This window comes from Gallinula chloropus, assembly GCF_964237585.1.
Source record: "Gallinula chloropus genome assembly, chromosome: 8".
NCBI classification, from domain to species: Eukaryota; Metazoa; Chordata; class Aves; order Gruiformes; family Rallidae; genus Gallinula; species Gallinula chloropus.
In genome coordinates this window covers 7,307,458-7,451,636 of record NC_140093.1, presented here as the reverse complement: position 1 = coordinate 7,451,636, position 144,179 = coordinate 7,307,458, and the positions used below count along the sequence as shown (strand labels likewise).

The 144,179-nt window shown below is 38.4% G+C and overlaps 4 protein-coding genes across 5 annotated transcripts in view; 3 read left to right on the top strand and 1 right to left on the bottom strand.

Moving 5' to 3' along the window:
• PLS1 (plastin 1) overlaps positions 1–10,301 on the bottom strand; it is a gene marked incomplete at both ends in the record, with an annotated part of 21,839 nt that extends 11,538 nt beyond the window's left edge. Inside the window, 8 exons of the mRNA XM_084267179.1 lie at positions 399–494; positions 1,892–2,034; positions 2,132–2,297; positions 3,638–3,719; positions 4,604–4,736; positions 6,447–6,576; positions 7,385–7,548; positions 10,232–10,301. Of these exons, the coding sequence (XP_084123305.1) occupies positions 399–494; positions 1,892–2,034; positions 2,132–2,297; positions 3,638–3,719; positions 4,604–4,736; positions 6,447–6,576; positions 7,385–7,548; positions 10,232–10,301 (984 nt within the window). The remainder of the gene's footprint in view (positions 1–398; positions 495–1,891; positions 2,035–2,131; positions 2,298–3,637; positions 3,720–4,603; positions 4,737–6,446; positions 6,577–7,384; positions 7,549–10,231) is intronic.
• Positions 10,302–30,871: 20,570 nt separating this feature from the next.
• On the top strand, positions 30,872–69,617 carry ATR (ATR checkpoint kinase; the record flags this gene model as incomplete). Of its 2 annotated transcripts, none has more annotated exons than XM_084267383.1 (47): positions 30,872–30,945; positions 32,194–32,285; positions 33,628–33,771; positions 34,357–35,246; positions 35,992–36,179; positions 37,269–37,463; positions 37,672–37,898; positions 38,698–38,847; positions 38,992–39,190; positions 39,614–39,873; positions 40,280–40,470; positions 40,562–40,662; positions 40,977–41,148; positions 41,617–41,784; positions 42,590–42,784; positions 43,141–43,326; positions 43,730–43,822; positions 45,112–45,242; positions 45,420–45,563; positions 45,954–46,047; positions 46,768–46,893; positions 48,296–48,502; positions 48,722–48,835; positions 49,534–49,649; positions 50,512–50,632; positions 51,490–51,627; positions 52,702–52,909; positions 53,361–53,539; positions 54,318–54,482; positions 54,950–55,041; positions 55,600–55,691; positions 56,048–56,225; positions 57,287–57,463; positions 57,828–57,987; positions 58,514–58,693; positions 59,839–59,981; positions 60,383–60,480; positions 61,537–61,769; positions 63,139–63,273; positions 63,859–64,059; positions 64,376–64,519; positions 65,298–65,448; positions 66,304–66,460; positions 66,548–66,701; positions 67,618–67,769; positions 68,013–68,118; positions 69,213–69,617. In XM_084267383.1, the coding sequence occupies 47 exons, from the start codon at positions 30,887–30,889 to the stop codon at positions 69,384–69,386; spliced, it is 7,980 nt and encodes a 2,659-aa protein (XP_084123509.1). In that variant the 3' UTR covers positions 69,387–69,617. The 2 variants fall into 2 exon arrangements, with proteins under 2 accessions (XP_084123509.1, XP_084123508.1); XM_084267382.1 differs by having other exon boundaries at positions 30,887–30,945; positions 38,698–38,861; positions 39,006–39,190.
• A 1,162-nt stretch (positions 69,618–70,779) lies between these two features.
• On the top strand, positions 70,780–100,979 carry XRN1 (5'-3' exoribonuclease 1; the record flags this gene model as incomplete). Its single annotated transcript, XM_084267355.1, has 42 exons — positions 70,780–70,854; positions 73,759–73,991; positions 75,198–75,295; positions 75,720–75,829; positions 75,920–76,030; positions 76,264–76,346; positions 77,672–77,759; positions 77,870–78,038; positions 78,245–78,312; positions 79,274–79,423; positions 80,627–80,693; positions 81,165–81,270; positions 81,632–81,721; positions 81,875–82,031; positions 82,368–82,487; positions 82,755–82,924; positions 83,740–83,860; positions 83,958–84,056; positions 84,218–84,321; positions 84,837–84,968; positions 85,706–85,868; positions 86,636–86,749; positions 87,253–87,351; positions 87,500–87,615; positions 88,484–88,630; positions 89,027–89,116; positions 90,135–90,270; positions 91,024–91,080; positions 91,787–91,919; positions 92,719–92,788; positions 93,903–94,128; positions 95,586–95,681; positions 95,917–96,031; positions 96,383–96,447; positions 96,825–96,935; positions 97,293–97,418; positions 97,749–97,905; positions 98,195–98,373; positions 98,596–98,709; positions 98,791–98,908; positions 99,979–100,133; positions 100,334–100,979. The coding sequence occupies 42 exons, from the start codon at positions 70,780–70,782 to the stop codon at positions 100,622–100,624; spliced, it is 5,229 nt and encodes a 1,742-aa protein (XP_084123481.1). The 3' UTR covers positions 100,625–100,979.
• Positions 100,980–109,146: 8,167 nt separating this feature from the next.
• On the top strand, positions 109,147–134,026 carry GK5 (glycerol kinase 5; the record flags this gene model as incomplete). Its single annotated transcript, XM_084267212.1, has 16 exons — positions 109,147–109,281; positions 110,423–110,516; positions 113,535–113,610; positions 114,038–114,131; positions 115,027–115,158; positions 116,694–116,769; positions 117,396–117,457; positions 117,545–117,618; positions 117,935–117,995; positions 119,039–119,165; positions 122,344–122,448; positions 125,123–125,208; positions 128,950–129,053; positions 129,970–130,029; positions 132,388–132,521; positions 133,810–134,026. The coding sequence occupies 16 exons, from the start codon at positions 109,147–109,149 to the stop codon at positions 133,944–133,946; spliced, it is 1,557 nt and encodes a 518-aa protein (XP_084123338.1). The 3' UTR covers positions 133,947–134,026.
• Between the last annotated feature and the right edge of the window lie 10,153 nt (positions 134,027–144,179).

Genomic DNA, 144,179 nt, shown 5'->3' with positions numbered 1-144,179 from the left:
CGGAAGGGCTCGCATTTCTGAATGCTGTTTGGTTTGAGGAAGGATCACAAGGTTTGTCAAGTCTACTCTTTCTCCTTGTCTAAGTTGCAAAAAAGCAGAACTGAAGGGTGTTCTAATATTCATGTTAGAAGACACAACAGAAAAGTTAGATACTACCCCAAATAAAACATAGCTCCAAATTTTATACTGCAGGATGCATTATACTCTTTCAACAGCAGCCTGGAAATTTACTCAAGCTTTTACCCACATAACCTTTCGTGATACTGAGGAATCTATATGAGCGTTTGTCTGTGTTGCAAAACTGAAGGGGATTCTGGGACAGCCTTGTAACCAGGATGTGGGATACATACATGGAGGTCTCATAATTCCAGTCTATTTTTACATTTCTGGGTACTTACATGAAATCCTGAAAAGTCAATTTTAATAGGTAATTCATCAGGGTCATCACCTTTGGGTGCAATCTGATTTAACAGATGGTAGTATGCTCTTGAATCCTAAAACAAGAATTGTAATATTTAAAACCGTACAAGCAAGTACATAGCCTTTCACAGCCACTTATCACTCCTACAGTCCAATTCAAAAGCCATACGTTAAAAACATGGCACCCCAACTTCAGGGAATATGGATGAGGTCATACAGAGAAAAGGAATACCTGCTGATTATATTGGAGAAGGTTAATTGAATTTATTTTGCTGGATATGAACTAGACAGCTGTAATTCATATACTTCAGGAAAATTTATATAGATTACCCAGAAAAAACCCCAATTTTTATTTTCAGTGCTGGTATTGTATTCCTTCACTATCCTTCTTAATAAGACTGTTTTATAAAAATGTGTCTCCTATCTGACATGAAAACTGAAATTAAAAATGAAGAGCGAAGTGGGGTTTTTAGGATGAATCTATAGTGACAGAAGAAATTATATTTATTTGATGCCATTTTCAGTATGCTTCTGGATTTTTTTCCCCTACTAGGAAACTAACAAAATAAAACAAAGCTTGCTAGTTTTAGAACTATTTAATACTCCTCTTAAATAGCAGGTAATAATATTTTACCACATTAGTAGTGTAGATGTTTTCATATAAAACCCTACTTAAATGTTTGCTTTAATAATAGTGGTGGCATTTGAAAAGATATATCTAGCAGTTAATGGCATGGTGTACTTCAATGATATGAGGTCTTATCACCTTAAGCGATCATCCTCCTTTGGTTTTAGTTTTAAGAATTTGGGTTTTTCTCTCTTAAACTCAAGTTACTGCAGTATGCACAATCACTGAAGAAGAGAGAAAGCTGCCCCAAGGTACCAAAACGCCTTTGAATCCCTCTGTGTCAGTAAATTGGCACACCAGCAAAGCACAGCAACTGACAGGAGCTGCTCTCCTTGGATCAAGAATCAGTATCTACTGCAGACGGTCATCTAAAGAGCTGTTCACTTATGAAGAAGTTTGCTGCTCTTCAGCAGAATGCCAAGTACAAAGGGCAACCACCATTGGCAAATATGCACTGGAAGGAGATTTAAACCCATACGCTGCTTCTTTAAAATGACAAAAGAAAAGATGGGGGTTTGCAGACCCAGGAGTAGTGAAGGATGGACAGGAAAAAGGTATCTCAAAGTCCTAAGTAACTCTGGTAACACAGTCACAATATCAGAACTTCCATGAATTTAAGTTTGTTTGACTTGGACTGACGTGATAATGCATGGTATGAGCAACTGAATTGGATATGAGAGATCAAAATAATTCTCTTCCAGTACTGCAAAATACAGGATGAACCTATAGCTAGAAAAAGGAGACGACTTATTTTTCTAAATACTTTTGATCTGGCTCATTCATTGTCACACACACTGTGTTTAAATAGCATTACGTTCAATTTTCAGAGAGATTACTACATACCTTAATGTCTTGGCTGAAGTTACTGATTTTCTGCCACCCTGCATTGACCAGATGGTAGTTCACCCACCGTAGCAAGAGCTCTTCTGGGGAAAGCTTCATTAACTCATCCAGTTCCTCCCCTTCATTTAGCAAGGCAATAAGAGCTAAAACCAAGTTTGAAAGAAAGCTGAAATCATTGCTATTGTGGCACTACACTTAATTCCCAATTGTGGACATTGCCATACCTGGCACTACTCTTACCTTCATTTCTGGAAATCTCAATATCAGCAAAAAGACCAACTTTAATGATCTGCCACAAGAGTCCTAATACCAAGTGTGGTTTTCCTTCTTGCAAATCTTGTGATCCAATATTGACAACCGTACAGCCAATAGCAGACGCTGAGTTCAGAGCCAGGTTTAGGTTTTCCTATTTGGAATATCATTAACAAATTACATTAATTATCACAACAAAGGTTGCAATTCTTAATAAATTTGTTCACATTGAATTTTGTAAGTTTAAGAAGTTGTAAGAAATAATGCATTAGTTCAATAGCTCCCAGTGAAAATGGCACCCTGGACATTTTTTTGTGACCCACCATAATATCTTAGCAAAATTTAACGGAGAAACTTCACCAACAGCATTTAATATGAACCCACCAAAAAATCATGGACCATCTTCTGCAGCTTGGATGACTGAGGAATATTCTAATCAAAACATTTTTTGTAACTCCTATCATATACACAAACGTATTGCTCTAAATATGAGGTGATTGATCCTGTGGAAATATGTGCTCATATGGAATTCTGCCCTGTGCAGGAAGCTACTCGCATCACTGTCATACCATCTTGCATCTTAGACAGGCTGACACATTTATTGAAGCCAGTGTTAAATTGTAATTGAACAGACAGCATAAGAAAATCATGACAATTTAACATCCTGACACTGAAAATAAAGCTAATAATTGTCACAGATTAAACCATCAAATTTGAAATACCTGGCAGCTCTCGCAAATATTATTCTCTATTTTCTTGTGTCATATTTTAACTACAGAGACAACACAAACACACTTAGTATCATCTTTTGTGACATATCTTCTTTACCTAAGTAGCAATTACAAAACCCACATGGAGGATTTAGAATATGGTAATTTTCAGATTTTCATATTTCATGTCACAGCCTAATAGGAAAAGTCTGCCAATCAACTGAGGTTTTTAAACAGCATATGTTTGTTTTCTTGTTAGGCTGGTAACTTCGGGATCTACTTCCCTCTTCCAGACCCATTTTCTCACACTCAAAATAAGGCCTTAAAAACTGTTTCTCTCAAACATTTCCATGACTTCGTGCACAATTCGAAGTAGAGCTTCTCATCTTCTGTCCAATCTATTCGCCACTATTGCAAATGCATCACCGTACTACACAGACATACAGATTCTTTCTGCAGTGCTAAAATATAGACCTGACCTTCCACTCAACATCTAAAATTCTTGTCTTCAGATACTTAGTAAAGCAAAATGAGAGTACTGAATAGGGAAAACACTGAGGCAAGCATGAAAAATATGAGTTTTTCAGTAAATCATTTAAAAACCTGGAAGATTCAGCAGAGTTTATTAGGGAATACAATTTCATGTTTTGACTTTTTTTTTTTTAATACATAGGACTTCCCCTCCACCCCGCCCCCTTCCCAAGTGAACCATCATTAAAACAATGCTATAGCAAAATATTTTACTTTTTCATTTGTGGCTACTTCCTATCTGTGCAGTACTTACTGAAATAGTGAAAGGAGTGAGTTTCTTCTTATTAATAGCCCTTTCATCAATTGTATCTGGTTGTGAGAAGTTGATCATTTTACTAAGGAAGAAGAGTCAGATATTATATAAACTTTTTCTCAGAAGATACAGCATTTCATTATAAACATCTAACACTTTAGCTGTAAATATTTCTGACAAGACTAAGTGCCCACCTCATCCTCTAAATCTCCTCTACCTGTTAAATGCTTTTATATTTATCCAAAAACCTCCAGATAATATGTAGCTACAAGAAACTGGAGCAATTGGGTTTTGTGCTTCGGTAAGAGACCATGTCTGTGCTGTCATAAAGTTCTTAAGAAAATTAAGTTGTACATTAGAGACAGTTAAATAGTTTCTAGTGAAAATGTTTGTAATATAGCAAATACATTTTTGTTCTGCATTTCTGTAGTATCTAGCATATGCATGGATCTCAAAGACTAATTCATACCAATACTAATAAGCTGATCCCTTGGTACTATGGTGTATGAATAAGTATTTAGTCTGCTTTAATTAGAAAGTTAGAGCAGACTGAAGTTGAAGGACCTACTATAGGCTCTCTATCTTGCCATGGATTTATGATTCAATAATTACATTTAGTAAGTTTTAAAAAAATTAGAAATAGCAAAGATTTCTAATTATTTTAGCTAGCGAATAAATAACCCATATCGTTACACCTTTTATAAAAAGGCTACACATTTCTGATGTTTATGCTTATGGATCTGAACTGGAAATCCACTTCTATAATGTATGCAGAGCCACACAAAAATTTGCTATAAGTAACATTTCTATGGGCAAACTGATCTTCCTCATCCTACACATTGATTGAAATATTTTAGGGTGGAGACCTGACATTAAGCCTGTCAGTAATTTTTCAATTCATGTTACTGTAATCAACATTTAACATTTGAGATGAATTTCTTTTCCATCTCATAGGCCTGGACTCACCAGAGAAGGATGCCATCTGCAAGGGATTTAAAAAGACTGGCATCTGATGGGTTCATAGGTAGGAGGTGCTTGCAGTCTGGGTCATCCTGGAGAGCTTTATTTATCCAATTAACAAAAGCAACTTTTTCTTCCTCTGAAAAGAAAAACAGCATTAAAATAATCTGCTATCATTTCCAGTAAACATCAGACTTGAGTCACAAAGAATTCATCTGCAGAAAACCCCGTTGCTTTCACAGGGGTAATTACCAAAGAGAGTCAGATCAGTGGGAAAGTATGCAAAAAACCAGAAAGTACAGGCTGATCTCTCTCTTACCCCACCATCTAAACATCTGGTGATTTTCTGAAGGACAACATAAAAATCATTGCAACAAAATGGGTCTCTATGGCTAACTTTTTATTCAGTTTCTCAATCATTACAGTGAAATGAGGGACATTTCTGATCTGAAATACAAAACTTATCAATCTGGTTGGTGGGTTGGTTGCTTGGATCTGTGCCGTTTCTCCAGGAATTCACTGCATGTAACCAACATAATGCTCATTTTTGCTTCTTGAAGCAAGCAGCTGGTTTAAAATGAAGCATTCATTCTGCCTTCAGAATCCACTCTGGACCTCAGAGACTGACAGTATTTTTGAGACTTCTACATGAATTAGTGTGCAGTATCCAACTTTGAGATACCAAAATGTTTAGTACCTCAGTTTTAAATTCTCCTCCTGAGAATTTATTACTGTGTATCTATCTAAGAACATGGATACCAGTCAATTAAGTATCAGTAACTAAATTACCAGAAAGTACAGGTGGTACTCACCTCACCTCAAGAAAGCATACAAAGTCAGTACCTACACCTGACTCATTATACTTCTTTCATTGTCAGTGATAAGAAACATGAAATTCTAATGTACGTGTCATCTCATCATAAACTAGAGAGCTGATGAGGCCAAGTCAGATCAATTGCAGTCTAGAGGGTCGAGTTCCTCTCCACCAAAAACGAAAGGGAATATAAACAATATCTCTGCTGGTGTTCCCCTCCTACAGGCATCCTTTTAGATGGAATACTTTCCCTGCTTTGGAGATATACCAAGCATTATAAAAGGGTAATACCTTGACATAGGTATCATTACCTGTAGCTAACCTAAGTGAATCTTCATCATATATAAAATCTTAACATAGTTCAGCAAATCCCAGACTCAAGTCAACCAAAAAACCCTGTAATAGTACTTATCACAATATGATCCTGAAACAGTTAACATTCTGAATGGGAGCTGTAATGCAATTAGGCAGAATTGCCAATTTAAATGACACACAGTAGAGGGATGTAGAAAGAAACAGAGATCAAATATTAAAAGCAAGTTCTCAAGTACAGGGCAGGCCAAAAACCACTTGGGATCAAACAATTCTGTACTGGCACAGGGATAGCTGAGACAGCCCTTCCATCTATAAACAATACATGGGGATTTCAGTTAACTCTGTGTAAATGAAAATGGGGATTAATTTTTATTTGAACATAGAAATAAGAGCAGTTTAGAATGTAATGAAGTGAAAAACTTGACTTGCATTGCTAGAAGTATGCCAAAGGGGGCATTTATTCCCCACCATCAGTGATTGCTTTCAGTTCTTCTTCCAGCAAAGCTGATGATGGCTATTTTATCTCTGAGTGCAGCATGAAAGTAACAACTGAACAGCCAAAACTACCACTCATATTTATCTTGTCCATCTCCATGTGCTTCCTCTCCATTAATTTGCTTTCAAGAGCAACTTTTTCCAATTGTTTTTTAATTTGTCTGTAGTGCAAATGTAAAGAGTGACCCTCCATGCAAAATTTGCTTGTGTTTAATTATTTCTTACCTGAGTAAGAGTGCTGTGTCCCCTCACTAGATATTGCTGATGTTCCTCCAATTGCTGTAATACCTTGCTTTTTGTTTATTGATTTTCGGAAAGATTTGCTAACATCTTTGCTTTTCAATTCTTGGGTTATCTGGAATAAGGAAAACAATGAGTTAAAGAAAATGCTAAGTGGTAACTCATGTAAGTACTCCAGAGTAGTAATTAACCTGACTATCATTTTTTGTTATTTACACTGACATCTGTTCTGAAGAATAAAAAATACTGTATGGGTAAAACTAGTTTAAATCCCTTCATGAAAGGTGTATACCAGGTATCTAATATATTATTTCTCAGCAAGTACCTCAAGTGCTACCTTTATCAAGCCATGCTATCTAAAAAAGTAGATATGCAACCATGTACACAATTTTTCCACAGGTATTTTTGGAAAACTAAAGAAAACAACTAAAGACCTACAGTTTCAATGACTACAGCATGTTTCTTGCACTTACTTAATCATATGCTTTACAACGAAAGTTTTTCAACTGCTTGATGCCTTGATTCGACTCTAATACTGTAGAGGTCTCAAAACTGACATCAAGAGAATTTAGAGGTTGATATCTAATTATATACTCCTTTGTAGGTAATTAAGGCCTGACCCAACAGTGCCCAACATACATAGTCCATCCCCTCATCTTCGAGGGGATACCAAGTAGAATGACTGAAACTACTCTGTGCTTACATGTTGCCCAAATGAGATCTAATAAATTAAATAGGAGTGTGAAATATAAAGACTGGAAAATAGTTACATAGTATATTGTTAATTGCCACAGAAAATTTTCTCATTCTTAATATATACTTTGATTAAAATACTACTTAGTTGTACCCCCTTGATTTAGTTTTCTATCCTAATTCTCAGCAGATATCAGAAAGCAGAGAAACATCCAAAGGGAATATCTTACAGAGACAAATTCTTCAAAGTTGATTCTTCCATCCTTGTTGCTGTCTGTTACTGCAATGATTTTTTCTACAATCTCCCGGACTTTGTAACCAGGCAAGGGCAGACTTGCTTCTTTAAACAGATCCTGAAGCTCATAATCACTGACATACCCACTGTTGTCAATATCTGTAAAACAAAAGCACAAATTGTTTTTATACTTACATAAACAACCATGTAGAGTAACTGTGGGGACTAAATTGTGAGAAACACAGTTCTAGATGATGACTATTTCATCTGACATAGATAAGTAAGCACAAAGGAATACTTGTGGATTAGAGGCACAAGTGGCTAGGACTTGTGTCATCTTCCTATGTATTTTCCCAGGAACCATTTTATCATCCCAAAGCACAGCTATATAACAAGACAGAAAATTTCACAATAATGAAGTTGTTTCAACTTTTTTTTTTGCGTTAAACCCCCAACAAAATTCTCTGTAAGCCTTCAATTGAAAGTGAGATCAATTATTACATTCCTACTGCCAAATGTTATACCATTTACAATCATAAACTGAAATCTGATGCCTGGTTTTATTAGAAGACCACACTTACAGAAGAAAAACTACATCCACAAGAACTCTGACTCTGCATTTTATTTCTTATGCTAGTATGTGATAGACATGTTCTGTTTTTCAAAACTTTTGATGTGGTTAGATTTATTCATGAAGAATACAGATCATCCTGTATTTATCTGTTTACTGAAAGTTCCTTAATCTCTGAACTGTCTCTGTCGGAAGCAATTTGTATTGCCAACTTCACTTCTACTTGGCTCCCAAGACCACATGTCAAGACAGTCCATGTACAGCAAAGGGTCAAAATATTTTTTTTCAGCAAAAGGTGTCATATAGCTACTCAATTGTGGAAAGAAATGAATGGCTGTATCACATAAAAATCAATCTAAAAAAATTAGTATAATGTGTGTTACTCATGATGAATTAATGCAACAGCACAGAAAACACCAATAAAAATGCTCTTTGTACTTCCACCTTAAGCCAATCTGTGTGCTGAAAGCTGTCTTGAATTCTTGTCTTAGTATAGCAAAGCACCACTTCAGAAACCTATAATGGGCTTTTTGCGATATAATGGATAAATGAATCAAACATATTAACCGTTCCTAATTTTTCATGTATATGCATATTACCATATATATGGATACACATATCTTTACAAACAGAATTTGAGCATGTCCCCTACCTGTCGCACGTCTACACTACAACAAAGCTACAAGAGAAATACTTTAAAAGCACAAAAGGTATAGTCATTCCACAGTGTAGATGAAGTTCAATCAAGTACAAGAAATCATATCCAGCATAACTAGTGCTGGATATAATGTCTATCATTTTATACATTTAATAACAACTTAATATTTTCCAAGCTTAAAAATGTTCATTCTTTTTCATTATCACATTAAAGCTCTTGAAAAATACAAATTAATTGCATTTTCCCAGTTCTATAAATGATTCATCTAATATAAGTAACTTAAGAGAACATCATGAGTAACACAATGAGCCAGAAACAGAATCAACATAATGGGGCCACTTTTCTGACTTGTCAAGGTCTCTTTTTTTTTTTTTACCCCCCTCCATTTACTAGTTGAAAGACCTCACTCTGTACTGTCTTCTAGTGTCAGAACTCAGCCAATAATACCAGAGTGGATGAATATTCATGACATTACAGAAGGGCAAGCAGTGAAAGATGCTTTCACCTCTAGCCATAATTGATTGTTATCGTTTCCCTGCAATCTGTACTACACTATGCAGCTTCTGTACAGCTTCTCAAGGCGGCCACATTTCGCTGATGATGAAAGGCTAATAACACCTATTAAAAAACTCTTTTTGTGTTTTTGATACTAGCAACAATTCACAAATCACTATGCAGACAAAGTTTATGTCTGCACGTGTATTAATCCATCCACTGCTGGAATGCAGACATTTAACAACACATGTAATACAAGGGATACTCTAAAAAGCAGAGGACAAGCTCAAGAGCTCACTCAGGTTACCAGCTATTTTATTTCTCTAGGTTCACCTTTCACTGAGGGTAAGTTTCCATGATGACAAGCAGAGAGTTAAATACATGCCTTATCTCTCAGTTTACCAATATAGCTGCAAGCAATTTATCCATAAAGACACTGGAAATGTAAAAATGAAAGAGAAGAAAAAAGCTACATTATGCTTAATTTTTATATTTTCCAGAAAGCATAATACAATAACGAAGAAAATGCTTTTCAGTAAGAGCAGTGCAGACACTCACTAGAATACAGGCATGAAAACACACAGGAAGTAAAGGGAGAAAAAGGAGGAACGGGTACGGTTTTTTATTAACATCTGATAGCTACAAAAGCAAGATCAAAAGATCTTCAGGTTTAGCTTAAAGTGAAAAATCCAATCCAATAAACAAAAATTTAATAGCTCACCAAAGCATGCAAATAAAGCAAAACCAGTGTCAGCAATCCAGCATGAAAATATATTTAACAATTGAAGATTAGTCACACTGCTGCTTTTTCAGATTTAAGGAGTTCAAAAACCTGAATTTTGAGACTTATCATGCTGCATATACAATGACACAAATAACACAACGACCCAGCAAGAAAATGTTTCTATTTTCATTGCTCAAGTTGAGAGAAACTAATAACCACACAGACTCAGTGAAAATAAGGGGGGTTATGCAAACATTCTTATTTCTTCGATATTACAGGCAACATAGAAGAAAAACATGGCCCTATCAAACACAAAGTGGTACAGAAAGATTTCTTCCACAAAACCTACCTTTGCAGTCTCAGGGATATCATTATTGCCCTACTTAAAACATACCTATTTTACCGAATGCTTCTCTCAGTTCTTCAAGCTCTTCGCGAGAAATAGTAGTTACGTTGTTTTCCATCTTTGGACAGCAAGAAGTGTTGTCCTCAATTGCTTACACCTAATAACAATAAACAAGAAACACATAAAGCTTTAATTACAAGCATATACTACTACTAGTTACTGATCTTTTTAATACAAGGTACCAGACCTCAACAACGTTTCCATGCCTGGCACACTTAAAACACTACAAACAACACTTGAAAGTACATCAAACACCTCCCAATTCTTTACACTGTAACAGTGACTGAGAATTGACAATAGCAGCACCTGTTCTCATACACCTGATGTTTTAATTTGCATAGACAAAGCACTGACCAACAGCTAACCTCCATTGTTTGAGTGGTTTTCCAACATCAAGGTCATTGTGTTTTCAACAAATGATTTTTGGAAAAATTAATTTCTAAGCGCAACACAGTATCATTGCCAATTATTGTTCAGTGCTAGGATGTAGCAGTACTAGTACAGCAGCACAGGTGTCCCACCTCAGCTGACTGCTTTCAAGTTCCTGCTTACAATCAGCGGGTGAACAGTGATGAGTCTTTCCACAGCTACCACAGAAGTGACCACCTCCTGACCTTTATTCCAACCTTCTGACAAGCCTCGTATTTCCTAAGTGTCAGAATGCCAAATAAAGGCTTTTACTGAGCACAAAGACTGGAGTCCCACTGTGAACCTACTTTCTCAACGTAACTCTGTAAAAAAGCAAAACAAAACAGAAGGTGCCTTTGCCATTTTCCACCATGTACATGCCACAGCTGCAGGCAAGGTAAGCCTATGGCAGCACCCACCTGCACAGGCACACACTATGGCAGTACCATTCTGTGTGTGCAACACATGGAGCAGCACTTGGCTGTAGAGAGCACAATGAGCTACAGGTGCTGCAGTGCCTACCATAAAAGTGAAAGTTTTGTCTTTGCTCAGCCGTAAGTGAGAAAAATCTACATTATGTTAGCATTTTCATCAGTTGTACACAGGTGTAGGACGGTTTCCCTTCTAGTTTAGTATTTCTGCTTTACAGCAGGAAAAATATTCTTGTAATGGCCATGTTGTTATTTACTCCTAATAGTTACACTCAGATCTGCTATAAGCAGCTGCTTTTCCCCCAAAAAAATCATGCTTATCAACAGAACTGCACTATTACCCACTGGACCAGATGCTGGAAGGGGAAACAGGAATACGGGAATCGAACGACTGGTTTTACCACAGAGCTGCTGGAAGACTGTACCTTTCCTTCCCACCTTGGCATGGCCTGACTAATTAGGTTACAAGCTTTCCCTGTGCAGGGACTGCCCCATAACTACACAGTTGCACAATGCCTGTGACAACAAGAACCCTTCTAAGGTCTGCTGTAAGACTGTAATAGTGGAATCAGAATTTGGGTCAGAGCAGAGAGCACAGTGTCAGCCTTTCTTCTGTAGCTACCTCCAGTTACACAGCAAGGAGGGATTCCAACTACATCAAATGCATAAGGTTGTCGACAGCCTAAAGACCTCATATTTTCACAGTATCTTTCAGAAGAAAAAGGAAACATGATACAACTTGACAAAAAGCCCCAAAACAAAGAAAAAACAAAGAAAAAAAAACAATTAAAAACTGAGTAGCGTAATGGGCAACGTGACAATATTTTTGCCTCTCCCCCTTAAATCTTTGGGGGGGCTATGTTTTGAAGTTTATGCTTATCTGAAATGATCAGAGTTAGACGTTTGCTTCAAAAAGAAAATTACTTGGAATTTAAGATTCTCATGTAGTAAACTTAAATTTGGGATTGGTATTTTAAGGGGAAAAGAAGAAGTCAGATGTGGTGAGACATCCTAAACCAGAAACTGAATTGCCAGATCATTCAAGGCAACACAAGAAAATTTTTGTCCCCAGAGTATGTGACTACTGTCTCAAAGAATAAATTCAGCCCAAATTATTTCAGCCCTACTTGCAGCATAAGCATTTCTTCATTTACACGTGCATGGCTGTGTAAGATAAGTGCACATGATGTGGTTCTGCTTCTTTAAAGGCAGTAGTTTACTTTTCTTTCATGACACAATTTAAAGTCTCCATAATAATGACCCTATATAAAAAGAGGTCTTAAATAACAGTGGATTAATCTAATGAAAACCTGTCTACTTTACTCAGGCTAGTATTTTCTCTTGTCTTCACTGGGACTCTTTCTGTGGGTGACACTGGATATGGGCTTGAGGTGGTGAGTTAAGTCTTATTCCTTCATGTCACTCGATCTAAGTACTAAAATCCTACTCATCCATTTCCCTGAGCTTACTAGCACTATGTACCAGTCTTCATACTCAAAAGAAAAAAAGAAAATATATATCTTGAGAAAAAAAAGACCTTATACACAGATGCTTCTAGAAGTTCAAGTACCTGGATTGGAAACCTGATGTGACAATAAAAACATAAATATTGAACTGTGGGGTAACTGGCAGAAAAACTTAAGCATTTAAATCCAAATTACTAAGGAAATTTAAAGTACTCTGAAGCTGCAAAAAGACAGAAGTCTCAGAAATACAAACACAGCATGTCAAAGCATAAGTGAAATATTTAGCTACACAGGTGCAAAAGACACCACCACTTGTCATACTGTTAATGTTTTTAACTATTTACCATTACCATGAGTCAGATCTTATCAAAGCAATTTTCTATGTAAATCAATTCCTGCAAAGTTGCAATGCAATTAGTTTCACTCCTCCCCTTTTATGATTCATAATTTAGTTTTTCCATCACATTCTACTTCAGAAAATAGCAGTCTGATTTCCAAAGACCCTGCTCATTTCAGTTATACAATAGAAACATCTGTTCTTGAATGAAGCAGACAAATAAAGGTTCAGACACAGTCTTAAATACCCTATTATATAATCACAGGGTAAATTTGCTGGTCAATTAAATAGTAGAAGTGCTACAGTCATGCTTCTGGCATTTGAGCAAGGAGAGGCAACACCTAACTGGTTAGATATTTCAGACAATTCCGATATAGAAACTGAGACCTATCTCAGCTAATAAATACCTTGCACATGCAGCTTTACCACCACCCAAGATGACTCAGTCAACAGGCAATTCTGACAAGATTTAACACTAAGCCTCCAAAGGTTCATGTCAGTTGGAACTATGACTACCTGCTGAAAGATATACTTCATTACAGAGGATGCATTTCCCCGTATTCAGATAGTGTTCATATGACAAAACCATAGTCTATGTTTACATTAAAGCATCTCCTGCTGCCCCAGGACAGGGCACATACAAACAACGTTAAATTCTGAGAAAATGCCCTTGATCCTCTTCTAATGTCCTCCCCACCATGGTTAATGGGAACTGATAATACTCATCTATCACTAGCCTGGCTGGAAAGCTTTTTGTATCTAAAGACTGTATCTAAAACTGGAGTTTTCCAGGAAGTATCGATACCATTGTGATACATCTCTGTGTGTATAGGTGTGGGCAGCTGAGTGACCATCAAGCAAGCAGGCCAAACAGCAGCTCCTGCCACATTTTTGACTTGTCATCAAAGCTGTCAGAAAAAACAGAGCAGTGAACTATTAGTCCTGATTGCCAATTATCTCCATCCCTGCAGGCAACTGGCAATTTCTTTCCCAGCATTTCATTTCGAATTCTGATTTCCTTGTTTCCACATGCAGCTGCTTCTGCAAGGACAATGGACATTATAAATACTGAGTCAAGAGCTTATTTTCTTTTGTTGCCATTATTTTTGCCTAGTATTAGGGATACACTTCCACTGTCCCCGGTGCAAATGCCACTCTAATGCTGCATCACCCTTAAATCAGTTGTTTCTCATTGACAGCCAAGCTAGCACAATTTGCAAATACAGACTATGCAGAATAATTACTACTTCTATGTCAATAATCAGCTGATTATTAGGATCTACTATCTACAGTTACACAGCATTAAAATTCTGGTTCTCTTTACTGAGCTTTGAAACAAAATGCTAAAGATTTGAATGTCAAAAAACCCACCCCAACCAAAAAACACAGCCCCATCAAAACCCCCCACAAATGCCACAGTTTAACCTGCAGCATTCCTGTGTTGGTTTATCAGTGATTCTTTAAGCCAGTGTCATGGGAACACAGTAGCTTTCATGCACTGTTAGCCTCTTTTATGATCTTGCCAGATTAAACTAGTTCTATCCTCAGGGAGAATGCATTATAGGGAATAAGGCATATAAAAGGAACTTTAAAACAAGGATACGCATCAGATGTTCCCTTTAGTCAGTAAGGAGAGAAGAGAAAACGCTGTGTTTTAGCCAAGGATATTCTAATTAAACATCTCTGAAAAGACTTGCTTACGATAAAAATTTGAGTAATAGAACTAACTGCCACTGATATACATAAGATGAACTTCATATGAATACACACGTGTCTTCTCTCTCCACGGGGATAAAATTATCCAAATTTTAGTTCTGATTTTTGGTTTCTATTCGGTGTCATGTTGTGTCATGTCCCTCCCCACCCCACCCCCTGCTTACACTGAAAGATCTTTGTACTTATGCAAAATCATTACTGACCCCTAAATATAAAGATTATTATAGCCCAATGAAGTTAATCCTTTAAACAAATGTGAAAGGACAAATGATTTTAGGTGATTCACTGGTGGTCTGTAATAAAACAGAGGTGGAGGTTAACTTTTACCTGAGATTAATTTGTTAACTTACTGTGATGAGTCTTTTAATCTTTATGACAAAATGAATAATCCGTAGAGTTCAGTGACTTCATAATTTTTTTTATTATTGTAGTTTACACTGGTATAGGATTTGGAAAGATAAACTATTGCTGTAGCAGTGAAAAAGGTGCAGGAGACATTAACAACAGAGAATTACAGGTCAGGTTGCCAAAGAGAAAGAAGTTCTGATTGCAGAATATAGTCCTAAACATAGAAAGAATCTAATACACCTGTAGAATGATGAGTCTTGTAAAGAAATAAGATACAAAAATAGATCCACTCCTAATGCAGGAAAGAGGATGCCTGTAAACCTCTATAACAGAAAAGCACTGAAAGGTCAAAGCCATTAACTATATTATAAAGCTGTCTATCTACAAAAATAAAAAAGATATTGAAACGGCTGAAGCACATAGGTAATTTTTGAAATAAGAGACGGGTATAATTATGGTATCAGGTAGAGTTACTAACAGAGTAGTGTGAAATGGAAAGTTCTTTAAATACCATACAGTCAGTCTGAAGCTTCACTACCTGAAAGAATCAGTGGGTATGTTGCTAAGCCTGGACTCACAAACTTGGCTGGATACCTTTACGACCATAAGTAGTATTTAATTACAAGAAGTTAGAAGACAATAACAAAAACACTTGATGTTTCAAACATATAACCTGATAATCCATGGAATTTTTGTGTTCTAGGTATAACAATACACAGTGAACAAGTTACAATTTATGATGGAAAATAATAGGTATTTTTAGCTTCTTCCCAAACTACATGCACTGATCTTTGCTAGACAAAGACTAGAGTGAGAAATTTTGTGCCCACTAAATAAGCGTCTTATGTAAGGAGGACCAGAAATTTACATTAAAGTTAATTATTCACTACATAGGAATTTATTCAACATAGTACATTAACTCTGGTGAATAATAAAATCAACATTTTCCACTATGCCTTTAAGATAAACATGGGTGACTCAGGAATAAACAGTAAAAAAGTAAGTGGAGATGGCTGTAAAACTGACCCATCACGGTCCTGATCTGACTTCATTTACTATGGTCTAAGTACGGAATAATTTCATGAGGCTTAACACTGGATGAAAAGCAGTTCTATTATAAAGCAGATACACATTTACTTTAGAAAGATACCTTTTCATCCAAACAAAATTCCTCCAGCTTCCTTTGGCTGCTGAGGATAGAGAATAGCCATGCAAATTCATCAACTGTATCAGTTTCACACAGTTTCCTTCACATGCATCATTCAAGAGGATCTCAGACTGCCTGTGCTTTGTGTTGTAGCATTCAGAACTCCTAATAAAAAACATCAATGGAAACCTTACGTATGCCAGAAGGCCTACTTCTAGGAAACTAATTTTGAAAAAAACTATATTGCTTGCCAAGTTTATAGAACTACCTTTCCTGAAACATTCTGCAAACTTAACTCATCTACAGTTCAGCTATACCAATCTTTCGGGCTGAATTTGCCCAAACTGATTACCTCAGACCACATGTGACATCCTCTAGTTTGGTTAATTAGTCATTTTTTAAGAGTTCTACAAGTTTCACCTGCCTCCAGCACAGGGCTGTGTTTGTCCCCTCTGTTCTGGAAGAAGGATGTGAAATCTGTCTACCCCATATCCATAGGCAAAGCAAAGCCTGCTCATCCAACATTAACCCAGATGTTGCCCGATTCATGAAACTCACAAAATTCCTGCTTCTATCTGTTGTGTCAGGGATTCTTTGAGGCTGTACTCTTCCCTTCCATTTGCACTAAGTGTGCTGTAGTCTAGAATGATAGCTGTGTGATAGTATGCTTCCCTCACTGGCCTCATGTTTGCCTGACTTTTTCCCGTAAATCTGGATTATTTGATAACCATTGGTGATGGTTGCCATGTCTGCATCCATCTCACGGTGATTTCAGGAAGACAGGTAACAACACAATATCCAAGGGCTATCTATGCTGATGTGCCCACCTGGACAGAGCACTGGGCAGTGTCCACTGGCACCTGCAGGTGGTACGTAAATATGACTTTGAGTCAATCATCTTATTCCATGAATATTGAGCAGTCCAAGAGCCCTCTGAGCTCTCCTGAGATGACAGCGGGCTGCACTTCAGGATATTCCCTTGAAAGGGACGCCTCTCAAGGTTACTCCTCAAGGTCAAGAGAATCCTTGCTGTAACAGATCCATAATAAATCCTCAGTAAGTGAATTGGGAATGAGTGCACTAAACTTTGTGATCTGAGCAGGAGTTTAGAAAGCAAGGGGGTCCTTTCTGAACCTCGTGACTCAACAGGAGGGTCCCCCTGACAGCTTCATCTGACCCTGTTCTCTATGCACTAACTAATCAAGATTACCTTACTATCGAACCTTAATCACTGTCATGTTTATTATCAAACACTGTTACACCCTTTGTTTTCTATCAGTAAACATATTATTGCCTCTCTCAAGAGTGAAGTGCATCCCTCTTATCTCTCCATCTGCAACAAGGTGGTATGCAGGAATTCACCTCTGCAATTGCTCCATGCAGTTCCCAAGAGAAGGCACAGCACAATTCCCTCCAGCACCTAAGACCAAGGGGAAAAGTAGTGAAACAAACTCCTCTCTTCCAAGTTCCACAAGAGATCACAGGGCACTGCCACGCTTCAACTCATTTGCTTTAATACTACAAGCTGTGTTATTAATGAGCATGTGATCAAGAGGCCATCTGAAACAGGGACATTCTTTGTGAAAGAAGGATTCTGGAGGTGATACGAGTCAATACTAGTAGCTCTGCAGAGCTTCATGCATGAGTTGCTGCTGCCTAACTGTATTTTCTGATGGTCACAAATACATGCAATAAGTAGATTTTCTTTAGGACTTGATAATACCAGACAAAACATATTCTATATTTATTGGAAATATAGAAACAAGATTTCACAGATATCCTGATATCACAGATATCCTGATAAAGACAAGACTCCTCATTTTCAGAATACAAAATCAGACTGTCTGCAAAAAATAACACACCCCTTAAAGTGAAGCCACAACATTCCAATTTTGAGGTAAGCTTTAGGTTTTTCTTGATGAAAACTTCAAGATGAAGTATTCTGAACTACTGGCATATTTTATGTAGTTTAAATAGCATATTAGGGAACACACAATCAAACTATGCAATACAAAATACTAAACAGTTGTGCCATAATAAGCAACAAATTAAGGGATGTAAAAAATCTCTAACATAGTTAAGTTAGAGGAACAGCTCTGAAGTAAAGGTTGGATACAGTGAATCTCCTGAAGTGGCACTTGCTCTTGGTTTTACTATACACAACCTTTGCCTTGGTGAAAGTTCAATAATAGCACACACGTGGTATCCAAGCTCTGTCAAGACAAGTGGAGACACATAGGGAAAATGAAAGTAAAGGAATTTGAATACATTCAGACCATAAACCCTAACTGGCTTTTATGCTATCTCAACATCTTTCATGATCAATTTCAACTTTTTAAAATATATTTTCATTCCTCAGTAACATAAATATTTAATCAAGAAAAAGAATAGGGCACAAGGACTTCATGTTTAACATAAACATACCAACTATAAATTAATAAGAGACCATTTTCACTAAAAAGTGTTTTGAGAATTGATTGTGAATAAAAGAAGTTTATGTTCTCATGGAAATTAAATAAAGAATAGATTTGCTACAACCCACAGTAGAAAAGCATGCTCCTATTAGGCTTTTAAAGAAGTTTGATCCTACTCGTCACAGGCAAACAGCTGGGAGACACAGCTAAAAGTGCACAAGTTGAAATGTTTGGTTAAGTTCAGTAAAGCTAAAACTCAAAATAATAACGGTAACAGAAGTGAAGCAACCTTATCATCTTTTATCTTTATCCAAGAACCTGAAGTTGAGTTTCTGAATATAAATTATTTAAAAGTACTGTTCTGAAAGCAGAAATACTAATTTTCCATTTTAGACATGGAAATGTAGTCAAGTAAACTAGACTGCAGGGCTACAATCAAATTAACTTGCAAGGTATTAAGAGTTAGGATGGGGCTCAGGACAGATTAAGGTGACTTGATGGAAAAAACTTTTCACAAGTGTAAACGCAGAATCACAAAATGACGGAGATTGGAAGGGACCTCTGGAGATAGTCTAGTCCTGCCCCCTCTGCCAGAGCAGGATCACATTGGTCCAAGAAGCACGTGACTGACCCTTGAACAGAAACCAGATTCTTCTTTCAACAAGTTCAATCAACTTAATCTATTGTCTCATTTTATACGACCTTTTCTTATCTCCTCTCACCAGTGATACCATGTGTCCTCTGCATAGATGATTTTATACTCCCCAAAAATCACTTTATTATAGTGAAACCTATGTCCCATGCTGACTTGTCATTTGGCTGCCCTGTATGCAAATGTGCTACACACTCCTCCCTGGAGAACTTCTGCAAGCTCCCCATCAAGCACGTCTTCTGGTATTCCTATGCTACAAGACTACCCTTGCCTCACTGACCTTGTCCCCACATCCACCACCTGTACTCGTATCACTACCTCTGCTTGTGTATCGCTTCAGAATGCATCCACCCATTGACCAGGCAATTGCTCTGTCTCTTGAAGGTCAGAGTTGATTATGCTTTCCAATTAGCATTGGAAGCTGGTGCCTTGAATGCTGACACCAAAAGCAAGGAAAAAATATGGGCTGAACCAGCACCACAGCCACCACAGCACAGGGAGACAAACCCCGAAATTGTTACTAAGGTCAAAGCATCACAGCAGTGTTACCACACAAATGCACATTAGATGGAAAGTCTATCATTAACACAAGAGAAATTTGATGTTTGTCATGAAAAAAAAAAGCTAGTCACTGCTCCGAAGAATAACATTTTTTTTTGTCCAAAGTTGGTTTCTTTGAGTCATTTCATTAAAGCAAAACACACTAAAATATAAATGGAAAGGCTACACTACTAAAAGCAAGTTCATTCAGGCACTCCATCCTCAAGTCATTCTTTTGTGCCTAGGCTGACATTACATATCGAGTTCACAACAGCAAAAGGGAGTGAGTTAAGAGACACACCAGCAAATGATACTTAATCTCTCTTCCTCTGTCTAGGTTTACGCACATACAGCTTTTGTTAGCATGCAACTAAAATGACAAATAAAAATGGCATTATTTTAATAGGAAAATAGGATACAAACTGATAAAGTCTTATTGAAACATCTGCACCAATAAGAATTTTGTGTGTGTGCACAACAGAACTCATGCTTGGAGCTCACTTCATGCTGACAGGACCCTCATTTGACAGATGGGCTTTCTGTGTGTCAGTAGTCATAACCCATACTCTTCAAAAGCAATCACAACTCAGACTCCAACCAACTAAAAAAAACCAACCCAAACCATCAAAGGGTTTACAATTACTCATATGGAATGACATCTACCTTCTGTTTTCAGATACTTCACATTACTCTCTTCTGGTCCTTCCAGTTAACAGAGAAAAGCTTGAGAAGTTAAACAGATCTCTACACAATTTCTACAGTCCATAAACTGACTTTTGAGAGTACCTTCAACTTCATGGAAAGCTGAGTCAAATTACAAGAACTGATGATATTGTGGAAATCACTGACTCACCATCTGCCTCTGAATTACAATTTGCATAGCATGTCTCTAAAAGCAATAATGCTATTACAGTCAAGTAATTGCCATGTTATCTCCACGAGCATTTTAGAGTAAGAAAAAAAAAGTAATCAGAAACATTATTATACAACAAATAACAGTCTAACAATACTATCTACCAGCTTCTAGCACAGTTTGTGATTACCAATTTCACAGTCAAAATTTTGCTGCTGGTGTTAGTTAATCACAGCTTCACATGTTACACACTTCACAGTTTTTCAGTTTGTTCATTTTTCATTCCATCTATTACAAGCAAAGGGTACTCACCTTCAGCTGTTTAATCTGCTACAATATCACTGATATTTTTACAGTGTTATTTGCAAGGTTATCCCTTTTTGTCCTAAGCTTCTATTTCTTCTACATTCATGCTGCTTGAGAAGTAGGACATACCGTACTCAGTGTTATTTGCTAAGGAATTTACCCTTCTATAGCACTCATAACTTCAGAAAATTACCTTTCTCTTAAGCCAAACAGAACATTTATGAACCATTTTTGTCTTCTCCAAGCATGACAGTAACATTTAGTTAGCACATAACTTAAAAAGCAAAACTATGAACAAAACTATCATTAAACAGAGTTAAGAGGCAGAAGGGGAGGGAGAGCTTAAAAACCGCAACGCTCCAAAAAACCTTCTGCCTTTTATGTTTCCCTGTGCCTGCTCACTGGTAGTCTGAAGTAGAAAACCAGGGGTTGCTGCAAGTACTAGAGCTCCAACAGAGCACCACAGGCTACCTCTTACTAATGAACTTAGTTTTAAGGTCACCCCAGAAGTTAATCATGTGAAGATCATTACAATTAACAATAAAAATACACATTCATTCCACTGCCCTCAGCATTTCAATTTAAACCCACATGTTCTTCATATGTTCACTAATTGCAGTTACTGAATAGTACCAAATAGATGCGTGTTGTCAGAGTATTTTTCAGGTTTCATTAATTGTCAGATGGCAGTATGGCCTTCTGGCACCTGCTAATTCCTTGTTCAACTCTACATGGTTCAAAAGATTATTAGAAGATTAGACTGATCAGCCAGTATACTACAAGCCAGCCAGGATTTTCTGTCATGGAAAATTCATAGGTTATTTTTGTTTTTCGTTTTTCATTGGTCATGCTAGAGGAAAAAGGGAGGGTTTTCTACAATACACAGAAAAAAGCAAAAGGCAGCATTTCAAAACTATCTAGTCCGCAGGGTCCACAGAGCATAAATGCTGCCCATTTGCCAGTTCATAGCCTTAAGGAGCTATGTTTGTTCAAGTGTTGAGGATAAAAGGAGCACATTAGTACATCTGAGTAACTAAAACTAAATAGAGTATTGTTTGTAGCTTCTAAAGTAGAAGACTAACTGGGGCACACATGTTCATTTGCTGGTACTGTGGATCTTAATTAGGTCAGAAGAAAACATCCACAGTTGTTGCCAACTGTCATTTTTAATCACATTTTGAAGAGGAAAGAAAAATGCTAAGTTGTTTTTTTTTTTCACTGGATAATTAAAACCCTCAGCCTTAAGATTAATGTGATTAGAAGATAGTTTTCATTAAGAAAGCTGTTTCTGATACTTAGGTGAAAATTTTACCATCTTTCTTACAAACATCAGAAATCAAACCTAAAGATCTTTTTAAAAATCTTAGTTTTAGACAAATTCTTTGCTTTTTTTTTTAATAGCTGCATGAGCAGACATCCCTAAGCATTTAAATCCTACACTGCAACTGTGCAAAAGATGTACATGATTTTATTAACTACAAATTTTGTTTCCTTCTTTGCCAAGTATCATAAAATCACTCATCTTACAAAACAGTGCTAGGCTAGTAACAACCCTTACACACCTGAAAAAGATGGTGAAAAAAAGTACTTGTTGCTTTAAAATTAATGACCCAAAGTCTCATAAAGTGAAAACGATGTTTACACTTGTCTGCAATCTAGTAACTACAGAGAACAATACTTAATACACAGAAAAATCCTGTAAACTGGTTATGCAGATTACCTTTCTGTTTAGTTAGACATGAATTCTGAGTATACTTAAATTCAGTATGTACTTATATTTGCCTTGCATTAGCCATTTTAAAGTGTCCCACAGTAATCTGAAAATTGTTTGCTCCCATAGCATGCAGTAACTGCTACAGTCATCCAAAACTGCTAAATAACACTCTAAAGTCTTTCCAAACTGGGACACTTAAAAAGTAAAGTATTAGTATTTCTTACACCATTCAGAACTCCTAACACTTAGTAGAACTTTGAGAGCAGATTTTCACATATTCAGAGAATGAAATAAGTAGTTAAACTGCCACTTTCATGATAAAATGATCCAGTGTTATCAATGATCAGATCAACCAGCTTGCTGATAAATCAGTTCTTTTATAAAGGGCAAAACACATCTCTGGAGGAGATCTTACAAGATAAACATTTTAGTTCACATACTATTTTAACTAAATAAGCAAAAACTTCGGATTTTAAGTTAGCTACATGTCTGCATCGAGGGGTTCATCCTCCTCCCTCTGACTCTCACAAATACCGAATAACCCAGCATGTTGTTTGCTGTCATTTCGCACAGTGACAATTAATGAAAAATAATATACATTTCAAACTCTCAGAAACTAATGCTCTTGAGCATTAAGCAGTAATCTATATTTAAATCCCTACTTTTAAGTTTCTAAACATAACACAGAGATATTTATTGTGCTATTGCTACCAATTCACAAGCCAACACCACGCTTACCTTCCATACTTTCGTTCAGATACGGCTTTCCCACTATTACTGGTCTATCTCCTGCTGGTTGAGGAGTCCAGCTGAAAGCAATACAACTGAAGAGACATCTTCATGAAGCACTTCTGAGACGCACAGAGACTGCAGTAGCACCCAATTACTCATCCAACATACGCTTATTTGGTTGAGAAGGGCTGATATGGATTAATCCTATTGAGTTTAAATGCCTTGATCTTAATTTACTTAGTAAAAAGCAGAATGGTAACTGGCAACAGGAGCAGCTTTGGTAGGATGTGACCAGACCACCTTGCTCACACTAAAGAAACCAACTGAAAGGTGTTTTAGGGTTTTTTACTAGATATTTTAAAGAAAATAAGGATTGCATCCCCTTTTAATGCCATATTTATGCAAGAGATCAGCTAGTTTAACACATATACCATGACCAATCTGCAAGAAGCAACCGAAGTTTTGCCAGGCTTAATTTTATTAGAATGACTTAAAAAAGAATAGCAGTGGGAGTAATTCCCATATACTCGATGGAAGCTTCCACTTAGCAGTGGCATGCCCACATGAACATTTTAGGTAATGCTGATAAAGTTCTATCTTACTTTATTCAAAACATTACAATGTTCCCAGCGCTGTAGCTTAGAGAGGGCATATCTTAGGAACAGTCTAAGATATAGAAGTATCACAGATTAACATGAACAAGGTTCCAGCTTTTAGAAGGGTTGTCCCAACAGGCCTTGAATTAGTGGTATCTGTGGATACAAGTCCCATGACTACACATAACCCTCTTCTAATATGTAATTATTGATAATGTTTACATTTATATGCTGTAAATTTTTGCTTATTTGGGCTATGAAAAATATTCTGCCACATAAAATTAAGTGGCTGATATCCATGACAAGTAAAGCAAAAAGGTATCATTATATTCAGCTACAAACTGTTTAAATCACTGAAAAAACCCCACAGACTTAGACTGAAGTCCCGATGCCAGTTGATTAACCAGCAAAATCCACACTACTTTTAATTAGTAATATCTTGATTCTATAAATCAAGCTTAGAAAGACTAGGCACATTGCAGACGTAAAATACTCAGCTCAATGGAAAAGCAGAATTTCATACTACTTTATACTAATCTACCTTTAGGATATTAAATACCAGGACCTAGTTTCCCCTTGTTATAATGGGATAAAACACTGCAAAAAGAAATGGTAGGACATGTGGAAACTAAATGGGGAAGAGGGAGATGTGGAGCTAGGAGTTTGATAAATCAGCAGAACAAAAACGTTCCAAACTGTAAAAATTTTGGAAAACAAAAACCTGTGAGGGAATATCTGGTTTGAAAAGAAACAGCTACCTCCTGAAGCTCACACTGAGACAAATCCTTTACATTGGCATTCAAGTAAATATAATCTCACTGATAACACATGGCCTCATATTTCAGCTGTACTACAGGTCAGTGTTTTTAACTAGTCCATCCTACCAATGGTTATTAACTATATGAAAGGATTAATATGCTAACTGAATTAAACCGGTTAATACTGGTTGCAGTATTAATTTTCTTTGCTAGTGCCTTTTATTAAAGAAACATCTACAAGAAAGCCCTGAGACTGGGTTGACAGCCCATTTCCCACCAAAAGCATGCATGTAGAAGCACACAATCTACTTATGCATAATTTATTTCTGAGGCTTAGCAATGCCAGTCTCACTGATGAGCTATTGTGATTCTCTTCAGACACTAGTGTGTAATAGCAGTAACTAAGCACACACCCCCACACAAAAATCTAGAAATTAATACAATAATTTACACTTACAAGTACCAAAACAAATAAAAAGGAATATAGTAAGGTCAAGAATGACATTTATTATTTCCTGCATGTAACCAGCTGAATCAAAGCTGAAATCATGTAATTTTATCCCAAACATAATACACTGGAGAGTACAGAAGTCACCCTTGCTGTGCAGCCTTTTTTTAAAGGTGTAGCAACAGCGATGCTTAAAAATCCCTTAAAGTGGCAGCCTATGACTGTAATGCAGAACTCATTCTATCAGTAACCTGGGACTCCTGATCCACACTGAACTTCATCTGACTAACGCCAGTTGTTTTCGTTGTTAATACCCCTTTGCATTTCAGAATGTGACCACTGGTCATCTGTTTGCTCAGTGAATGTCAAGGCTGAAACGAGCTAGTGAGAGAACATCTTACAACTGGGATTTAGATTTTAAAGCATAGATAGGTATTTTTTCCCAGCACAACATTTGCAATTTACTGTTTCCTTATAATCTGGCACAGTACAATGGAGCCTCCTCCAGTAATAAACTTCCTTGCTAGGATCAGACCCTGCTACTCCGTGTTACTCCTGCTCTACATTTATTTATTATGTAGACCTAGTGATTTTTGAAAGGTTTTAAAGCAACAGCCAACAAAGATGTGGAATATTTCACACATTGTAGTGAACTCTATGAAAACATTTAACTTAATTAGTTACTGTGATAAGGGTGCCGATTAAGCATTACACAGTCTTTATGTGAAATATAATTTTATACTTCAGTTAAATATAAGAGAACAGATACAATATTTTGTGTATTCCCATAATACATGATGTTAAGATGATAATCTGATTGACATGATCTCTAGAGTAGTGAAAGTTCCAAGTACTGGGAGAAGATGCACCAAGGAACATTAGCTCCTCCAAAAGATCAATAGTACTATTCCAACGTACGTAGGCTTAATTTATTTGACTTGCAAATGAAAAGGGTAAAAGGACAAAAGCCATGAACCCACTTTCTCCCTCCTCCATTGCAGTGGTTCCTATAGTAAGCCATGGAATGAGGAAAGTTGACATTCAGCAGGACTTTTATCAATATACCCTCCTATGCATAAACTTTATTCTAGTCCTAATCAGCATGGAACGCAAAACTGGATGGAAAAATAATTTCCCATAATATTTTAGAATACATCAATTTTCCACTATGACAATTATAGCTAGTAATTACTCAGATTTTAATTTCATTAAAGAAATACTTTAATAAAAGAACCTATATAATTACAACAGACAGAACTTTTCAATGTAGTTTAAATTACATTTTAAATTAAAACACTGCACAATTTTATCCTAGCATGACTAGTACAGAGTTTTGCATTTTAAGGGATTTTTAAACATCATTGTTGCTAGAAAGTGTTTTGTTTGTTTTAAAATAATTTTCAGAGTCAATTTCTCCCAAGAAATCATTATGACAAATACATACTTTAGATCTGGATTTTTGGTTTTTATTTTTAAAATCAGTATTAAAGATTCAGAAAATTTTCCCTTTGGAAACTAGATTCCAGGCATCTTTCATTCCAGTACTGTCAACTGAAAAAGCCTTGATGTTATAACACCACCAAACCTTTTAAGAAACAGATTCCTGTGAGTTTCTGCCACAGCCACCAGCCTCAAGAATAATAGTTTTCTAGAAGTAGTAGCAAGAAACAAGTAACAAAGTTGCATGCAAGGAACTAATTTTAATAGTAGGAGCTGTAGGTGAGCAAAAAAGTCATTGTTGCTCCATAAATAATATACCAGTAAGTAATAATGCCAGGTTCCAAAAGAATGTATACTCTAACATGCTCCCTCTCTCCAAATTACTCAATTGCTTACTTTTACACATGTATAGTCTTAAGCAAGTTTATTCATATAAAAACATGGTTAAATACTTGCAGGACTAGGACCTGTCTAGATGACAATATAGAAATAAAAAACATGAGAAAAGCAGATTTTAATGCTTTGTTATTTTCTTTGCTCACTTTTTCCCTCTTTTACCTGTTAGCTGTTGCTTAGTAGTTGAATGCACATATTCCACTTTTCGCTTGCTGGCTTGCCCATGGCCCTTGCTACCATCTACCATCTGTTTCCACTTTTCACTTTTTCTTTTAATCATCAAACCAATGTTTAGGACAAGATACAACTTTAATCTGTGCCCCTTCACTCCAGTCAAGTTGACTAAGCAGGTGTACATAAAATCATGTCTTGAGGCATGCTTGGTTTTTACCGTGTGTGTGAGCAATGCAACGTGTTCAAAGGTCAGGCAACTACTCTGACAACCACCCATGACTATATATGGAAATTAGTCCTCAAGTAACTCTACAGAGACTATTGTGTGTTATTACAGCAACTATGCAACTACGCCAGAAGCACACCTTTGTATTACATCAAACTACTTAGTACAGTTCAGAGGACCTCTACATACCATCTTGGCTGCATATGAGCATCTATAATGTTCATATTTCACAGCTCCTGAAGGCATCAAGGAACACACATGTGCCTTTAAATCTCTTACTATAATCACTTGTGTCTGTCTGCAGGAGACAGCTGAGATTTAACCCATGGGGGGAACATCCACATACACACAACAGAGTGAATAAGCCCCAAAAACATTCATTCTACTTCAGAATTAAGCAACAACAGAGGGAATAAAAGTACAATTAACATGGTCCTATCTTCCTGTGCTCTGGGATCTGCTGGTCCTAGCCAAAGTCAGTCAGTCCCTTAAAATAAGTACATTAGTCTGCAGAGGTATGCAGTAAAGAAGCAACAAAAGCCAAAGAAGATAGAAGCCTGGGTGTGGAAGAATCACGCAGCTGTAACATGAGAGGACTATCCAAGTGAGGTAACAAAACCGTATTATGTCAGCTTCAGCAGAAATCTTGGTACTGCTGCACACAACAGATTTGGTACTTCGTTCTCCATGTGACCTGAGAGCTCTCCACACCCAAGACTCACTTCAAACTGATTTCTGCACAGGAAAAGGAAATACAGAAGGGTCTCTGTTTTCTATTAGTAGTGATTCACTCCAGCTGGATAACACACCTGCTCCTCCTCCTGAAGGTCAAAAGACATAAAAGTATAAAATAATGGGATAAGGAAGAAATAAGGAGATGAATTAAGAGCTTATCAGCTGCTTATGGTGCATGCAAGAAAAGCAAGGAACAAAGTCAGGTGTTTCAGTTGTTTCTTTGGCAGGTTTGGGGAGTGCTAGATTTTGTGAGGGCCCATAAAAATGTTTTTATGGGAAGCACCTACAAGCCTTGTTACATCCTCACAGAACAATGAAGCTGCTGTTGTGGACAGTCTTATGCAGAGTCTTAGAAGACCAAGGTAGCAGGAGGAGCTTGATGATACGGTCAGAGGGCAATAGATGGGGCTTTGCAACTGGGAAGGATAAAGAATTCTCCTAACTCTGCTTACAGTAAATAAGGAAGAGATCCGTAGCAAACTGCTAGTAGGTGCTTATTCCAAAAAAGAAAAAAGCCTGAATTACATCCTTGGTAAATGCTTAAAGAAACAGTACCACAAGTTTATATAGCATTGTACCTATGACAAGTAGAAGCACCTCTACAATACCTTATTAATAGGATTTCTCTGTTAACTTGGGCGACTTCCAGGCAAAAGCATTTTTTTTTCCATTAAGCACTCTGTATGTCCCATTTATGTTACTGCTACCAACAAAATCACCCCATGATTCAATAAATTTATCGTATTTCTTAGGATTGAAAGTTAAAGGATAATATGGGCTGCTCAAACTTTCTTAACATCCCAACGAGCCTGTTGGTAGCTTTCTTACCAGGGATGACACAGGAATTTAAAATCTATATCAATTTAGCAAGTAGTAGAATATACACCTTTGTTAGTGTGATCACTGTCTCAGACTTCAAAGTTCACTCAGAATGCTGATCTCACCATAAAGACATTTTTTAAATTGAAAATGCATAGAAAAATCTGCATTTAAAATACTACTGATGATAAAACCCAGAAGTAGTTTTCTATTCAAGTTCTACTTAACAAAACACACAAAGCTACATTGTTTCTGCTTTCTCTCTGGAAATGACTCTTAAAAGACTAATATTTTCTGAAGTCAACTAACTAGTAGAAAAAATTGCAACATGTAGGAAAACCAAACTAAGATAAAACCCAGTTACATTCCATAAAGTTTCTCTAAGTATTCCAGGTCCTTGCCCCCCTTAGCAACCTTTCAAAGTCAGCAGAATTTTTAATGAACCATCATACACATGTTCTGCAGGACAAAAAAAACCCACTATGAATGAAAAATTAGTAACAGGTTTCCTGAAAGCATCCCCCTGAAATGCATTAGTAACTGGAATATTCACATGCACTCACTTTGTGGACTGTTCTGCATGCAGGAGACTTAGCCCTGGCACAGTGGAAAACAGGGAACACAACCAGAAGCCTCCCAGAGGATTTTATTTCAGCCCAGAAACGATGCTATGACAAAGTTCAACGAGAAATGCAAAAAGCGCTACACCTCCTAATTAGAAAAACAAAGCTCGAACTTCAGCTTTCCCTGACGTACTTTCCCTGCTATTCCTACCTATCTATACACAAACCCCTCCAATTCATCCTTTTATACTCTGAAGCCTCTCAGACTTACTACATGAGTAGGGCCTCACGGGTCATCAGGTGATGTCTGTCCCCAGCCCGCTACCATGACACACCTGATGCTCTGGGGCAGGACAGCACGCAACTCAGAAAGCAATATACGCTAAAGTTAAAACCCACAACCCCTTCCCCCCAAAAAAAAACCCAGAAACCCCCCCAGACAAACAAACGCATCAATATTCTGAACACTAAGTACGCCTACTCACCGCTACCTTCAGTGAGGTACAGGCTCCAACACCTGCCTGACGGCGCCTTCCCGCCAGCTAAACGAGGCTGGCTTGCCCCTGCCACCCGCCACACCGCGGACACAGGCAAAAACGACACCAAGAACCGAGAGCCGACGCTGTCTGCTCAGTCCCTACCTGTCTGGCAGCCGCGGCCACCACCACCCACAGTGCCGCGGAGCCCGCCGCCACCTGCGGCCAGCGCGGCGGGGCGGGCGAGCAGTGCCGGCAGCCAATGGCAGGGCGGCCGGCGGTAGGGGCGGGCCGAGGCGGGGGTCGCTTGAGGCAACCCGCGGGACTCTCCCACTCGCAGCTAGCAAAGTTGCAGGTGGCTGTGGCTGGGCTTGTGTGTTGCCTGTTCGGGCGGCAGGACGCCGGGGTGCTCTGCAAAGTGCCGCCATGGCCGGCCCAGGGAGAGCAGGGAGCGCTCTAGCGGGAGCTTCTCAGCTAACAGCGGTGTTTCCCCCTCCTCGTCTCTCAGACCGCGGCCTGTTTTCTCCTCGTTTCAGGCCACCGTATAAGCTGCGGCACTTCCCTCCGCCGCTGTGCCCCGCAAATCCCCTAGAGCCGCACGCAGCCCGTGCTCCGTTGAGGTGCCCGTCGCGGCTGGGCTTCGGCTGGCGTTGCCAGCAGCACCTCAGCTCCCGTGCCGGGTGCTGGCTTGGCCGGGTCCTGCTCGGTTGTCTGTGCATTGCCCCCCGGAGGAGAGCCTTTGCTGGGACAGCGGGGTCCGCGTCAGAGGCCATTGCAAAGCGAACCTCGCGCGAGCGCGCTCTCCTCTGGTGACGAAACGGTTAAGTTTCAGCAGCGTCGCGGAAAGGCGCAGCCGCCCTTTCGACAACGGAAGAGGTTTGGGTCTTGCTGGACGCCGTCACGCAGTTCCCGCCTCGGCGGCGCGCGGCCTGTTTCAAAGCAGGAGCCATGGCCGAGCAGGGCCTGGAGATGGCCTCCATGATCCCGGCGCTGCGGGAGCTGGTTAGGTAGGATGGATCCAGCCTCCGCCTCGTAGAGGGTGTATGCGGAGGGGTGGCGGTAGTGCTTCGCTGCGCTGGGGCGAGCCTACCCGGACTCGGCATCAGTGTGTGGCTGAGGAGGTGGAAAAGTAGGCTCCTTCCTCACTGCTATGCGAGGTCTCTCAGGGCTGAGCTCTCCCCTCACCCTGGTTGTCTTTTCCCGCCACCTCTGTAGGTTGCCGCCTCCCTCACGGCGGGTACTGACAGAACGTGATGGAGAGGCTTGTTGGCTTGGAGAGCTCCCTGCATCCTGGGGACGGTCATTATGTTTGTAGCGTAGTTTCACTGACAATTAAACAGCCTTGAAAATATTTGGCTCTGAAGTTTTAATGGCAGCATAAAGACTGCAGGTTTGTTTTATAGTAGGCACCTCATTGACACTGAGGTACAATTGTATGTTGATGATTTGACCTTAAAAGAGCTATCTGCCATGGTAGTCACAGGAACAGTTGCTATTGACACCTCTTTCCCAGGGTATTGGGTACAAGAAAGACATCGAGGCTCTGGAGTATGCCCAGAGAAGGGCCTGGTGAAGAGTCTGGAACACAAGTCTTATGAGTGGCTGATGGAACTGGGTTTGGGAGGCTCAGGGGAGACCTTATTGCTCTCCACAACTACCTGAAAGGAAGCTGTGGTCAGCTGGGGACCAGCCTCTTCTGGAAGATAACTAGTGATAAGGCAAGAGGGAATGGCTGTAAATTGAGCCAGAGGAGGTTTAGGTTAGAAATTAGGAGAGATTTCTTCTCAGAGTGTTTGGACATTGGAAGGGTTTCCACAAGTAGGTGGTGGAGTCACCTACCATCAGTGTGTTCAAGGAAAGGTTGCCTGAGGTACTTAAGGACATGATTTAATAAGTAATATAGGTGGCAGGGGGTTGGTTGGTCTAAATGATTATGGAGGTTTCTTCCAACCTTAATGATTCTATGATTCTAAGCAGTTAAGTATTTTTGGAATCTGCACCAAAGCTGGATTGTTGCTTTGCAGTTGCTTGTGGATAAATCCCTTACTCTGTCAGATGTGGACTTAATATATATCAAACATAATTGCATAACAGATCGAATGATCTTAAGTATTTGTACTTCACCTTGAAGAATAAGGAGAAAGAGGAGCAGGCAATATGCTGACTAGAACCATAAATCATGTTGTATTTCTTTTTGAGGACTTCTTGAAGAAAAAGAAAGTTAGTGTTTAACGTTGTGTTGTTGATAATTTTAGTGCTAGTCCAGAAGAATACAATATGGTTGTGCAGAAACCAAGACAAATACTCTGCCAGTTCATTGATAGAATTCTTACAGATGTAGATGTTGGTAAGTATTGTATCCCTGTCTTTTAAAATTATCTGCTTTATACTTTAAGTATTTCCAGGGGGAAAAAAACTTACAACTCCTATTTCAACGAAGATTTAGTTGAATGCAATGCCATTTATGACGTAGTTTTTAATAACTGCTGTGATGAAATATTTGCTGTTATAATGTGAGGTAATTTAAGTTAAAAAAAGAGGAAGGGGAGGAAAAATACAATGCAGAAGTGTATAACTATAAATGCTCACAGTATTGCAAATTGAGAGCATCATGTAATGTGATTTGTTTATTCAGCCTGAAGTCATAATAGAGTCTTTCAGATTTGAAATGCTTTGATGTAAACAGCGTTATTTTTTATTTTAGAATTCTAACCAAGCGCTGTTTCAGTACTCCTTGCATCATGTTAAGGTTCCAATTATTATTTTACTTTAATAATGTGTTGGTTACCATGATATACATACAGAGAGTATAGAATTGTAGTTTCTCATTATCTTTAGATTTGCATCTAGGAGAATCACAGTAAGGATAATTCACTGTTTCTGTGGTATAATTTCATGTAGCTGTCTCAGTAAGACTGATTTTTTTTTTTCTCTGAATTGATCATTTGAAGTCTTATACTCATGATACTTTTCTGATTATGTATTTGTTAATTCTCTTACAGTCCTGAAAGGGAAGCCTATAAAAATAAAATTAAAAAGTCCATCTTCTTCATAACTGCTTTTGAATATGTAGATGATGTATTTTGTCATTGCTGTGTAACTTTTCTGGTTAATTGCTATCTGAATCTGAGATACTAACCACATGGAATTGGGATAACTCTGATGTTATCTAAATATGTGTTTCAGTCGAGCTGTACAGCAGTCGATGTGGTTAGTGTACTGCTAAACTTTCTGGTTTAGTAAGTTGAACTTAACATTTAAAAGCTATTTCTTGGAGATTTAGAACACTTCTTAGATGTTTGTGGGGTTTTTTTTTAACAAAATTGTGAACTGGGGAAAATTGTGTGATGAAAAATTAAAATGTTAGTTACTTATTATTCTTGACATTTGGATAGAATACTAACTAATCTTTAATGTATTTAGTATTAACAAATAATATTTAAGCTGAATAATGATATTTTTCTTCATGCAGTTTGTTGTCACATAGAGGATTTACAATATGCACAAAATCATCTTAATGGATTAATAAAGCACACTCCTAGTTGATAATTATACAGGTTTAATACTATACCATAGTATGTTATATAAGAAATTTCTTCTTTTGCTTTATGTGTGGGAAAAAAAAATTGTCAAGTTGTTTTATTGCAGTGCTAATTCAGAAATATATATTTCTATTTATTTTTTTAAAGTTGCTTTGGAACTGATTAAGAAATCAGATTCTCAGCCAAGTTCTGTAATGTTGCTTGATTTTATTCAACATATCATGAAATCTTCCCCACTTATGTTTGTAAATGTGGATGGAAATCAGGAGGAAACTGAATGCAGTTGCATTGGTGAGTTTGTTGAAAATGTTTATGTTGAAGTTTGGTACTTTCTGGATTTAAATTTTCTGACAACGGGATCTTAGAAAAGAACAAAACTGAGGACCAGGCAGACTCCCAAGTTCAGCATTGTGGATTTAGAAAGAAGTGAATATTATGATAGAGCTTTAATATATTGAATTTATTTGCACTTGAGAAAATGGAAACTTACTAGAACAGAGTTTGACTTTATTTGTTCCTGTTGCTTAACGACACTACTTGGTTCATGTTGATGAGAGGTGCTGTACACATTGATGCCTGAGGGTACTTTTAACAGAAGGTGATGTCTGGAATTACCTGTGTAAAATGTCTGTCTGATTTGGTTTGTTTTGGGGTTTTTTCCACCCACATGTGCCTCCTTCCCTTTTCTTTTTCATTAAGATTTGCTGAACAAATGTTGAAGTGAGGGCTCTCTGTTTACTAAGCCTAAATGCATTAATATCTAGGAGTTTTGTTTTGATTTACTGATGAGCAACCTGTTCTCAATGTGGTGTTTGTAGTAGGTGGTTTTGGATTTTATCTTAATTTATTGTTTGTTATTTCTTTTCATTGTCCTAGAATTTAGTAACTGGATCATAACAAGGCTTCTCCGAATTGCTGCAACTCCAAACTGCAACACCTTGCACAAGAACATCTGTGATGTCATTTGTTCTTTACTTTTTCTGTTTAAAATGAAGAGTTGCTCTATTTTTGAAGTACTGACAAAAGACTTGCTACAGCTTTTCCAAGACTTAATCTTCCTGCATGAAAGAAATGCACAAAAGCATCTCTGGGGAGATACACTGGTCTGGCCAGTGTTTGTAAAGAGGTTTTCAAGCAATGCAAGTGACAATGTAGGGTATTTAAGATTGGCACCGCTGCAGCTGATGGGTATGCCCAATGTAGAATGTTTGGAAGTTATATTAATGTCTATTCTGACAGATATTGTTGCAGATGTGTTTTTTGTAAGGCAAGATACTATTCTCTGGGGAATAGGCTGCTCTCTGTTGGAGTATGGAAGTCTGAAAGTTCAAGCTTTGGCCATGAACTTTTTAGTAAAACTAATTAATTTAGGAGGGCCTCCAGAACAGCTAGCAAGTGTTTTCTTCACAGTGTTTTTTGGAATTCTACAGTCAGCACTTGAAATGGATACTGAAGAATCAGAACTCTTTGGAGAACCACTGTTACTGTTGGTGAGGACGTTGCTGCCTTTTGAAGCAGATTCTTACAAAAATATAGAACCTGTCTACTTGAATATGCTATTGGAGAAGCTCTGTGCATTGTTTGAAGGTGATGTGTTTAGGTGTCTTCACTCTGAAAAGCTGAAAGCTGCCTTTTGCCATATACTGCAATATTTTCTGGAGTTTGTTCCAACTGGCTATGAATCTGCTGTACAAGTAAGAAAAGTCCGTATCAGCACCATCTGCGGAATTTTTGTGAATGTGCTGGGAACTCAGGAAGAACAAGAGGTAAGTTAATTTTAAGAACTCTTTTTATCTGGTGAATAGATAGTGTACAAAAATCTACATCTGTGCAAAGAATAAAATCTAGGAAATACTATTTTTAGTTGCACAATTAGATCAATACTTCTTTTTCACTTGTTTTGCATATTTTTGCAAGTCAGAATTCTTGAATTAGTTGACTGTGCTGGACCATGTATTTCCAGGTGTATTAAATTAAGGAGAAGCTATGCATGCACTAAGGTCTGTTTGCAAAAATGAGGGATAAAGCACAGAGTATACTCACATAAGGACAGCTTTACAACTTACTTCCTTTCACCTGAGCTGCTCTTGCTTTCTAGCCATTTACTTTGAGTCATATTTGTTGTGGACAGGCAGACAAAGCTTTAAGGTAAAAAATAATGAGATGTCAGTATGCTGAGTGTTCCCTTTACCCTGTACACCAACATCTGTATTGTACCTATTGTCTCTTAAACTGAATGTGTCTGTCTTGATGGCTTTGGATAGCCAGCTATTATGGCAAGCACTGGGAAACAGCTGCACAAGCTGCATTATCCTGGTAGGACCACAGGAAACCGACTGCTTATGACAGTTTTCATCCTGTAATGATGACTTTTGAACAGGAAGGTTTTTAAGAACGTTGTTACCATAATATTTTGAAATGTTGCATTTTAAGTCAGAAACAGTAATACCATGTCTTTGAGAAGTTAGGTATAGCATATGTCATGCTATTTTTGTTGTTTGTCCATCCCAGTATCTGGTGAGTCCGCTTTATACAGCATTAAAAACACAAACAGAAGAAATCTTTCAGGAGCTTCATCAGAACCAGCTGGATACTTCTGATACTGATGGGTGGAGCACCACCAGTGATGAAGTTCCAGAGAAAAGACGACGACTAAGCCTATCAACAAAGCATCCAGAGAAATTGTCTACATCTGTAACGTATGACATTTGTTCAATTGCTACTTTTATAGTAATTTAACTAGTGAATAATCACAAATGACTTTTTGGTGAGGCAGTTTCTTCATAACAGCTACACTGAAAGATTTTCTGGGAAAAGATCTAAATGATGTTTTGAGGGATGAGGAATCAGATTCTACAGATGATTTTTAAGGTGAACTTTAGTTGGAAATTCTGTATTTTTACTATGTTCAGTGCAAATTACTTTCTTTTTTACACATCAAAAACAGAAAAACTCAGAATATGTACAGAAAGCATCACATAAATGGCTGTGCTGTTCCACTGGATGTGCTTAAAGCAGGTCTAGTTTAGCTCAGGTTGTTCTCAGATGAGCAAAGCTGAGTTATGTCATCCTTTGCTTGTTCTGTACTTCAGCTCCCTGGTTATCTCGGGCTTGCTCTAGCATATTCTGTTATTTTGGGATTCTGTGTTCATTTCTTTCTTGTGTATGTGCACGCAAAACTGGCTCCAGCATTATCTACTTCAGGTGGGCTCATGATCAGCCTTCTGTCTTGGTAATACAGACTATTATGTAGTTGACCTTCTTTGCAACAGGGTCACATTGCTGGTATATTCCACTTCCAAAAGTCCACTAAGTGATTTTCTTTCTTCAGAGGTGCTTGCTAGCCAGTCAGCCCTTAACCTGTTCTGTTGCACAAGGGTGTTTTTGTGGTTGTTGCGGGACTTAGAAATCAGTTTCAGGAGGACTTCTCCATAACCTTCCCAGGGACTGATGTTAGGCTAGCAGCCCTGTAGTTCCTTGGATGGTCATATTTGCCATTCTTGAAGATGGATGTAATATTTGCCTTTTGTAGTCATCAGGAACCACCCTTGATACTCTGACTTTCCATGGACTGTAGTTACAACGTTACAGCATTTCAGATAAGTTTCATTTGTGTCATACTCAGGAGTTAGTATCTTACTCTCCCAAAGAGCACGTTTAAGCTAATACTTCATTTGGTGTTTTCCTAATCCCGTATCCAACATGGATTAGCTTTTCTTTTGCAATGGTGATTTATCTTTTCTAAGAAAAAAATGTGTTGGCAAATAATTAATATGGTCAAATTACAGACTTAGTCCCCTGGACATGAAATTGAAGAGCACATTATGGAATGCCATCACAAAGAAAGCTGCCTCCTTAATATTAATCCTCGAGCAAGACACTCTGACAGCAGATACTCTTCAGACTGTAGAAGGGATTACTGTAATTCTGCGACTAGCTGCTTTGTGCATAGTTCACTGCTCTCCCCCAACAAATTCTGTCAGGTAAAGGTACCCAACTGTGAGACCCCTTGTTAATATGTTATAACTCTTGTTATGATTTGTGTGGAGCTTGTCTATGTATCAGGATAAGTGTTGGATAAGTCCTGTGGGTTTTGAAGAGGTATGTTTCCACATGAACTTTGCATACTCACAGTACACTATTAAAAGTTTATAATCTGTTGCACTGATTATATGATTTCTGTTTTAACAGCATAGATCACAAAGTAACTCACCTGTGTAACTCTGACACATGTAAGAGTACTCTGAGCTCTTCAGATTCAGTGGTGGATATACAGTTCACATGGATTTCCTCTGACTTTATTACACAAGTAGTGAAAGTCTGCAGAAACCTGTTGGAGGCTGCTACACAGATTGTTAACCTGGAACAAGTGATTGACAGAATAGTAAAAGTCTTTGATGCTTTGCTGTATGCTCAAGGTGAGAAATCCTTTAAACTATGACATCTTGTTAGATTTGTAAGTCGGGAATGCATCTGACTGAATTGATCTATTGTGATAGAGGTACTGAGGTTATAGATCTCTCAAATTCCTGTATTAAAAAAAAAGTTAAAGAAGAGCTTTCTCTTCATACCTCGTTGAATATGATTTGTTAGTCTGTCTAAACTTCTATAGATTTTCATCTGAATGAGGGCTACCTGAGGACACTGAATATGCATAAGTAATAAACGGTTTTTTTATTGGTTTTCTTTTTAAAACACATAGAGGCAGGGTATTTGATCTAATGATTTCAAAGCTTCTGACCAGCTTCAATAAATGTGGCGTGTACAAAGTGTGCCAAAAAAAGTACTTGCATGGTTGTGTGTGTTTGTTTTTTAAAGTAGCTAGTAGGATAGAGGACAGATTCTATGAAGACTGAAGTGTTACTATGAGTTCAGTTTGCTAGTCATCCTGTAGTTTACCTGAGAGTCTCTTTACAAATCCAGAGATACTGAAGTTGTATTAATTCTGCTGCTCATGTATTACATGCTGTCAGTGGGTAATGAAATCTGTAGTGGGGGGTTGTTTTAGGTTGTTTGGGTTTTTTTTTATGTAGCACTACATCACTTATGGTGTGTTCAAAATGTAGAATATCAACATTTGGGAATAACGGTACTAAGCTTTGCTGACAGAAAAAACATCATAAAATGCGCATGTGTTTTATAAACTATACAGAGCTGTAAAAGTATCATTTTTTTCTTATTTTGTGTTGTTGCTTGTGGTTGTTTTTTTCCTTCTAGTGAAAATACCACTGACCGACCAGATTCTTGATAACCTGTGTGGATTGTTGTCTCTGCCCTGGGTTTACAGCCATCCTGATGATTCTTGTATCCCATCTACTTTTGGGTTTGATCTTCTAGTTTTGAGTCAAAAAACTGCACAGAGTTTCTGTAAGTATGTTGAAGTATCTAAAACCTGATATCTCTCTGAAATGATGGTTCTCAAAATTATTTTCTTTGCTTTTCTTACGGTGATTGATGTTCAAAGTGTAAATCAAGTAATGATTTGCTTCATTTCGGTGTTTTTCTCTATAGCAACCCCAACGCAGTCACGCTGTGTGCTCCTTCTGTGTCTCTTCCCAAGAAACATTCATCTGGATTGGAGAAAATCTGTTTATCATTGGGCCTTAGAAAGTCCCCATGAAGTAATTCGGGCTACTTGTGTTAAAGGATTTTCTCTCCTGCTTCGTACACAAAGCGTGCAGTCCTCCAGTACAATTCCCAAAGCTCTCTTGTATGTATTAATGCTGCTTTTTTGTCTTCATACTAGAAGAAAGACATGGATAAGAAATGTGGTATAAGCACCAAAAATAATAAGTTATTTCTATTCAATAAATATACATCATATTTGTCCATATGTCTGTTAGTCTTCCTCATTTCTCTTTTTTTTTTTTTAATACATCTTGGTGTCTGCTGTCCTATTGTATGTTGTCCTTAGTTTCTTTATAATATACCAGATTCCCCATGGCCAATGCTACTTCAAACATTTAATAGAACTTGAGGGTTATCTCCAAAAGAAAAAGATCATTTAGTGAGACAGCTCCTTAAATTGTCCTAATAGTACTTTCAGTATTGCTGGAGAACGTAGACAGTGAAGAAATACCCATTTCTAGGTAAACGCTAAATTAAAATAGTTTTGGTTTTGTTTTCGTTTCAGGAATCAAATCAAAGATGACTCTGAGCTAGTGAAGGAGGCTTGTGCTGCAATAGTTGGGAAATTATCTTGCTGTCTCTCTGGTACATTCAGTGTACAACCTTCCTTAGTCGACTCTGCCATTAAACACGTTACTTACGACATTTTATGTAGTAGCCTTACTGTGACTTCTGCTTATGAAAAAACCTGTTCTGTGCAAGCCTGTCTTTTCAAGCCATTTCTTAGTCTCCTTGAGAACCAAGTGCCCAGTTCAGTAAAGCTAGGTATGTGACTTTACTTTTATTGTCACTTTGCGTTTCTGTAGAAGGTATTATGTTACCTCTTCTGTAATACTCTCTGTTCCTTCTTTTTCTATATTGCTGTTTTAATAAGTGTAACAATGCTTGAAACGTTTTATTTCAGTTGATATCGCTACTAATGTTTGATATTGTCGTTGGTTATTTTTTTTCAAGTATCTTTGGCTTAATTTTGGTCTGTGGCTATATCTAGGTATGTGATGCTGATAAAGCCTGCATTTTTAATAGCTTGTCTGGTTTGACAATATTTACTCTTTTGGTTAAAAAAATAGTGTGTTTTGTGGCTTACTTGTATTGCTGTTTTGTGCACTTCAGTAGGTTCTTAAAAAGCACTCAAAATGTATGTTCCCTTCCTCCAACCCATGCTACCCAGCCTTTATAGAAAATATACCTCATCTTTGCAAACATCTGGATTTTAACCACGATGAGTCTGGTGTGAAGCTTCTTGTTGGGTCTTTACTAAACCTAATGGAAGATCCAGACAAAGATGTAAGAGTGGCCTTCAGTGACTGCATAAAGAACATACTAGAATCATTAGACTCAGAAGAAGGATTCATAAAAGAGGTGATTTTTTTTTTTATTGTTCTTTCTAACTTACTATGGGTATTGTTTCACTAATGTCAAACTATTTTTTGTTTGTTTTCTTGTGTTCCAGCTGTTTGTTTCAAGAATGAAAGAAGCCTATACAAATGCCAAAATATCAAGAAATAATGAGCTTAAAGATACCTTGATTCTCACAACAGGAGATATTGGGAGGTATTTATGGTAGTATCTTGAAAACTGCAGTGTAGTATCAGTTTATGATGCAAAGTAACTGTTCACATGTAAACATAAGATATTAAGTTACTTATTTCAAGGTTACATTTTATGCAGAGTCATTTATAACTACTAAACTGTTGATTCATATGAAATATTCCACATTTTCTTCTGTCCTGTCATAGGAAGTACAGATAAGCTGTGCAAATGTAATGATGAGTCATTTTGCATAATGGTTTATTCTGAAATAATTTTAGTAATGCAGTGATTTTTTTTTTTCCCTTCTTAATTCTTCCTCTTCTGCTGACTTTAAGGGCATCAAAAGGAGACTTGGTACCATTTGCTCTCTTGCATTTGCTACACTGTTTGTTGTCCAAGTCAGCCTCTGTGGCTGGAGCAGCATATACAGAAATTCGATCCCTGGCAGCAGCTAAGTCTGTAAAACTGCAAGGTTTTTTCAGTCAGTACAAGAAGCCTATTTGTCAGGTAAAAATAAGAGTTGGTGACTTGGAAAAGCTTATGTTTACATTATTTTTGTGTATTTAAAAAAAATGTTATTAAAAGTAAAAATTACAGTATTTTACAAGGTGAAATGTCATAGGACAAGAAAGAGATGATTTAAAAAAAAAAACATAAACATTCAGGAAGGAATTGGAAATTTTTGATTGTTATGATCTTCTCCCCTCAACAGTATTGCTTTTCTTTTTTTATTCCCTGGATGATGCTGCTCTGAAATAGAGGAACTATATACCTTCTTGCATTGTGTGCCACCATTGCCACAAGAGGCTATGGTTTAAAATTGGAATTGAAGTCTAACTATTTGCAAGCATGATACCAATGTGACTGACTTGTTCTTTTGTTATGCCAAATTTTTTATACTAAAGTTATTGTGTTTATTTTTAGGGAGCAAAGAAGGGGAAAAATAATACTAAGTACTTGTTTCTTCATGCTTAGTTTCTAGTGGAATCCCTACACTCCAGCCAGATGGCAGTACTGAGTGCTCCATGCCAGGGTAATGAGCTACAGAAACAAACAGCTGCTCACCAGAGAGAAATGGCTCTGGATATGTTATCAGAGATCGCCAATGTATTTGATTTTCCAGATCTAAATCGCTTTCTTTCAGTAAGTTTGTCAGTCATTTTTACTCCTGATTTTATTTTTGTGTGTGCATGCACTTGTGGATTTCTATTTAAGTCCACATTTTTGCAGATGTGGTGGGTTTTTTTTCCTCTAGTTGTTATATAGTATACTTTGTGAGTGCTGCAACTGGAAGCTGAAATACAGGACGGTCTTATTAAGGAGTTACAGTGATAGCTACAATGCTAATTGAAGCATGATGATCTAGGGTCTAGACTACTCAAGGAGTATATCTATATTAAGAAGTTAGTGCTCTTGGAGGGATTTGTTGTGAGGTGTGATTTTTTTTACATGGTGTCTGCTGTCATGTTTCACATGAAGAAATTATTGTGCTGTAGATAGATGTCTCTTTGATCTGATTAGGTATCTGTTTTATTTGAAGCATAACAGCTTTATACTTGTATTTTGCCCGTTGGTAGATGGTAAATACAGATCTGTTAATAAGCAGTGGTCTAGTTGACTGGTAGGTTAGGAGAGTGTTGGGTGTGTGTTGGGTTTTTGCTGTGTGTTTTCTTTTGGGTTGGCTTTTTTCTTTTAAGTATTCTTTTTGTGGAGAATCTGGATGACAATAAAAAATGGTAGCTCATTTAATTAATGATCTTTTTCTTATTTGCATTTCTGCTCAGTTTTTCCATATTATTCAAGTTCTTTGTTAATTCCTATGGTCATAACTTACGACTAGAGATGTGGGGGGGTGTACTGACACAAATGCAACACAGCTGAGCTCTGGGTTTTCTGAGGGGTAATTTGTTTGTTCCTTTTCAATTAAGTGTTGTTCTTAATTTACCAGCGGACCCTACAAGTTTTGCTTCCTGACCTTGCAGCCAAGGCTAGTCCTGCAGCCTCCACGCTTATTCGAACCATAGCAAAACAGTTGAATGTAAACCGGAGAGAGATTTTGATCAATAACTTCAAATACATCTTCTCTCATTTGGTCTGTTCCTGCTCCAAGGATGAGCTTGAGCGGGCACTTCATTACCTCAAGGTAAATTGATGTTTGCTCTGTTATACGTATAGATTAGGAGCAACAATTGCTGAACAGTGAGCTCTCTGCTTTACTGAAGTTAAGGTATTATAAAGTATGGGCAGATAAATGGTATATGGAGAAGTTTTGTTCGTTTTGGTATTTATATTCTATTCTATTGTCTCTTAGAAACTTCTGTAAGGTATTTTGTGAATTTAAAAACTCTAAAAACAGTTTATCTAGCATTGAGATGATTGGAAACATTTTCTTTTATTTTTGTGGTAAATCAGACAGAGTCCAATGCCTCCTGTGTCTCAACACTATAGTTTCATTGTGATGAAATGAGGACTTGGCTTCTGTTTGCTATTTCATTATAGAATGAGACTGAGATAGAACTGGGCAGCTTACTGAGACAGGACTACCAAGGACTGCATAATGAATTATTGCTGCGTATAGGAGAACACTATCAACAAGTTTTTAATGGTCTGTCAATATTGGCTTCTTTTGCATCTCAAGATGATCCCTATCAGGGGCCTAGGGAAATAACATCACCTGAACAAATGGTAAGGATTTCAAAATACTCATGTTCAGTTTTTTTCAATACTTTTTTTTTTCTCCAATCTGAGAATGAGGATAATTTAACATTCTCTGAAGCTATTTGAGGCAACAAGGTGGAGTAAAGGCTGGCATTTCACTTTACATGTTCCTTAACACAAAAAACAAACACAAAAAAAAACAGGAAAAACCCTAAACAAACACACATGCATACACACCCCCAAAAACCTACCAGAACAAAAAACACCACAGCCTAACCTGTCTCTCATTAGTGCTGATATGTCTTCAAGAGCAGCTTGTGTATCTGGGATTCTTCTCACCTGCTTTTCAGAATTCGCATTTCATACTTTCTAATTGCTTAATATTGGGAATGTGTTAATTGTAAGATTATTTGGTTTTTTATCTCTACAGGCTGATTATCTGCAACCTAAATTGCTTGGTATCTTGGCTTTTTTTAACATGCAGTTACTGAGTTCCAGCGTTGGCATTGAGGATAAAAAAATGGTATGTAAACTTCATTTTGACTATTAAAGATAAGCAAAGGCTATTTTAATATTCCAGACTTATATGATTGTGCAACTGTCATTGAAGTCTCAAAGATACTAAGGTTTCCTCATAATTCTTAAACTGATGGTCTCACTGTGGGTAGGGCATGAGTGTAAGCTTAATAGTTCTTGGGGCTTTGTTGTTGTGTTTTTTCTTTAATGGTCATCTAAGATACATATTTTAGTCATATAGCAAGTCAGTCAACCAGTAATTACAGAGGAGAAATCCAAGTGTATATTTCTTATGCATGAAAGAAACAAAGTGGGGAGGGTGAGGGAATACAATAGAAAAGGAGTTTCTGTAGGGAACAGTGTTATAAGCACACTGAAGGGCAATGCTGGAGGAAATAAGATGCAAATCCAAGAGAAATTGGGCTTTATTTGTTTCGCTTTTCACAGAACAACTCCTTTCAGCTTTGCATTAGAGAGCATTTACAAATTCTGCTCTCCTGAGGCAGTGCTGCTAACCACAAGACAGGCCGTTGAGCCGCCTCAGAGAAGTAGTACAGATAATTTCTGTAGGGATTTTTTTCAGGATTAGAATGTATACAGCCTTTGCATTGATGACATTGGATTTTCTCTGCTGCTTTTTCAAGCTTTTCCTTCTCAGTGCGTTTATAGCTTCATGGCTTCATGCTTTGTCAGTTTCTTCATTTGTATGTAACTTCCTCTGCTGCACCTGCTGTTGTTTCTATCATTTTCATGTTCTGTTTTTTTGTTCTTGATGAGTTTCCCCTTCCATGACCTTTCCTCAAGATCAAGTTCTTTCCTGTGTTACTGATCTGTCATGCTGGATGTTATACTACCTTGTTTTGCATGGGGTTACTGTGACTGAAATATCTCCTGCTTTTTCTGCTTCTCAGTATTTTTGTTTGCGTGTTTTCCTTTATATTTCCAAAATCTGCTCTTTTCAGCCTATAAAACTTTGGGCGTATAGTCAGTCATGACTTATAACACACTTCTATAACTGTTAATGCCTTTGGTGTTAATTAACTCCTGTAGTGTTAACCTTATGGTTGTTTTTTCCTCATCAATCTGTCAACAGCCTAAATAGCAATGCTGTTATTACAGGTTCCCTTTCATTCTCCTTTCCTGTAACCCCAAATTCTTTATTGAAACATCAAACTGAATTAGATATCTTTCAGGATATGATTTCTTAAAACACAGTAGACTGGATTTATTAGAAAGTTTGGCTTGTATATGTTTTACTGAATACCTAATACTCTAAAATGACTTTTCTCTGTCTAGGCTTTAAACAGTCTTATGTCTTTAATGAAGCTCATGGGTCCCAAACACATCAGTTCAGTGAGGGTGAAGATGATGACAACACTGAGAACAGCTCTGCGCTACAAGGATGACTTTCCAGAACTGTGTTGCAGGTGAACTGGTTGTACTCCTGAACAGTGATATACCTGCTACTTCTGTCCTTGAATACATTGTTTTGTAATATAAAATACAGAGCTGAAAAAGAAAAGAAAATGCTTCTCATGTCTCACCTAGAAAGTCTTTAAGCAGGGCAGAATCACTGATTACTGTTGTTCTGTTGTCTACTTTAGAGCATGGGATTGTTTTGTTCGAAGTCTGGACCATTCGTACCTTGGCTCCTTACTTAGTCATGTGATAGTAGCGTTACTGCCCCTAATACATATCCAACCAAAGGAAACCACAGGAGTATTTTACTTTCTCATAGTTGAGAACAGGTACTGTACCAAGTATTTTCGGTAATATGGATTAAATCCTGTAATAGGAACGGGGGAAACCCTAAATTAAAATTGTTCAGCACTGAGATTGAGAACTGATTATTATAGAAAATAGTATGTTGTTCTATGAAAATCCTACTTGTCTATATTTCAATGAATATTCTGTCTTTAAAAGAGAAAGTAATTTGAAGTATACAGGAGAAATACCTGTGGCTTAGTTGAGCAATGAGAAGTTCCTTAGTATGTGTACTTAATTAAAAAGCTTTTCCTGCTTTTCAAGCCTTTGGTATATATTTCATTACGTTCTCCTGATGGATTTTTAAGAATTTTCTGACACAACTAATGTTTGCTGTTTGTTGCAATTATTTTTTTTTTTCTTTTAACCATTAGGGATGCAGTGCGAGACTTCTTGCATGAAATATATTTTCTTCCTGACATTCCAGAACTCAAAGAAATTCAAGTTGTCCTTCAGGAATACAGAAAGGTACAGCTTCGTTTATTTACTTATTTACTTTTATGCATCAAATGAATTCATAGCAAGTGAGGAAAATATCTAAAGTTTATTTTCAAGCAGAAATAGTATTTATCTGCCTCCACAACAAAACAGAATTTGTGTGTCACAGGAATACCTTGAAACAGGCTCTGATTCTTTAGGAGTAAAATATGCTCAGGTGTAACATACTTGTTTCTGTAGCATCTCCTGAATACTGACTTTTCCATTTTTGAGACTAAAGAGATAAGAAAAAATATGGTAGTATTAGCTATGACAATGATTGTGTTACAAGAGAAACTACTTTCAACTTGATTCTTCTTTTGTATTCTCTCTAAAGGTAATAAAGTTGGTCTATTTTTAGCAGTAAATTCTTTTGCTTGCCCTCAGAACGGTTAGGTTGTAGATGGGAAGTACCAATTATTTAGTGGGAATCAAATAACAAAAGTAAAAACTAATTTGATTTTTAGATAATGAGGTACTCCAAACAAAGCTTTTTTTTCTGATTTAATAGTTTTTATTTACATAAAAATGTACATGTATCACCTTTTTGAGGAAAGCATTTCTAAAAATAGGAAGACTGTGGTATATGGATCTAAGTGAGAAAGTAAGCAGAAATGTAGTTGGTTGTATGTGCTCCCACTTCCATTCTGTGAGATGTAGCTTTGCCATGTTCCTGTTATACTTAATTTGAACTTCTTATGCCTTGTTCAGGAATCCTCCAAAAGCACTGACTTGCAGACAACGCTGCAGCTATCGATGAGAGCCATCCAGCATGAGAATGTGGATGTTCGTATTCATGCACTTACCAGCCTGAAGGAAACATTATATAGAAATCAGGTATATAAAACCTCCCAGTAGAATGAAAAATAACTTTAGTATCTGAATCAATAATCTAAAACTCTTTACTGTTACTGGATGTTCGTATGAACTGCATTATTCTCCTCGATTTAAACTATCTGTTTCTTAATATAGTGGGGAGAAGGGGTTCTTTTTCAGCATGTCTAAGCAGTCCATTTCAGCAGTCTATTGGGTGAGCTTGTTAATCTGTTAGAATGTATATGGCTTTTGCATCAGGACACTTGATAGATTAAAACCCTCAGGTTTTGCAGGTGAGTGTAATACCTGAAAGAATTAAGATTTGTGTGACCACCTCACGCATGTAATTTTTTTCTTCTCCGTTGCCTTCCATGCTAAAAAATTCTAATCCATTGATCATATTGCAATGAAGCCATGTACAAGTTGAAGGTACTGCTTTAAAAATCTGTGTGGTTATTTGCCCAGAGGGGTGTGTATGACCTATTAAGAGGGGAGGAGAAAAAAATAAAAAATTTGTCTCCTTATGAGCTACAAGATAGTGGAACATTCTTCAGTCAGAAGTCTAAAAAAATTCCTAGCTAAAAGAACAAACAATAATTGTGTGTGTTCTTGGCCATTTAATAATTCTTGCAGTTCAGGTCAGCAAAATCTTGTCTTGTCTGTCTTTGTTAGAAGTCTAACAAGATAATTGAGGTAAATCAAATTTAATTAGTTCCACAGCTTGTGGAACTATTTGCTCTCTTGTGTTGGCTGTGGTTTCAGTCTTCATTAAATACAACAATGGCAAATATCCTTACACTATTAAGAGAAAAATATGTCTGTATGTGGACTAAATGTGGAACTGGGGTATAAAAGCTGGGCTAAAATGAAAAACAAAGGATGTCCAATTAAAATGACGGGCATTGAATAAAGGGCTTGAAACCCTGGGCTTTGTAGGATTGAGAGTGAAGAAATGGCCAACAAATGGGAAATAGTAAAGATAGAAATGGCAGCTAAATCATAAGGTATGACAGCAGCTGCATGAAAGAAAGTGGGAGGAAATATCAGAATGCATGAAGAAAAGGAACAGACAGTGAAAAAGAACATGTAGGCAAGAAGAGACTTCTTAGTAAGACAAGGAAATAAAGTATTAGGAGATTGATGTATGATAATTAAATACAATATTGGCCATGACAACATTATAAATTGAAGCCCAAATTCCTCGTTCTTACTAATTTGTTTAGTCTTTCTTTGGATAAAAAGCAGTTTAGGGTGATTTGGCTCTGGTTTCAAAATGACACTACTTGAATCACTAAGCTGAAGTCATGGGTACGTGAAATGTGAAGTAAGAGTGAGTCACAGATGGAAAACTTCTTTTATTTGCCATAAATAAGGCTGTGGAATAATTTGTGGAATAATTCGTTTTCATTTTACAACTTCCTAGGAAAAATTGATAAAGTATGTAACAGACAGCGAAACTGTGGAGCCGGTCATCTCCCAGTTGGTAACTGTGCTTCTCATCGGCTGCCAGGATGCGAATTCTCAAGCCCGGCTACTTTGTGGAGAATGTTTAGGTCAACTGGGAGCCATAGATCCTGGCAGGCTTGACTTTTCCACAAGTGAAACTCAAGGAAAACATTTTACATTTGTGGTAAGAACTGTTGTGGTAATGTTTTGTTTATCATTAAGGGTTTTTTAAAAGTAGTCAGGAATAGGGAACTTGTTATCTTTAGACCCTTTGAAAAAAATCTGTACTTACTTTCTCATCTAAAACAGTTCAGAGTCAGGGTTTGGAGTGATTGTTATTTACAGATTGAAGATACAGCTGTTACTCTGTTTTAACAAAATTGGCCTTCTATTTGTGATCGAGGCTGGTGTGGAGGATCCAAATTTTGCCTATGGATTATTAACAGAACTGACCAGAGCATTCCTTGCTTATGCTGATAATGTTCGTGCTCAGGATTCTGCAGCATATGCAATTCAGGTGAGATACATGGTTTAGATCCTATTTTCACAAATTATTTCCTGTCACACAGAACTTAGAACTATGCAATATAAATCTGCATTTTGAAGTACATGTTTAAGTATTTGAAACTTCATCTCATATAGCTTGAAATTACAAGGGAAAAGGTTTTTCAGGGAAATTATTTTTCACACTCCTCAGTGCTCCCTTAGAATTCTGGGGAGTGGACAAACAAAAGATTTGTTTGCTTTTGTGTCACAATATTTTAGGAGAGATCTAATGTTTCAGATAACTAACAGTCCCTGCATAGTGGTTCAAGGAGCAATCACAAGTCTGACTTAGAAATGGTGCAGGTTCCATAGGCAGAAATGCAATGCAGTGAGTATCCCTAAGAAAGTTTCTGCTTATGCTGTTCAGAAGCAACTGAAGTGGAGCCTGCCCTTATTTTCGTACTCTAGTCATTGGCAGATGCAAAGAATACAAGTTAATGTCCAAACACCAACTGGAGAATCTGGAGAATCAGTAGATGAAATCAACACTGCCTAGTAATAGGGGATTAACAATGTCGGATCAAAGTTTTGCAATTGTTTCTGAATTAAACATTCTGTAATCCCTATCTCTTTTTTTTTTTTTTTATGTATATGCCTCAGTTTTTGTTACTGCTGTAGTCATGAAATGTTTTCAGTGCTAACTTGGTCATGTAAACCATGCCTTTTCAGGAGTTACTGTCTATCTATGACTGTAGAGAGACAAACACCGACTGCCCGGGATCCAGGCTTTGGAGGAGGTTTCCTGAGCAGGTGCAGGAGATCTTGGAACCTCATTTAAATACCCGGTATATGACAATTTCAACAATTTATTTTCATAATAGCTTCAATTTTTTTTTTCCTTCAGGCTAGCAGTAACTTCATTGGGGTTTGTGATTGTTACTTTTATGTGGACTGTTACATGCATATGTAAAATTCAAATAATTTCTTTCTCATGAAGCTGAATTAACACTTCCTTTAATGTAATTCTCTCTAAATCAAACAAGCAAAATTCTGAGCTTATACTTTGCTCAGATATGTCTGTCAAAAGCATTGTCTTACATGGTGTTTTGAGAGTTTTTTTTCTGTTTTCTTTGTACAAATTCTCACTAGAATTTGAGTTTGTACTAAAATCCACTAATATCCCTGTACCGGTACCCTTTATAGAAGTAGCAGGAGCTCATTGGGTTTTAATTAAAAAAAAAAAGTGAAGAAACTTCAAATTATGTATGGACCTTAACGTAAAATAATCAGTGCAACCTTTCTGTAGCCTTATGAAGATAGTCATGCTCACTTGTGAAAGGTTTTGCCTTTTTAGAAAACAAAATTAGGCCTTCCTTGGCTTTCATGTATGTTCTAGGATTTTCCTGCCAAAAATGTAATGGTCAAATATCTGTTCAGTGGCATTACCTAAGAACTTGAACAGCATTTTGAAGTATACTTAAAAATTCTGGTAACATATTTGGTTGGTTTTATTTCATGCTTTCTTTTAAGACGCTCTAGAATGAAACAAGTTGACTGCTGAAAATACTCTCAATTCTTTTATAAAAGATATAGAAGATGTAACCTAATTGTGATTCCAGTTAGGGGGGTTATGATTATTAATGTGCTACTTTTTATTTTATTACATTAAAAAGTTAGGTTTATTAAATGGATATTTTAAAATTTTAGGTACAAGAGTTATCAAAAGGCAGTAAATTGGTCAAAGATGAAGAAGCCAATTTACTTAAGCAAATTAGGTGATAATTTTGCAGAATGGTCAGCAACGTGGGCGGGATATCTTATAACAAAGGTAAGAGAATAAATCTCAGTGTATTGGTTTATAAAGCACAGTTCTTGAATCTCATTTTGGTTTCTGAAAGGCGGGGATGGATGGGGGGGATACGCCTATTCGCTCTGGGCCTGTTAAATCACACACCTACTACTTGCATCATCAAGGTAACCATGGACCTTCCCTTCTCCAGCACTGTTGCTTCTTGCCAAGGCTTCAGGGTAGTCTCAAAGGCAAAAGTCTTGGAAATTTCCCCATGTTCAGAGACTCTTTCGTAGCTAAAGGCTATACAAATGGCTTTAGAAAAGTTTCTAAAATGCTTCTGGAAAACCTCAAATTTACCTTCTCAGTTTCTGATTGATTCATTTTCCCATAGCTCTACAGTCCCAGCACATAAACTTTCACGTGGTGGAAAGGAAAAAGGCAGAGGGACAAGAAAGTTTTAACTGCTAAATAAGCAATTTCAGAAGTGCATTTAATCACAGTAGCTTAGTAGCTGCACTGTCCTCTTTCTGTTTCAGACAGAAAAGAATTGAACGTGTTCATAATTTTCTACTTTTTGCAGGCTTTTAAGGGCAGAAGAGAGGATGTGCAGTATTGAAGTTCTCAGCCTTCAGGTTTTTTTATGTCCAGTGCAAGTTCACAATAGTGTAGAAAACCTGGAAAAGTGGAATGTATCAGCAATACTTGCCTGCATTTTTGTGGTATATCAGCAATTGATACATTGTATATTGTCTGATGAATGCTCTGTAGGAGACAAGCATCTTAGAAATTCTGTTCCATCAAATATTATTTGTCAACAAAAAGAAACCTATTAATTGTTCAGGCATTTGCACTTTTCTAATAATGCCTTTCCTGGAAATAATCTTTTTCTATAGGTACGACATGATCTTGCCAGAAAAGTTTTTGACTGCTGCAGTATTATGATGAAGAACGACTATAAAGTGACAATTTATCTGCTTCCACACATCCTTGTCTATGTTTTATTGGGATGCAGTCAGGAGGATCAACAAGAGGTAGGATGTTTTGCATGGTAATATCCTTCATAGGAGCTGTTCTGCCCAAGATCTCTTCAGCTCTGCATAGTTACTGTTGACCTACATGAACAAATTGTATTGCTGTTAAACTCCTGTATAAATAATATAAAATTTCTGTCAGGGTTTTAAATATAAAGGTTTGTGTTAAACTGCTTCTCTTTGGGTTTCCACATATTTCTTCTGTAGAGCCTAGGACAAAATATTATACAGTTAATTATCTGCATTTATGTGAAGAACTGGAGTGGTAAAAAAAGGATGAGAGTGCAACTTGAACGAGGAATGAATTTAACTTGTATGCTTGCAAGAATTCAGACCCATAACTTTTTCCCCTCCCTTGCATACATTTACATTTTTAAGTGGAAAAACTGTTTAGTTACCAGATTGATGTAGATCAGGATTCATAAATTCTTGCAGCAAAGCAGGAGTAGGAGTGAAAAGAATCATCCAATCTGTGCTCCTTCAGTATGCTTTACCAGAAGTCAAGGAGACTGAATAAATGTGATTTACAATATATTAATTTGAAATTTCAGAGCCAAGATACCTGTGTTTAAAAATTGTGCATGTGTAGAGGTGTATGAGGATTTTTCCTGTGTGAAAACTACATCCCAAATAAATACCTGTTACATCAACTCATATTCTGTTGACTAAAAGAGACAGGAAGCATTTACTTAAATATAAGCAAAAAGTGGATCTGTGATCTGGTGGCCAGTCAAGAACTTTACTTATCAAATCCTCAAGTATTGTATGTGCAGTAGCATTTATTGTGTCTTGAAAGCTAAAATTCCAGTTATCACGGTGGTTATTCTGAATCCCAGGTTTTGCTTTTCAAAGACTTCCTCCACATATGAAATCTCCTGACATCTGCTACTTGGTTTGCCATTTCTTCCTCTGAAGATGGTGGGACAAACAGAGCTTGCAAATAATCCCTAAATTATTACAGTAAACAATTATCATCTCTAGTATTTTAGTTTGATTTTTGTGTTAGTTACTATTTTCTGCTGTTGTGATGCTAGCATGTCACTTCTGTCTTCTATCATGTTAATGTTTGTGTAGGTTTACATGGAGATTATGGCTGTTCTGAAACATGATGACCAGTCTACCAGGAGGCTTGAAGACAGCGCTTCTGATCTCAGTCAGCTAAGCACACAGACAGTGTTCTCCATGCTTGATCATCTCACTCAGTGGGCTAGACATAAGTTTCAAATACTTATTGCTGAGAAAAATGCTGGCAAGTCTAGCAAAGACAGAGGTGGTCTAAAAAGTGAGTAATGCTTATTTTATTTAAAGTTGCATTTATATTCTTCAAGTATTTAAATTTGCCACTTCACATTATGACCGTTTAAGGATGCAATATTCCTGCACTATGTTAGTCTGCTTTGTGATGTCTTGCTATCATACTGTGATTTCCTCCCACCTCAAATCCGCTGTTTTAAATGCCTATTGTAAGAAATACAGATTCAGCATTAAGAAATTAAATGTTAATTTCATGTTAGCTTTTTAGAAGTTTCATTGAACATATTCTATGCAGTCTTGTGAGATGGAGGAAGTTTGCTGTGCTTATTTTAAATAAATTATTGATGACAGAAGAGAAAAATGTTTTCTTAATTTGATTATCTCACTGAATTGTGAAGTGAACGAACTCAGTTTTGATCCATAAGGTAATTCTTGTAAATGAAACCTCAATTGACCGACTTAATGTCTTTTCTCTGTAGCATCGAGTGAGGACTATGAAGAATATCAGAATGTGACACGTTTCTTAGACCTCATACCTCAGGATGCGCTAGCTGTGGCTTCGTTTCGCTCCAAGGCTTACACAAGGGCAGTGATGCACTTTGAGTCATTCATTACAGAGAAGAAACAAAATATTCAGGAGCATCTTGGATTTCTTCAGGTTCTGGAGTTCTTTTTTGTTTTTTGTTTTGTTTACAAATGAAAATAGACATAGATCAGTAATTTTTTTCAAGTTCTTTTAGACGGAAAGAAGAAAAGAAGCTCTTGCGTTTGGGTAAAAGTGTTCAGTTGTCTGTCTTTGAGCAGCAGTTAGCACTTCCTCTTATTTGGCATGCTTTTTAGATGAAAAGGAAGGGGTAGCTTTCTAGTGTATAATAAAATATTGTCAAATCCTGAAAATAGTTAAGTGTGCTTTTGTTCAAAGTGTGGCATTTATTGCTTTTAGTTAACTTTGCCTTTTGGAAGAAGCCAAAACACTTTTGAAGGAAAGATAAGTGGCTTATTCTAAAGAAGAGCAAGAGCTTATACTAAGGGTGTAGAAAACAACTTAAATTCTTTTCAAGGAATATTTTAACCTGTGTGATAAGCCTGTTTGTTTTTCATGGTTACTTTTTTCACTTTAAGTGTTTTGCAGCTTCATAATTTACAACTTCATTGTGCAATAATATATTTTCTCCTTTATACAGATTGTTTCAGGTGTCTTGATGTGGTATTGTTTCTACAGTATTTCTATGAGTATTACAGTATGCTAAGATGAAGTAGGGCTCAACTTATCCCAGCAAAACTGACATATCCCATGAATGCTTCATACCAGGAAGTCCTACAGAATAGTTTGTTCCCCATTTTCCAGAAGATGTGTTGTTCTCAGAATGTTATGTATAAGTCTTGTTGTCTTAGAGCGGTTTTTAATGTCCATTTCATATTCTGTTGGAATAAAGAAATTGTATGCTGCTATGCATGAACCAGATGGAGTAGCTGGGGTGAGTGCAATTCGGAAAGAAGAACCATCTCTCAAAGAACAGATCCTTGAACATGAAAGTATTGGCTTGTTAAGAGATGCAACAGCCTGTTACGATAGGGCTATCCAACTGGAACCTGATCAGGTATATACAAGACATATTATTTACGTTTTATTTTTAAATTATATATATGTATAAGATTATTATCTTCTTGACTAACACAAGACTAAGCCAAAAATACATCTTCAGACTATTTAAGTAAAATGGGAAGTGTGAAATTACTTTGGCTTTTGGGGTTATTTCCTCCCTGTGACTTTTTTCTTCTTGTTTTTGTTAATTTCTTTAAATAATTATTTTCATTTCCAGCTTCTGATGTGGGTATTACTAAAGTAACATCAAACTACATTTGTGGTGAGGCATACTTGAAAAATTATCAATGGTCATTTAAGTTCTTTGACAATCGTAAGCTTTTTAAATTTTGAATGTTCATTTAGCTAATGATGCAGTTGGTTGTGCCTTTTGGTATTACAGAAAGTATCTGATAGATTCAACTTCCGACTTCCATTATTGTGTGTGTGTGCATTTTTAAATTTGTTTTTCTCTGTTTCTAGATTATTCATTATCATGGTGTAGTGAAGTCCATGTTAGGCCTTGGTCAGTTATCTACTGTAATTACTCAGGTCAATGGAGTGCTTGCAAACAGGTACTGTAAGCATCTAATACAATGTGTATTTGAGTAATATGAAGCTCTTATGTTACATTTGTGTCTCAACACCAGTTTTTCTGCATTATCAAGCATCTGAGGCTTACTAAGCATATGCAGTAGCAATGTGAAGCTAGAAAACTTCAAGTGATTTGTGTATAAATTTTTATTTCAAAACTTCCACAAATCTTAGTACTACTTTGTCTGCACCATGGGCAGTGTTGATATGTCCTTTCTTAAATATATAATCTTTCATTCATTGTCTGTAGCCTGATAAGATTAAATGGGTTGGACCATGTTAGTTTTTCAAATGTGCAGTAGAAGTTAAATACACTACTTGGCAACTGAATTTGTGGGATTGTGCTGTATGTGTTTTGTTATTAATGCATATCCTTTGATTATATTTAATTTTATTAGAAGCAAGCTTACTTGCTTCTTTTCAAGGAAGGTAAGTTTTACATAAAGAATATTTGCTAATATAATGAAAGACTAACATAGTGAGAGGAAAGGAAAGAAAAATCAGCACAAACTTTTATTACCTTTGTTTTCTTTTAATAGGTCTGAATGGATTTCTGAATTGAACACTTACAGAGTGGAAGCAGCCTGGAAACTGTCACAATGGGATTTACTAGAAAATTATTTGGCTTCGGGTAAGATACATAAAAACATGAATGTCACCTTGCATTTCTGAGCAATTGTACATCTCAGGCTCATCGTCTTTAATCAAAGGGCAGCTATAGTAATTTATTAGTCTTGGGTTTTACTGGGGGGAGGGTTGGTTCTGACAGTTTCATAGATGTATTTGATCGTAAACTGTCTAGTCTAAGGTTTAAGTGTGTATTTCTTTCAGGGGTGGATTTTGGGGTATCATTATACAGTATTTTTAGAATTAATTTCACCAGTTCTGAGAGAAACTCCAGTAGTAAGTCAAGAGGAAATTAGCATGTTCAGATTAAGCTGCTTAAAGAAACAGTTTGAGAGGGTTGTGTTTTTTTTCTCCCCAAAGATGTGAAGTCCACAACTTGGAGTGTCAGATTAGGACATTTATTATTATCAGCCAAGAAGAAAAATGAAGCAGATTTTTATGAAACACTCAAGGTGGTTCGAGCAGAGCAGATTGTACCCCTTTCAGCAGCAAGCTTTGAAAGAGGATCCTATCAACGAGGATACGAACACATTATCAGGTTTCTGATTTTCATGTCACTGTTCTCAAATTCAGAAATCCACCTGATCAAGGATGCAGCAACAAGAATTTTCTGTTTCCACACTAAGTGGTACCAATTTGCATTTTTCTGTCACCTCTTGGGTATAGTCTTTCAAAATCAGCAAGAAAGTTTATGTAACCATCAAGTAAGAAAATTCAACAGTTCCTTAAAGTAGTAATGCAGGCCAGTAACTCCATTAACAGAGCATTGCTTTTAATCTGTATGGTGGCCTAAAAGCACTTATCAACAAAGAGCAAAAAGAATTTAAACCCCCATCACTTCCAGTGGTTTCACTTTTTCTTAATTTCCTTCCTTTCCTTATTTCCTTACTTTTGAACACCCTAGTGGAGGGTGTCCTTGCCCATCATAGGGTAGGTGGTACTAGGTGATCTTCCAAGTCCCTTCCAACCCAAACTGTTCTATGATTCTCAATGAGTATTGAGAAAAAAGTGTTTTAAAATATTTCAGTTTACTTGTTGATCTAGTCTACCCAGAAGTTTTCCAAAAGTCGTTGTCAGGCAGATTTGCTAGCCATCACACTCAAGACTCTGCCAATGCAGACTTAATTGTTCACAAGCTCTCAGTTTTGCAGCTTGCCAGTGACAACTTATAATTATGTTTTTTTTAAATAAATTTAACAACTTTATTCTAAAGGAGGTGTCTGAATAACAGATAGTATATTGCCTCTAAAATGGCATTTGTTGAAAATATCAGATTTATTTGAACAACAATTGCTTCAAGTTGTGGATAGAAATACTCTTTCTGAAGATTTACTTCCTCTCTGCATCATCGTCGTTCCCTCTGTATCCAGCAGCTTTGTAAAGGAATCATGAGAAAATAACTTGCCAGTTTACAAATCCTTGGTTTTGTGTGTTTGGGTTTGCTGTGGTTTTGCTTTTAAAATAAGCCCTTCTAGTTAGAATTACTTGTGTGGCCAACTTCTAGAAAAAAAATGGCAAAAGCTTTGTAAAACTTACATATATCTCAATCAGCAACCAATTTTCAGCTTTCAACTATTTGCTTTTATTTTGCTAACACAGGTTGCATATGCTGTGTGAATTGGAACATAGTATTCGACCAATGTTTCAGCAACCAGATGGTGACCACAGTAGAGATTCCCTGAACTGGTGTGCTCGTATTGAAATGACCCAAAACTCTTACAGAGCAAAAGAACCCATTCTAGCGCTGCGAAGGGCTTTGCTTAGCCTCAGTAAAAGGTAAGAACGTAATTATTTCTTGTTTGTGTCATATTCTTAGTAACGTTTTTGTTTTCCACATGCATGTTAGAAGAGGGAATATAAAGCAATGGAAATGTATGCTGTAGACAAAAGCAGCCCTCTCCAATATTACCTACCTTCAAAATAGAAGGGGCGAGTGGTTTCTACAGGAAAGGTAAATAGAAATGGGCAAAGAGTATTTTCTGGGTCTAAATGAAAAAAATGTGAAACAGAAGTATTACAAATAATTTTAAATTATCACTATGTAGTATATATATTGTTGAGAAGTTGTGTTTTAACACCTTAAGACTGTAAAGTAGCGTTCATGATTGAAATTTCATTTCTTGCCAAAATATTTCTGCAGCCAAGATTACAGTGAGCTTGTTGGTCAGTGTTGGCTCCAGAGTGCTAGAGTTGCAAGAAAAGCTGGTCATCACCAGACTGCATACAATGCTCTTCTGAATGCTGGGGAATCTACGCTCTCAGAACTTTATATAGAAAGAGCGAAGTGGCTCTGGTCCAAGGTAAAGAAAATAAAAATGGAATGTACTTTCTGTATTTCTTCAAGAAAAAAATGCACACTATCAGTAGATGTAGAACAAAACATGTCAACTGGGCTGTCAGCATGTTCTGATTGCAGTTGAGCCACAGGACATTTTTAACTCTAGCTGCTAGTCATCCTTTTTCTGTATCCGTTGACTTCTGACAGAAATCAGCTGTTGGATCACCTGCCTCTGGCAAAGCAGCCACGGAAAATTTAAATATCTTAATAGTAGACCTTTCCCTAACAGTATCCTTTTAACTAATAGAGGTAGGCACCAAACATGGGAGCAATTCTTGTGGTAAACCTGAAGGGACAACAATGCTGAGATAACAGGGGAATAGAAGAAGCATATGAAGTCAGTAATATTCTGTGCCTACAGCCAAAATGGTGTGGAAAACACTCGGGGACATAGCTTTGCTTTAACAACTACAAAGGAGATGTTTTACATCTGTATATATTTTATGTATACATTTAAAATACGGAAGATGTTTTCCTCTTTCTCTTAGGGTGAGGTTCATCAGGCACTCATTGTTCTCCAGAAGGGGGTTGAGCTATGTTTCCCTGAAAATAAAGCACCGCGCAGTAGCAAAAATCAGCTTATCCATGGTCGGGCGATGCTGCTAGTGGGGAGATTTATGGAAGAAACTGCTAACTTTGAAAGCAATGCGGTTATGAAAAAGTATAAGGTAATTTGATATACTAGTATTAACAAGACAGTAGTTTTGAATAATGATATATCCCTTAAGTAAGCTATCATGATACTCATGATGGTGTGAACCAGTGTCAACATCAATGCGATTAAATGGTGTATCAACGTGTAGGATGGGAAGTAGTTCTTGTTGTTAAGATTTAGCTATCTGAATTAGTTTTAATACATCACATCAGTGCAGGGAAGTCTACAGTTCCCAACAGTAGGAGATAAGAATCCCTAGTATAATTCTTCTAAAGTTAAAAAAGGAACATGGCTTTTTTCTTAAGCGTGCTGAAATTAGAATTCCTCACTCAAGTGTGGGGTACTTTAAATAGACAGTGAGATAACTTGATGATACATCGCACTACTCTTCAGATTTTCTTCACTCTGGTGGATTACTTAGAACTGTGCTTTAAATACGCTTGCAGGCTCTAAAGGACTAGGAAAAAGGGGCAACTGGTACATTTTTCTTCAGTAGCACTATACTGCTGCTTCTTGCTGTGCCAGTGAAATACTGTTTTGGCACTGCTGTTGAGTACTAAACCAGGAGCAGATGCAGATCTTTGTGTTTCTCTGAAAGTGGTATGTCTCCTATCCAGGTTTGGGCATTTGGTACTGTTAATGCTTACTTCTGCCTTACTGATTGAAGTACCTCTGTAAATCATTTAGAGAAAAATCTAACTGATGTATCAAGTCAAATTCAGGTTGAAATAATGAAAAGTAATGACACTTCAGTGAGTTGTATTAAAATGTTAATGCTTAGAATTCTTTACCGTCTAAGTATTGGCACTGTAACCAACCCAGTGTTATTAGAGAATGGATGTTAATGGAAACTACAATCTTTCGTAGTTGAGGAAATTCCATCTTGAATTCTTTTACTGTCTCCAAGTCCAAAATGTATTTTAGGAACAAACTTCTGGTTTGTATAGGCTTTTATCTTGGGCAAAATTACAATGTTTGAAGTTTGAAAGTTATGACTAATAGCTACTAATTTTTTAGTTACTACTAAATTTTGTGCGTGTACTTTGCACAAAGGTAACTAATTAATACAAGGTTCTTAATTCTCTAGATGATTATTATATTTTTTATTTCAATTTCAGCATCCTCTCTACAGTAATTATCTCTTTATTTTTGTTGCAGGATGTTACGATTTTCTTGCCAGAATGGGAAGATGGACATTTTTATCTTGCTAAATACTATGATAAATTAATGCCGATGGTAACTGACAACAAGATGGAAAAACAAGGAGATCTGATTAGATACATAGTTCATCATTTTGGGAGGTTAGACCCTGGGGGAACTTTGCTTAGGTTCTATAGGAGGGTGACTTCTATACTGGGGAAAAAAAAAAAGAATATATTGTACTTCAGTAGTTCACACTGATTCAAATTTTTATGCAACATCATAAAATTAAAAACTGCATGCTTCCTTTTATAAATACCTAACTAATTTTTCCTCTAAGGAGTTTTTTCTCTTGTGCAAGACAGTTAGTTAATTCATCTTCAGTTCTGATTTAAGAAAAGCAAAACCTTTATATATTAGTAAGCTTTTAGTTATTGCATATGCATTAAAATGTCAAACATTGTAAAGTCTAGAATGGAAGGTGAAACTATTAAGGGTGTCAAATGTATAATGCTTCTAATTTATATCATTAACCTGCTGTAATAGAAACATGTAATCACAGGTCTCTGCAGTATGGAAACCAATTCATCTATCAGTCAATGCCAAGAATGCTATCTTTGTGGCTGGACTTCGGAGCAAAAGCATATGAATGTGATAAAGGTAGAATGCTTTTTCCCAATACAAAATTGCTGTGTCATGCTCGTGAATACATGATTGAAAGAGCAATGAAGTATGTTTCCAGCTCTATGTTTAGACTTGTTATCTAGAAAGAACTACTATTACTCTTATAAGCTACATGGATGTAGGAGAGTACTAATTACTGTATTTAAACCTTCCAGAGTTTTAAAAAATACATATATTGAGATAGCAATGTTCCTCAGGTAACTTGATAAGCAGATTTAGGGAAACTCATCTGTTACCTCTTCAAAGTTGTCTTATGAGTAACAAGCAGTGGGTTTGTGTGCGCTTGCTACTGTACAGTGTTTCACTTTGGGGCTTTTTTCCCATTTGTCTTGGTTCCAATAGCTGAAAGAATTTTACTGAAATGGGGTGGGGGGTGGGAGGAAGGATCTGTTGCGGCATGTGAATCTACTACCATAGATGCCTTGTGGGTGGGAGACACTACTTCAAATGGAAACTGCAAACATTGTAGGTCTGTAGTGAAGCAGACAGTTTTAGCTCCTTGATCTTGACCTGGTTCTATATGATTAGGTCAACTGGATCTGGCTGCAGACACATCACTTGCCACTTTCTGCGTTGTTGATGTTCTTATCATGCTGGGCCCTCAGGGGGCGAGAGTGAAGATACGAACAGATGTGCTAAATTCATCCCTTGCAAAGACTGTTTCTTCCCTCTCTACTAAAGAACATTAGAATCCTTTTACTAGGGGAATTGAGTAATTTTGGTTTGTTCTATGCCATTGCATCACTTTAGATGAGTAATAGATGTTTTAGATTAAGACTGTAAGGAAAACTGTTTTGATACTGCCTTTTCCATATTCCTGTAGTCTGTGTTGGTTTATTTCCTAATGTTCTGGCTAGTTAAATAGTATTAAGTCATTTGCTGTGTTAAAAGGAATTTTACAGTAGGAGCTCTTTCTTTTCCTTGAGCTTTTTGGCTTATGGAAATTGCCCACAACACACATCTCTTCAGGCTTGACTTAAATTTCCAATGGAAAAAAAAAGGAACATCATCTTGTCCTCTTGTATTTTTCAGCTAGTCGTTCAGAACGGGTTCAAATGAAAAATGATTTAGCTAAAATAAATAAGGTGATTACAGAGCACACGAGTTACCTGGCACCTTACCAGTTCCTGACAGCTTTTTCTCAGTTAATCTCCCGAATCTGCCATTCTCATGATGAAGTCTTTGCAGTTCTGATGGTGATTGTCGCTAAAGTGTTTTTAGCCTACCCACAGCAAGCCATGTGGATGATGACTGCTGTCTCCAAGGTACCTTGATAAGTACAGCCACACCTTTATTAAGCTTGTACAACGGTTTTCATCAGAGATAAATGTTAATACAACTTTATCTGAAGATGATAAGAAGGTACTGAGAGTTGTATTTGCTGTGATACAGTGTTGTGGAACAGGGTATCAATGCTAATTGCAGTCTAAAGTTTAGATACTATGGTTTAAATGTTCCAAATTAGAAGGCTAACATGCATCCTGACTTGCATGATGGATTAGGAAAGTAGATTTGAGTAACAAATTGGGTAGTTATGGACACTAGATTTTGGTTATAGTAGTTGTAATAATACTCCCAGTTTTATGATAGTGAACTCTGTGCCTTGATTACCATGAGTGCTGATTAGCTGGACAGGAGCTACCAACGTGCATCTGCAGCCCAGAAGGCCAACTGCATCCTGGGCTACATTAATTGTGGTCAGTATATTGAGGGGTGATTCTGCCCCTCTGCTCTGGTGAGACTTCGCCTGGAGTACTGTGTCCAGCTTTGGAGCTCTCAACACAAAAAAGACATGGATCTTTTGGAGCATGTCCAGAGGAGGGCCACAAAAATGATCAAAGGGCTAGAGCACCACTCCTATGAAGACAGGCTGAGAGAGTTGGGCTTGTTCAGTTCAGAGGAGAGAAGGTTCCAGGGAGGCCTTATAGTGTCCTTCCAGTACCTGAAGGGTGTCTGTAAGAAAGTGGAGCAAGAACTGTTCATGAGGGCATGTAGCAATAGGACAAGGGGTAATAGTTTTAAACCTGAAAAGAGGAGATTGAGGTTGGATATTAAGAAGAAGCTCTTCAGTGAGGGTGGTAGATCACTGGAACAAGTTGCCCAGAAACGTAGTGGAGGGCCCATCCTTGGAGATACTCAAGGTCAGGCTTGACGGTGCTCTGAGCAACCTGATCTAGTGAAGATGCTTCTGCTTACTGCAGGGGGGTTGGACTAGATGACCTTTAAAGGTCCCTTAAAACCTTACACATTCTATGATTCTATTAAAACAAGATAGACTTTGTCCTGGTGTTAAAGTCTTTCCAGAGCAAATTGGAGAACATGGTGCATACCATTTCTTTACGGCTGGTGAAATAATGTTCAGGATACATTGTCTCCTTCTTGAATATTGGCCTTTATGGTGTGGAACTCCCAAAAATGGTTTTGGAAAGGAATAACACACATACACACACATCCCACAACCATACCACTTCAGTACTTGTTCAAGTACGAAATGTCAGTTGGAGAACATCCTTCTCTGGATATTAAATGTGACAGTAGAGAAAAGAATATATTCCCGTTGGGTTTGGGGCTTTTTTTAAGTTTCTTTAATTTCTTTGACTGTTGTTTAATAAATTTTAACTTTCCTCTTTTCAGTCATCTTACTCTACACGTGTCAATAGATGTAAGGAAATTCTCAACAAAGCTATTCACATGAAGGAGTCTTTAGGAAAATTTATTGGAGATGCAGCACGCCTTACAGATAAGCTATTAGAACTGTGCAACAAACCGGTACTTACATGCATTAATTTATATATTTTTCTAATAGAATTGTTTAAAAATGTTACACAGGAGCTTTTTCTAATGGCTTTCATTGGTCATTTCATTATATTACTGCAATTTAACAGAAACTACACTGACTTGTAAAAGACTTTTTTTTTTTTACTTAAGAATATTTTTTAAAAGTAGAAAATGGCTCTAAATTGACCACACTGTAAAATATTTCAGTAGTTAAAGTTTCACAGTGCACTGACTTTACATTGTTATGTGCTTTCACGTGTGATGCTTGCCCAGTAACCTGCACAGGCTTTAACTGTGGAAACACGCTGGTGGTGTTCTCATGAATAAATAAACTTGATAAAAAAGACAAAACTAACTAACTAAATTTGTTCGTTGCTCAGTATTTACATCCAGAGTGAAAAATACATGTGCCGTAAAGGCCAGATAGATTTACTTTTGACCACTCCCATTTAATTTGAAATGCTACTTGCATTTTTTATTATTACTATAAGCATTTATGATTTTATTATTTCCTATGAAGGAGCAGTAATATTTAAAGTGCACTTATTATTAACTTCTGAACTTTTTTTTTTCAAGGTTGACGGAAACAGCTCCACATTAAGCATGAGTATTCATTTCAGAACACTTAAGAGATTAGTGGAAGAGCACACATTTAGTGAAATTCTCATTCCCTTACAATCTGTAATGATACCAACTCTTCCTTCAATTCCTGGTACACATGCCAACCATGACCCTTTTCCTGGGTGCTGGGCCTACATTGCGGGCTTTGATGATACGGTAAGCCTCTAACTGCCACCTCACTTTAAAATTCTTACTAAGTAAATATTGCTGCAAATATATCTTAGTTGCCTAGAAATGGAGGAGTAAGTAGTAAAATTTACAATTACTTTAGTGAAAAACGAGTAGCATCTGTTGTAACAGCCTGAGACAGATATGGCTTCTGGGTACTAAGTAAAATTTCGTTCTGAGGTTGTTATGCTGTGGCACCATGGAAGTGCTAACATGATTGGTTGCAGGGGTTTATTAAAGTTAGACACTTCATTTTAGATGATCTTGCTACAGGTGTTAATAAAGAATTTATTATTTTCCTTAGGTGGAAATTCTTGCCTCACTTCAAAAGCCAAAAAAGATCACCTTGAAAGGTTCAGATGGGAAATCTTACATTATGATGTGTAAGCCAAAAGATGATTTAAGAAAAGACTGTCGGCTCATGGAATTCAACTCCCTAATTAATAAGGTCTGATGAGTTAGACAATACTATGCAGCATGTGTACTGACGAGAACAAAATGCCGAACTGTCTAATAGAAAACCCAAAACGTTCCCTTGAGATAAAGCTTACTGGAAGACAAGTGGAGTGTTGCCAAGTATCTTATTTCAGTAAAAATCAGTGGCAATTGATAATCTATAATTTCTTACGGACTTGTGAAAACAGTAATAAAATATAACATCTTGCCAAAACTATTGCTTCTTCAGAGGGAGGGAAAAAACTCAAGGTGGGAAAGGTTATTTCAAGTAACTAAAGAACTGCAGACTTTGTGCTGTCGTGCTTCTTATTTCTTATTCAGGATTTTCTAGTATTTTTAAGGAGAAGCAGGTAAATCCATCTTTTAATACTAAAAGTGCTGCCATACTTATTATTTCAGTTATTGTTTCTCAGATATATGCTTAAGGTTAAGGTACCATGTTTTCCATGAGATTAAAGCAAATTAAAGCATTTCTGAACGCTTTAGTGGTTTCACTAAACCACTTACTTAAAATACTGCTTTTAAGGGATTTAAGCCACATACAAGCTATGCAGTTTGACTATTTTATTGCAAAAATATCTATTTTTAATTTATTTTGAGGAACAGATGAGCATTTTGCTGGCATTTGACCTAGTGCAGACAATGAAGCTTAGAATTTTGAATTCTAGATTGTGACTGGAAAAAAAGATATAGATATGACCGTTAATATTATGGATACATTTTGAGTCTATGTATGTTAGCTGTTAATCTTATTTTCCTTTCATGAGTAGTGTTTGAGGAAAGATGCAGAGTCACGCAGGCGAGAGCTCCATATTCGAACCTACGCTGTTATTCCCTTAAATGATGAATGTGGCATAATTGAATGGGTGAACAACACTGCTGGCTTAAGAAACATCCTGATAAAACTTTATAAGGAGAAAGGTAAAGAAATATATTAGCCTATGGTGAATTTTTTATATATTTTTAAGAGTTTTTAACTTTACTAGTAGATGAGAAGAACGGCAAGGGTCATACTAAATTCTCAAGATGCAGTCATGTATCTTTAACTAATCTGCAATATATTGTTCTTCATATGTGTGGTAGACTTTTAGATGGAAGAGAATGGGTGGTTGCAGTAAGCAAGTTCCCTATGAGAACTGGTAACACAATCATCTTAACACATTCTTTTATACAAAGATGTAAGATGTGTCAGCAGCGTGGGACCGTATGTGCAACACTGAATAATAGAAAGGACTGTGGACTTCTTTAGATTTGATCTGTTGCTTTTTATTTCTGGTATGTTTGTGGGAGATAATTTAGATAACTTACAATTGAATCAAGGTTGAGGGTAATGCAACTTTCCCAGGAATAGATCAGATTACTTTTGAATGTCTTGTTAATAAAGCAAGTTTCTGGTCAGTGCAATATAACTTTGGGAGAAAATTTGGTACATAATCTGTATGGATACAGATGTCTGGGAGTTTGGAATTCCAAATATGAGCCGAAGGCAGTGAATGGCTTTGTGAGGTTGGAAGAGTTTTGTGTGTGTTCCTCCCACTCCACCCCATGGTGATTGGTAAAACTGGTGGTATGTTTGCCAGGTCTTCTCTTTCAGTTAACATGATTTTTTAATTTACTTTACAGTACCCCAACACCAATGTGCTCTATGGGTTGTTTACAACTTGTTTGTTTATTTCAGTTTTATGGAGATGTTGATCTTCTCTAAAATGCCATACTGGAGTACTACATGTAAGGCTTTGGGGGTTTCTTTTGCCTAATTGAGGAGGTCTATTACAGGCATTTATATGACTGGGAAAGAATTGCGTCAGCATATGCTTCCGAAATCAGCACCTTTGCCTGAAAAGCTGAAAATGTTCAAAGAAGTCCTTCTGCCTCGACATCCTCCTGTCTTTCATGAATGGTTTCTTAGAACATTTCCTGATCCCACATCATGGTGAGTGACTAGGATTGGGCTAGCTCAGGAATATCTACTTTTGTGTATTTTATGTGACTGAGACTTATCTGATTCTTATTTCTGCAGGTACAACAGTAGGTCAGCCTATTGTCGTTCTGTTGCAGTTATGTCAATGGTAGGTTACATACTTGGTTTAGGAGACCGTCATGGTGAAAACATCCTGTTTGATTCTTTGACTGGTGAATGTGTGCACGTGGATTTCAACTGCCTTTTCAATAAGGTGAGAAACACCACTGGCTGAACATGCTTCCTATTTTATTTACATGGATGTAAGTTATACATTTCTACTGTCATGGGGGGGGGTCTGTTTTCTCCCCACTTTTTTTACTTTAATATATCTGTGTGTTATCTCTCTGGCTTTGGTTTTTTTTATTCTTCGCAGACTGTTTGCTGGGTACACATGAAGAGTTTGTGATTGCTCAGTATATGGCTTTAATGAAAGCCAGTTTTTTGATTTAGTTGGTATCAGATGAGCTGATATGGCTATGCTGAAATAGCCCAAATTTTAGACTGTTCCTATTTTGTGACTCTCCCGCTTTCCAACCAAAGCTGTAATTGCTACCTTCAGAATTGTGCTGCTGTGAAGTTTCTTTTTTCTCACTTATAAATTCAGCACAAAAATGCCAGTGCTTCTCTAAAAACTAAGAGCAGAAATTGTGGCCAGAGTAGGATTTGGAGTTTTGATGGTTTTTTGAGAGATGCTTTTCATGTGGGACATGTGCTCTTTAATTCAGGTGAGTGAGATAAAGATACTGTTTATTTCTCTTGCTTTCTTTTTAGTAAGCCTAGATCATCCTAGACAACCCTTAAAAAAATGACTTTAAGGTAACTTGCATATTATAAAAGTTAGCATTTTGTATGAGACTACAGAGCAGCAATATATATTTAGAACAAAATTTTATACCCTGTATTGGTATATTAAAACAGGGGATAAAGGTTGCTTGGACATTGGTATCCCTTATTCACTGTACCTTCCCTTTAACAGCTGAGGAGGAATGTGATCAGAGCAAACATCTCTTTTCAGCTAGGCAACTGCCACGGACAAAGATGAGGAAAAACACTAAAAACAATGCAAGTGTTACCCTTTAACAATGCTTAAAATGCTCAGGGCATGCCCTTTTTCTCTCCATGCAAAGGGAGAAACTTTTGAAGTTCCAGAAATCGTTCCTTTTCGTCTCACTCACAACATGGTTAATGGAATGGGCCCAATGGGGACAGAAGGTCTCTTCCGAAGAGCCTGTGAAGTCACGATGAGGCTGATGCGTGATCAGAGGGAGCCTCTAATGAGGTATGGCAACTGGTTTTGCTGCAAACTCTGAAATAGCTTGTCTGTAGTCTATACATCTGAAACAGTAACTGCTGGTCAATGTACTGGTTCCAGCATGTGCCTGTCATGAGCTTAGTCTTACTATGACAAGCAGTTAAATATTAAACAGTGTAACTATTCAGTGCTAACTTTAGACTCCTGTCAGTGTTCTTGTTTTGAAAATGAAATGTATTATATATGTATCTTATCCTTATTTTTATTTAGTGTCTTAAAAACTTTTCTCCATGATCCTCTTGTTGAATGGAGTAAACCTGTTAAAGGGAATACAAAGGCACAGGTGAATGAAACTGGAGAAGTTGTCAATGAAAAGGTTAGTATTAAGCAAGCATAGCAAAAGGTATTCAAATGTAAAAATGTCAGTTATGGTTGCAAGGTGTATATTTTCTAATTAAAACTGAACTGTCTTGTTTTTTCTTTCATTTAAAAATTCCCCTGGTTGTTTCTCCTTGAGTATCTCTGTGTTTATAATTCTTATCTGTAAAGAGAATTTTTATTGATAGGAAATGTAATTTATCTGCTAAAGAACTAAACAAAACAGAGCCTACAGTTCTCTTGTTGGTGTTAGTGAGTCAAGGACAGCATCGACAGAAACAATAGGACACGCGAAGTTCTTGCAAAAATTCTGATTTGTCTCTCTTGCATTAAAAGGAACAGTTAAGAGAAAATAAACATGGGCAATAGCAGAAAAATCAAGGGAGCACTGATAAACACAGCAACTAAGATACGGGTAAACTACAATACTGAAGCTGTATTACAGTAAAGAACTTAACAGAGCTATTTGCGCACAGCAAATCCTCTGTTCTTCAAACAATTACTGAGCAGGCTGTGTCTATATAACCTCTATTTTAGTAACAGCATCACCCACATAGTTGTATGTGGCACTGAAGCAGAACAGAGTTAACCATTAAATGTACAAGTACAGTTGGTATGAGCTGGCTACTCCAGTGGGTTTGGAACAACTCATTTGTACTATCTCAGCACAACATGTTGTTAGTTTTCTTCATTTTCAGTTGCTCATACTTTTCACCTATGTTTTCCAGGCTAGGTATCTTCTTTACTTTTATCCAAAATTCCAAGAGAAAACACCAGGAAAAACTTTATTTGAAAATAATTGTATGAAATAAAGCATTCTAACACTCTTAATTACACTTGCATAGCTTTTCAGTCTTCTCTGGTAATTTTTATTTATAAAAATATAAGGCAAATAACCCATTTTAAAAATTGCTATGAAAAACAGAATATTCTTTATTTTCAAAGTAGACTGATATAAACCTCTAGGCTTTGTATTAAATCAGCATACGCATTTCAAACACATCCTAATCAATACTTTTGTTTTTAAAGAACTGGAAGTTCCTGGATAGTTGCAATACTCTTTTTTCTTTTTTCTTTTTTCTTTGTTTCCAGGCCAAAACACATGTCCTTGATATAGAACAACGGCTGCAAGGTGTCATAAAGACTAGAAACAGAATAAAAGGGTTACCCTTGTCAATTGAAGGCCATGTTCATTACCTTATTCAAGAAGCAAGCGATGACAACCTGCTCTGCCAGATGTATATGGGCTGGGCTCCATATATGTGAAGTTTGCTCACTTCGGAATGATACCATTTACAAATGATGCAGCTATAATATTTGTGAGCAAGTATTAATCAGTGATAACTGGTTAATTGTGATGATTTTTGATTGTAAGCAGTAGAATGGCCTTAAATGAAATCTCTGTAAAATATACAGCACTCGCAGGTATGTTATGAATACACTTGCAGATGTTTAAGATGTTATGACTTAAGTTCTGTATACATATAGAAGGCAGTACATGGGAACTGCTTACAAATTAGACTCTGCAAGTTTCTTACTCTGAAAAAATTTCAATGTTGAAAGTATGCCTTCTTTATAAAGAAGTACTGTATATGTTTGTGAAGTTTTTTTTTTTCTCATTCAGCTTACTTGTCGATTAGAAAACCTGACAGTAAAGTTTTACACTGATATGATGTAAAGTGGTTCTTCCAATTTTTTCTACTCATAATTCAGAGGGGCTTTCTAAAAATAGTATTTCTTTTCAGCTGTAGACCTTGAACCTTGTCTTTTTTCCATCAGGGCTGGCTCTGTCTAGAACAGCATTTGGGATCTTGAATTGTACCATGAGGAAACCCGTGAAGTGTTACGTGTGGTAAATGTGTTTACTTAGCCCTTACCTGCTGTGCTGAGAAACCCTGGTGGAGTAAAGGGGCAAAACAGTGCCTCGGAGCCCAGCGGCATGGCTTGTAACACCAGTGCAGCAGGCAGGGTCTAGGACCTGTGATTCTAACATACATTCCAGCTCCTCAGAGCTCTGAGAGGCTCTCTCCTCGCCCTTGTAACTTACAAGTGTGGCTTGAGGGGGAGCGGTTTTGAAAAGCCTGTTTCAGGTAAAGTGTTTTGACAGGGACAAGAGCAGAGTCATTGCACAGCTTAACTTATGGTCTTGCTTCTCTAGGCATCCAAACTGCTGGGGAAGGGGCACGATACCCTCCCCTGCCCTGCAGCAGTGTCACTGCCGTCTGGTATGGTATTGCTGTTCCTGCAGCTGGGACACCGTGCTGTTACCTGCTGATCCCAGTGCTACCCTGGTTCCGCCCACAGGCTCTACCAGCGCCCAGGGAGCTGCTGAGGCAGGTACTGGCTTCCGTCACACCGGGACTAGAGTTGCCTGCTTGCCCCGGGCCTGGCGTGAGGGCACCGGGGCGCTCCCGGATGCTCCCGCATAGGGCTTCAGGCCGCGCTCGCTGCTCGCTGGCCCCTCGGCGGCGAGGAAAAGGGCGGAGCGCCGGCTGTGGCGCCGGCCCCGCCCCACGCCAGCAGCGCCTTTCTGTCCGCCGCTCTCTATGGTCGGCGCGGGCGGTCTCGCTGTCACTACAGCGCGCCGGAAGGAGGGCGGAGCGTGGCCCGCGGTTGTTTGGGTCCGGTGGGGCTACGCGGGCGGCGAACGGCGGTGGCCATGGGGGTCCCCAAGTTCTACCGGTGGATCTCGGAGCGGTACCCCTGCCTCAGTCAGGTGCTGAAGGAGCATCAGGTAAGCTCTGAGTGCAGCGCTGCTGCCCTGCCACGGGCCCGTCTCCGCGCCGGGGCGGAGGAGGGGGATCCTGATCGGCCCCTCGACGGGGCGAGGGACCGGGCCTGGGGCGAGGGACGGGGCCTGGGCCCTGGCCGGGCTTTGCCTGGGCCGAGCTTGCGAGGCTGAGCCGAGGCCCGCTTGCCGTGAGACGGGTCGGGTCGGGGTAGGCGGCTGTGCCTCCGGCCGCGCCTCGGCGAGACCCGCAGCTCAGAGCGGGTCGAAAGCCGCGGGATGGCGGCGTGTGGTCGCTGGGAAGCGGGCGAGGCTTTCGGAGCCCCCCTGAAAGCCCGAACACCCGCCCTGAGGTCGCCCTTAGCGTGCAGCAGTGCCGGGAGCCAGCTGCCGCCGGTCAGCGACGCAGCTGTTTGCTCTCCTCCTTACGTGCGAGCGATGTGTTCAGAAGCGCCCGAACCTCGCTGTGCCCCGCGGCAGTGCCCAGCCCCGAGCGCTTCCCTCGGCGTGGCGGGGCCCGGCTCCCCCCGGCCCGGCGCTCCCCTTTCGCTTTTGTTTCCCCGGCGGCCGCGCTCCTTCCCCGGCCCGACCCTGGGCACCCGGCGGCCCTTCGCTCCCCTCGGGCAGGCGGCCGTCGGAGTTCCCTCGTTACCGGCCTCGGGAAAGTTACTGCTGCTGACGGCGAATGGCACAGTAATGACGAGGGACAGGTTTTACCGCTCTGCTGCTTCCTTGTTGTCCTGTACGTCAGGCAGTTTGCATTAATAGCGAACAGGAGAAGGACGTTGACACCTTCCCAAGGATAGTGCTGTGAGCAGTCAGATAAATCGTCATCTGGTACCTGTTAGAGTCAAGCTCTTAGCTTTGGATTGTCACATTCAGCTGGTGCTACGGATGTGCTTTTATTGCCTAAATAAGGATGTTCTGAGATGAGTTGGTAATGATTGAAGGCATGTTTGGCTGTTGATACTTTTCTGTAAACAGATAACATTTTAAAAGACTGAATAGGCATTATCTCAATGTGTCTGCCATGCCCTGTTCAAGTGATTCCAAATGCAGATGTTTGACCCTTCCTTCTAGTTTTAAAACTTCGTTCTTTTCTTAGGGTTTGTTGGATTTCACTACAGCATCTTACATGGTCTGGGTAGCAAGGCTTTTCAGCTGTTTTGTTCAAAGCCCGGGCTGCTCCCTGAAATTGGTGGCAGCTTTGAACTTCAGCTGAACTGCAGTGGCTGAGGGAGTCGGCATGTGCTTGCTCTAACCAGGGGAAGAGCAACAGGGGATAGTACTCATGGTACATTCTGAAAGAGGCTCGTAAACAGAAAGCACAACTCAGTACTAATGTCAGTCTTCAGCTTTTTGAAGACTAGGTGGTGTAAGGTAATGTGGAATACTTACTCTGTATAAAAGAGAAAAGAAAACATCTATATTGTTATGTGTAATATGAACAGTAGTATGTATCCTCATTCTTCCTTTTCTGTGCCACATCATTTGAATACAGACTGACCCATACTGGTGTTTAGATTAGGATTTTTTGTTTTGCTATTTCAGAAAAAAAATTACCCAGAGTGAAAGGCAATTGCTATGTAAAACACATGATGATGTTGTAATTTTATTATAGCTGTGCTTCGTAACAGGTCATCCGATTTTCATGTGTATATTGCTTCTGTATAAAAGCTTTAGTTTTCAGTTTTCATCTCTTTAGAATGCTGCCTCTGCAGTGCATTGCTTTTCTATATGTGAAAGTAGTGTCTGTGCAGATGATGTGGTATTTGAGCGTGTGGAGAGCTGTTTGGTTACTAAATTTAACTGTACTGAAGATCATTATGCACAACAAAAGTATTGCAGCTGACTAGAGACCCTTCCCAGTTGTGCCTTTTGTTTCTTCTCTTCATTGTTCTTCATTCTGAAATAATTGTTTCTCTCCTACTTCTGGGTGATAAATACAAGTCCAACAACGCGCCTTTTAAAATCTATGTGGAAATACATCAGCAGCAATGCTACAGGACATCTCAGAAAGTTAGCAGTGCCTTCGTTCAGTTGTAGCAGGAGGATTTTCATGATCAGTCATGTTGGTGGATTAAAGAATAGATTAATTTATTGCAAATTGCTCTTGTGCTTTTTTGGTAGGTTTTTTGCAACAAAAACATAGCAGTCCCTTTGCTTCATACATTTATTGGTGCTTGTACTTTGTGTTGGTTGTATGCATTTGAGAGAGTTTTTTTCCTTTAAAAGAAAGTTGGACTGCTGCAGGTAACACAGAACTAGATGGGGGAAAACCCCCACATTTGGAAAGCGTGAGAAGGAAATTGATGGTATCACTGATAACTCTGCTGGCCACTCTAGACTCATTCATGGCTGTTGGCCTAGCTAAAGAGGCAGCATGCAGTGGTCAGGGTAGGAACTGGCTAACAGGGGAGAGCCCTAGAACTTCTTAAGCTGGTTTGGCTTTTGGAATACTGTTGGAAACTGCACGCTCAGTTTTGTAGTTTGTATTGATTATAGTGCAGCTATGCCCATATCAATCAGGGAAATGTGTGGGGCTATGAAAAAAGTGAAATTCTCTCTTCCTGAAAAGTGTGATTTTCTTGTTTGCTTTTCCCTTATACAATGTAGAAGATTGTGTGAGCACAGGGGACACAAGTCCCGAGGTACCAGAAACAATCAGGATAGGATAAGGAACTGTTCAGCTGACGTTCTTCCCTGGGAGAATCATGATGACAGATTGCAAGTGCAGACAAACCCCTAACAAGTGAAGATATTCTTAACCCATTGGTGTGCAGTAGATTCCAAGGAGGTCTCCCCACCTCAACTTGTTTTCCAGAGTTCATCAATAGGCTCAGCTGTGCCTCAGGCAGCGATTCCATTGCTTCAGCTGTTACCAAATGGGTATAACTGTGCCTTTTACAGATTCCAGAATTTGACAACTTATACCTGGACATGAATGGCATTATACATCAGTGCTCACATCCAAATGATGATGATGTTCACTTCAGAATCTCAGAAGATAAGATTTTTGCTGATGTTTTTCACTATTTGGAAGTACTGTTCCGCATTATTAAACCAAGGAAGGTTTTCTTCATGGCAGTTGATGGAGTAGCTCCAAGAGCAAAAATGAATCAGCAGCGTGGGAGACGTTTTCGGTGAGAATATTTGTTCCTGCTCTGTCAAAGCTTAAATTTATGCTGTGAAAAGTAAAATATGTTGTGAGCGATCAGGCCTTGGATAGTAGCTTTATTTTTAGTTAAATTAAAATGTTACTACTTAAAGTCAGGATTCAAAAAAAGGCAAGTTTGCTTGTTGTTTAGATTTTTGTCTGTGGATGTGGTACTTGGAAGCAGGGGGACCTTTTTTCCCCTGTGAAATTTTCTGTGAAATAAACCTGCAGTGGGGCTCTTGGAGATGTCACCAGTGGCATCATAACCTGTGAGGGTCGTTGGCATTTGTGAAAGCTAATTCTGCATACACCTTTTTGGTAACTGTAGTGGAATGTTCTTTGGTAGTTGTAGAATAGATGAGGCTTCTATTTAAACTCTGGTTTCCTGTTGATGCCAGTTAGCAATCTGGCTGGAATACAGACCTGCAAGTGCATTTCACAGTGTTTAGAATTGTATTACTGTTTTGGGACACGTGGCAGCTTTTGTGAAGATTGCTGTAAGGAAAGCAAGCCAGTGGCCAGACAATACAGGGATGGTGAGTGAAATGCTTCAGAAACGAACTGGGGAAAAGGGACAAGACAAATATTTTCAAGCTGCTGGATTGTTTTGTCTCTTTTAAAGGAAAAAAAAGGAGGTTGAGAGGCAGAAGAGATTGAGGGCTCTAAGTAGATATTTGGAGTGCAATAGAGATAAGGACAAAAACTGAAGATCTTGCTGGCTTTTCTTTTTCTGGTTCTAAAGCATTTATGAAATTCTTGGGCAAGAAAGTCTAGGATTCTATTTGTTTCTTTCTCTGTGATAAATTGTTCATCCCTCCTACCCCTGTGGTATTCCAACTTACTGCTTTGGGATAGTTTTTTCAGATGTTTAGATCCTGAGTATTCCTACTGTTTCAACATTAATTTGCTTTCCTTGTGATAAGCCACTGAAGGATCACCTTGGAATCTAAAAGCAGTGACAGATGGTCATCATTATTAGGGGAAAACAAGGCTGGGTTTAAGCCTTCAAAACCACGTTCAGCTTCTATTTAGCAGTTGAATTTCTCTACCTTTCTACATTTAAAAAAAACCCAACCCAAAACTTCAGAAAGTCAACTATATGTATCTTGTCAGTAAAGCTGTACGTGGGATGTTAAGTTTTGGATAAGATACTTCTTTCTCTACTCCCTTTCTCCAAACTGTTTTGGTTTAGATCAGCAAAAGAGGCAGAGGACAAAATAAAGAAGGCATTAGAAAAGGGAGAAACACTGCCTACAGAAGCACGATTTGACTCCAACTGTATTACACCAGGTAAGATAATTTGTTCATTATTTGCCTGTTTAGATTTATTTGGGTTTAATCTGAATTTTGGCACTATCTTCCTGCCTTAAGGCGCTCTTATTTTTTAAATGGGAGGACAGAATCAATAAAGGCCGAAGTGAGTTTGGAGCACAAGTTTTGATAACTCTTTGTAAGGTTGTAACACTCTTTCATTCAAAGATTTTTTTAGATTTTTATGGGGAAAATGAGACCTCATGGGGAAAAGGAACTGCTGTCTCCTTCCTCTTTTACAGCATTTTCATTTTCTGGTTGGGGTTTTTCGCTGGTGGTGGTTGGTTATTGTGGTGTGGGGTTTGTTTTATTGGGGTTTTTTTCATAAATGCTTTTGATATATAAATGTAATTTTGAATTGCATGCTAAAAGCTTTATGTTTAACTTAGATTTCTGTTTCCAGGAACTGAATTCATGGCCAGATTGCACGAGCATCTTAAATATTTTGTAAACATGAAGATTTCAACAGACAAATCCTGGCAGGGTGTAACAGTCTACTTATCAGGCCATGAGGTCATTCTATTTTGTTAATATTTTATTTTAAACAAATTTTCAATTTATAGAAAAATTCTTACTGGTGAATTTTGGGGTTTTACTATGCAGACTCCAGGAGAAGGTGAGCACAAAATTATGGAGTTCATCAGATCAGAAAAAGCAAAGCCCCATCATGATCCAAATACAAGACACTGTCTCTATGGCTTAGATGCTGACTTGGTATGTGCAATTAAATAATACAAACAGTAGAAGTTTATAAAAGTGTGTATTTCTTTGTTTTCCTAAGTGCTTGGGTTTCTTAAATGTTATTAAACAAGTATGCACTTCTGTGTTCTTGCAAATTTCTGAATTTGTAATGGAAAGAACAGCAACATTTCTTTATAGTGCTCAAATCTTAAAGTAATAGTTAAAAATAATGAAGTAAGACCTTTCTAATATCTCTTTTGTAATAGATTATGCTGGGATTAACAAGTCATGAGGCACACTTTGCGCTCTTAAGAGAAGAAGTCAGATTTGGTGGTAAAAAATCTCAAAGGTGAATTGATTTAACTTTACTCTTATTTTATATGTGATAAAATTAAATCCAAAAGATAGTAGGTCACTAAAACTTCTTAAATTGATTTCATACTAAATTAATAGTCTTTTTTTGTGTTAGAAAATACATGAAATTAGAGAAATGGACTTGTTAAATTGTGCATTTGAATTCACTTACATTAAAAAAATTGATCCTGCCAGGTGATTAAAAAAAAATTAACTGCTTAGGGCTTTGGTGTGTTTTGCTTCATTCCTCATACTGTGAACAGAGCAGCCCAGGCTGTACCAACATTGTTTCCATAATTACCTTGTGCAGCTATTGACTTCTTAAAATGTGTTTATGTCCCTGAGATTTTGTGCATGTAAGTGAACTACTAGAATATTCAATTAGTAAAATCTTTTGCAGTGGGTGACTGGGTGCTCTTACTCTGGATTTGCCCCTTTGAACTAACATTTGGGCTGTAATCAGGCAGAAAAGGTGACTTGTTGCAGAACTGTGTGTGTACATGGAGCTTTTCTGAAATAATAGAAAGATGAATTTTGTAACCATTACTCTGGTTGGGCCCGTCTTTCAAGGGCCTTAAGCATATCTTTGGTGGATAAAGGGAGAGCATGGGAGAGACAGAGAAATAAACTTTCTTGATCCGGAAGGGATTTTGGATAATACAGTGGTAAGCCATATAAATATTTAGATAAATACCTAATTTTTGCTAATAGGTGTGTTTATTGGTGTGTTTATTGGCCTAACATGGCTTTAGGTATTAAGTAATACAGTAGTGAAGAGAGGAAAAGAAGGCAGAATACACATTGACTAATTTATGCCATAAAGAAACCAAAGCTTTGTATTTTTTTCATGCCTGTAGATAATACAGAGCACATTTTCAAGTTGAGCATATTCTTTTCTTGTAAGAAGCACTTCAGATGGCTACAAATGGAACCCTGCGTGCTCTGTATGTGCTCAGACTAGTTGTAAAATGCCTTAAAATAATTTGGGTTTGATGCAAAGTTAGGTTAGATTGTCCTTTTTTTGGACAGAAGGGTAATTACTTAGGAAATAGTTAATGTAAGATGGAACCCCACAAAGCTGCCCTGTATTTTCCATGCAGTGCAGGCACATCTGCTGTTCAGAATATTCTGCTGCACCATTCTGTAGACTCAGACCTGAAAAATTCTAAAATAGGTTCAAAGAAAAGTTTATAGGTTGTTTTGTCTACAAGACTCTGATGCGAGTAAGATTGGTTGGGTTTAGGTAACCTTGGACTTATAAATACTCGTGTTGAAAGTGTGTTGATAAATAATTAACTTCATGTTTTGAATAATTTACAGAGCATGTGCACCAGAGGAAACCACGTTTCATTTGCTGCACTTATCCCTGATGAGGGAATATATCGATTACGAATTTTCACCAGTAAAAGTAAGTTCTAATGGAGCTGTGATTTAAGAAATGTGTGAGGCTTTTTTATGCAAATGTGATAATAAAAATTATGCTCATGTGTTTTGTGGGTTTTTTTTCCCTCCCTCCAGGACAAGATTTCCTTTGAATATGATATTGAAAGGATAATAGATGATTGGATCTTAATGGGTTTCCTTGTAGGAAATGATTTTATTCCTCATCTACCTCATTTACACATTAATCATGATGCACTGCCGCTACTTTATAGAACATACATGACTATATTGCCAGAACTGGGAGGTAAGGACTCTAAGTTTGGTTGTGGACTTGAACAGTCCTGCATTAATATTTATTCACCTTTTTAACCATGTTAGAATGTTTAGCATTTATTAGTCTTTCTTTAGACAGCTGGCAAGATTGCATTCTATTGTCTGTGGGGCATTAAAGTTGAAATGCTGAAACTGTTAAATTGTCAATTTAACAATGGCTCTTTATTTTCCCCATAGGTTACATAAATGAAAATGGGCATCTAAATTTAAAACGCTTTGAGAAATATCTCACACGATTGTCAGATGTAAGTAACGTCGAAATTACGGTCTAGTGTGTTGAACATAACCTTGATATAGCGCTCTCAAATGCAGCATGCTGTAGTTCAGATGAGCTGCTAAACGACTGTTTTACAAGTGGTTTTGTCAGCTGTTTTACCACTTCACTCCTGGAATCCAGTCAGTTGTTTTCCGACCTTACTGTAACATAAGAGAAAGAAGTTTGGGTTGTTTGATCTATACTTTAGTCAGTATCTTTCAGTACTGCAAGTCACTGCTAGAATCATGATCCTCAGTCCTCCGTGAGCAATGGGCAAAGCGTGCTGCAGGCAGGAGTATTTTTTGCTTCCCCTCTTGGTTACTTTCTTGTGGGCTAAGCTATACCTGAATATATGGCAGAGCAGTATTTTTTTGCAAGTTTTTCATGAAGGTCACTGATAAAGAGCAATGAAGCATTAGCATCTCTCAGGGGTAGGCAGCATCATTCTTCATGAGCTAACTGGCCTACAGAAGGCGATCCTGTTAAGTGCCACTGCAGTAATCCATCCTAGAGATGAGAAAAGGTACAGGCTGTATAGAGGTGGAAAGTTCTCACCTTTCTGCTGAACTTGGAAGGAGGAGAGTCCCTGTCTTCTGATTCTTGGGTAGAACTATAGAAGTGTTGGGTATGTGGCATAAGACTGTTACCCAGACCATATAAACTTCTGCTGCTTGTAGAATTAATAGTGGAAGTCTAACTTTTCTTTTTGTTACACATTGCTGCATTACTGAAAGAAAACAAACTATGGTTTGGGTATATATTTTATGTTGCTAAGAAAAAAGATTTTTAGTATTAATCTATTGGTTTAGTTGTAGCTCTAGGGCAAAATGTTTATGCATTAATGACTCTAGATGTAATCTGAAGCACCTACTAAAAAACATTGTTAATTTAGCACTCTAAATTTGGCATCCCTTGAATGTTTCTAAACTTAATTCAATCTTTCTGTGCAGTTTGATCGTGAACACTTCAGTGAAATCTTTGTAGACCTGAAATGGTTTGAAAGTAAAGTAGGCAATAAATACCTCAACGAGGCAGCTGGTATTGCAGCAGAGGAAGCCAGAAAAAATAAACAGAAGAAACAAAAGGTTAGTGTTTTATATGTACAGTTTTGGAAACAAGAATCTTACTTTTCACAAATCAATAATTTGATCTTAAACAAATCAAATGTCACAAGCCACTGTTTTGAGATTGGCTTTTTTGAGAACAGAAAAGGTAGCAAAAGGTAATGCTGAGGAACTGCCTGTATGCATTGCAGGTTGTGAGTGATGAAGTGGTTACATTACAGTCAAATTCTCATGACTTGGAATTTTGTAAACCTTGTAGCCTAATCCTTTATGTCAATTTATCTGTTTCCCAGCAGCAGCAAAACTTGTTTTCTGAGTGAGTTATGGTCGAACTTTTTACTATGTAGCCTGGGAAGGAAGTGTCGTTGGTGTGAGCTATCTCAGATTGGTTATTAGACTTGCAATTCTGTATCTAATAAGTAATAGCACTTTTCTTTGTATCTTGACTCTGCTCCACTGTCATGTCTCTTCCCCCTACCCCCATAGGCTATTCTTCAATCTATGCCTTCAGCTGACCAGCGGCAGTAAATTTCTTCAAGATCAATCCATTTCTGTATATCATTATCCTGTTCTGTAGTGCAGTTTGTGTTAGCTCTTCCTTTAATAAGGTGTGCTTTGTTTGTTGTTGTTTCCTTATTTGCCACAGAGGCTTGGAGCAGCTGTGTAGTATTAGGAAGCTGTCTTGACTGATTCTCTGAATGGCAGTGGTAGTCAGGAGCTTGCCTATCTCAGGTACAGGGGAAGAGGGCCACCCTAATGAATCTGCTTATTGAAAGCTACTCGGTGCTGTTTGCAAAACACACTCTGAGAATGAAGTCAATGTGTGGTGGCTTTGACTCCCTAAATCACAATTTCTTGTATCTCTACTTCCCGTGGATGTAATTTGAACTCTTAGAAATTTACTCATTAAAATTTTGATTGTATCCTGGTGCTGTGGCACAAAGCATGCTGGAGGTTAAAATGCTTAAATGTGTAATGCATGGTTTTGGATTGGGTTTTTTTGGGAAACAAATATACAGATAGTTGAGATTTTATTTAAGACTGCTCCTTTGTCTGATCTGTATGGATAAAATACTTTTTCCTAGGCAATTACAAGAGAAGGATATGTAGTGGGTTTTATAAATAATATATTTATGCATCTTGATTATAGCCTTTTGAGTTACAAAATTAAATGGTTGTGAATGAGGTATGTGCTTATTAATCTGTCTTTTTACTTTATCTCAAATATTAATTTAATAGGCTCAGGAAAATTCAATATGTTTGGCTGCTTTAGAAAAAAACAAAGGTGAAGTTGTGACCCCTAAAGGTAAGTGGAAATACTTTTTCCATATACATATAATAAAGACACTTGTTAATTTGTGCATAATTTCAGGAGATCTGTAGGAATTTCATGGCAGAGAAGACCTTACTCTAAATGAGAGAGTTAGCTGTTGGGAAACAGAACTGCACGTCACTGGCTTTTTTTAAAAAATAAATTTTAAGGAATAATTAAGCTTTTCTTAATTTTTTTCCCAGTGGATTATGTTCTCTTCTCTGTTCTTGTAACTGGGCTACAAAACAGGTTGCCTGCCTTTAAAGGAAAAAAAGTAGTTCCAGACTTTCTCTGGGGAAAGATTTGATTGTTTCATGTTACTTTCAGTGCAAGGAAAGTGTGGGTACCTACAGCTGTGAATCAAGGAGCAAAGTTTAGGCATTAAGTCAAAACTGGATTTCTTAGTTTATTGTGGTAGAGAAAGAAACATTAAGCCCTTTTTTTTTTCATTACTACTTTTTTCAGCTGTGGTGGAAGATGAACCAGAAGATGATGATCTGTTTGAAACTGAGTTTAGGCAATACAAAAGAACTTACTACATGACTAAAATGGGTGTGGAAGTAGTTTCAGAGTAAGTGTATGCCTTTTCTTTTTTTTCCTTTTTTCTTTTTTTAAATACCAAACACAAGTCTTTGCATACATGTAATACAAGGCAGGCTATTCACCTATGTGGAAAACAGAACACATGGTAGTGTACTGCAGGGGATGCTTTTGGCTAATGGAAAATAAGAGAAGAGGCAAGTCAAGCTTTTTTTGTCAAGTATTTGAGCATAAGAGAGAAAAAATCCAATAGCATTAAAAGAATCTAGAAAAATATGGTTTTATTAGGTTCCCAAAATGTTCTGTCTTCATTCCTTTGAACAAGGTGCTAAGTAATTTTTAGATATCAGCAAAAATGAGAACTATTAAGTATCTTTCCTTTTTCTTTTAAGTGACTTCTTGGCTGATCAAGCTGAATGCTATGTTCAGGCAATACAATGGATTTTGCATTATTATTACCACGGAGTTCAGTCATGGAGCTGGTAAGAAGCATTGCAAGAGAAGAAACTGCTCAGAGACCAAGCAACATTTCACCTTGTGTGCTTGGAACATTTAATGTAGTTCTGTTTGTTTCTCAGCTGTGGACACTGCTGTGCTGTAAGTCAGGTAGCTGAAGAGATGTTTTTGCCCTGCAGGTATTACCCCTACCATTACGCACCTTATCTGTCAGATATTCGCAACATCAGCGAACTCAAAATCAAATTCGAACTGGGAAAACCCTTCATGCCATTTGAACAGCTTCTTGCTGTACTTCCAGCAGCTAGCAAAGATTTGCTACCTAAATGCTACCAGGTAGGATTTAGAATTAAATTTCGTTTATTTATAACTTACTGGTTGTCTGCTTTATTTTGAAATAAATCTTGATATTTTCCATGTCTCCTCTATGTCTAAATTTTAGGTGTATGGTTAAATACTTAATTTCTTACTATTCTTACTACATTGTAAAGTTAGTAACAAACAGAAAATTTTGCACTTACTAAGTGATTTCAGACTAGGACTGTTTAAATTATAACTGTTGAATCTTTGTTCAGCCTTGAATTGGTTTTAATTCCAGTCTTCCTCTGTCTTCCTAGAATTAGTGCTAAATTGTCTCTCATATTGTTGAATTCCTCTGTTGTGTTTTCCTAGCATCTTATGGTCAGTCAAGACTCTCCCATTATAGAGTATTACCCACCAGATTTTAAAACTGACCTAAATGGAAAACAGCAAGAGTGGGAGGCTGTAGTATTAATCCCGTTTATTGATGAGGTAAGTTCTGTCTATGAAAGCTTCATAACGTATCTCCTAAACTTTTTAATTAATCAACAGTTAGACATTAATCAACAGCTAGCCACAATTTAATTTCAATTAAATGGAAATTTAAATTAACACTTGATAAGACCACAGAAAAATATAAATGCTACATAAAGCATAAGGCTAGGTTAAGTTACCACAAGCAAAGTGAGCTCCAATGTAGATGTTTCCATGCTAATTTTTGCAGCTAGTTTCAGATCTACTGATTTCTCTAAAATTTAGAAACGACTGCTGCAGGCCATGGAATCCTGCAATAAGTGCCTAAAAGAAGAGGAGAAACGAAGAAATACTCACAGTGCTTGTTTAATGTACTGGTATGACAGAGATGCAGAGTTCCAGTACATGTCGCCGTGGCCAGAGAAATTCCCTGCAATAGAAAGATGTCATACAAGGTAATGCTGGCATAACTAGTTTAGGGTAGGTGAAAAGTAGTTCAAATACTTTTCTTAGCATTTTAACTGAAGCTTGTATGTGCCAGTATATACACTGAAAAATGGAAAGGGTTGAATTAGGTGTTGCTTGTTGTGGATAGCATGGTAGAAGTATTTGTGCCTTTACTTCAAATGTTACTTTGCAAACGATATAAACCAATGGTAAATCAGCAAGAACCCTCTAGAGAATTATGGAACTTTGTATGACACAGAGGATGAAAGACTGGTACAAATATAATAATCATGATTTATCAGTATGCTCATTCCAGAAAGCAAGCATTTGGATCCAGTGCAGAGCTGGACACTTCTGTTCACTTCCTGAAAGTAGCCAGCCTTTTTTAAACACAAGCTGAGGTTTCAAGATTAAATGGAAGCATAACCTTAATACTAGTCAAGTGTAAAGCAAAATACCTGGGGGTGTGGGAGTGGGGTATGCCAGCTGCAGGATTACACTCAGTGGAGAATAAATTGTGCAGATGAACAATGCCTTCTGGATCCATTGCTAATTTAGAATTTGACAGTAACCATGAATTCATAGAATAGTGACATTGGGATATACCATGGCTTGAAGTTTTGTCTTTGTGTTAATGAGTAGTGTCTTTGCTGCAATAGCATAGGTTTTTATAGTACTTTGTGTAGTTTCTAAGTGTCTTAAATCAATTGCCACCTTACAGGAAAGTCAAAGGGTTTGTCAGGTAATGAATGCATGAGTAATGAGAGTTGCTAGAGCTGAAGGGCAATTTGAATGAGCAAATGTTGTCCAACTTGTTTTTTAGGTATAAAACAATACCTTTGGACGCTTGGCACGTAGAAATAACCCACAATAAGATAACTAAAATCAACAAGAGTGCGTTGTATTTTTGTGGGTTTCCTACTTTAAAGCACATTAAACATAAGGTAAGAGATTTCTCTCTTCTGACCTTTTCAACTGTGTTAAATAGATAAGTATTTAAGAATTCAAGGAATTTATATGTGCGGTTTTGCTTTTACCCAGTTCTACCTTAAAAAAAGTGGTGTACAGGTGCTTCAGCAAAGCAGCCACGGAGAGAACATGATATTAGAAATCACAGCTGATGAGAACTCAAAAGAACAGGTAAGCATTCAGCTCCTAACAAAAAAAAAACCCTAAATAAAACAAAAGAAACCCAGACCAAAAAACTTGTTATCTAGTAGATTTGAAGTGTTGATTATTTATATCCTCCCAATAGGTATTACAGGAGAAAAATATTTAAAGCTTCTTGGGTTTTTTTTCAGATGGTAGAAAATGTTGCCAGTTTGATACTTGGAAAGCGTGTGTTTGTTAACTGGCCACACCTTGAAGAAGCCAGAGTTGTTGCTGTGTCAGATGGACAAACTAAGTAAGAGACATTTCACAGATAGTTGTTAGTGATTTGGTTGTTTAATTCAAAATAAATTCCTTAGGTTGTACAAAACTTTTGGGTTTATTTCAATACTTGCTAACAGCAAATTAGTCCAGATGTATCGAAGGCAACTTGATGCAAGAACCTTTGTTTAACATTGTTCTGGGGTTTGGTTATGTCTGCAGAAATCTAGTCCTGAAGTGTTTTGCAATAGGTGTAGAAGTTTGGGAGAGCTCGTTCTTTGCCTTGAAGGGAAAATGCATGCACAGAAAACCACACAGAGTAATGTAAGGAAGAACATTTCTGTCCAGTCTTCCTTTCAGCACACGCACTGGTATTTTTTATGAAGTATATGCTGTGTGATCCGTTGTGGAAGGGGGAGAGAAAATGATGCTACAAGTATTCCATGTCATTAACAAATAATTTCTAACTAGTTTAAGTTTTGCTCACAATTGGTTATGTCCAGATTTATCTTACTTGTTTAAATTCATGCCTGTCATAATATCCTCAAGGTTTTGTTTGGAAGAACCACATGGTACACAGAAGCTTTATATGGGAAATGCAGTGCCCCCAACTAAAGTGGCGTATGTTGGAGATGCGGAACAAAACATGTGGATAAAAGATGTCCAGGGCATTTCAGAGCAGTAAGTAACTTGGAAAATTACTTGGAAATTTGAAAATTGCATTTTATAGCTTAGCTGTATTTTGTTACTGTATCGCAGGTGTTAGTAGCAGAGAAGAGCTGCTGCAATCTTGATGATAAAGGGTAATGAGTCTGCTGGGTTTTAAAAAAAACAATATCAAAGAGCTTATGTTGAAATATCTGAGTATATGGAGTTAGTCCCTAAGTATTTAAAATTAGATGCTATTATAAAAGAATTTGCAAATGAACGAGTTTCAGTATTTACTCTCCCACTCAATTTTCTGTTCTGGTCTTAGTAATCTTCTGTTGTAAGAAGCCTATAGAATGGAGTCATACAGTATCAAGTTGCAACTTCAATAGCTTTGCACTGTTAAATTTCAGTACAGCTCTTGCTCCTCTAGAGTGTAGGTGGTGCCCAGTGGAACAAAACTGAGATACAGTAGCGTGCCATTTTATTACCTGTCATTTGAGTTAACTGCCTTAATTACCACTAACTCTTCTCACTATAAAGGTATTTAAGTTAACTCACTTAGTTTTGTAGTTGATGGCTGTGCAACAGTGGAAAAGCAATCAGTTAAGTCATTTGTACTGCGTATATGTTATAAAACAGGAAGCAAACTATTAGAATCCATTTCAAAGTTTTGGGTTGTTTTTTTATTTCAACAATTTCCACCCTTTTAATTCAGTTCTGTTTTTTGTAATCAGTCTGTGTAATCATGTGTTCTGTTTTGTATTCAGCTACCAGAGAAGAAAAGGAATAATTATTCATGAAACATCAGTAGTTGTGTATGCTCAGTTGCTCACTGGAAAAAGATATCAACTAAAACACAATGGAGAAGTTTATTTGGAGAAGCAGTGGTCAAAACAAGTTCTTCCTTTTGTTTACCAAACGGTTGTCAAGGTAAATATGCATTTTCAGTATCCTATAGCTCCCTACTTCTTGAGGGGGGGGGTATGCTCCTTTAAAACAAAAGAATGTCAAAAATAAGTATCTTAAATATAATTTATGTTCAGTATTTTGTTGCAAAATTTGTGGCCCTGTTGCACAGTTTAGAGAGACATATTGTTGAAAAAATGGCTTTTGTCATCTTTGGACTGATGGTATTTTGAAATGCAGTAGTGGTCCTCTGTGAAGTAAGATAGTTGTTTGTGTAACAGCATTTGTGATATAGCATAAACTTTGCCCTTGATGAAGTCTTTCAGACTCAGATAATGTTTTAGAATAAGTGAGGAGAGGCTGAAGTCCCTTGGCTTGTTCAGCCTGGAGAAAAGGAGGGTCAGGGGAGACCTTGTGTGGTCTATGGCTTCCTGACAAGGGGGCACCAAGGGGCAGGTGCAAATCTCTCTTTGGCAACCAGTGATAGAACCAGAGAGAACCATATGAAGCTGTGACAGGGGAGGTTTAGGCTCGATATTAGGAAGAGGTGTTCTTCACTGAGAAGGTGGTCAGGCACTGTAAACAGGCTCCCCAGGGAAGTGGTCACAGCACTGAGCTTGACTGAGTTCAAGTGGCATCTGGACAATGCGCTCCGTCACAAGCTCTGACTTGGCAGGCTCTGTTTGGAGACAGGACTTGGACTTGATGATCCTTATGGGTCTCTTGCAACTCAGGATATTCTATGAACTGAATGATATTTAACATTGTCTGTTTTTCTCTTTTTTACATAGGATATCAAAGCCTTTGACTCTCGTTTTTCAAACATCAAAACTTTGGATGACTTATTTCCCCCTGGAAGTATAGCCTTTATGCTGGGATCTCCTTACTATGGCTGCACAGGAGAAGTTAGTTTCAATAACTCTGTATTCCTTGCCTCCCTCACCCCAGATTTCTTCGTTTGCAAGCTTAAATAATCTAAGGTGTTATGTGGCAGTATTTGCCTGCTAAAAATTCTAAGTCAAAGATTCCCTGATCATTTGCTTAGAGGAGGAGGGAGTTCTGCTGCTTTCCTTATCACTGTTGCTGGCATAACATAAAAAACGTTGGCATAGCTTTGAATGCAGGATTATTTTTATTAATTATTTGGGATAATTTGCAATACATAATAGTTCCCATTTTGGACCATTTTCAGTCATGGATTGTTTTGATTTAGTGCTGTTTGATCTGCTCTGTGGGGAAGCAGTGACAAGATGATGAATCCCAAAGCTTCTCTGTGCCTCCAGCAGCAAAATTGTTGATGAAGTATGCTACCGGGGCTAGTACTCAAAGACAACTGGTTTGAAATAAACTTTAACATATTTAAATATGTTACAAATAACATGTTTGATGTGCTGTGGTTGTCTCCAAGGTTCAAGATTCAAGTGATGTGATCACAGAAGGTAGAATTCGTGTCGTTTTCAATATTCCGTGTGAACCCCAGCTTGATCCTTTAATACAAAACCAGCATGTAAGTGCTTCTGTTTCCTAATTAAAGCTTAAACAATGCTTCAAATATATTTTGCAGTGGTAAATGTCTTTAAGGGATGCTTGCCTATTGTATAAAAGATCCTTATCCTTCGGGAATTGCCAATATTTTTTGTTTGTTTGTTTTAAAGAAATATTCTGTGAAATACAATCCTGCCTATATTTTGGCCAGCCGTCTTGGAGTAAGTGGGTATCTTGTCTCCAGATTTACAGGGAGCATCTTTATTGGAAGAGGATCAAAGAAGAAGTAAGTTCTCTTTGTCAGTTTTCACTGTAGAAAGGCTTCTAAATTCTAGTACAACTCTACAGAATTTCTGCTATGCATATATGCTGTTCTTATCAGGTATATAACTTGCTAAGCTTTCTTCAGAGTGTGTTTTCTGCAAACCAAATGCACATGCAGTGTTTTTTTCTCTCCTATCGTGAGTTTCTTCCTAATTTTTCTTTACTGGAAAGTTGTTTTCTTTGCGTTAGTATTGTAGAAAGACATATCTTAGCTGTTTGCATAGTTGAAGCAGAAGTTTGAACTGACTTTGCCACACTGAGAATTAGAAGTGGAACTGGGATCTAATTTCACTTTATTTATTACTGCTTGTATAAGGGGATAATAATTGCATCTGTTGGGCTTTTTTTTAAAAAGAACTAGTTAAGACTAAAAGTAGGGATTGCCTCCCTTATATATTTTAAGTATAGTTCTCTGAATGTTAGAATTGTGGTTTCCTAGGACAGATTACTAAAGAAGTGATTGATGCATGTGCATCTTCTTGTGATTTATATGTACATCTATTCCCCCCTGATTGTTCAGGGATATCTTTTTATATCATGGTAAGTGCCAGGTAGATGGTGGTTAATTAGATCTCAATTAAGTAAGAAGGGTAAAATATTTCCTACCCTCCTTTGCAATAAGGTATGGGCATGCATGTGGACAGCTACTGTAGCAGAGCTTATGTCCTGTAACATGTACAGCTGTCACAATGCTAACAAGTAAACAACACAGTGCACTTAATTTTTCTATAGTTTAAGGCTGAGGATGTATGTTTATGTGGTTTTTAATGTACATACTCAAACACCCGCAACACATTATTGCAATTTAATTAACTTTTTCTTATTTCCAGTCCTCATGGAGATCACAAAGCAAATGTGGGGCTAAACCTGAAGTTCAATAAGAAAAATGAAGAAGTTCCTGGCTATACTAAGAAAGTAGGAAATGAATGGATGTATTCTTCTGCAGTAGAACAACTGCTTGCTGAGTATTTGGAAAGGTAAATATTGGATATGAACTTCATGCAAATTGTCCACCTTTTGTATCAGTCTTTGGATTTTGTACTGTGATTGTGTACTCTGGATACAAATCTTTGAAGAACTGATGAGTTTGACTTTGGAAACAGCTTGATAGAATTTCTCTCATTCAATATTCTCATTCCAGCAGTCCTTCCTTCCAAGGAGAAGCATGCTTTGGGATAGAGTAATTTAGCCAACACCTTATCTTTGCCAAATGAACAGTATGACACAAAGTGAAGTTAAAAAAAGTAGTCTGTCCAGGCTCCTGAAATTTTGGAGCCTGTCGGAATTTTTGATGAGGCTCTTGTGTGGTCTGTGCTGATGGGAAACTGAATTTGTCTTCCATTTATTCTTATTTTGTGTTGTTTTGTTTTTAGGGTCCCCGAACTATTTAATTTTATAGCCAAGAATAGCCAGGAAGATATCTTCTATGAAGATGACATTTGGCCTGGAGAGGATGAGAATGGGTGAGTTATCTTCCTCTGCTCACCACCAACCCTTCCCTTTTATTTTTTTTTTCTCCTTCCTAGAATAAGTAGAACAAAGGCTGGCAACACTCTGAAACCAGTGGTAGTCACACAGGAGCTGCATGTAACCGAAACCTTGCTGATCCTTGAACAGCACAATGATTTAGTGATGACTCTGAAAAATTGTCAGAATGTTGTACCTTAGAGCTGTGGAGTCCTAGTCTCTGGCAGAGTCTGATCTCCAGGCCCACACATGAGAGATCTGATTTTAGATGGCTGCTTAGGAACTCTTGCTTTTAGGGTAACCTTCAGTGAGCAGAGCTGTGGGTAGTCACAAAGTCACTAAAAGTTTATTTTTTGAAATAATTTTTTTAATTGTTTAAGATGTTTTAAAGATTTTTTTAAAAACTATTTACGTGTTGTTTTTGAAATTCAAAGTACTTTGCAAATTTTTAGTATACATACAGTCAGTTTCATGGGAGACAAGGAGCAACCTTGGTTCCAAATACAGAATAGTAACAGTAAAATAATCTGTTATTATTAGCTAGTAAGCCCTATTCACAGGCTTGAGTTGGTAAGTCTGCATGACACTACACTCTTCAGGACTCTTACCAGGTGGATATAACATTGAGGGTCTCTTCTATTATACAAATTTCAGGTTTTGCTCAATTTTTACCAGAGACATGCCCCAAAGTTCTTTTTTTACTGTGCTGTGAGAAACACCTGGTCACAGAACCTTTAACCACAGCTGGACATGGTTAGTTGGTTGGATACAACAATGATTTACTGAATACTTTTAATTGTTTTTTTCTTTCAAGTTACAGCTTTGAAACAGTATGGCATCATTTAATTAGGTTTTGAAAATTTTTAAACTCCTATTGTAAACACATACAGAACTCTTAAAACTCTTACTTGAAGTTACACAAACATTGTGCCTGTAACATAATAAATCAGGGAACATGGTAAAATGCTTAATTTATGCAGTTAAAGGTTTTAATTCATGTCCTTTTTTATTTAGAGCTGAGAAAGTTCAAGAAATTGTTTCCTGGTTAAAGGCACATCCTGTCTCTGCTTTGTCTCGGTCGTCTTGTGATTTGCAAATTTTGGATGCAGCCATTGTTGAGAAAATTGAAGAAGAAATAGAAAAATGCAAGGTATGCAGCTTGGCATCATTGTGAGCAGGAATGAACAAAAAAGCAGCTGCTCACTATTTTCCCAGTTCTTGAATTAGAACAAGCTGATGGAAGATTTACTTGTCATTACAAAGAAGGAGAATACAGCATTTAATGTAGGGTCTGAATTTGTAATGTGAGTTGTCCCAGAAATTCAGAAGAGCTCGTTATTAAAAAGATTGACTCACTCTTTGAGGCAATTCAGCAGCATTAGGCCATGTTCTGAACTCTGCCTTCTGATGATTTCAGAAAGGAACAGGTGTTATGTATACGGTCATATATACTTATACATATGAACAGATGGCATATATACTTTACTACCGAAGTGCTTTTTCTATGTGCAGTCCCACCTGTTCTTCCCTAGCAGTTTCTCTTTGGTCTGAGTATAATTAGGAAAGTTCTTTCCTGAAGGCTACAGATCAGAACAGGGGCCAAGCAAAAGCTGAAGGCAGCACCACGTGAAATTGTGGGGTGATTTCTTGGAAATTACTGGCAAAGACATGATCATTACATTTGTCTGATTTCTGGAATTAGCCAAACAGCGCAAAGGCTTACATAAGATAACAGTCATGTTTAAAAAAATTAATTTAGTCATCCTAATGATTTAATGAAAATATATACCTTTAAAGAAACAAAAAAATTCTACATGAGATCTTTTCAGGTGTTTTGTTGTACCTGGAATCCACTGTTGGTTCCTGCACTAGTTTGCAATTGCTTTCTGTTCTTTTCCTTTAGCAGAGAAAGAGCAACAAGAAGGTGCGAGTGACTGTGAAACCCCACTTGCTGTACAGAGTAAGTGATGGGAAAAGGTTTTGGGGTTTGGGTTTGGTTTTTATTTTAAGTTAAATTATCGAGATCATATTTATTTTACCTGGCCTTACCAGCTTTCAGAGTGGAATTTTAGGACAGTATCAATGAAAGAAAGTTTTATGATGCCTTCTAGGAGATGAATTTGAGAACAGTAGTGTGTCTCTGGAAGGGAGGAATTTCTCCTAACTGCAAATTCCATCATGTATTACCCTGACTTTCAGTTCTTTTCTACTTTGGCCTTTGTGCTTTTGCAGTTCTTACTGGCTCTATGATGAAGGCAAAAATAAAATGTACTTTCTGTTTGTCTCTTTTTCCATGTTTGGCCTTTTTGTTCAGTTCTTGACACTTGACCTGCTCATCTTTCCTGGTATTGCAGATACCTGTGTTACTGATACAGGCAGGTTACACTTGATGATTTTATTAAGTCTAAATTGATCCCCTTGGTCTGTCTTGGGGTCATGTGCAGCACTGCTGTTTCTTGGACAGAAGCAGTGAGTGAGTGAGACTTGCAAGAAAAAAACCCAGAAAGCTTGTTTGTGTCTGGGGAAGGAAGATTCTGTGTTCTTAGTGTTGGGGGTTTTTTTCAGAAAGTTTGTTTTATAGTCAGCTTCAGATACTGTTATAAATACATTTTGATTATAATCCATGCTTTTTGCAAGCATTAACAGAGTCTTTTGGTTATTGTCAGCCATTAGAACAACAGAATGGGGTTGTTCCAGATCGAGATGCAGAGTACAGGCTGTTTGACCGTGTTGTTAATGTGAGAGAGAACTTTTCGGTTCCAGTTGGTCTTCGAGGTACCATCATAGGAATTAAAGGAGGTAATAATATTTTCTACTTTTTGTTCCTCTTAATATGAAGAAGACAGAACACATGCTGCAAAAAAAAGAGTGAAATGAAGTTTTAGGGAAGTACGGGTAAAGCTAAAAGAAGTGGAGAGAAGCAAAAGTATTAGTCTTAATACTTACATTAAACATAAAATTTTATCAAATATTATTTTTCTGAAATGCTTTTTTCTGTTGCAGCTGAACAAAAAGGTTTAGCAAGTCATGTTGGGTGTAGCAGCTTGAGATCTAGTAATAGAGATTGTTTTCTTACCTGGCATATAAGTGGTTGCCTTTTCACTCAGTTTGCATCCAGCAGAATTTTGAGTACACTAGACTTATTGCAGCTTTTTTAAATAGTTGTTTTTTTCTCCATAATGATTATATACCAGTATAATTTCAAAGGAGTGTTAGTCTCTCATTTTCTAAGAAGATGAGGTTAAATTTGTCGATTTCCAACTGCCTAAATGTAGAGATGGTTGGCATATCTTCTCTGGCAGGTTCTGACAGCTGTGACATACTGCTATAAATTGCACTTACATTAGTGCAGGTTGATAAGTTGTTATGCATGGTATGTTTCTGTTAAAAGTGTGTCTGAAAGGCCAGCCATATATGACTTTGAGGAGATTTTGTGAATTGCTGTTAATGTCATTTAAGGCATAAGGAATTTTTTGTTGCTAATTAGTTTTTGGTCTTTTCATTATTTATTGCATAACTAATTTAGATATTTACATAATTTTGGTGAAGACAGATACTGTTCAATATATGAGATGACACTTTAATTCATTTTCTATAGCCAGCAGAGAAACAGACGTGCTTTTTGAAGTTTTGTTTGATGAAGAATTCCTTGGAGGCCTGACTATAAGGTTTGTAAGGGGAGTTTCATATTCATTTCATGCCATTGGTCTTGAAGGAATGAAATGGTTGTATTGGGTTTGAGTATTTTCAATGCCAATTTTTAAAATGTTGGGATGTTTTGATTTCTTCGGTTTTTCTTTTTTCTCTTTTGAGTAGGGATAATTTTTATGAGACAGATTATATTTTGGAAATGCTCTTTAGGCTTTTTTATGTATTTAGCAGCTTCTGATATGTAGAAAGCAAATAGGAACCAGCAGAATAAAGTGCTAGGTCTAAATATCTTTCTTAAATAAATATGTAGAAAGCAGGTTGGTGTCAGCATGTCTTAAACATATAGATTAAAAATAGTAATCCATTTGTTCATCTGAAGAAGGGACTCTGAGCTATCAATAAGTGGTACTCACATGCTAAATTCTAACCACCATTAAAAACCGAAACTGTTCTTAAGGAGGTGGAGGCATGGTTATTGCTTTTGGTTTTATTCTGTATTTAAGTAAGCAGGGAAATTTCAAAGTGAACAAAGTTCCCCAGCAGACTTGATTTTGCTGTTGTTCGTAGATACATTTTTATGGCAGAAATTAGAGGAGAATCTCACATGTTCCATGTGTTCACCAAGCATAATGCAATCCTCTCCTTTGCAAGAGCATGTCCTGTAACACAGATAATCTTCAGTATTCAACATCATACAAGAAGATACAAAACTACTCGATATTTAACTTCATAATTCTGTTATTGGCTTCAGTTTTCATCTCAGAAAAAAAGAATTTTGTCTTCTGGTTCATAATTTTTACAGAAATATTTACCACTGAACTATGCTGTAACAATTCACTCATCTTTACAATTTCTTTGAACTCATCCCTCAGAGTTACGATATGAGCTCTCAGTGGGGGTAATTCCTGTTGTTTTCTGGTTTTGACAGCCAGAGGCCAAAGTGGAGCATAATGGCATTAATGTTGTGTGTAACAGTAGTAGAGTGCAGTATTGAACAGCAGAGGCTGAAAACTGTATCCAGACTGGAATCATTATCTTTTGGCATGGTGTCAACAATGTTGTTAAATCAGATATACTGAAATTGTCAACAATTAAACTACATTAATGCCCATATCATTTCCTTTCTTCCAGGTGCTCACCTGCCAGAGGTTATCGTCTGCCATCAAGTGCCTTAATTAACCTGTCTCATGGTAGTCGGTCAGAAATGGGAAATCAAAAGCTGACGGCCATAGTTAAACCTCAGCCAGCTGTGAATAGCTACAATTCATATGCATCTGATCTGTCATCTGTGTGTTCACAAAAAGTGCATCTGGGAGGCCTCAACCATTCTCCTCGCTCTCTTTTTGTTCCTACTCAAGTAAGACTTTGATCTCATTTGTTCAGACACGTTTTTCCACAGAAGCAGAGTTATGACTGGGGCTGGTACAAACGAAATGTAGTTTTCATGTTGGTGTATTAGAAGTACAATGGTCATTATTGTGGAGAAATGAGTTAATCCAGTAATGGAAAGGCCCTGAAGTTCCTTATTGACAGATGTTTTGAGTAGCTCCAGTTGCTTTTCTGAGACAAATGTTTAGTTCAGAGCAGTGACACCACGTTTGGTGTCAAGAAATAGTTTGGGCAGAGATGACCTTATTTCCTTAAAGCTTTCTTCCAAGTAATGTTTCCCATGGGCCAAGCTTATCCATGGTTAGAAAGAGAAGACATCATTTCTTTGTCAATTTTCCTTATTGGGTATGATTTGCTTTGTTTGAACATATAGTAAAGGGGTAGAAATTGCTGATTAATTTGGGTTCTCACTAGTTTAATTAAACTGTGTTTTTTAATAAGTTACTTCTTTAAAGAAAATTAGCTTATTAGGTAACTTCATGTTACTGTATGAGTGTTTGAGAAGAATTGTTCCATGTTTTTTAAGTCTATTCCAGAAAAACTACTTTCCAAAAGAAAATTTAAGGAAATGAAACACTTCTGATTGTTTATTGTTGGTGGTTTTTTTCCTTTCTCTCTTAATGATTTAGCAACTGAATGGAAGACAGCATTACAATCTCAGGGCTGAAAATCAGGGCAACTCTAGCTCACCCCAGAAAGGATCATTTCTGAGTGGCAGTCAGAAAAATAAAGTGAGTATTCTGATTTATTGAGTATCAAACCAAAATGTCTCGATACTTATTTTGGCCTCCTATTTAGGGTGGGTGTCATTTTCTTACATTAAACCAAAACTATCTGTTAATCATATCAGACGTTTTAGTCTGGATATAGACTGAAACAGAAACTGTCACAGCTCTTGAATGAGCATAATATCCTGTGTTATCCTTGTTTAGATTCTAGGTTTTCAAAAGTGGTAGTTTTTACGTAGCTGGGCTTCAGCTACATTACAGCATACCTGTAATGTTATGAAGCCATTGAGCCTGACTGATATGAAGTAATGCATTAATAAAATATTTAAGAATACTACCACTGTGAGACCATGCTTTTGAAACCGTTCTGAATGACAATCTGAGTTGAATAATCCTCAGTGATCTTTCCCATGTTACTAACTTCCACTAATAACAAAAGCAATCTCAAAACAAGCTAAGCTCATTGCAGTTTAGCAGTGATTCTTAGGGAAAGTTGATACATAAATGGAGGCCACCACAGTAGCCTCTTTCATAAGTTCAATGCATGCAAGTTCTTCTGTTGTCAGTATGAAAATTGCTGTCATCTGAGCACTGTTACACTTGGACCTTGAGTGTGTCTTTGTATATGATTAGCTGCTCAGAAGTTGATTTTATATCTTCTGAGTTTGTTTGGGTTGTTTTATTCTTCTTTTACCAGGCACAGAGTAAGCAAGATGATGAATTCTGCAACATATGGCAATCACTGCAGAGTTCTGGGAAGTCTCACCACGTTCAGCAAACCATGCATGAGAAGGTCTGTGTATGTAAACTTCAATCAGATGCCTGGGTTCAAAATATGAAAGCATTTATTTTTATACATCAGTTCATTACATCAGGAAACTTTCTAGTTAATGTTACAAATAAATCCTATGGATCCAAATATCGTTACATGGGTATATGTGTAGGTCTGGAAAGAGGTAATCGTGTGGCTAGTATGTTAATAATAGGTACAGAGTTTTCTGATTAAGCCTTGATGTTTGAAATCCTAGGGTGCAGTTCTACCTCAGGAAATCAAGCTGGGAACTGGCAATCAGTTCTACAAGCCAGGATTCAATGACAGCAGCTTTAAAGGTCAGCAAAGAAAACAGGAGCCATATAAAAAGTGTAAGTATTCTAATTAGAAACTTTGTTTAAGAGAACTACCTGCTTTATCTGATGTTCACTGAAATGCCTGTTGAGGGGTTTTTGGTAGTTATCAACAGAAAATATTGTTATAGTTTGTTCTAGTTACACAGACATTATGTTGCACTTGTTATTGTCAGAGTATCCCAGGTGTCTATATTAGGTTATTCCATACTTAATCCTGAATGTTTTGATCAAGCTGTCCTGTTAACTCGATGCAACCATTCAAATTAATGCAATTAATATGTACTTGAATGGATTTAATAATTTTTCTGAGTCTAGAGCATTATGTTGTTTTTTAAGATCATTTCAAAAGGACATATTCTTTTGTAGTCAAAGAAGATTCCAAAGTTATAAGAAGTGAAAGTCAGCTGCATAATAAGATACCAAACAAACAGGTAATTCCTTCTGTATTGTGTAAATGTATTCTTTTATTTTCATTTTACTCTTATTCATCATTTTACAGATGTCTCTCTAACTTGCATCTTAGTTGATTCTTTTATTAGGTAGATTTTATTTTGGAATTTTTTTTCTGTAGAAATTGTATAAACAAAATGACGCCAAGTGCATAAGATGTATAAATGATGATGCCAAATGATTTTCCTCTCAGACTCTACAGGCTAGCTGTAATGGGAAAACACAAGTGTTCAGGTTTCAGCAAGCTGGAATTCTCTAAGAATATCAGCTTATGAAAGCTCTTTTCAGCTGTATTTCGAAGATGATTATATCACAATGAGTGTTAGTATTCAATAATAAATGCTGCAGTTTATTTCAGAATTTTGCAGGTGTGAATAAATACAATGTCAAACTTCTGAAGAGGAATGAAAGTCCCAACATGCCTGCAATTCAGAAGGCTGCAGTTGATGGTCCCTGTGTGGGTGGAAAGGTAGGATCTAGATAGTTGGTTTTACTTCTGCTCTTTGAGTAACTTCAGATATCAATCCATTTTGTGCCAGTTATTCCTGGTCACTTGCATCTTTTATTGACATTAATTTGTACACAAGAGAAGCCTGTATAATCTTGATCATTCTTTAAAGCCATTCTCTCTCAGCCAATACCTGCATGTTTTTAGTGTGCAAAACTTGATTTGTCTCTGGATATTTGTTTGCACTCTGCCCAAGCTAAAATAAAAATATCCTGATTGAGAATAAAATTAATCTCTAACTAATACACCCTTACTCTTTCATCTGCTTGTAACAATCAAAGTTGATGTACCTTTTTTCTTTTATAAATTTGTTTTAAGAAGGACAATGAACTTGAAAGCCTTCTAGCTTCTTTGAAAATTTCCAAAGAAAATGAAGCACAGACTTATTCCAAGGAAGCAAGAGCTACAAATGAAGAACATCTGTCACCACAGTCGTTTGCTATGGTCTGTATACTGCAGGAATCATTACATTGCAATTTAGCATCTGCTGTCTTAAATTCAACGCTTCTATTTAAAGAAATTCCATGGAACCTCATACTGCCTTTTTAAACATATTGATGAGCTTTTAATTAGCTGTTCTCAAAGAAAATTAACAAACACATTTGTTTATGCTAAGATGCTGTTATCTGTGCTTTGGTATAATGTAATGGATAGGAAGGCAAAAGGTCAGATTTTCTTACTGACTGTGATATTCAGAGTGAAGTAAGGCTAAAGTGTCATCCGTACCTGAATGCTCTATTTTATTTTAAAAGAATTCTATTATTGTTTTTAAAGAAAGGAACACAGATGCTCAAAGAGATTTTGAAGATAGATGGCTCTGACCTGGAAACAAGGAATGAAGTGAAATCCCAAGTTAATGATGTTCCTGCTCCCTCTAGTAGACAGGATTGCCATGGAGCTGCTTTGCAATATAGACAAACAAAAAAAATGGGTATGTTTAGATACTGGCTCATAGTGTGGAGCTTCACCTTACATTTCAGAACATAGCTAACAGTTCAATGCTGATTTTCAAAACAGAGTAGTAAAATATCCATCTTTTCCAGTTCTAGTTCTTTACACAGATCTAAGTGTCTCCTGGTTTTTGTTAATCACATACGGAAATACTAGAAAAAAGCAAGCATGCAGTTTTCCAGCTAATAACAAAGTTGCTATCATTTCTGTGTAGGAAAAGTTTGTGATTCTTACTTTAGTTTTTGTTTGGTTTTTTTTTCTTTTGTCAGCTGCTTATATGAACAAGCCTCACAGCACTGGAGGCCCTCAGAACACACCAGCACCAGAAACTGGAGGTCATCCTTTCGTGTGTCCACAGCCTGCACTGTCTACTGTTTCTGAACTTTGTCGTATTTGTTCTCTTGTTGGAATGTCACAGCCAGATTTCTCTTTCCTAAAAACACCACAGGTAAAAAGCTTTTCTGCAAAAGTTAAAAGTTCTCAGCTTCATTTCAACCGTCCTATACTAAACATTTGGACTGAAAGCTGAAGCCCATCTAAAAGTAAACCTTATCTCCTTTTGTTAGCTTTTTTCAGAACAAAGAAATCTTCTCCTTTTCTCTCACAAATCCTACCTTTCTATCTTGTTAGTAATGCAAGTTCCCTCAAACATCTTATCTCATTTTCCTAGACCATGACAGTTTGTCACATAAAATTATCAAATGGTTTGTTGGTTCATGGACCGCAGTGTCATTCTGAAGCTGAAGCAAAGGAGAAAGCTGCGCTCTTTGCTTTACAGCGTTTGGTGAGGATGCAAAGAATCTTTTAATACCTTTGTCTATATTGCATTTTGTCTCTTTGTAATCCTCTGTTTCCTTCTTTATAGAGTTCTATAGGAGTAAACTTCCCTTTGCCGCCCCCTCCGCCAGTGTTTCCAAATTATCAACCACTGGGAGTTCCTGTACCGCCTGGGTCTATTCCACCAGTATTTGCACAACCCCCTGGTAAGTATTTGACTAGTACACACTTCAGGTATTTTCATGATGCCCTGTAATCACAGAATGTTAGGGGTTGGAAGGGACCTCAAAAGATCATCTAGTCCAACCCCCAATTGTAATAGTTCTTTATAAGAAAATGAATGAGTTGCAGAAATCCCCTTTCTATATGTAGTTGTATGTCTGAACTGCTTTGAAAACTGAAGAAGTTTCATGAACTTCTCATCTATATGCTAATTAATTCAATACAAAGAATCCAGATTATTTCGTTCTCAAGAATGTACTTGTCCATTCAATCTTAGTTGTTTTTTGTGGATTTTTTTTCTTCAGAACAATAGTAGTTAGTTCCAAGATGATAGCCCCAGTCCAGAATTCAGAACAAATCTCTTCCTTTATTTTCTCCATGGATTTTTCCCCTCCCTCCCCTATATAGTTAATGGTTATTAATACATTAGTGTTTTTATTTGTTGATAACTTTCACTGAATTGCTGCATCACAATCCTATTGTGCACTGCCAATCATTAGCATGGCAATTACCGCCCCCCCCCCCCCCCCCCCCCCCCCCCCAAAAAATTGCTAAAAGTCCTGGTGATGTTTTTGGTTCCAGTCTGTTTTGTGTTCTACTAAAGTTCACATACACAACTAGTAATTAATGAGTCAGCGCTGTTGTAGCATCCTAGTAACCCACACAGCAGCTGCTGCATCTGTTTTCCCCAAGGTTTCTGTATTTCTATGCTGTTGACTTGTTTCAAGAGGATGGCTTAAACTTACAACCTTTTCACTAATGCATTTCACTCAGCTAAAGATGCAAAGATCCTAAATTAGATATTCTCTGAAATGCAGATGCCATAACATAGTGCTCTTAACTGCGCTGTAATCTGAGTGTAGTAAAAGCAGAACTGTTTGGTATTGTTTTGAGACTAAATACTTGCCTATTTTTAAGTAAACATGAAGAATATGAGACTTTATAGGAAAGAGAAACAACATGTAGAAAAACATAGTTGGGGTACTCTTGGGGTCTTGGGGAGTTGTGATCCTCTTTCTAAGGAAAGAGAACTAAAACTTGCTTGTTTTCACAGCTAATGTAATGCCTCCTCCATCATCTCACATGTTTGGTCCAGTGTCTTGGGGAACTCCAGTGCCTAAACATTATTATCCTGGCTCCTATACAGGAAACATGTCTCTTGCAGGAACTATACCAGTTGGTTCTCACAACCAGTTTATACCTCTGCAGGTAAGGTCAGCAGGCTTGTTTTAATATGCTGGTTTTGTAAAAAATGTGCCTACATGATGATTGCAACAACACCCCTGCTGTGAAGCACTACTTAACATTAGAGAATTATTGTAAAGAATTGTATGCATGTTTTCTAAAAGTGGAATATTTGCAGGTCTTTGAGAATGCATTTTGTTAAATAATATTTATTTAATTTAAAGGTAACTAAAAAAAGGGCTGCTAGCAAGAAAAACTTTGAGCTCAAGGAGTTTCAGAGTTCCCCTCAAGCTGCACCACTAAAGAATGAACAGCCAGTGTCTTCTGACCACATTCAGCAAGATAGTTCTTCAGCTCCTTTAAAATCTCCTCAAGCTGCTCAATCCACTGTTTCAGTTCAAGACAATGTGGGTACTCCAAGCGTTCCTCATAGCAAATCAACACCAAACGCTTCCAACAAGCGGAAGACAAGAAAGCTGGCTGTCAATTTTGGCGCACCAAAATCTTCAGAATAAACATGGTAGCTAGGTGTATTTTATCTTTAACTCTTCCCCCACTGTTATGTTCTATCATTTAAAAAAATCAGAAAGCTCTATTAAAAAGACCAGCCACTTTTAAGTATAAACGAAATACGTTTTACTTGCTATGATTTTCAGGTTGTTTTGAAACTATAAAAAGAATGTTGAAATTTAATTATTTTGACTTAAATTAGCAAAAGCCAGGAAACGCTGCATTAAGGTTGCCATGCCATCCATTGTGCCTAGGTTTCTAAACAGTGGCTTACAGACCATACCAGGTAAGCAGCAATAACAGTGGCAACCTTAATTCAGAATTGCTGTGCTTTTCAGGAGGGATATGGAGCAGTAATCAGTTGGGCATCAAACACTGCTTAGTATGATGTTTTGTATTGTAGCTTATTTTTAAATAGTGTAGTAAGACAGAAAGGAAAAAATAATTTAAATGCAGCTTATGTGTTGGCTTTCCAGGTCCTTCTGATTTGAATCAGTGTGACTAAAACCTAACTGCAGTGGAACTGCCAGATTCACTTTAAGGACAAACTGCTAGGTTTTATACCAGAGGGCAGCAACTTCACACCTTTCAAAACATAGGTAGTATTGTATCTCTGGTATTAGAGTGGTGAAACCTGTTGGCTGATGCAGAATCTGTTCCAGGAGATGAATTTATAGGATGCATTGGACAAAACCAGATATATTTGTAAAGAAAAGACCTCTTTGGTAAAGTATGTTTGATTTTGTTTAATTTAGCAGCATTATGATAAAATAACATAGGTATCTACTACAGATTTGCATAGCCTTCTAAAATGCTAGTAATACCCTTATTTTTTTCTAAATCATAAAAATGACCAGAGTTGAGAGATGTCCATTTGTATAGTATGGCTGTCAAACATAAGTTACTTTGAGTCCATTTCTCCCTCTAATGGTCTGCGCCCTGAAACCTTCTGTATGCTGGGTTAATTTTTGTTGCTAGTGACTTTCAATATTTATTTTTTAGTTTTGTGATAGAATTTCTGTGTAGCAAAACTAAATTACTAGAAACTGTTACAATTATTTCCATAATAGTATTCAGGCAAAAAGTTCACTGGTATTTTTGGAGGGAGCTTTATTGTAAAAGAGGTTACATGATCATTCTTGGTTCATACAGCAAAACAAGTACTGGTTTTAACCCACATGTATGGTTCTCATTGACATGAATGAGAAATCTTCAGTCTAAGAGAAAATTTTAAGCCTCAATTGGTGCTGTTTACTAATGTTGATAAAATTTTGTTTTACTTCTTTATTCTGATTTGTTCCAGAAAAAATACTTTTTCCCTAAGGCCCAGGAAGCTTAGAAATAAAGCATACTTTTGTTACCTCCAAACAGGTTGCATCTGCAAATCTGTAGATACTCCTTCAGTTCCCCTGCCGTGTTCTTTGACTCCATTTCTTGGTGTCATACTAAGTTTCACTTTGTTACTGTGTTACAGGATTTTTGTTCTTTCCTCAGCAGTATTTGTAGAATAGCAACAAGCCAAATAAAAAGGATTACAGAGGTAAAAATATTTTACTTGCTGTCACAAACCTTGCAGAATAGTCCACATGCAGTCTTAAAATACATTGATTTGTATAGCCATCTAGTCTCAAGATGGTTTGAAGCCATATTCTGCGAAGACAAAGCTGTGTTGCTGATGACAGTACATCACCAAGATGCACTGGACTGACACGATGCTGACATGCCAATGTCCTAGAAGTGTGTGTGAAATTGAACTGAGATGCAGATGTGAGTTCCCTGTATTCTGTATGAAGTATCTGACCATTGGAGCAGAGATCTGTGTAGAAAAGCCTGTGATGGAGATGAGACTAAATTAGATTCTTGCATCACAAAATCTTAACATATCTGAACAGCCAATTTATGCAGATTGATTGATTTATTTTTTAGTTTAAAAGTTCTGAAGGACACTATACTTATTGGTAAACACAGAAATTTTTATTATCATTTACTTCAGACTAAGACTTCCTCTTTCTCTTCAAGTAGAACTGCTATATTTAGTATATGTAACAAGTTAAACACTTAATTCTGTAGCTGCTGCATATTGTATTAGCCCCTGCTTTTGAATTGATACATTCTGTGATACTGACTGCCTGGTGCCCAGTTAATTACAGTCTTACATGTCCTGGTAGATACAACATCTGCATTGACCTATGCCATGTCCCCTATGATTTCAGTTTTATATTTTAACAAGGTGGTTATATTTGATTCATACAGATATAAATTTAAGCATTTGTTTTTCTCATAGATAAAAAGTATTTTATAAGCACTGGAGTTTTTCATTAGATCTTATACAGAGCAGTATTTTACTAAAAATCCAAAAGGGAAGACTTTTATGTGCGCATTTTTGTAGTTTCTGATTTTTTTAAAATAACTTTTCATTGTTTATCTGCCAAGTGAAATGTTTTAAATTTGCATATGAATGGATACAGAATGTATTTTTTGTGCTGTTTAGTGTTAAGTGTGCATTTGCAGATTTTTAGCATGTAGTTGCACAATGGACTGTGCAAAGATATTTTAAAATATGAATATATGATACACTGAAGGAAAAACATTCATAAAAGTTAAATGCTATATAAAACTTTAATGCAATAGAATAATTTTATAATTTGTGTTTGTGTCTGCTTGGATTAAATATTGGAACACGAAACATTATTTCCTTTCACTGTTTTATTTCCACATACTATATGGGAACGTCTGTATGCTCCAAATCAAAATTTTTAAGATGAAATTTATAATCTCCTGAAGCCAAATTTCTGTGACTCTCAGAAGCGGCAGCTGCCACCTCTGAGCTGTTTCTTGGTGGCTTTCAACTGCTCTTCAGTTACGGACACGAAGTCTGTTAAAAAGGCTGTTGGTTATTTTGCAATTAAATTAATTTAGCTAGATACTGAACTTCCAGAATTTCTTTGGTCCCTGTCACCCATTAGATTTACAAAAATAAAAATAAAAAACATATATGGAAAAAGCAGTAAGATTATTTCCAGCAAGTTCAGTCAGTCCTTGTGGTTCTTAACAAGGTGCAAAACCAGATGATGGCTGAAAAATAGGAGGAGCCATGGTTACCTGGAAGTGTTTGATACCCTAATGTAAAGCTTTTTTCTCTACCTGGAGCTAAACATTGTGCTGAGATCTAGAGTAGAATAAGAGTTGCCTCATTTCTAGTAAGGCTCTCTAATGAAGCATAAAGACAAACTGCACTAAAACCAGTGTGATGTGTTTGAATTTCTTCAAAAAACAAACGTTGAGTTATGTTTCATAATTAGATTTCCTCATCCCAAATAACAGCAGGGCTTTTCATTCAGAATTGCTGAATTAATGCTACTAGATTTTACTCTTGTTTTACAGAGGGTAAATAAATTCCTTCACCTTTGTATTGTGTATATATACCATGTGCTGAGTTCTGTTCTCCTTGACCAGTTATTGCTCAGATGATGTTCGTACTCTTGTTGCCTTTTAAAGCCTAATGAACACTGTAATCATGCCAGTTAATTCTTGGTATCAGTGGCTGTGAAATAGAAACTTCCTTAGGGTTTGTCTTCTGCCAACTGCAGCACCAGCTTTTCGTGCAGAGATGTTCTTTTTATTGAATTAGCTTATTTAAGCCAACTAGCATAAAGAATGGAGTATGCTCTCAACACAACCAGCTGCTGCAACTTTGTGTAACAATTTTCTGTACAAAAAACAGTCTGGTTGGTATATACATTCAAGTCCTATTACTCAACGTGAAGATACCAAGATACAATCTCGCATTTCTAAAGATGTCTTCAAATTAGTAGTCAATGGACTCCTAAGTACGGCAGTTACCATCCTGCATGGCGAGTTCTGCCTTGTTACTTTTCCTATCTCAATATATATTGCTAAAGAAAACGAAGTAAAGGGGTAACTTTAAAATACATCTGTTTGTCTGCAATAAATCTTGCCTGGATACTCCCATTCAAAACTTGGTACTTCTGTTTAATGTAGTTTAGTTTAGTTCATCCGAACTACAGAATAGATGACCCCTGAAAGAGAAATGTCAAAGGAGGAATAGTTACTTCCAGTAAGGGATTTGGGGTTTTTTTTGAGATGAGATCTCCAAATGTATTGCATAATCAGCCTTCCTTACTACTGAGAGACAGTTCTGTTCTTCTCTTTCTGTCTCTGGAAAGGGGACACAGTGACACCAAGGGCATAAGGGCACTCTGAATACACACTCTTGGCCAAAAGAATCCAAATTCAGGTGTGTGAGGACCCATGAATATTGAGACTGTAACTGATATGTATTTCGAAGAATTGGATGCCATGAGGTAAGTAGCTGTTGTTTATTAAAGCATCTGTGGTTCCAACAACAGTTCCTTATTGCTGTCAATTTTTACGGGGTGTTTTCTCTTATTTTTCTGTAATTTTACAACTTTACTGTTTTATTTCTGCTTTGAAAGAAAATACAAATCACAGAGAACAGAAGGAGTCAGAAGTGGAAACAGTAAACCTGATTCCTGTTATTTCAAAGGACAGAGAAAGTATTTTTCATTAAAACATTTTTATTTTCTGGTAAAACTTTGTCAGTGTTACTGCATCAATATTGTTTTACAGATGTTGATATTCACCCTTAGTCCTGTATTTTGTATGATAGTAAGAAAGACCAAGACTGGCAATCAAAAGTCAAAATGTAATTTCTGTGCCAGTAACAATAGCAATAACTTGTAGCATGTTGAGGGTACAGGGTAAAGAAAGAACTATTCAATTAAGTGATGTATTTCACAGTAACCTATGCATGTTTTTAGGTTTAGCACTGAATGTGACATTTGCTCCTGATGTTTCTTCCAATGCTTTGTCAGTCATTGAAACTTAGAAGGGTAGATGGAGAGCCAGATTCCTTAAGAGACATCCAGAGGATGATGTGCATTATCTCATACACATATACATTGCACATCTCCAAATGTAGGTATTACAAAGGATGGGTTAAAATCATGGGCCAATAATGAATCTTTAACAGAATAAATACACTAGTTTTCATTTGCTTTGGTAGATAAATTCTTGGCTTAAACTGGATTGTCCTGAAGTCCACCCCATTCTCTAGCAGTGGTTACTTGTGTTACAGAGCTGCTTGTGCCTCAGATCCAGTGCAAAGCCTCATGTATGTGGGCACAGTTTCGATGTGCAATTCTCTGATGAAAATACTGGCTTAACCAGTCTCTTATTACTTGTTCCCCCTGGATCATGCCAATCTGTATCACCACATTATGAATGATATCAGGGAATTAATCTGAAACTCTTTCCCCCATGTTATTTTTCAGCCTGATAGTTCACCGTGGAGCCACAAGAACAGCTGAGTTGGTACAACAGTTTGCAGTGTGAGGGCGGGATTTAGCAAGAGTGGAGCTGCTTAAGAAACATCCCGTCGCTGGCTAAAACTCAAATCACCCACGAAGCTAAAATGGTAGATTGACTGATGTCATTGCATGTGGTTCTGTCTGGTGACTTCAAGGAGAGTGGTGAATTCTGACAGGAGTACAGGAGGAACTGCTGAGAATGGTCATATGGTAAATGATTGCAGCAAAATTTGCCAAAAATGTCACAGCTTTCACTTTGGGCTGTCTGTTAAGTCTCCAGGCAAGGCTTAATGAATGTGGGTGACTCTGACCCATGGAGCAATAAAAGGTAGTGGGCTTGCTCCTATTTAACTCCAGAGTGACTAAGGGCCCTGAGGTTAACGCTTCCATAATGTAAAAACTCCTTAAAATGGAAGAGCTAAGGAAGTGAATAACGTGTTAGAATTTGATGGGGCAGTAGAAGGTTAGATAGATCTTGACAAAATACAGCTAAGGAAGGGAAAGAAAAGAAAAAAAAACAAACTCATGAACACACATTGCAAATTTTGTGTCTTGTTCTCCTAGATTCCAGTAGCTGGAATCCTATTAGCACAGCCAGTGGCACATTAGGTCCACGCTGGAAAGCCTGGGGTGAGCAGAGAGGCTCCTGTGTATCAGTCACACAACAGAAATGCACCTTAAAATACATTTACTGATAAAGTTACCTATTTGAAATACAGCTTGCTTAATAATTTGAAAATTCTAATGATCTGATCCTAAAAACGTCAAGATTGTGTCTTCTTTCTAGTAATTAGGTCTGTTGGATCTGTAGCACTCCCATCTCTCAAGGCCTATTTAACCTGAGTAACTGGGGCAAACCTCTCTTGCTTGGCATCCTCTATAAAGTGTACTTGTTGCTGACTGAAATGTGCTGAGTGTGATGGCATTGCTTACAAATACTCATGGTGTGGGTTTTGCCATCGTTGCCAGCCGTGGATGATCACCTTGTCCCCAGCGTGAGGTCGTTCGGTGGGTTTAACTTCATAACAACTCCTTTCCTTTGCTACAGCATTGGCTGGGTCCCTGGAGTGCCTCCACTCCTTCATTTGGTTTGATATTCCAGTCAGTCACGCTTTCCAGAGACCAAAGGAACTGAGGATTTCACCAGGGAAGATGCGGATGTAGCTGCTGCGGTAATTGGTATGTGACCCGAGGTGTGTGAATTCTCTGCCTTCTGAACAGTGGAAGTGGCACCTGCGTGCTCTCACTTTAAGACTAAGGTAGTAGCAGGGGTTACACAGGCTTGTTATCAGGGTTGCAGCACAACATAAGGTACATTTGGGGGATGCCAGTACATCTTCCCTTAAAATGGAATGTTACTGGTCTGCTGAGATGAACTGGGAGTTTCACCTGTGTTGGCAGTCAGATTTTTCTCTGAAGATGACAGAGGGTTTGGGTAGACAAAAGGGCCTGTGTGGCAATGTTATTTATCACAGAGTAACAGGAGCTAATGCCAGGTAAGTCGTGTACAGACAAGCTATGCATATCTGAAAGCCTGCTGCCTCCTTTATTGCATTGCTTTTATCACACTGTGAACAGAACAATAATTGAAATTTTTGCTTTCCTAACCCTCCTAAATTGAGTAATTCTACCACATGCTGTATAACTGAGATCACGTATGGACTGCAGCTGTGCAAGTCGGTTCAGGTTGTCTTTTTTCAATGTTATATATGGTTGTTCCTTTTGAAGGTACATCCAAGTTCTTAATTACATAATTAACAGTGAAAGATCTGCTTGTGGCCACTAGTGCACCACATGGTGAATCACAGGGGTCGTAAAGGAAAAATATAACCTGCACCTCTCTCTTTTTGAAGTTTTGCTTGATTTTGCAGTGAGATGGGCCCCACTTGTATTAACAATGTAACAACATGAAAGGTACATTTTCCCATTTTTATTTAAGGCTGCTTAGTTTTTGAATGTTTGGGAAAGTTTTAGCCTTTTATACCAGTTATTTATGTTGAATCCTTTTTTTGGGAGCTTTCTTCAGCAGTTGTAAATTTTTTACCAAAACTAACAGAAAAAATAATCAGTTATAAAGTATTTGATCCCTTTTTCATATAATCTTTTGACATACAGTTAATAATCTGTCAATTTGTAGTTAAAGAGAATATAAAAGCCAAAGATATTATAACTTGTGAGTTGTTCCTTAGGGGAGACTAAAGATCCAGTAACATCTGAATGATCCTTTTGTTGTTCATAGTGCAACTTTTTTTAAGAGGGACCAAACAGAAGTGCAAAGGGAAAAAATATTTATGTGTTCTTTGCTTTGCTTTTCCTGTCCTAATGAGTTAAAACTAATTCATTAGTTTTTCTAATTTAGTTTTCACCCCAGCTTAATTCTCCTGATACTAGTTTGGAGTTGTGCTTCCTGAATTTTATTGCTAAACTGAGAATATTTCTGGAGAACATAGACCCCCTGCAAGGGCCGTGCGGGACCATTTCTGTGGGTAACTCCGGTGCGACAGTGATGTAAAAACATGGTTCCCTCTCTGAAGAAAACTGAGGGCACCAGAGGATTGCTGCAGCCGGGGACTTCAGCTACATCTGTTTTGTTTGCTGATGCTCACTACCTTCAGTGAGAAGTCCCAGGGGTGGCCACAGCTCGTTGTTTGTGCGGAGCTGACTTTCTCTGTGCGGTACGGCCGCAAGCCGGGTTCAGGCAGTACCTTTGCTTTGTGTTGGCGCCGTGAGAACATAGACATAGTCTGGTCTCTGTCTCAGGCTCCTGTAACCTTGGGTGCCTGGTTAAACGACTTTCCCCGTGCACGCGGTAAATTCACATAGCGCGGGGTTAGATTGGGCTGTTCTTGCTCTGTACGGGGGTCCCGGAGCCGCGGACCCGGTCCCCTGGAGAAGGCGCGGTGGCTGCTGCGCCCCCAGCCTTACCGCCCGCGGCAGCCCAGCGCTCGTCTCTGCCCCAAGGGCAGGGCCGGGCCCGCGGCCTACTGAGGCCACGCCGAGATCAGCCACCTGCTAGGCGGCTGGCAGTGCCATGGCGCGACCCGCCTCCCGCCGCCGCGCTCCCCGCGCCCATAGGCCCGGCCGGGCGCCCGCCCCGGGGCGGGGCGGTGATTTTCTGGCGGGCGGCGGCCGCTCGGCTGCACTCCGCGTTCGCTGCGCGCCTGGCCGCGGGGGTCATGCCGTGCGGGCAGCAGGAGAGCGGCGCCGCCGCCCCCGCGCGGTACGTGGTGGGGGTGGATGTGGGCAGCACGGTGATGAAGTGCCACGTCTATGACCGGGCGGCCACGGTCAGAGGCTCCAGCTGCAGAAAGGTGAATCCGCGGGAAGGGGGGGGGGGGCAAGTGGGAGGCTGGGGCGGGCGGCGCCCTCACCTCGCTGTCGGGCCAAGTGCCACGGGTCTCCCTTCCCCTGGCGGGAGCGGAGGGACCCGGCGGGCGAGGGCAGCCTCAGGCGGCGTTTGCTCTGTGAACTGGTGCCTGCGGGCGGGACCGAACGTGTCCGCTCCCGCCACAAATGCTGGGCGGTTGTGACCCTCACCCGTGCGGCGTCTCGAGGGGCGGAGGGGCTGCCCGGTCGGGGCTCGGCGCGGGAAGCCGGCTCGGCTTTGCCCAGTGTGCGGGTATCCCCTGAGCCGCGTCGGGTGGGGACGGCGGCCCTCGGGCCAGCCTGGATGGAAGGAAGCCCCCACCCGTGCGGGAATGGCACCGTCGTACTCGCCTGTTACCTCTCGGCGTTTGCTCCCGCCTCCTTCTCCTTGTGCCCTGAGCCTTTAGTCGATTATCAACTGAAAACAAAGCAACTCTTGTGTAGCACACAGCTGAGACTTGCGTAGGATTGCATTTACCCGCGCCCCGTTACGTAACAGCGCTGCATGAGAAAGTGTGAACTTGGAATCAGAACTCCGAGCTGCTTTTGGTTTGTTTGGCTTGTGTCCCTGCGACCAAGAGAGTCTCGAAGACTCATTTTTTTATTGTTGGGTATCGCAACAAAAAGATGGCAGTGAGGGGAATCTGGCGGGTGTTCAGAGGTGGAGGGGATGTGCTCACCGAGCTGACCCTTTCTTGGCCTGGAAGCCCCTCTGGCGGGTGCTCCCTGGCCTGCTGTGCTGTGTGGCTAGCGAGTTCCATCAGTGTCTGAGCTCTGCACCAGAGCCCCAAGTCTCTCTGAGAAACCTGGTTTCCCATTTGGAACCTTGCAAGGGGTTTACAGGCTCCCCCTTTACTGGGGGTTTGGGCTTCTTTATTTTTGCTGGAGGAGGCCTTGCAGAGATCACACACATCTTTTAAAAGCGACAAGTGCTGTTGTTTCACCTTTTGCACTAGGTTGAGAAAATTAAGGGGGAGAAAAAAAAAAAACCAACATCCACTCCCAAATGTGTTTGTGCAAACTGTCACCCAAAGGTAGGTTTCTGTGGCCTAGGGATGGTAATAACGCTCTCTGTTCCATGAACAGGTGGAATCACTTTATCCTCGTCCTGGATGGGTTGAATTAGATCCTGAAGTGCTGTGGAGTCAGTTTGTTGCTGTGATAAAAGAGGCTGTACAAGGTAATGGCTTATAAAGGTTGACAAGTAAGTTAATTATTCCACAAAATTAATAAAGTTAGTTAATAAGATTCTTTTTTGGAAATGTTGAAAATTCATCACAGAGCACAGGTCTGTAATTTGCCTTAAGGCTTCAGTCATTATGTAAAACAGGACATTTCAGTTGCTTTTTTTCTTTCAGTGGGGGCAGATTAGGGATGAAATAGAATCAGAAGCAGCGTGTGTACTTAATTTACATGTTGGTAACAGCACCTTGTTGCTCTAGCTTTTTCTATATGTATCCTTCCCCAGTGATTGTCTTCCTTCCTCCAGATGCTTCTGTGTATGAACAGAGTAGGCTAGTTTCCCCTTCTGATTCCCTGCTATTTCACTGCTGCTTTGTGTATGTGGATATGAGCATATGAGAGGTTGAAATCAGGATGCTGCGTAGTTCTGCTTAGTCAACTACAACTTGATATTCTCACTTCCCAATTTGAACCACAGGCAGTTCTTACCATCCAATTTCTGTATTATTGTTCTTTTCTTCTTGTACTCTAGCCTAAAATTTCCTACTTCTGCACGTACAAGTGCAATCAACTCCATTTTCTGCCAAATGTCTGCAGGTTGGGTTTTTTCCCTTTCCTGGATTCTGCTCTAACTGCACACTGGTCTCTACAGCTCCCCCAGCTTTCCCACTATACCAGCTCCAGCATTCTGCAATGCAGGACAGAGCACCTTCTGTGACACGCTGATGCTGTGGACCTGTCAACTGCACCTCAGTTTGCTTTCTTAAAGGCCCCCAGCCTCCTTGTTGCGTGTGTGTCCTTTTCTTCAGTGGCAAAGTTCCTCCTGTTTAGTCTGTCTTACGGTTTGGCTTCTAAGTGTTGGTCTGCTTCCAAGGCTGGCTCAAGGCAAAACTGCTCATCTTTGCCTTTGGAAGGCAGCCTTGGGGACAGGGAAAGTAGTCATTACAGGTGTAAGCCGCAGCTGGTTATTTGGGGCTCTTGGTCTGTTTCCTCAGCAGCCGCCCCTGTCACAAGAATAGCAGTGCCACCTCATCCCCAAAAGACTGTACTGGCTTCCTCCCCTCTGATTCAATGGCACAAATGAGGAAGCTTTTTTTCCCTGCTTGTTTTAGTGGGGAAGTCTTTCTTGTGACCAAGCTATGCGAGCTGTGGTTATATAGCGTAAGCGAGCATTGTGTCCACACTGCTGTCAAAAGAAGTGGCTCCACCCTCTGTTTTACAGGGTTGTTTCAAGTCCAGAGTGGCTCCTTGAATCAAATCACAGTGTGGCTGTTGATGCCAGCCGAACAGAACAAATATTTGTGCCAGCAAGAGAGCGGGTGTGGTACCAGGGGCAGGAGTGGCTGGCTGGGAGCGGAAAGAAGGCAGAGGAAAACTTCTGCTCTGTAAGAAGTTTTAGCTTGTGGAGCTAAAACATGTGATTCCATGTGTGGGTGGATGAACTCATGTAGTTTAGTACTGTCTAAAAGTCAAACTGTTTCTAACTGCATGGTTTCACCCTGACCTCAGGTTCTAGTACTCCTTCAGTTATTTCAGGAGACAGCTCACCAGCTTAGCTAATACGAGATATCTGTGCTTTGTCTTCTGTTTTTTGTTAAGTTCTCTTTAATGGAAGTCAGCACTATTCTCATTTGGTCTAGAAAGCATGGTAGATGTCACGGGCGAAGTGGTGGGACTGTGCAGCTTGTGGAGATGGTGGTTAAGAGACACCACTCTGATCCTCAATGAGCAGTCAGTACCGGTAGGACTCTGCCTTCAGTTTGGACCCAGCTCCTGCTGAAAAAGAAACACTGCTGTTCTCAAGCCACCCACTGGGGTGGGTCCTCCTCCCATACACTCCCACTGCCCAGGGCACCCGTGCAGGCAGTTGGAGCAGGAAACCTTGCAAAAGCACTGATAATTTCCAGCTGATTGAGGGTTGTGTCAATGCAAGGAGCCATACAAGGGAAGGTGCAGAAGCATATGCAGAGGTCAGCAGAGCAAGGCATGCCCTTTCTCTATGAAATCCCTTCTGTAATTGTTGATTGTAGAGCTTGCAGTATGTGCTCCCACAAATGAGTAACTTCGCACATGCAAGTTAAGATCGTGTATGAGCAGGACCTGCTTAACCTGTGGAGTGTTCAGGTAGCGGGATGGAGAGCCCTGCAGAGTAACAGAACTTTCAACCAAATAGGTAGCCTGTCACTTACCTAGAATTTATTAATGCACATTTCTTTCACATAATTTTGCTTCTGGAAGCATGCGTGGAGGTACTTGGTAAGCTGACCGGGGATGCTTTGAAAATAGCTGTGGGCATATTTAATTATTTTCAGTTGTATGTATTAGAAAAAAATGTTTTGTAACAGTTATTTGAAGGTGAGGTTCAGTACCAACATTGGCGTGTACCCAAATGTGCTTTTTTTATGTACTTCTGAACTGGAAGTACACTTCGTTTCATTTGGTGCTATGTGGTTTTAGGAAATTTTTTCTTATGAATTTGAAGGATTGCTTAAGGAATATAATAATGACACATCTCAACTGAAATCTTAAACCAATGTAAAAATAATGGCATATAGATTTTAGCCTATTGCCTGCAGAATCAGTTTGTTTCTTTATGGAATTTATTTCCCTAAGTTTCTAAAGGTACTTTTGTTAGTGCTTTAATTCCCATTCAGCCGTTTGAAATGCATGGTTTGATTGATTATATAGGCATATGTAACCTACCTGTCTCTCAGATTGTTCAGGTGTTGACAGGGCCTTCAGAGGGTTGAAAGGGTCAGTGTGCCACATCTGCTTTTGTCAAATCCATAACTTCATTCACCTGTTCTGGAATCAGGTGGTCTGACACAGAGCTCACTGATGCTTCACTGCTCTAGCTGCTTGGTTGGTCACTCTGTAGAGATTTACATTCTCTGAAATTATTAATTTCATAAATATTCCATAGGTTTTATAGTTACATTGGAAAAATTGTATTTTTGTTTGTTTCTTCAAATAAATGTGGGGGTTTTTATGTATGTAATCTGGTTTTGTTTTTTAGCTGCAGGACTCCATATGAGGCAAATTGCTGGTCTTGGCATCTCAACACAGAGAGCAACTTTCATTACCTGGCACAAGTATGTACGTTGTGTGTTGCTTGAAATGAGTTGGCCTTTATTCCTATTCATAGAAGCAGACTGTAGACAGGTTGAACTTGGTCACGTCACAACCTGAAAGCAACAGCTATCAGTCGGTCGTAGTCTCTTGTGTTTGCACAGCCATGACTTACAGCAGTGCAGAAGGGGTTTAAGTGTATGTTCTTTTGTGTTGTCTTTGGTACTTTGGAAGAGATGGGTATGTCAGTATTTTTTAATTTTGGGGAGAAGCCTCACGCTTAAAATACCCTATTACTCATTGCTCAAATCCATCAGGAGGAGACACTCTTATTTTAGGCCTTGACCCTAGTGTTAAGTGTCCTGACTGGAAATGATGAAAGATGTTGAATTTTTTCTGTGGTGTCTGTTCTGTAGTTTTAAATGGAAATGTTCAAATACTGTTTTTCAGGAGGACAGGGAAACCTTTTCATAACTTCATAAGTTGGCAAGACTTAAGAAGTGCTCAACTTGTGAATTCCTGGAATAAGTCCCTTCTGCTGAAGGTAAAACTGTGCTAAGCTAGATGATGTTTGGGAGCGTTAGAACTGTCTCATTTTAAGAAGAGTAAGGGGAATATATGAAATCCTGAAGGTGTCTTGTTAATGTGTTATTTTGAGATACTGTAGTCTAAAATCATGTAACAAAGCACGATCAGCATAGATGACAGAACCAAGTACTGTTAGCCTGATGGTAAAATTAATTATGAAAAAGGATATCTGTAGGTCTAGCACACATTTGGATCATTTTAGTCTCTTTGTTGTATTAAAATGCTGCATGTTTTTTGTATGTGGGCAGTTCCTGGTCAGCAATGTGTTGCTTTCTTAATGGACTTCACTCAAATTATCTGTTGAAGGTATATTTTATGCTGCTTTTGGCTTCTGCTTCATATCTGTAGTAGAGAAAGATTTGCTCTAAGTGGAAAACTGAGTTTATTTTTCCTGTAAGTGGGAACTAGCACAATAAGAAGTTAAATTATTGGGATTGCCACTGATTTATTTTGTGAATGAAAACTTGATTAATGATTAGCTTTTGGTTATTCTAGTAAAACGTGATTGAGTCTGTCTACTGTAGGAGAACTTTAACTGGAGTAACAGTGTGCAAAGCTGTTGATCACATTGTGCTCACGTAGGTGATCTGTACCTATAGTGCAGAGCAGTCTCTATTGGTGTGCCAGCAGAGTCAGTAAGAGAGACCCTGGGTAGTGCAGCTGCACTTCCCTGTGGTTGAGGGAAGGCTATCTGCTCAAGTCCTGTGTAAGGATTCTGTAACAGTATTTTAACTTTCTGATTCTAGTTTAATGTTAGCAGCTTTCATCTGTGTTGTCATCTTTTAAAGATAATTGATCATAAACCTTTAAAGGGACAGATTAAAAATAATGTGACTTTTCTTTTGCAACAGGTAGTCCATGTTATTTTTACGGTACTTCATTTCTTGACTGGGAATGATCGATATTTGGCACCAAGTTTTCTTACTTTTTCAACACAGCAAACTTCTATGAAGTTGTCATGGGTCTTTAAAAACATATATGAGGTAAGTGGGAAAGGGAAAAATAATACTTCAGTCATAATGATGGCTGGGGACTCAGCTTAGTTGTTACCTCTTCAGTCCTGCCTTGCTTATTCTTTTTCTCAGAAAGAATCAGAGCAAAAGTCTTACAACTGTGTTAATGTTCAAAACTCATCTACCTAAATATCTACTCACAATTATACAACTTTTTCCTCTGACTCTGGAAATGTGTAGGAGTTTTCTTACTGCATAAGAAAAATAAATCACATTATTTCCCTTCATATAATTATACAATTAGTAATTGTATTTTATTTTCAAGTTGTTTGCACTCTAGTTTTGCATGACAATTGTATTTATTTTCAACTGGCCTCTTATTTTTCCACTCTGCATTATTCCAGTGTGTGTGGTTTCATAAATAATACTGTACTGAAAAATCAAACAGTACAATCTATTTTGCATTTTGTTGCCGCGTAAATTGGAAACTACGTGTAAAATGAGTTGTGCTGGAATAATCCAATGTACTAGTGAGCACTGAGCTTTTCTTTTTGCTCTAATCCTTTCCATTTGCCTTGTTTCTTCTATTGTATTTGTAACTTGAGTAATTTTCTGTGTTTATTTTCAAGTTATTTTTTCAGAAATCTGTTATCTATTTTCTACCCTGTGTAAAGAAACCTGAGAATCTTTTGAGTTTTGACTGGTATTTCATGTCACAAAACCGGCTTTTGAGAAGGTCAAGTATAATTTTTACTGGTGTATTTCAACAGGTTGGACCTGTTGAAATATGAGGAGTTAATGTTGAGGATTATAGAATGGGAGGTAATGCAGCTGCTGAGTTTTCAGTGTGATGGGTGTTCTCCCACATCTTGTCAAGTACTGATATTTAAAATACACGACTATCAAACCAAGAACCTCAAAAATTCATGGCTCTTAATTACAGAGAATAATGTATTCAGTCTTATTTTGAGTTAACAAGTTTGTATGTTCTTTTTTTGAATTCTGTAGTTGTATACAGTATCAGTAGAAATTAGATGAAACCTGAATTTCCCATTTTAAAGGGGGAAAAATTCCTAAGGAAAATAAGTTTTGAACACTTTATAGACATCATAAACCAGAAAAAATTATTCTGTCTTTATTCTCAAGTATGTATTTTAAAATACACTTATTTCTTATATATCCTGCTGTATGCAGGACCTTTTCTTTATTCACTGCTCCTTCGCCACTGTTACAATTGTGACTATAACGTTTCTCTTCTTAAGGGTTTGATGCCACTGCACTAAAAGATTAACTGCTTTTCTTTCTGTAGTAGCAAATGTAAGAAACTGGTTTTTCTCTTTCTGGTGTGTGAACTGGATAGGATAACATTATTTACACAGAGGATTTGTCCGTCTTTGGAAGAGACATTGGTAATCAGAGACTTATTTTCTTGGGGTATTATCGTCAACCACAAAGAAAATGAGAAAAGGGATGAGGAAATACATTTCTCTTTATTGTACCCAGTTGTGAATGCCTCTTTTCTTTTTTCTTTTTTTTTTCTGGTATGTATCTGTATTTGTCTCCAGGCTGAAGAAGCTGCCAAGGAAAATAACTGTTGCTTTGGAACAGTTGACACGTGGTTACTGTACAGATTGACTAAAGGTGAATGTTACAGTTCTCTTAAATATTAATAAAACATAGTGGAGTCTAAGCAGTGAAATTCATGACTGTCATTGATATTTCCTAGAATAACTGATAAATATTGTAGTATATTTATTGTTAAAACCCCAAAACATCTTCTTAATTGGTTATTCTTTGGGCCTGCTTGGAAGGATGGTCAGAAAGGGAAATAATTATTCAATGTAATCCACCTTGTAAGCATTTAAGATTTAAAGAGGTCTGCCAGAACTGATTTGCTTTGGTTGGAGAAAAGTACCTGTGAAAGAAAAGGAACAAAGAGTTGTTACAAACGTGGAAGAATTGCAGGTTTCTGTTCATTTTCTAATTGATGAATAGATCAGGGAAGGCAGTGATGCAGTTAGTGTTGTAGGTATTGTCAGAAGTACTGGCTCTGTTTTAGCCAGTTTCCTGGGGTAAAGTAAGGCAATTAATCTGTACGCCTTACAGTGAGCAGCAGGTAAAGGTGGTCAGCTCATTGTGTCATTATGAATTTGCTTGTAGATATTCAGTTTATATGTTATGGGAGCCACTGAGATGTTTAAAGAACAAATATGTTTAAAATTACTCTTAAATGCGTGGATATCTAAAATCTTTGTTCTTTGTGGTAGGCTCTGTGTATGCTACAGACTACTCAAATGCCAGTGCTACAGGCGTCTTTGAACCTTTTACGGTACGTGCTGTTCTGGAAAGCGTGGCTGATGGTTATTGTGCTTCCAGGAGAGCTGCTGACAGTTTTACTTTCTCCATGTTATTGCAGAAGTGTTGGAACCCCACTTTGTGTTATTTACTTTCCATTCCAATGTCTATTTACCCACCAGTGAAAGACACAAGGTAATTCTGAAGGCGTATTTAAAAGAAATATGTAGCTATTAAGTTAATAGCCTTTAGAAAAATAGCACATAATCTGCACAGGCAAAGTAGATACACACAGAAGTATTTTTATCTACAGATGTAATTATTAACACTTTATCCAAAACTTTATTTTTATTATCATAATTTCTTGAAATGATAGGTTTGATGCTTTAAAATAAACTTGTTGTATTACCTTTCATATGGGATGCAGACCCAGGCCTTATATATGTGTATGTCATTTTAACTGAAAGGTTAATTTAGTGTTGTGATGTTTCTCCATAATATTTGTTTTAAGCTTCAACTTTGGATCAGCTGACTCTGAAATATTTGGGGTACCTATTCCAATAATGGCAGTGGTGAGTGAAAATGTTTTCTTAATTAAATCTCTGTATTTCTACCTATGTTATTTTAATACTTATTTCTTTTACTAAGCATTCTTTATGACATGACTGCGGTAGAATTGATGATTGAATTTTTCTTCAAAAGCTCAGTTTACTGCCATAGAGGGACAGGAAGAGAGAGGATTGAGAAGGGATTTCTAGAGGTTGAGGTCTATTAAGATTAAATGACCAAATGATTAAGCACTGAATGTAGGACCTGAGTTCTGCTCTAAGCTCTGGTAATATCTCTGTCTTAAAATCAGTTGTGTATGATACATGTTTGTGCATGACACATGTGCATTGTGTATCAGATGTGTAAAATATGAAATTGTGTAATGAGTTCTGTCCTGGTTTGACTTCAGCAAGAATTACACAAATGTAGAGTATTTGTCAATAGAGCCACTTTGTGAAGACTTGTAGAAAAATCTGTTTGAATTGAACTAAATGCAAAAAAAAAAATCATATACCATGACTTTGTCTTGCTATCTTTCAAGAATTGTAGACTCAGTTACTGTTACATCAAGGCACAAACATAAGTAAATACATTTAATAACCATCACTGTAGTTGAAATATTGAAACTGTAATAATTTGGTAGAGGAGGAGTAGCAGGAAAAAGGAAGGTGAGACTTCAAAACCACAACTTTGTCTTTGGGGCAAGAGGAATTCAAGCTACCCGTGTTTTGCTCCCTGGCACTGCAAAAGCCCTGTTTAACAAATAATAAGAGATAAAATACTACTTTGTTTCCATAACATTTTTTCAGTGTTGCAAGCAACACTACAGATGCTCATGTGGTGTCCAAACCTGGTATGATTTGATACTAGTGATAAATCTAGCTGTGGGAACGGCCTACAAATGCTGAAGAAAATCTCTGAGTGCTCTTTTAATGCTCACTTCATTTCTGTATGGTTATTTGCATTCAGAAGTCTGAAGTCTTTGCATTGATACTTTAAAATTCAGCAGCTTTGCAGGATGGTTGTTGGTTACTAACTCGTGGTACTGTTTGTGTTGGTATGGCAGGTAGCTGACCAGCAGTCAGCCATGTTTGGAGAATGCTGCTTTCACCCAGGGGATGTTAAACTGACAATGGGAACAGGTGGTTTCTGGAATGTCAATACTGGAGAGCATCTCTTTGCATCACGGAGAGGTAAGCTTAGTGAGATTTTAGAGTATTTCATGTTGCTTGACAGCTGTTAATGATGAAGGTACAGGAAGGAACAAAACAGGGCTATACTTTTCTTTCTGTCTTTAGTTGTAGAAAAAGAGCCAGGAAGTGTTTTCAGAACAGATCCCTGAAAGTTTTTAATAAGAAATGTAGATCTTGGTTATCCTGAAATATGCTTCTCAAGAAGAAAACTTAACTAACATTTCTGATTAATATATCTGCTATCTGCATCCCTCCTTTGTATTGGTGTGGGGGGTTTTTTATTGTTCTTTTTGATAGCAGTATTGTACAGGAATGGAGAAAAAGGGGCTTGGTCCTCTGGCTTTTCACATCAATATGTTCCATTGGATCGCTGTAAGTTCCTCCTCTTGAACCCTTATTATTTGAAGAACCTACAGTGAGTTAAGGCAGGATTAGCAATTGTTAATTTTCTCTTAGAATACTAGAAAAAGGCTTCCCAATGTGTTTCTGGTGTTTAAAACTGTTGTTCTGAACATTTGTGGTCTGTCAAGCTTGCTAATCTGTTATAGATGGCTGTCAAGGGAGCAGCAGATGACAGCAGTCTCTGTCATATTTTTAAACAGTTACTCATTTCAGGAAGCCTACAATTTAAAATTGGAGGGGTGGGGCTGGGGAGGAGGACAGCAGCCTGCCAGAGAGACTTTTACCAGCTGAAGTCTGGAAGGACTTTTGCAAATACTGGAGATTTCAGAACTGAACAGGATGGACATTGAATTCCTTATGAATGCAGATGCATTATAGGCTAATTAATGACACTGTTATGCTGATACTTAGGAAATCAGATGCGAGCCATCTGTGGAAATGCAATAGCAGAACCATGCTGTAGTGTTTTTCCACTTTGCTTTAAGAAAATATCTGGCTATTGTGATCTCATAGGAGTTGAAATCTTTAAAGCAGTGTTGTGAAACTTCAGCTGCTTTAGGCTGTTACTGATGTTAGAATTATTTTCCCTTTGTTCTTGGGCTGTCATGTGGTATGTGTAGTAGGACAAGTTAGGCACCTAGCTTTCTCAGTGCCTTGGGCACAAAATGTAATTTGTTCAATCTTTAAAGTTGACATATGTATTTAAAACTGCAAGATGAATCCCTATAGCATCCTTGTGCAAGATATTTATTAGCTGCTGATCTAGTTTCTGATCTACATTTAGTTTCTATATATGACATTTTAAAAAAAAAAGAGGAAGTTCTTTTGAGAGCAGCACTGCACAATTCAATAATGGAAATGTGTATAGATTTCAAATCTACATCTCTGGCAGTCTTGTATTTCTTATTAACTGTGCTCATGCCAAGTCTCATGTTGATCCGTTCCCTAGAGGTAGTAGTCCTAGAGTTTCTGGTGTGAGTATCTTTAGGAAGGCCACAAGATGGACTTCTCTGACCCTCATTGTCTGTGCTGCCTTAGGCTCAATGAATTGTTTGGTCTTCCTGCTTTGCAGCTTTGCTTTTTGTAGAAAATAAAGATCGTAGGGGAGACCTGCACCAGGGATCTGGAGATCAGTGTGTCTCCTTTTCCTTCCAAAAGACAAACTTCAAATCTAAATAGGGTGCTGCTAATTGTTTCCCTTGTGAGCACCAGGGTGCCCCTCCAGCACCAACCAAGTTCCTGCAATTGTACTGGTACTACTGCACCTCTCTTGGCCACAGGCAAGCAAACAGGAGACAGTGTGTGAGAATATACTTGTGTGTAGAGAGAATCCCTAGATCCTTCTGATGCTCTTCTGGTTCTGTATTTGCCAGGACTCATTCACCTTTGGTGCATTGCCTATGATCCCCAAGTCCTGAGCAGAGGTCCAGGAGCTTGCTTTACTTACAGTGCTTGGTTTGAGTGATGTTTTTATTGCAGTGGCCACTGAATGCTTAACTGCTTATTGAATAACCTGAAAAAACATCTGTCCAGCTGCAGTGTTGGAGAGCACCTACTGTGCAGCTGGACAACTAAGTCTTTTTGCTTTAGCATTAAAAGCAGCGTTCTGCAGGACTTTGGTGCAGTGTCCTTACTAATGAGATTCCAAATCAGGTCTTCATGTTCACACTGACAGTGTTAAACAGTATCTGTTTCCTTTGTTAAGGTTTCAGTGTGTCTGGGGGGCGGGGGGGGCAAATGGAAGAACAAGTCATTGGGCTTATCCTCATTATTGGCTGTTTGTTTCTGATGTGATAGTATCTTAAAGCAGATAGCAGGTTGAAAGACGTCATCCTTTGTTTTTGAGTAAGAGTATATGTATTTCTGCCTTTCTTCTGAGAGATAAGGAAAACATTTAAAAGAAATTATTTTTCTTTTGAATTAATTTTTCTTTTCACTCACTGAAAAGCCGAAAGTATCATGTCCATTTGGTGGACATCTCAACTTCCTGCAGATCCCACCACGTAAAGCATAGAATGCTATCCTTTGTTGTTCTAGTGAAGTATATCACCCAATATTTGGTAATGAGTTTGGATGTTTCTTTTCTTGTTTATATTAGGCAAATATACAGGTAAAATGCTTTAGTTAACTGGCAGTAGCCTTTGCTGGGGAAAAGGATGGAAAAATTTTAAAACTTGTTTTCTGTTTTCACTGTGTGAGAGAACACTGCATGTTGATAAAGAAATAAAAGTGATCACTTTTATAAGACTTATGGTCTAGGTTTGTATTGCTGCTTTTTTTTGGGGGGGAGGGGGGTCTATGTCTGTCTCAGTGTTTGTACTTTCATTTTGAAAGCCCTGTCTTTGTTCTATGTTTTTGGGAAGTAAATTCTGAGATTTCAGAAACCATTGGGGAAAACAAGATTGAAAGCAAATAGGAAAACATTGGTAATTTTTGAAATATGTTCTATCTCTTATCATTTAAAAAAAAAAAAAAGTATGTGCAGATAGCTTTTCTTTTTAGCTTAAAGGGAGAGGGTTCTAGTTTGGTGGTGGGGTTCAATTTTGAACCTTGTTTTAACAAACTTGTTTCGAGTCTTGTAATTCCATCACTAATTTTTTTTACAATACATTTAACCTCCACCAGAGATATTTTTGTAGATTTAATTCTGCAAGTGAACCGTATAAAAAAACTACTTAACTTGTTTAGTAGTGTTTATTGTGAGGAGTGCTTGTGTATGTTATTCTGGAAACAGTTTAACTAGGTGTTTTGTTTTGTTTCCTGGAAAATAAACAAGGTCTGTATCCACTGATTGGTTGGAAGATTGGGGAAGAAGTTGTTTACTTAACTGAAGGCTGTATGTCAGACATGGGCACTGCCATAAAATGGGCTCAGGACATAAGTAAGTAGTTCTTTAATTTTCTAGAAGGTATGAGTATGTGTACTGCAGGGAGTTTGGTTGGCACAGTCCTCTCCCATCAAACTCTGCATCTCAGACCCTCCTACCTGTGTAGGCTTTTATTTTCCTGAAACATTTTACTCCTCACTTGCTGTATCTTGTGCATGACAAACTTCCTGATGCTGCCTTTTGTTTTGTTGTTGTGGTATCCAGACTTGAATAGTAATGGTGTGAAGGAGACCCCTCTGAAGTTAGATATGTGCTGGTTTAGGATATTTGACTTGAATTTTCAGTTCAGGGGAAGCACAGGTAGTGTGATTGTGAATGAAGTATTCCATGACCAGTCATGATAATGATTTTGAGACATCTCAAACGAGCTGTACATGTCAGAATTAATAACAGTTGGTTTGAGTTATGTGAAAAAAGCATGAAGAACTTTACTTTTACAAGCAACAGTGTTGTGTATGTTGCTTCACATAGCAGTAGTGTATCTTTGGCTGTGATGGCCATGTAATAAAAATACTTGTATTTCAGATTAATAACAGACTAAGAAAAATACTGTAATAGTTGTTGCAAAACTACTCTATAGGAAAACTTCTCTCAGTGTTCTGATAAACTGTCTACTTGGCTTACTTAGAAAGATAGTAGTACACTTCACTAGGGTGCAGAAAAGGAATTCGTGTCTCAAACTCTGGGTTGCCTGGGTTTTCATAAAGGTAAGGGGAGATTTAGGGTGGATATTAGCAAAAAGGTCTTCAGTATGAGGGTGTTAGATCACTGGAACAGGCTGCCCAGAGAGGCAGTGAAGGCTCTGTTCCTGGAGATGCTCAAGGTCAGGGTTGATGGGGCTCTGAGCAACGTGATCTAGTGAAGATGTCCCTGCTTGCTGCAGGGGGGTTGGGCTAGATGACCCTTAAAGGTCCCTTCCAATCTAACGCATTCTATGAAGTGTAGGGCACCAGAAAATTCTTAAAATTATCAAATTCTGATGTGTAGGTGTATATACATACTCATGTTTGTGCCCTTAAGATTTAAGTATGCCTCAGATTGGTCCTCAGGCCTCCATAATTCAACATGGGACTGAGCCTAGAGAGTGACTGCCACTAGTCTTTTGAGAAGCTACTCATCTCAATATGGTTTAGTGCTGCAGTTGCAAGTGTCAGTGCTACATATACATATATATAAGCTTGCTACTTTGAATTCAATACTTAAATGGATACTTATCTGTATAGAACTTTTGCCATACTTAAAATAGGTCTTACTGGTACATGCAGAGCAATAGTATAATCTATTTTTAGCTAGCCACCAGTCAAATGCATGGGACCTACAGTTACTACCACAGGCAAAAATCAGGGAAGCCTTAGAGGCAGATAAAAAAAGCAGGCATGGTGCTATAAACTCTTTACTAAGTAAGACCTTTATTTTCTGGAAATATGATTGCAGAGAAGCAGAATCCATGAACTTTTATCAGCTTTGCAAATAAAGGGAAGGGTGAAACTTTTGCTCTACAGAAGGAATTGGGCTAAAACACAAGGTAAGCTGATGGCCTCAGTAAGGAAGGTGAGGCTCAACATGAATGAAGATGAAACCTAACAGTGGTAAAGGTTTGGAAATAGGAATTTCTGCAGCAAGGCAAACTTAGCATAATGGGCTTCTTTTAGTGGGATCAGATAATTTCTGAGGATCTTGACTAATATGTTGCATTTCAAGGTGAAGCTTCGTTATTTTCATTCTCTGTCCTGACATAGAGGTACTGCATACAGTTCATTGACAGCAACTAGAAGGGAAACAGGTGATTTCGGCTTACCAGCCTGGGCACGGTAGAATCCAAAGCTTTCAAACAAATTTATGAAGGCTACAATAGTAAATTGAAACTCCTGGGAAGTTAACAAGATGGAGTTTTCAAAGATAAATTGAGTTAGCTCAACCTAGTTTTATCTTTGATAGGAAAATTTGCTTTTCAGACAAGAAAAAGCAGTAGCTCATATTTGCAGGAGACCTCTAATCAGTCTTCTCTAAAAACATACTATGTGGCCACATAAGAACATTATTAGTTAAAACTACAGAAGATGGGTGTTAGTACAAGAACTGCATGGGGGTAAAGAACAAGCAAAAGTGGGATGTCTGTAGAGTGGTGAAAGGAAACATCTGGCTAGACAAAGAATAAAAGCAGTGTCTATCAGAGAGGGGGTATTAGAACTGACCTTATTTATATTTGTGTCAGTCACATGTAAAAATATTAAGGGTGCTGATAAAATGTAATTGGTATTAAGGGTTCTCTGTAGTCATGTGGTGCTTGGACTGATGGTAACATCTTTGGGGGAGGAACCATGTTATGTTTTGCAGGTCTAGGTTTTTAGTGTACTTTGAGTGCCATTATTAGCATTCTTAATTCCCATTTATGTCTGTTTGGAAAGCAAATCATCTCTTACAGGATGTGAAGATTAAAAGGTGTAACAGATGTGAGATGATCCTTTTGAATTTAACCTTCATTTTCATGTGATTTTTTTCTTAATGTGACTGATGGATGTGAAATACAGGAGAAGTGATCCCTTCCCTTGGAACATGTAGTTTAAGAATATTACAGGAAGAAATAGTCTAACCCTAGACTTTTGTCTCTATTTACTTCAGTTTCTTCAAATATTACTAAAAGCATATGACTTCTGCATCTTTACAGATCTTTTCACCAGTGTAGATGAAACAGAAAAAATGGCACGGAGTATTGTTGATTCTCAAGGCGTTTGTTTTGTTCCAGGTTTTCAGGTAAAACTATTAATATAATTGAGAATATATTTTTTAATAAGCCAGTTACATTTTTCAACTTTTACATGTTTAAATGTAGTAATTTTCATCTTTATTCTATACCAGTCAAGTTCTTATTCTTTGCCCCATACACAAAGTATGAAGATCACTGTCACCTGAGACTGCTTAAACACCTCCCCCCATGAGAAAAACTGAACAGAATGGGAAAATTACTCCTATTTTGCAGATGGAGACTGGGAGTACAGATAAACTAAATGACTTGCCCACATAACTCCAGCAGTGCCTGCAGAGGCAGAAACTGATCCCACAGCTTTTCTGCCTCATGCAAAGGCTTCATTGAGACAATACTCTAAGCACTGTGCTAAAAGAATTAATTTTGTTCTGCCTCTTTCAAGATGTAGTTTGCAATTCATCGGAGTATATAAGTGTACTTAAATATGAGCAAGATTGCAAGTCCTGGTGTTAAGAAAAGCAAAGACAGTAACATTTAGATACTTCTTTGATAAGTAGATTTCAAACTGAATTAGATTTTTACCTTTATAATAGGATCTGTGCCTTGTTGAGCACAATGTGTGTAGTAAGGAGTCCCTGGCATTTGTCTCCACTTTTAGTCCACTCCATTTCCAAGTAGCTTGCTTTTACCTTCCTCTCTATTTGAGGAACTTCCTGCAATTACTCAGTCCCCTCTGGGTCACAAGCTCTGGGTTCTTTATACTTGCTTTCCATTTATCCTAGAGAGATAATGTATTCTCCTGTCTGTCCTTTCCAGCTCTGATTCATGATTCCTCTTGAGTTCCATTACAGATGTGAATTACTGTCCCTGTGTAGAGGCAGCAACAAGGGTGGTATTGATACTGCACTTCAGTCCAGCATATTAGTCTAGATTAGGATTGATGGGAATTCCAGTTAATGCATTACATTAAATGATAAATTGTGATAGCTGAGGAGCTGACATACTGCCTGTTCAGCTACTAAGCAGTTGTTTCCAGCATGGGTTTGGCAGTTTTGAGTAATAGTTTGTAATTTGTCACCACAAAACATGACAGAGCTGTAAGTCAGAGCTCTTAAACAAACCTTCATGCAGAATGAAAACAAACAGGCTTTGCTAATGTAGTCATTGCTAGCTTAGGGACTGTACAGGGTCCCAAAACTTTATCTGGTTATGCCACCTCTCTAAGCAGCACGATGTAATCTGTCTAAAAGCACGTTTTCAGCAGCATATCTGCTTCTACATTGTGGGTCTATCAACATATCTATGGCTCCACAAAACTCTTTTTCTATTTGGTGTTGCTGTCCAGGAGAAACTGGGGTGTAGCCCTGGTCTCCAAGTTGGCATTTGGAATATTAGCATTATAGCATTAGAGTATAGCATTAGCATTGGTACTGCATTGGACAAGTGGACCAGGCAAGACAGAGGGAAAGTCTTTGCCGTGGTGGGAACTGGCAGGAGGAAGTTGGGTAGTGTCTGCCATCAGCTGGTTCTTTGATAGACAGCTGGTGTTGGAACCTGACAGATACTCAGAAGTTACTGTTTTACCCAAACAAAGAACAACCATTAAGATGAAAACAGCATTTTTTTTCTCAGAAATCACAACCTTCTCTTTTCTCTTAGAAGTCTTAAGATAGCAATTTGTTAGTTTGAATACATACATTCTAGAAGTCTGTGCAGTGTTTTTGACAACTTTTCTCTCTGTGTAGGTCCACAAGTGCATTTTGTTTTGATCATCAGTGGTCTGTCGTACTCGGCTTGATTGTTCCCAGGACTACTGTTTCTTCTAGAGAATATCTTAAACCTTACATTACTGTAAATCCTGTATGTTAGGGGAGTAAGGCAAATTAAAATTCCATGTTTTCTGCAGGTATTCCAGCTACCTTCTGTCAAATAGCCAACTTTATCCTTATTTTTAGGGGTATAATGCTTGATTATATAAAGATCCCTCCATTTAGAGTTTACTGTGAGTAAATGTGCTGTGAATAAACAAATGTTCAGCCATGCCAAACGTCAAAATTTTAGACAGGAATCCTGAGATAGAAAAGTGTCAGCGTGAATCTTTTTAGAATCTTTAATTCTATTAATTAAGTTCCAGATTAGTTGAAGTTCCAGAGATATGAGTAACACTTTGGTTGGCTGGTTTTGGTTTTTTTGGTGGGTTTGTGTCCCCTTGCTTTCTCCCAGCTCCCTTCTTGGTAAACGTTGATTCAGTCTCTTCTTCCCTAACTCTATATTCCCAGCACAAATTTAGAAGCTGAACTTCGAGAACTGAATGGATTTGTCTTTAACTGTGGCATCTAGTTTCCTCTAATAATATCCCCCAACGTGGATTTCTTTGCCTTTTAAAAGCCCTGCTAGTTCAGTGGAACGTGCTAAGCTAGTAGACTCACAGTAATAGAATCTCTATCAACTTAGAAACTGAGTGGATTAAATGGTGTGAAAAGGGACATGAATGAACACTTCTGGGACTGTAATGTGTCTGCTTAGTTTCACTGGCTGGATGCTAATGCAAACTGATTGTATGGTCATATTTCTTAGATCTCAAAGTGATAACATGTCTCTGATGAAGCCTGCATGTTCATTTCCTACATGGAGTAAAATGTTTCTCTACTTGTCCATATTAAGACAGTAAAAACAAGTTTCTTACTGAATATGACTGCTGTGATGCAGCATTATGGGAGGAGCATTATTGTGTGAAAATGTATTTGAAATTGAGTATGTGCTCTAATAATTTTTTCTATTACTTATTCTACTAGAAACAGGAGTTTCCAGGGTCAGTTTGCTGTGGTTAGTAATGACAGCAAAACTTAGGTTCCATTCATAGAATGGGAAGGGTACTTGCATATCAGGGGAAAAAAGTATTTTCTTTTATTTTAACGCAGAAGTTTCTTCTATTTGGGAATTTTTATAAAATACCAGTTGGTAGTTTTTTTGCCTGGATGTACCTATCCATATGTTTGTGGGGTTTTTAACATATGTTAGCATTTTCTTAATTTACTCTATAAATATGTATGTATGTATTTAATAAGCACGGAATTACAACTTCTGGTAAGTGTTTTCATAATTAATACTTAGCACAATACACCTGGAAAGGATTATATCAGTTCAAAATGATTGTCTACACTGAAAAGAAGGTTTTTACATTTTCATAAACCAGACATGGAGCAGCATACTAATGTTTTGTAATGAAGTTCAAGGTATGGAGAGGAGAGTCACCAATTGATCCTGCGGTTCTCCTAGAAAAAGAGACAACTTAGTTATCATTAGAATTTTAGTAGGACTCTGTTTATCAGCATCACTGAAAATATGCTGTAGTATAAATTGATAGAAAGTATTGTCATCCTTTTCAGTGTTCTTTAAAAAGTCAGTTCATCTTTCTTTCAGCAGTGTTTAAAAAAACCCAAATGTGTGTGTGAGATGTTGTCAGAGAACAGCAGTGCCAGTGTGCCCTGCCCTGGACATTGTGCACTATATGTGTTTGAAAAGAAGTCATACAGATCAGTGTTATTTAGTATGTCAAATTTTGAAGAAGTTACTTAGCTGCTTTCAACAGGAAAAAGGTTTATTTAAACTGTTCACTGAGTTAGCTGAGATAACACTATATACCTCTTACATATTGTTTTCAATTTTCTTCTTTCACTATGCTGCCTGTAAGTGTCGTAAGTTATTTTTTTTTCTTATTATTTGACTCTTTTCTCAAAAGCCTGCAAACACAATGCACTGAACTCATGGTGAAATCCTTTCTGCAGGCTTCTGTGAACGACTCCTGTTCATGTGCCTCTTTCATGGGGCTGAAACCTTCCACTACCAGAAACCATCTTGTACGAGCTATATTGGAATCTGTAGCTTTCAGGTACTGCTTACTTAATCACTTGGCTTATATTTTCTTATGTTTTCTTTTTAGTGGTAAATGGATACATGGACTTCTACAGTTTATACTTTACAAGCTGCAGTAGTATGTTACTGTTACATTGGAAAGGAGTTTTAGAAGCTTCTCTTCTTTCTTCAACACTTTACAAATAAATACAAGTTATATTTATTAGCTCAGGGTTTTTTACTGAGTAGCCATCTAGGAGTTCTTAAGTTACACTTTTTTCTGCGTGTTCTAAAATGTTTTGTGTTTAAATTTGCCCTTAGTGTCCTGACAGTAGTTTGTCAGGAGCTGTAGCCTGCTCCAGCTGTGTTTAAAGAATCCCTGAAGCTGGAAGTTTTTATATCAGTTCTTTGCCTTAAGTTTGAGGTTTTGGTGTTTTATAAAACATGGTAGTAAGCATTTTAAACATCTTTTAGATACAAGTGAATAAAATTTCCAGATCTGACGGTCACAGTTAAAGGTATTACTGCTAGTCACTGATGTTCATGACGTCAGTGGCTCACTGGAACAGGTTGGTTCTGCCTCACAAACCCATCCAGCCTTGAAGCTGAATATGGTTTTAACCTGGCTCACACTGCACTGTGGCCAGTTAGGAAACACTGGTATGATTCCTTCCACCTAGTCACTAGCTCTGCTTTGGGCATAACAATCTCCTGCAGAGAGGCAGAAAGGATTTCTGGAGGACAGTAACATTCTGAATTGCTGCAACTGTTTCCAATGCAAATTTTTTTTCTGCAGTGTAAGAGAAATGTGTTTTGGAAACTTGTTAACTGTTGCAGCAATTCTGACACAACTGAGGCATTTTTTGCCTTGGATTTTATTTTCTAACTATGTAGATTCTGGAAAGACTTTGTGGGGGATATATTGCTTAATTCAACTAAATATTTTTTTAAAGAAACAAACAGCTTTATGACCTCATTGTGAAGAAGGTGTGCATTCCTCTGCAAACTATTCGGTAAGTTCCATGTAACTTTTAAATTTGAGGTGTGAGAGTTAGACTAAAATAGGTGTGAACTTTATTATGCATTTTATCTTACTGTAAAAAAAATGCTGCTAAGAAATAGGTGATATACAAGTCAAATGTTAATGTAACAAAAAGTGACAGTAGAGACTACCCATGGAATGTTCTTCTGTTAATTAAACCATTGGCACTGGTGATTATCAGTATGTCAGTAATGAATTGCTCTAATTTTTTTTAAAAAAACCCAAACAAAATTCATGTTTTCAGTTAGCATCAGAGTGTGTATAGCAGTGCTTTCTACAGAGGTCATTCTGCCCTTTATTATCATTCTTTCATACTGACATTTTTTGTGCTGAGTCTGTCACAGTCTGCATACTTTTTAAAGACATTGGTTAAAACTGGATCTATGTGTGAAGGAAAGAGGAAGAATATTTTTACAGTTTAATTGTGAAGACATTGGCTTTGCTTCAGTCTTTGAAGAAACAAATCAAATCTACTGAGATAACTGATCCCCAAAATACACTTTTCACAATGGCTTGGCAAAACTCAGGTAAATTAATGTGTTGCTGGGAAACTGCATTGCATGTTTTGGTAGGTACTTCATTTGGACACAGCAGTTGTCTTCAGGGCCTCTTACGCTGCAGATGCTCCCCAGAATTATTTCTCCTGGCAGCCAGGGGTCTCTGATACCACAGTCAGGAAGAGAGAGGAGTGTGCCTGGCCCCATCTGGCTTTTTTCCTGAGTTCCATGCACAGGAAGGAGTAGACTAGCACGGCTGTGGGCAGCTGAGAAATCAGACTGGAGTAGTGGAAGAAAAGTGAAAGTACAAAGTTGAGGGGAGGTTAAAGTTTCTGTCTTCTGTCATGTACTGGGACAGATGAGGCAAAGATGAAGGAACAGCCAGGCTTGGTGTTTTAATGAAAAATGTTAGAAATTTTTTATTCCTTGGGAAGTTTTTGCTTAGAAAATCGCATCCAAAATTTGAGAAGTTGTATTAATACCAGGAACTGAAAAAGGTGAAGTGTGGAAGTACTGGCTAGGGAACATTAGAAATCTGATTCCACACACATCATAATGTAAACTTAAATTGTTTGATCATGTTATGTTTTATTCATGAACATAAAGCCTGCTGTTTCATGTTGTGACTGTAATAGTTAACTACAATCGGTAGCAATTCAGTTCATGCATTAAGCATTAGAAGATAAGGAGCTACACCTAATGGTTTTTTCAGTAGGGTTGTAAACTGCTCTCGTGTCTTTTTGTCTGCACATCTCTAGTATCAATCCATTACCTTTTGATTTTTTTTATTGTTGTTTTTATCCCATAAATATGTTCATTCCCTTTTTAGTTGGAGTCTTGTATCCCTCCATACTTCCTGGTCTGTGGCTCCTACAGAGTTGTTGCTTTCATTAGTCCTCTGCATTCCCAATACTTCCCTGTGCTTGTCTCAGCATCACCAAGGAAAGCAGAGCAAAGGAACTTGTGTCCAGTGTAGTAGTAGTCTGTGGCAAAAAGAAATACAGAGATCCTGTTTCTGCACATAGAAAACCTCAGCGTATTGGAATTGAAGATTTCAAAGCAAATGTTAAATTCTATTACACAACACTTTCTACAGTAATGAACAGTAGATGTCTTTACTGCACCACGTTTGAGAGAACAGCAGCCCCGTACCTGGCTAGCATTGGAGTCCCACAGCATCATGAACCAATACATGACAATTCAAAGATTGCTTTTTGTTATCTTTTCTTTGCAGGAGCGGTTACTTTGCAGCAGAAGTAATCACTCTCAGATGATTGAAGTTCTCATTTTCCCCATTAAGAGGGTTTCCAACATGAGGCAGTTAGGAATATAGATAGATGGAAGGCTCATTCTCATCTTCATAAAAAGAAGTAACTGTGGTGACGTTTTGGCTAACTAGTACAAAGGTTTGGTAGTAAAGGAAAAAGTACTTTTCCAGCTCTGAGAATGCTTAAAAGAGTTTGTTTAATGTAATGGGTTTGACTGTTGTCATGTTGTGGTGATAACTATGTAAAGTTCTGTTACAAAATCTAATGCTTCAACCAGGATGATGTATAGTTTTAGAAGACAGAGCTTTCAAAGCTTTTGTTAATGTGTCTGTCCTCTGTCCCTGTCACTCTGCTATTCCTCCCTCAGTTCACAGACCAGGTTTTTTGATTTTTGTAAGCACCTACTGCTGGCCTCTTAATTTTTTTCCCATAAAGTGGAAATGCATTTGTGCAGGAGTGGCAGGAAAATTTATGCATAGGTGTGAAATCCTGGCAGTTGTTTTCTGAAAAGTTGGCATTTGAACTAAATGGGGGTTTTAACTTTTTCTTCCTCTCTCCCTATAGGGCTGATGGAGGTATCAGTAATAATAGTTTTGTTATGCAGATGACTTCAGATTTAATTAATAAGAAAATAGAAAAACCTGCAAATGCAGACATGTCTAGTCTTGGTGCAGCTTTTCTAGCAGGCCTTGCTTCAGGTATGTATGCCTTCCAAGGGGTTTCACTTTTTCCTTTGTAACACGTTTGTAAATAAGGGGGCGAAAATCAGAAAACAGTGCAAAACTTGGAATAATTGTGAAAACTCCTCAAACTGTAGCCATTTTTGTGGGGATCCAAGGTAAGTAGTGTGTATGTTTCTCTCTGTAGCGCTTTGTATTCATGTACCTGTATTTGGACTAAAAATGAGATGATAAAATTCATACATCAAATCAAGGACCTTATTTATATTTCTAATACTGTCCCAATCTTCTCAGCAGTTGTACATTTGCTCACTTTTACATAAATTAATAACTACAATGAGTTTTAATGTGAAAAGTATCTGCATATATGTTTCTAAGATAAATTTACATTTAGAAGTGTATATGACTGGAGCAGAAAGAGGGGAATGGTATCTTGCCACCTCCCTCTTTCTTGACCTGGACACTTGGCACCTCTTCGCATATTCCCAGTGTCTGGAGAGGTGCTCTGTGGGGATGGATCACATGTCAAGAAAGCTGTCACGCTTAGGTGCAGCCATGTCGTTCCTTCTGAAGCTGTGTCCTGTCACATGTGAGCTACATCTTTAAGGTTTTCACAGAAATAAACGCAATGGAAGTTAAAAGTATGTTATTAACAGGGAAAGAAATCAGCTGCATTCACACAGAATCTTTGTATATAATTAACCAGACTTAAAATCTTAAGCTGACAGTGGTCTTGCTTAATGGAAGTATATTTTGTAGGTGGGTATTAACTTCATTCAGTTGCTTTGATATGTAAATAACCCAACCATAAGATAAAAACTATATGCTCAGGTAAGACTCAGCAATTAAAAATGGAAGAAATCTGCAGCCCTTGAGATCCAATGATTCAATAGCATAAATGAATCTGAATGCACAACACCAGCAGTTTTCTGCCATTTATGGAATTTTTAAGGCATTAGAAGGCATCTAGTGCTAAGTCTTGGTTTCTGTGGCCCTTCTTCATTAAGAGGGATCTGCAGCCTCAGTGTGGATGGAACCTGAGGGAATGTCAGTGTACCAGAGCTGTTCCTTGGAAACCGTCCCAGTTAGGCAGATGTGCTGTTGTCAGGATTCCAAACAAGTGGATGCTATTGGAAAGGAGTTTCACATGTTAAAAATATGCTTCCCTCTGAGAAAGTTGTTGGTTGAGTAAAGAAAAGCTGTCATGCTTTCTGACTGTGTTTCTGCTTTGGATCTCTTGGAAATAAATTAACTCAAAAATAACATATTTGCAGTTGAGCTTGAGAATGAACTTTCTGTTTAATAGGATTTTGGACTGACAAAGAACAACTAAAGAAGTTGAGGCGAATAGAAGCGGTTTTTGAGCCCCAGAAGGACTTTGAGGAATACAGAGCTGCTATGGATACCTGGCTACAGGCGATGAAACGCTCACTGCACTGGTAGAAACTGGCATTCCAATTATAGAAGAATTAAAATGTTTTAATTCCTATTTACAAAACATTGACGCTAACAGGACAGTAAAAGCCATCACTGAAACTTGTGATGGCAAATGCATAACATTGTACAGTACTTGATTCCCCCCCAACCCCTGTTCTGCGACTTACCACACCATAATGAACCCTCATACCATCCCTGTGACAGCTGTAGTCCAGCTGCAGCATTTGTGTCCCTTCAGTGACCTCCTTTGGGTGGCCCAGCTGCTTGAATCCTACCATGTACTAGGGATGGGTTGTTTTTTTTCCTATGATGGGTTTTTTACTGAGGAACTGCCTCCCTTCTGATCTTTAAAATCTTTGGTATGTTAATCATTAAGTAAGGGTAAAAGGCACATATACTTCCTTAGGCATGTCTAAGAAAGTGATTGCTGAGGGGTTGGGCTGTGATGAACTTGATTGTGTACAAAGAGACTTTCATCAGTAGCCTGTTACCACCTTTGGTTCACTTCTAAGGAAGCATTTGACCTGGCTCTGGGATGGTATTTTTGTGCACTAAAATTCAGATGGAATGCAAAAGCAAATAGGCTTTCAGTACTCCATTAAAAAACAAAACACCACAACAGGATTTTCACAGCTGCTGGTTCCTGTCTAGCTTCTAGCTGAGTTTTTAAAAATTCTTATGAAGCCTGAAAGCTGTGCTACGTGGCATGGCTAAATAAGTACATTAAAATGAGTAACAGGTATACTATCCAACTTGTAAACAACTGTAACGTAAATTTTTGAGCCCATTGTTAAACCCTATTATTAGCTAAAAGGGGGTCAAAACTGTGTTTTTGAAGCTATGAATTACTTTTCTATTTTTAAATAAATTATAATTAACAAAATGTGTAGTTAATTATTCTTATGTATTTGATTATCATTAATTTTAAATTATTACAATTTTCTCAGGAGTATATGTAAATCTGTTTTAAAAATGTAACATTATTAAACATTTTCATTTCAGAATAATGTCAAATTCAAGCTGTGGGTGATTGTGTTTCCAGGACTGAAGAAGTAGCATCACTTTTTCTCATATTGAAACATGGAAGGTCAAATCATACACCATTCCATCAGTTTTTTGCAGCCATCTACCATGAGTTAGAGCATCTGTTGTAGCTGTGGTGTTCTTCAAACTAGACCTCATTTGCCTGTCTCCCTTAGCATGGAGTTTTTCTTACTCTTCTGTTACTTTCTGTCCTTCAACCTGTGCTACATCTTAGCACACTTCTTTTCCTCTTGAACTGAAATCTAGAAACAGGCCTGTTTGCTGATTTCTACTAATATGTCAGGCTGTAAGATCCATGTGATCGATAGCTCGATAGATACTTTCTTTTCTTTTTGGACCACAAAATTTGGCTGTCCAGGTGCAAAGACTCTCAAGTCTATTGATGAGGTTCCCTCTACTCCTGCTGTAAGGTAAGATCCTGTAGTGACAGAATACGTGGAACCACCTGCATTGTTTCAACACCCATGTTCAGCTTGTGATCTTCTTTGTCCTTTCAGCCTCACTGCTAAGGAAAATGCTCATTGGCAAGAAGGTTCTAGTAGGCCAAACATGCTTTCAGTCTGTCATTCTGTGCAGAAGTTTATGGCCTCAGTCACCACTATTCCATACTTCGTTGTCACTGAAGGAGTTCAGCTTGATCAGAGGCTGCCTAAGGATATCTACCTCTTACCTCTTGATAAAGGATCTCCTTGACTTTCACTTATGAGTTCTGTGGTTTTGCTAGGCTTGATTGGGGTTCCCAGAGTGTTCCCAGATGGAGCTTTAACAAGAGCTGAAGGTAATTTAGCTAGCCATGTGCTTTATATTGCACCTTCACACAGTGGTGGTTGTCATCCTGGCCATAGCACAGCTAGAAGGATAGAAGATACCCAAGACTATATCGACCTCTTGTTCTAGATAGTGTCCTAGAGGATAACTGTACCACTGTTACTGTTTAACTTGAAGCAGGAAATTTAACCTGTTTTGTTTTTACTGGCCTCAATCTACAGGAGAGGAACTTCACTGCAAATTAAGGATGCAAAAAGGCCTTACTGTATTCACCATCTGAGCCTTTCTAATGATCTGCAAAGTGGTGGAGAGGTTCCAAGTAGTGAGTAAATGGTGTCTTTAAGCATACCAAGTTGGAGCAGCCTTTGGAGGTCAGGACACCTGCCACAGCTTGTGATGCATAGTTGCCCAAAGACTTGAACACACTAAAAGACTTCTTGAAGGAATTTGGTTACTGAGCACTAGGCTTCTTTTGGCTAATCACAAGATAAACTGATTTTTCTCTTCCCAGGAAATTATTAATGTGATAATATCTAAAGTGGTACCTTGTAATTAATCATTTGTTTATGTATTAGTTAATAGTTTATATTAGTAAATATACTTTTACAGGTGCTGTTATGTCTCATTTTTTGCTCCACAGAAAGGCATTGTAGGCCTCACACTAAATTTTATTTAAAATATGACAGCTCTTCTGATTTTTGTTCTTTTATTCTTGCTTCAGCAGCAGTTTTCAGCAGTTTGAAAAGTATATGCAATTTTACATTTGCTGTCAGCTGAGTTTGATAGTAAAGGTAACAATACAAAAATTATTAACTGACTAGTTTGTAGTTTTATCATTTTAAGAGATACACTAGATGAGGCAGTATTTTACTTAAGATTGGTTAGTAATGCACTCCATCAGGCATGTGAAGATTGGGAAATCAGTTGAGAGATCTTGGAGTATCCTGCATTCAGATACTCGTGGTGCTGGTGGTAGAGAATTTCATCCCAGTTGGGCAGTTTTACCACACAGCCCTGTTAGGTATCTGGGGACTACATGGCATGAAAAATTCCTCTAATGGTGGAGGGATTTCACTACTACTATTAAATTATTGCATATCAAGAGAAAGGTCACAAATAGCAGTCTTCAGATCACTGAAAATACTGAGCAGATGTCACATGAGTTTTCTTACATAACTTAAGAATCAAGTCAGCTATGTTTAAAATCTCACTGTAATGAACTTTGCCAAGATTCAGAATACTGTTTTCTTTTAAGCAGTGTTCTCTCCTGTAACAGCTAATTTTATGTAAAATCAATTCAGTCACTCTCATCTGTTTTTGACAAGAGCATTTATACTTGCTTTCCTGTCAGAAGAAGGTAAAAAAGGAAGATACTGAGTTGCTGTTTCAGCCTTATGGCTTCTTTTTGGTACTATCTCTGTAGCAAGATCCTTCAACCAGCCATGCTGTCTCCAGGATCAAGGCACAGCACAGAAGCTCTCCAGGTGAACAGCAGCCTTGTGGAAAAAGGTAACAACCACTTCTCACCAGTCAGAGGGGCATGGACTAGAGGGGTTTCGTGCGCGTTCTTGTCCAAGCCAAAAAGCAGAGACATCTTTGTGGTCCTCTCTTCAGACAAGCAGGTATGTCACTACTACACGTCAGGGAGTTTGGGCAGCATTTTAGTTAAAAGTTTTAGAGGGAGTAGGGGCAAGTTCAGAAGGAGAAAGGGGGGTGGGGGGTGCTGGGCTGCTTTGCATTCATGTTTGTGTAGGTTATCACAGCTAGGAGTGTGTGCTGGCAAGAAAGCAAGCAAACGTTGAAAAATCATGTCTAGTGAAAGGGAAAGGTGAGGGATCAGAAAGGGATCTGACCAGGCAGAGGGAGCAAGGTGGTCTCCTAAGGCTTGGGAAGACCGCTGTGTCTGGATGGAGACATGAGAACTTCCTGCAGTATAGGTTTTGCTGTGGGTAGCCACTAAATTCACGCTGTAGTATGTCTGAAAACAAAAATCTAAAATGTTTTTTGATGATTTTTGTAAGTTCTGAAAGACTGTGTATTGTTTTAGGATGTTAGAGAAGTGGCATACTTACCCTCACCCAGACTGAGCATTGTTTAAGCAGCTTTAAGCTGGATGAATAATATATATATATAGTCACTGCATTCTGCAGTTTGCTGTTGAAAGCAAATGCAAACTGCCACAGAGACCTTCCTTCTGTTTCCCTCCTTAATGGCTGAAATGGCTTTTTCATGTTCACAATCGGTTACAGTACCTGACTTCAGTTCACCAGCTTTTCTTGCAGGAAAGTAAATAAGCTAATGAACTATTTGAAGCCTAAGTGTCTTTATCAAGGCTGGCTTGGAGTTGGGAGTATTTGTTTGGCTCAGGTAGCTTACAGAACAGTGCAATAAACCTGCCGACCTGGTTTGCTTCTGTTGTGCTTACTTTTCTAAGGCAGTGCATGCTTCAGTGTGCGTGCTAGCTGTTGTGGCTGTACCCCTTGGAGGGGTCTCTAAAGAATTTGGCGATAGTTTGCTTGTTTTAAATGCTTTCATGAAGGTGTCTTGCATAACATTGCAGATATTGATGTAGGTTGTCTTGTGTGTGATGGAAGTGTTTTATGGAAGATGAAAAGAAACTAAACCTGCTAAGTCAGCAAATTCCTGGGCACGTGGCTGCGTTTCCAGTTGTGAACTACCCCGGTGAAGTGAACACGGTTCTTGCTGATTTTTGCCTTATGTCCTTGGTGTAAGAACTCTAATTTACAGGCTGAACACCTGTTTTTTGATGTTTCTTCCTTTTTTTTTTTTTTTTTAGTTAAGGAGATAGGATGGAACAAGTGTTTCTAGGCCATTTAATGTTGTCTGTAAAGCAAGAAAAGCAGAAATTTAGCATGTTTGGTCTACTCTGTGTATGGCCTAGAAGTTTCTTACAGAGTGTTTCTGCATCCACATGAACGTTCTTTTGCTCAGTGGCATTAAGACGACTTACAGAGAAGTGGGTTAGTTGGATGAGTGGCTGGCTGTACAGGGGAAAGGTGTACTCCAGCAAACGTTGGGTACTTGTTTTGAATGGAACTAGCGCTGACTTTCTAACGTTTATCTTTTACCCTGGGACGTGCTTTTTATTCCTCTTCTGTCGCTACGAATATTTAATCCTGCTTTGTTGAATTAATAAAAAAACAAGGAAAAGCTGATGCACTCCTTCAACTCTCGCCAACTGCGGCTCGTTCTCTGCTCCCGCGTCCCGCTCCCCGCTCCCGCGGAGCGCCGGGCTGGGCGTCGCTCCGCGGCGGGGCAGCGGCGAGGGCGCAGCGCGCGGTGCCGGCTGCCCCGTTCCATCCCGCCTTTGTCTGCCCGCGCTGCTTTGTTCCGCGGGAAGGCCGTTACCCAGCCAGCGGTGCACGCTGGAAAAGGAAGCGAGAGCTGCGCTTTGCCGAGCGCCGGCCCCGTCCCCGCCGGCACGCCGCTGCCCCGCAGCTCTCCTCTGCAGCCGGTTCTCGGCGCCGAGGGCGGGATGTTCCTTCACCTGAGGCGGCCGAGCCTGCGGCGGGGCTGAACTTTGCATCCCCGGCACCGAGCCACGCCAGCTCCTCATAGATAAGCGGCCCGCAGCCCGGCCCGGCCCGCGCGTGCAGACACTGCGGCGCCGCTCGACGTATATAAACACCCCGCCGTGCATCCTCCGTACCGACCTGCAGCGCCCCGCCTCGGGCGGGCAGCGCCTGGACCTGGGCGCCAGGCAGCGCAGGTACGGCCGGCTGCAGTTGCCAGTGGGCGCAAACCGGCGGCTGAGCCCTGCCCCTCACCCCCACCGGGCGGCCGCCGCGACCCTCCGTCCCCTTCGCCGCCCCGACGGCAGCCGGACCCCAGCACCCGGGGGCCGTGAGGCGAGGCGGCGGCGAGGAGTCTCGGCCAGCCCCACCCTTCCGCCCCGCCCCTCTCCCCGTCGCTCCGCGGATTGGTGCGTGGCGTGTGTACACACACGGGATCGAGCCAATAGCGCGGGGAGGACGCCTGACCTCATGCAGTAGGGCGGCCAATGGGCGCGCCCGCTTGCCAGACGCCGCCAAGCTTGTGCGGGGGAGAAGGACCCGGGCAGAGCACGGCGCGGCGGCGGAGCGAGGCGGCGAGTGGGGCCGGGCGCGGGGCGGGGGGGGAGGCGGCGGCGGCCGAGCTGGAGGCGCTGCGAGCGCTCGCGCTGCCACGCGCCGGGGCTCGCGGACTGGCCCTGGTGGGCTCCCGTCTCGGGGCCTCCTCGCGAGCGGCGGGTGCGCGGCGCGGGCCCGGCCGAGAGGCGTCGTCGGCGCGCGGGGCCGGGCGGAGCGGCTGGCTGCCTGCCGCGCGGCTCGTGAGGGACCGCCGTCGTCTCGTCGCCTCAGCGCCGCTGTCTAGGCCCGGCCCGCGCCGCCGCCTGCCGTCTTCCTTTTCCTTCGCCGCTGCTGGGCCTGCGGGTGAGCCGGGAACCGGGGGTGTTGGGGGGGGAGCGTGAGGGAGGGGGAGCGCCTTTCTTTCCGGCGGGCCGGGCCGCCGCTTCCCGCGCCCTGCGGCCGTTAACGGCCGCCTCCGCCGCCCCCTCCCCTCCCCCGCGTCGTCTGGCGGTTCGGTCCCGTCGCCGCTCCCCCCCCGCCTCCCCGCCCTCCGCGCCGCACGCGGGGCGGGCGGCTCCCGCGCCCCGGGAGGGAGGCGAGCCGGTGCCTGACACCTGCGGGCGGCCGCGGGGCGGCGGCGTGCCCGGCTGGCGGGTGACAGCCGCCCTGCGTGCTGCCGGGTCACCGTCTCCTCCATTGTGGGGAGCGCGCTGAGAGCGGCGGGCCTGGCCGGCGCCGCGGCGGGTGTGCGCGGCCGCGGGGCGAGCGAGGCGGCCCTGGCCGGCGGCTGCGGTGGGGTAGGGGGCTGGGGGCGTGACGGGCCCCCGCCTCTGAGGCGTTACGGTTTAGAAAGGGACCGGGGAAGCTCGCGGCTGTGCAAAGTACAGCTTGAACTCCATAGTGTGGTTGTTTTGACTCACGGGCTTTATCGGGGGAGGGTTAGTCGGACGGCAACAACAAAACTTAATTGAACGCCTCTTCCTGCGCCCTCTGAGTTACAGGCCTTCCCTGACTTTCAGCAGTAAAAGGTTTAACGGCAGAGGTGAATCCAAATATAAATACCGTCCTTCGGAGTCGAGAATGCAAACAATAGGAGGAAAACATGGAATAAGCAAACTTCCTTGTAATGTGGAAGAAAACTGCGTCTGAGAGCGTGCTCCCTGATTGAGTAATGGGATGATGCACTGCTGTATATCAGAGCGGGTGCTGTTTTCTTCTAAAGAAGGGATTTTAGTTTTCATGTTCCCTGTCAAACTTTGAATTTTACAGAAAGTGAATAGTTTAAAGTAGCATAATTAAAAATACTGTCGGAAAAACTGTAAAAAATCAATTTTAATAATTGGGAAAATAGTTACTTTTGTGACTCTGCATTAATATTTTTAACACCTGATAGCTTTTTTCAAATTACTATTCTAACTTCATTATGCTGACAGAAAACAGATCAAAACTTTGGGGGTTGTAATTGTAACTAATTGCAACTTGTTATAATCTTCGATAAAAAATTTTATGCCAGTAAAAAACGGTGCTATTAAAAGAGAAATTAATAAAATTTTGTGCTATTTCATCAGTCTTCCCGAATTAACTTTAGTTTATTTGATTATATTATGCCCTGCCTTATCACAAAAAACACATGGTTCGTATATATGTGGCACAGCCTTATGACAGATGACCAGAGTTGTAGAACAAATGCAGAGCTGTATTTCACAGCCCGTGTTTGTGACAGTGGTATGCATACTCAAAGATGTTTTGTACGTAGCAAAGCATGGAATTTCAAGAGCCTCTGTTCAAAGAAGCATGTAAGATGCTAACTATAGCACTTTGAAGAAGCGTGAAAGGGACAGGAGAAGTTTGCATAATAGAAAAGATGTCTTGACAGGAGAGGTGGTCACAAGAGGTGAAAAAAGGGACATTTTCTTCTACTTTGAAAACTTCCTTGTGGAATGAGTCTAGTGCTTCTAGAAGATGAAAGAGTAATAGGTCAAATGATTTAGTTCTAAACTAAGGAAAAAGCTGAAAATTATTAAAGATTAGCAAGATTGTCTCATGGGTGAATTTAAGAGTGACCCTATTTCACTGTCAGATTATTGGGGGTTCTCATAACCACTTTCTCTATGCAGAAATCACTATTATAACACAGCAAAAAGAAACCATTTGTCTTGTGCTACTATATTGATGCAATTAACTTTACAGAAAACATACACCTCTGATAGCAATGCTCTTTATTGCTACAGATGGCTCTGACCACAGTCTCACTTTACAAAGTGATATAGGTACAGGTTTCAACCCAGCATCTTGACAGCAGCTATCCAGTATAAAGGGGATAGGCCAAACAATTCAGTTGGGCAAAAGGCACAGTGCAGTTTCACAAGGTATGTCAATACTACAGGAGAATTCTTTTTCTTTATCTTCGTCTGCTCTTGTATGTGTTGGACACTGTGCATGTGGGCATACTTCCTGGTCAATTGTGAGCACCCTCACAGTGAAGATTTTTCAGTGGGTTTGACTAAAAGTGTTGCTGTTGGTTCAGCAAAAAAATGGGAAGCAAAATTCCAACTTTTCATTCTCTTCAGGAATTTATAATATTAAGCAGTCTGAGTGTGTGGGCCTCTTCATTGTTCCTACAGGAAAGTTTAGTGCAAATCTCTACAAGTAATAGAAGCTGCAGCCCATACTGTTCAGATACTAATATTTAAAGTTCTGTGTCCTAACGTGAACCAAAATGAGTTCTTACAGCTAGTCTAATTCAGTACTTGGAATTGCATTTCTTCTGATGTGCTACCTTAAAATAGTATTCGTAGGGTTGTCTTTAATAAGTGACAATTTGTTTGCTTTTCCTGTGTATGTTTTTTGTCTGCCTTTCTGATTACATCCACGGGACATGACTACTAGTGAATCAACAGTGAATCTTGAAATAGGGAAAATAAATTGTCTGTTCCAGTGCAAGGAAGTACACTTGTGGAGTTCTTGTATGCAAAGCTAAGGAGCCAGTGGAATCAGACAGGTTTATCATAAAATTTTAGGTATTCAGTGGAAAGAAAATCCAAATGTCTTGGTGTGGTAATGGCACATGTACTGCATCAAAGCTGACGGTATAAATACCTGTTGCAGGATCTGAAAAAGTAGGTATATGCTAGGAAATACCGTCCAAAAAGTGTGGGTGTGGTAGGGAGTGACAGTTTTATAACAACTTCCTGGTTTGGCTCTTCACGTATCTTTTGTAACATCCAGTATTAGAATTAAATTACTATTTTATTTTTCTCCCCCGTCATTTCATTTGTAGACTACAGTTCTTTTGCAAGAAGGTGGGGCAGTAGTAAGTGATCTTAAACTTACAGTTTCATTAAAGGCACTTTGTTTGCTACTTCGTCTATTTCCTGGGTGCAGTGATAGTTTCCAGGAAATGTATAAACAGTCTGTTCAAGCTTACTTTTATACTTTGCAGTATTAACCATAAAAATCAGTATAAGCAAATCAAACTGCAAGCCTCTGATGTTTGAGTTTGCTAGATTAATATATGTAATAATATGCACTAAATGTAAAGATGATATATGCTAATAATGAGTATACTAATGTGCACTGGTAGAATCTGTAACAAAAGCTTTCTATAATATGTTTCTAGTGAAATACAGAATGTTAATTAAGTGAAAAGGGTTTATATTCTGAAATAATTTCTCCTAGATCTAGCTGTTCACTTAGTACTGCTGAAGAAACAGGTTGCAAAATCTGCAACCTACTGAAGCATATTTTGAGACTGTTTCTCTTTACTGAAAACTACAGAAATTTTTATATTTTCACAGCACAAACTTGTTGATAAAATAATGCTTTAGCTAGCTCATGTTTAGTATTGACTATCATAATAGAGACTGAAACTAAGCTGGGAAAAAGTCAGCGTTTGCTTTTGTTAGAATGCTTGGTTGTGAACTACAGCAGTTCAGGTGCTGACGCAAGTTCATGCTTTCTGGCTTGGTGATAAGGTTTAAGAGAGAGGTAGAAGACAACTTGATACTGTGAATACCCCAGTCCACTTAAGCATGAATTGCAGAGGGGACTCCTTTAGAGAATACCTTTGAAAACACTATCCAGAATCATCATGCACTATGATCTTCCTGGTTCACAGTCCTTAGGATATTTGATTGACGAGAGCAGTTGAGTTTTCTGAACATGGTGTTGGTTAACAGCTTCCAGAAATAATCCATTTTACAAAGGTGATGTTTGGGTTTTGGGGGGCTTAGTTGGGTTTTTTCCCCCTTGTGGAAGTTAGAGTGTCCTTCTCTGCTTGGCAAGTCAGGTTTCTTCCTGTTTGATCAGGTTCCTGTTGCTGCCAGGTTTGTCTCAGTTTGGATAGGAATAAAAAAGT